We start from the raw sequence: 121,896 nt of genomic DNA, 5'->3' as shown, positions 1-121,896 counted from the left end.
TCTGACACACACAGCCCACTCCATTTATGAGATGTCTCCTGCAGCTGGTGACAGGGGTAACAAATGTGGCAGGCAGTGCCATCCCATGAATCCGCCCCTCACGCCTCTCTGTGGCTGGGTAATGATTGTGTGTGACACTGGAACCATGCTGACGATGAAGGACATTGAACACACGCTCTGACAGGCTGGGAGGGAAAAAAAAAACTTGTCCCTCCGTGTGACTTGGAGATTTCCAGAACTTTGACTTAAAATCACAAAATCAGTGTTCACTCATGTCTGCTATGGTGTTCAGAGTACATCTTATATTCCGAAATAACACTGAGTGCATAGAGTCAACATAAAGTACACCAAAGCCTTTTTTTTCTGTATCTGGTAGATTGTTGACTCACTTGCACTCAGTCACTTGTTTCACATCTATTCATCAGCAGATACCAAACAAGACTCAGTCTGCGACCATGGTAGCGACTCAGGCACAGTGGTAATTTGAGCTGAATGCTAATGTCAACATGCCAACATGCTTGCAGTAACAGTGCTGACATTCTGATGTTTAGCAGGTAATGATTACCATGGTTGCCACCATTTGCTAACTAGCACTAAACACAAAGTACATTTGATGATTGGAAATGTCATTAGATTTGAAGGTCATAAGTGATTAACTAAATTTGACTGGATGATGCCCCAGATGAAAGCAAGACATTTCACTCAAAACCACAAATGTCAAACTTGTGGTGGCTATAGAAAAACTCAAGGAATCACTAAAGTCAGTGAAATTCATCATCTGGGCACCATATATGTCTATACAAAATTTCATGGCAGTCTGTCCATGTGTTATGTGAGATACTTCAGCCTGAACCAAAGTGATGGCTGTCCAACTCTACCATCACTCGAGCGACACCACTAATGTGGTTAAAAAAGTACAAGGCTTCAAATGTGGTAGATGCAGCAGCAATTGGTGTTGGATAAAATGCATCAGCAGATAGTTTGTAGCCTATGTGAGGTTATTAGTTGCCATTTAAACCTGTATTATTGTGATTAGATGGATTAGGTGTGACTAATGTGACTGATGAACTGATGGTGAAGCAGGAATGAAAAAGCTGATGCCAACTAGCTGATTCAAACGCCGCTTCAGTACTCTGCCTGAACTGATGAAAATGCCCCATTAAACCACACTTGTGGATATTTAAAGTTTCCTTTGCTCAATTTCTTTCAATTTTCTGTTTCATTATTTTCAGACATAATTTTTATGTGTTTTTTAATCATCTCATTACACTGCAAAAAACTCCACTTTGTCCAGTCCCAAAATCTTTGTTTCTTCAAAAAAGTAAAGAAAATGTTTATCCTGAAATCCTTTCACGTCCTTGCAAAACAAATTAGCTTGTTTAAACAATGTCCTTGATACTAGTGCAGAGATCCGCCTTATTTTATCATGTCACAAGATGTGACATGATAAACGCTCATCACCACAAACTTCCTGGTACAATTGCATTGGCAGCAAGTGGAATTATCCCTGGCAACCAAGAAAAATAAGTCACAAAAACCTCAATGTGAGATTTCTTTCTTATCACTCTTTTTGCTGTGAGGAAAGTGGGCCAGCATGTATGTAACACAAAGCAGTGCATGTTGTCAGCAGTCCGAGGTTCATCTACAGGGCCAGCTGCTGCTGAGGCTTCTCCCTGATCCTGGCAGGGCTCCTCTTTGTGTCAAGGGAAGTCCGATTTCACATGCCGTTCCATTTTCATCTCTGACTCCTGGGACTGTTGCCAGTTGAAGTCGTGTTGGTACAGCTGCGCAGCAAGTAAGTGCCGTGTTTCCCTGTACTTCAGAAGCTGGAACTGTTGTGTTTCCCGGTGGACATTTTCCTCTCCTGCCTGGTTCCGTCCAAATCAAATCAAAACATGCTTGAATCTAATTAAAATTCCTCTCTTCTTCTCTGCAAATCAAATCACACACATGTTAATGCACGTGTACAAAATGTACACCCATGCACCATCAGGCATCATTATGACAGCCTTGAGAAGTTCCACTGCTGCAGTTATTTCTGTGGTGGACGGAGGAATTATTGCAAAGATTCAGTTTTTCAATCTGAGGAAGACGTGATGGTGACAAAAAAGAAAAGTCACTGGGAATTTCTTCCCTCTGTTCCTCACCCCTCTGTTCAATATTGCACAACAGCAGCAGAGCACTTGTCAACATGATGGGGCCAATAAAGAGAGAGAAAGGCCTGTTCTCTGATGCGATGTGATACCACAAAGAAAGCTCGTCAGGAGATTCTGAATTATTTACTTTCTTCAACACCCTCAACTCTTCAACTCCAGATGAAACAGTCTGCAACACTAAGATTACTGTGAACTGGACTACACTTCAGTCCCCTTCAAACAAACATGTTTCTCTTGCCAAATAAACCTACAAAACAGCTACTCAGAAATCTGCATCTTTGTCACTTTGCAACACAGCTGTGTTTATGCATTATATCACCTTACAAAGTTGATCTGGCAAAAGTCTTAGCAAACTTTTTACACATACAGCTGATATGAAGCATTGTTAGCATTCATTTGGAGCCAGAGCTGGGGGAGAGGGGTAATAATCCAAGAAGAACTCAGCGAACAAGAACCCCCCCTACAGATTTACAAGTAAAAAACTAATTTATTACTCATTTATTTATGAGAGAAACACTCATAAATACTGTTTTTTTGTTGTTGTTGTCAAGGAACCCCATCATTTTAAAAAGCTGCAATGTCACACCACAGATGGTGTGTATTGTGCCTGCAGTGGGTAATCAAATTGTACTTTGCAATCAGATGTAGCAATAAACAAATACTTGCAATTTTATCCCACAGTCAGTTTATGCATCGGGACTTTAGAGACTATCCAGAAGAAAACATTATAGTGATTTGGATTTTTTTCATGTAAATTTTGTGACATTAACCTCAAAGAATTTCCAAGTTTGTTTCTTTGTTTTTTTCCTTTAATTTACCACTTTAATCCCAGAAGAGTTTTTTCTTGGATTATCTGAGTAGGTACCGCTCTGGTTGTTAGTGATTGTTAAGTAGTTTTTGTTTATGTGTAGATATATTAAACATTGAATGACAACATGATACATTAAATGATGCCTAAATAAGATGACTGTTATTCTTCATTTATAGTGCATACATTTCAATAGTGGCAGACAGCATACATGACATACAGATCTGAGTGGCAAAAATTACTCACCACAGTGGTAGGCAGTGGAAAAAAATTCATTTCAGACCCTGGTTCTCCTACAGTTCCTACATGTTGCTGCTACTTTTCTCACTATCATTTTCACTTTTAGAGTATACTGCATTATTAGCTTAAGTTTATGTATGTTGCTTTTTTGTGTCTTAAAGTCAGATTCAGTCATAATTTGTGTGCATGCTTCAAGTGCTTCATTAAAAAACCCCAACAACAAATAAAGTTTACCCCCCCACACACACAGAAATTGACAAAATGATCAAACATTCTGTTGTGACCCACCAATGTTTTCCTAAGAAAGACACTAAGCCCCTAGTTGTTCCAGAGATGTGTGACCTCTGACATAAATATCAATTGTAAGTCGCTTTGGATAAAAGCGTCAGCTAAATGAATAAATGTAAAATGGTTACCAAGTATGGCAAAAAGAAAGTAGGCTAACATACACACTACAATTTGACTTTGTTTTATTTCATCAATTAACATTTTGTTATGAATACAAAAAGTAGTTTCAGCAGGCTGCCGGTAGGCTACATAAGCAACATACATCAAAGGCTAGAATTATTAAAACTATTTATTTATATTTATTTGCACGTTGCCGTTTATTGTGCAGCCACTTAAAAATGTCCAGCATCAGAAGATTGACTTTGGTAATTTGAACTAGGCTCATTTTTTTTTTTGAAAGGCGGAGATGTTGGTGTTACAGTGAGGATAGAACTCCACTTTCCCCAAGTTTCAATAGCTCTGGAGGGAGGCTTCGCATAACAGCCATAATCTCTCTCTAGTTTCAAGACCTGCATCCGAGGCGGTGGTTTGTGTATCTTTGCCATGTCCCTGCTTGCTTGCATATTCTTGGTAACATTGTTGCTTGCCTAGTCTATTGTTGTTAATCTCAATAATAAATTGTCCAACTTTCATCGAGTATGTGTTTGCGCCTGATTCCACCCAACTGTAACATAACAATCTGGCCAAGAAAATGGAGATGCAGACTTGCTACACCTCACTTAGGTCCAGGGTAGCTTTGTTAATTGGGTTAATGTCTGGGCCACAGCCTTGTGGGAGAGAGAGTCACCCATTTGTTGCAATTACAACAGTTTCACCGGCGAGTTAAGGAAGATTTTTGGTCACCCTGTGAAGGGCAGGGAGCCAGGCAGTAGACTTTTTTCTTTACGTCAAGGCGCCAGCTCTGTGGCAGAATTTGCTGTTGAGGCAAGCATTTTAGCTGCGGAGAGCGGGTGGGATGAAGTGGCGTTACAGGCGTTTTTGTTCGGGGGCTTTCTGATGATGATAAGGATGAGCCAGCTGCCAGAGATGAGACCTCTAGTTTAGATTCTCTGGTTTCCCTCGCTATCAGACTAGACAATCGCCTAGTGGTCGGGACTCGACCTCTTCTTGGTCTCACCGTGCCGCCCTTGAACAATATCACAGTTAAAAATAAATACTCCCCGCTGCTTATTGTCCCGGCCTTTGAACCCTATTGCCATGCCACTGTTCTTGAAACTGGACCTCCTCTGTAAGAGGGATGAATGGAAGACAGCCTTCAACACCCCTCGGGGGCATTTCGAGTACATAGTGATGCCTTTCGGACTCACAAACGCCCCAGCCCTTTTTCAGTCACAAGTAAATAAAATTCTTAGGGACATGCTCCACCAGTTTTGTTTATCTTGATTTTTTCCCGTAGCATGGAGGACCATGTGCAGCACGTCGGACTGGTGCACAGGCGACTATTGGAGAACAAGTTATTCGTTAAGGCGGAGAAATGTTCCACGTCCCTTCTGTGAGTTATCTGGGTTTCATCATCGAGAGGGGACAACTGAGGGCTGATCCTAAGAAGATCTGTGCGGTCAGAGAGTGGCCTCCCCCGTTTCACGAAAACAGCTCCAGAGTTTTTTGTGAGTTGTTGGCTGTGGTTTTGGCTCTAGAGCAGTGGAGGCACTGACTGAAGGGAGCAGAGCAGCCTTTTTTGATTTGGACTGATCACAAGAATCTGGCTCATCTGCGTTCTGCTAAGAGGTTAAACTCACGTCAGGCTCGCTGGTTGTTATTTTTGACTTGGTTCTGTTTTACTTTGTCGTACCATCCAGGCTCACACAACACCAAGCCAAGAGGTCCCCCCCACCAGCCCGGAGACCATCTTACCTCCTTCCTGTGTGGTAGCGGCTGCTTCCTAGAACATTGAGGCATTGGTTAAGGAAGCGCAGCTTGCCCATCCCAACCCAGCTATGGGCCCGCCCAATCAGCTGTTTGTTCCAGACACTCCCCTAAGTTCTCCCGCTACCCTGGTTTTGACCGGACCCTTCGCTTCATTCGACAATAGTTCTGGTGGCCCTCCATGTGTCACACTCGTGCCTTCGTCTCTGCCTGCTCCTTGTGCGCCCAAAGTAAGGCCGTTCATTAGCCTTCAGCCTCCTGCGGCCTCTCCCCATCCCCAGCCACCCTTGGTCTCACATCGCTGTGGACTTTGTTACTGGTCTGCCTCCCTCTGCAGGTCACACTGTTATCCTTACTATAGTTGATAGATTTGCCTTAATTGTCTTCTGCCTCTGAGACAGCCGAGCTCTTAGTCCAGAATGTGTTCCCGGTTGCACACCATCCCCTTGGACATTGTGTCAGTTCGGGGTCCACAGTTCTCATCGCGGGTGTGGGGAGCGTTCTGTACCATGGGTGCAGTACGCCCACAATTCCCTCCTCCGCTGCCACAGGTATGACTCCATTATATGCTCGGCTATAATACACCTCTTTTCCCTGATCACGAGAAGGAGGTGGCTGTCCCCTATGTTGCATATGCTTGAAAAAGAGCATATTAATCAGCCACCCCTGCTATAAAGCAGGTTTCAGCACCGTTCTCTCTGTACTGCCTTATAATTGCAAGGTCTGGCCTTGAGTGACACTTCCTGAACCCACTTCCTGTTCAAAATCGAATGACATTTAAGAAAAAGTCTATAAAGCGGAGGAAAGTGCTCACATTGACGTGCATCTATGTAATTTATTCAACTCTAAAGTGCTATTTTTCAAAATTGATTTGACCAATATAATTTGACCATCATCATTACTGGATGTTGGGGAGCTGGACCTTTTTTTAGCTTCTGCAAAGGGAGGAACACATCTTTTCACTCATTAAAGGAAAATGCAATGACAAAGGTAAATGGCTGCAAGGCTGGTGTGGGAATAAATGCCCTTCAGAGGTGACTTTTTGTTTTTTCCCACTCCGTATAAGCATTTATTTTACAGCATTATTTCTGCTCAGATCCCCATTAGCTGTTGCCCCAGTGACTACTGGTCTCACCATGGTCTTCAGAATGAAAATGTAAGGGACCTGCTCTTCTCCACTATGTTTGACAAACTATATCTGCATGTCTATATTTTTAAGATCTCTGTGTCTGTTTTTATTGTTGTGTGAGCCAGTGAAAATAAGTACAACATGGCACTGCAAACTGTACAGTAACAGTAATAATGTAAAGCCAAATAATATCTATTACCTGTGCCACATTGCATTAGCAGATACTGTAGTTTGAAGGTAGGTTGCACCAACAAGGATTAACTGAAACAAAGACGAAAGCATTCATTCATTATTTAGGGAATTATGTTTACTTGCAGTTTTAGAGAGAGTTAGATTAAAAGATACCACTCTCATGCTCCACTGAATATAAAGCTCCCACCAGTAGCTGGTAAGCTTTTTGCTGACCTTCAGTGGTTTAACTTACCATCTTGTTGCAGGGATGTTGAGCGTACTCCAAGTGATTCTGCAGATTTGCTAAAACTGAACTGAAATCTGATTTTATTGCTTCAAGCAGTGATTCCTCAGTTCTGCAAAGTAAAAATATACAGCAGTAGCCAGCTAGCTCAACTTAACATTAACACTATGGCTATTTCTTGGCAACTTTCTGTTGCCACTGAGCCATCATTGTTGCATCCTGTCTCTGTTTTGAAACAGAGAATCAATTAAAACTAAATAAATGGTAGATATTTCATGTTTGAAGCTAACTCTGTTTTCTAAAGAACCAATCTTTTTGTTGAACACACTGAACTGAATCACTTCCTAAACGATCCATTCATGTCTGAGTTGAGTTCAGCTCTCAGAAAGGATACACTCGTCTCCGGTCAGGCGCAGAGTGATTCTGTACACTCAGAAAAGAACTGATTTGCCCATCACTACTACACTAGATAGACCTCATGATTGTTAAGAAAAATGTGAGGAAATTACTATTAGCATCACTCCTAGTCTGCTTTCAGACATAATGCAATTAGATGTCTTTATACAGTATATTAACATAAATGTGTTTTGGGGTCACTTCTTCTGTTAGTTTCTCTTGCAAACGACAAAACCGTTCTCCTGGAAGAAGACTGAAGTTCCTACTTTAGACATCTCCTTGTGGGTCTTTGTTTTTGTTCAGTTTAATTTGACACAAACGCACCAAACTAAGGGAGTAAATTACCCTAGTTTTAGTAAAGCAAATACGCCTGGTGGGCAAACTAAAACCAGATCTACTTAGTTTGTGAACTTAGACAACATCAGCAACTTTACTGACAATATACAAAGGTGTGTCTGTCTTCATCTTTTCAGCTCATTCTTTTTTGTCTCTGCTCTGTCTGATATCAACAAGCTGTGATCCTTACGGACTGACGGGCAGATACACATCATCAGCTTGTGTCATTAATATTTAAGCCCTCTCTGCTGGCCTCGGATCAGGATGAGATCTCATTACGACAGCAGGTCATAAAGCATAATGCTAAACCCGGTATTAGCTGATTCATAATTTACATTGTGCAAGGAGGCTGCATGTGTTCCTTCAGGTAGAGCGACTGTGCACTTGAAATTGTGTGGAGCAAATGGATCAATATCCTCAGCAGTACTGAATGAAAACCTTTACAAACAATTATATATTTAATCAATCCTGTGTGGAAAACATTATTATTAAAAAACAATAAGGTCAACTCAGATGGCATCAACACAAAGTTCAAGAGTTTTGATAAGTTGCATATTGGGTCACATATGTCAGTGATTCCCTACCAGTGATACTTCTGCCGTTGCCAGAGTATACATGTTGGGTTTCTGTAAATATCATCACAGAGTACGGTCTAGACCTGCTCTTTTATGAAAAGCGCTCTGAGATAACTGTTGTTGTGATTTGGCGCTATATAAATAAAATTGAATTGAAAATTGAATTGAAAAAGATTGTAGTGTAGCTCAACTGATTTAAAAAACATTACAGTTTAAATTGAATATGTCTACAAAGTCAATTGTAACATATGAACAATGATTGAGTGCTTGTAAACTAGTTAGAAAGTAAGAAAATTATGGTTAAGCTACAATTAATAAAAAATTCAAATAATTAGCAAGGATTAGTTTAAAGTAAATGGTTGAAATAGTTAGGTCAGCTTACATTAACAGATAAGTGGTTTAAATAGACTGCTAAAAATAACGGACAAATGATGAAGTAGTTAAAAGGGATAGATGGTTGAAACGTTGTGCTTCTGCCAGTCCAAGCGCTAGTAATACAAATGCAAAACTGACCAAACCAACCAATGACAGTTCTGCTGTATAAAAACAATATTGTACTAACATCTGCTTTTATATAATTAAACTGAAATTCAAATGAACACATTCGGAACATGACAGTTGGTCCAGAGTTCATCTGACAGGACTGCAGGGATACATCTGACAAAAATGGCCGTTTAATAAATGCAAACAGGCCACCCCTCTGTGGCCTTGTAATAAAAACATGGCTAATGGTCCTTAAAGACCAAGGAAAGACTGTTTTTGTGCACATTAGCGGGAACAAGCATCATTAACCAGCTGCGAACACTTCTTAGTCCTACTTTGTCTGGACAAGACAAGGCCCTTTTGGCTCTTTTCATTTCTTCCTCCAGTACAGTTTCAGGCCTGAGAGGACACACAGCTGGAAACATGTTTAGCAGCTTGTTACTCATGGCGCAGTCACATCATCCCCCCTGCACGGGGATGGAGGGAGGGAGCCGAGATGATGAAGTCAGAGTTTATTATATATACTCAAATGGCTGATGCAGCATATTTGGAGAATGGTAATACATCAATGTCAGGCGCTTGTGGAAAGCGGCTAATAGTCGTATCAGTGTAACTCAGAGTTGCTTATCTCTCAGACTGTAAACTCATTGTGCCAATGTTTGTTGTTGTTTTTTTTGTCCGCCATGAGTGTGTCAGCTTTTCCTGTAATGGATGAAAACCTGAAATAGCTGCCTGACTCAGAATGGTTAAATTAAATATGATTTTACACAACAACATTCTTCCACTTTCATTCTGTCAAGTGACGTGAACTGAAAACACCTTGAATAACAAGTTCATACACTGGGACAGGAGAAGTCTGGGGTCTGGCTTGAAAGAGAGAGATGAAACAAGGGAACTGGTGGCAGATTAATAATGTCTGTCAGCAGACAAAAGGGGCCCGGGAGGATCTCTCACCTTGATGTGAGCTGGAATTAACTTTAGAAACACACCAAATAAAGTCAGAGGCACAAACAAAGAGAGGAATGGACTTGAATAGTTCATAAATCCTAGATGTGATATCGAAAGGGCTCCTTTTTTTGGTTTTATGAGTTTTCTAACTCCATAAAAAAGTCCATTTAACTTTTCCCAAATTTAAAGGATCTCTTATGATGAAATCTTTAAGTCAGCTTTGGCACTCAGGTTTGCCCCGCAGATAGAGCAGGGTTCAACATCTTTGGTCCTGGATGCCTTCAAGGTCCGGATTTTTTGCAGCTCCTCTCCGAAGTCAGGACAGGAGTGACATGTCAACGAAAAGTAAATGAAAAGAGCCACCATTTCAAAACAGTACATTATTTTGATGTGGTGTGGTGTGTGACCACTGTCTGAGATCATCTGAGCACCGAGTACTTTTTAAAGCTAGACTATGTGACTTTTGACTTAGACTTTTTCTTACATACAAAAAGTTGAATTCATAGATAATAAAACACACCCTTGCTTATTTCAGTGAACTCAGGGGATTTGCTGTGACAACCCTACTTGGTGTGGTATGAAGGGATGGAAGTCTAAAGGGGAACTCCACTGACTCACTAATCACCTGCCCTTTTTAAATCCTGCAGTACTGCCATAAAGAAGATCCATTATGGCTGCTTTGCTTCTTTACAAGGAATCAAACAACGGTGGCATAATGCCGCCCCTATGTGTGATTTTAGATTTTAGCATGCCAACGTTCTGGGAGCAAAAGAGGCGTGACGTGTAACACAACAGCGTCTAGTGTGTGTCCCAACCTGCTGACTCCCCCATTTACAAAGGCATGGCTGTGATGGCGCAATGGATAAGATACCTGCCTTTGGTGTGAGAGACCCGGCTTCAATTCCCCCACTGTGACCCATCCACCATTGTGTCCCCTGAACAAGACACTTAAGCTCCAGAGGCGTGCGACCTCTGACATGTATAACAATTGTAAGTCGCTTTGGATAAAAGCGTCAGCTAAATGAATAAATGTACATGAATCTGACTCTTACTACCTTCAGTGCCGGCTTAATGGTCCATATCACCACAGCAAATTCCTTGTATGTGTAAAACACTACTTGGCAATAAAGCTCCTTCTGATTCTGATTCTTCTGAGGGGGCTATTAAGAGTCATACTTGCTCCTGAAGGAGACAAACAATGTTAACAGAAGGCCTGCACTACAAAGTACAGGCACTGAGTTATAAAGACAGGTGCATTATTTAGCAGGGAAAGATCATATTGCTTTATGTTGCATTGTATAATGGGGAAAGTAGATAGCCTATTTGTGGTGCTTGATTCGCATTTCAGATGAATGTCTCTTGCTTCAATTTTGACCTACATACCTACATTTATGGAAGGGCAATGCTAAAATGCTGGAGCCATCACTTTAACAGAATTACATTTGTGGCATAAATGCATATCTCCTTGTGAGTTTTAGAAGATGTACTACTTTATTGTAAAAAAAAAAAAAGTTCAATAAATGTTAATTAAATTAAAGTTGAATAATAAATTAAAGTTTTTTTCTCCTTAGTGGAAATCCTATTTTCTCCTTAGGGAAATCCTATTTTCTCCTTAGGGAAATCCTATTTTCTCCTTAGGGAAATCCTATTTTCTCCTTAGGGAAATTCTATTTTTCTACCGCTTTTTTTCACACGGGAAGGTCAGAAGTCAAACTCACAGCCACAGAGCAGCACCTCTGGAACTGGTGGGTGTTAAGCGTTTGGCTCAAGGACACTTCACAATGATGAATGGGAGTTTAACATCATATCACATGGTTGATGGGAAGTGTCTGCAAGCAACATGCCCTCCCTAAAAACAATCACCTGTCCTTGATTTTATTTTTAGGCTGTGAAAATTGCTCCTATTTAAAAATCTGTCCAGAGTCATTTGTTATATCAGCACATTTGCAGGTTTCACCCTAAGCTGTTAGCAGGCATTTAGCAAACCAAATCTCCTGCAAATGGATGCTTCTAATACATCAATCAGACTCTTGTGATTATTGTCTCTCTGCTGTCTCTCATTTTCAGTACACTCAGTTGGGCTGATGTGGTGTTGACAGACTGGGCTGAAATGAAAGTGCAACTCCAGCCAGTAAGACAGGCTGGTAGCCTATGCTGCCCTGCAAAGCCACACCTACTGAATCAGCTGGGTGTGTCTGCCTCTGACTTTATGTCCAGTGTGTGGTTGCCTCAGCCACAATACCAACACTCATAATAACTCACTGTGCATGTCCTAATCGATTATTTCAGTTCTCCTTGCGAACCGAAAGAAGCTGTGGATTTCTGCAATATCCACCTTGATGACGAGCAGTGTCCCAGAAATGTGTCTATATTTACATAAAATTAAATGATTTGAACATTTAGCGGAGCTAGTTAAATGACAGGCATCAGTCCTATGTCACTGATGAAGTTTACAGGCCAGAAATCTATTTATAAGCAGATTTTGGTGCCGGATGAGGAATGTGATGATGACAACTATCCACATGCCAAGAAAAATAATTGGAGGGTTAGAGAGCCCGTGCTTGTCTCGCAACAGTAAGAAGACATGCATAACAAACACTCCCCCTGACGCTGTGAAACTGTACTGAAGCAGAGACGCCGTTTGGCAGAGCGCAGCGCGGCGCACCGCGGAGCGCGCAGCTGCGGACGCACCTGAACAGCCGGAGCGGTGCGACCATCAGCGAGCTTTCACCTGCTCCGCAACATCTGCCACGTCGTGTCTGATGGAGAGGGTGGAGGGGGGAGCGGTCTGAGGGTGTCTTTCTGTTGATGTGGAGTAACGCGTTTACCTCTCCGGCGTCTCGCGTGGAGCGAGTGTTTCTCGTGGGGCTCGCTGGACGCCGCGTTTCTATTTTGAACGTTTTTTTTTTTTTTTTTGAAGGCGCGACTTTAAAAAGAAGACTTGAAAAGTGCGCGCGGCACGTGAGCGCTGCAGACTGAGCCCGGCGTTAATTGTACTACAATGTCCCAGAGCATCTGCGTGCAAAACTTGAGGAGGCATGCTGCATATTGAGGGGCGCGAACAGATGGACACAAGCCCAACAACACACTGGGTAAGTCTGGCAACTGGGGCTTTTTTTCTATAACATTTTGCGTTTAATAAAAAAGAAAAGACAGGCAGAGGTCGACATTGTAAAATTGCGTTTGGAGCCGTTATGAGGAAAAAATTAAAATAATCTCACCTTAAACGCAATTCACTTATAATAGAAGCAGTCTATTTCCCCTTTTACTGTTTCATATATGTGAGAAACTTCTTCAATTTCTTTGTAATCTCTCTTTTGTTTCTCTGCAGGGGGTAGTATAGGGGCTAATGGTTCTCAATTAAGGCTTTCATAATGTCCTCCTGGTGTTTTCCCCATTACTATAACAGTCCTATAATGTTCCTGCAGGGACTCAGTGCTTCCAGAAGTGTCCTTGGGGTACTTAATGTTATCTCCTCCTGTTATTGTATTACACTGTTCCTATGGGAAGCATGCAGGCTACTAAAGGCTGTTCCCTTTCATTTAGGGATGTCTCCTTGCATATTAGATGAGCTTCTGTCATCAGCTTTGCCTTTTGACTCTACATTACTTTAAATGTCATCAAATGTCTGAGAATTGTCTATGGATAATTAGATTTGCCCGTCAATATCTGAGTAAAAGAAGTACACCCCACGTAGACAAGAATGTTATAAAACAGCTATCATGCTTTTCGTAGATACCCCCTTCTTACTTTCTTGTATGTATTGTCCTTAATGTACATGCCACTGCCTCCCCGTGGATCATTAACTTGTTGATGTGTGGAGACGGATGCCTGTGTCTCTCCTGTGCAGTAAATTCACGTATCAGAGCACACACTGTGGGCCCTTGAAACCAGAAAAACTAATGAGAACAGATTGCGCCAAATATGGCAGCCTTTTCTGTGTCACAGTGGTTTTTCAACATTTTGTGCATCAGGTTTGCCTGCAACCAAATCCTGCGGCAGCGCAAGTCCCTCATTAGTCCTCCTCCTGTGTAGCTGAAGGGGAGCTAATGGGAGTAAAGTGTTTTTTTTTATGGGGGCAGAGAACCTGCAGACTCTCGGGCCACCATGACACAAAATAGAAAGCCACTGCTCTGCTACTTGGAAAGGACAGGACATAATGAGAACATTAAATAGAGAAAAGTGCAGAGAGAGGGGAGATGTGCCACATTCTTCCTGTGTTTGTAGGCGGCTGTTTTTTTTGTATTCTGCTCTGATCTCTAAACTCTCTGTCCCAATAACTGCGCTTCCACACAAACATCACATTCTCCACTTTCAGGCTTACCATCAAATAGATCCGTTCCCATCCAACAATTTATTCAGCCCATTATCTCCTCCTCCCTGTCTCACACTTTGTTAAATTCAGCCCTTTGAAGCAACTGATTGACGCTGACTGTCAGGCTCGAAGCGCAGGTTTCATTTTCAATCATAGATTGTCACGGCACTTCTGAAAAGCAGTACTGATGTAAAGGAAGATAGACTGAGTAGTGAGCTCTGATGTCTTCAGCAATGGCGCAGGCAGATACTGTATGTTGGGTGATTGCTGATCTTGTAGCCTTCAAACCTGTACTAAATGCTTTCACTCCACAAACATCTTCCTCACAGAGGCGGTTCTAGGAATGTGTAACTGAGATGACGCAGGGGTGGCAAAGGGATTTCTAGAGGTGGCTACAATGTCTGACCATTCTGACCATATTTAAGGCCCTTAAAATCATAGACTTTGTTCTGCAGAACAAACTGCAAGGTGTCACTGGCAGTCTCTGCCGTGGTACAGCAACATAACACCAATTTACGGGCTTGTTTCAATCTGAGGAGACTGGCATAAAGTGACTGAATAAGTAACATGCTTCATTACAGAGTTAGTGTGAACGTGATTTTTGGACAAAGCAACGCTGTGTATCACCATCTTCAGGTTCCTGAGCTTTATTATAATAAATAATGCGCTGAATACTAACTAAGCGTGTGCAAGTATTTGTGGTCATGGATCTATAACAAGCCATTTAAAGAGCTGATGAGGCCTTTTACCAAAAGGTAGGCTACTTTGAAATAATAATAATAATCAGTTGACTTCATGAAAGCTATTGTATACTGCTGCTATAATGAAATAAGCTTTCAAGAGCGTTCAAGACAAGTGTGCTACACGTCACTGTTCAAATTAAATAAGAAGAGCAAATAAATCTGATTATTATGATAAGCCAGTGAATCTTATGACTTGATGATCAAGGCCTTTGTGCAATTAGAGTTTACAGAAACATAGATGACAGAATAGGCACGATGTCAACAATAGCACAAGCAGCACTTCTATGTGGAAATCTTAATAAAAAGTGCAGAGATTGTACAGTATTTGTATGTATCTGTTATAGGTCTGCACCTAATGATCGAACAACTAATTTATTGATTATTCTAAAGATTATTTTTATTACTGTATTAATACATCAATTAATTTATCCAAAATACATATCAAAAGCTTGTCTCACTAATATTTCAATATTTTATTCAATCATCAAAAAAGGACATTAGAATAATGAGAATAATGGCATATTTGGAATTTAGTCTAATTTTCTAGTCACTGCTGTATTATGATAATAATCACCATAGACCCTGTTTGTACGATGCTGGATCACAAAAATACTTCAAAAGGATTGTTGTGAATCAGATTAATTTAAATACTGTATGTCAACCCTTTAAGTATTCAGTATTTTTACTTACAGACTTGACTGAATACTTTGCATCAGAAAAGAACTGAAATGATTATAGATTGTAACAACCTTCTGTAACATCAATTTAAGCCACAGAAAATATAAAACAGCCAGACATTAGATAACGCATGGTGTAATCAAGCAGCAGCCTCCGGGGCCAAAAACTGCGGTTCATCGAAAGGCCACTTGAAGCTGGCTCCAATTGCAACCCCATGACATTGTTTTTTAATGCCCTGGGTTGCCCTTTATCGTAGTTTTTGTATGTATAGGTCAAGTGAGTAATAATAAAAATGAAACATCCGGTCAAGTTAGCAGTATTAAATATGCAGTGTCATGTTAGTCTTTCAAAATAAGTATGGTTAACATTCTGAAACGGCAGGTGAATTTGTTTATAACTCAACCTTTTAAACTATATTAAGGCTTAAAGTTATGCATAAACATGCTTTGAGTGACAGGTGGGTGCCTTCTTAGGCTTCATTGTGCCCACCTCAACTCCAACTCTTTTCCATTTTTGGATTAGCTAGAGCCCAAATTTTAAGTGACTCGTCTGGATAATCCTAATATATTATGCTTGTGTGGGGATAAAAAGTAAACAGGATCTGCTGTGCTGTCTTGTTGTCATCTTTACAAAGCGTTCCCGGGATGATTTCACTTCAAGATTTTGTTTTCGGCAGTTGTACCGCTGTGAAAAGCCATTTCCAATTTGCTGAGCTTACAGAGCACCACATTGTTGGGTCTCTGTCTTAAATACTATAGGCGAGGTCTTTTAGCTACAACTTGTTCTCCGGAGGGAATCCCTGCTTTGACCAGGCGCAGAACTTCATTGCGATGTGCCATACTTGATGCCGTTGATTATACTGAGTGACAGGTTCATGTCACCAGCACCTGTAATAATCATAATCCAGAATTTACAGACTGTGAGAAGAGGGATGCTTGGGCAACAAGTAAGAAAATAAATATAAGAGAGAGGGAGAGAGAGAGAGAGCATGTACAGCTCTGGTAATACAAAATATAGACTGGGATATCACAGCTAATATTTCATGGCTTTAGAGTAGAACAGAACTTTCAGTGTACAGAAATACTAGCTGATGCATTATGTGGCTGTTTCAGGACAGAATTAGTGGACTGGACAAACTGAAAAGTCACTATTAATCTATCTCATTAACGGCCCAATTTCAGGGAGGGAGAGAGAATTACCTGAATCTGCTGCACAGGTAACATGGAAGGGGTTACTTTGTTTCCAGGAGAGCAGGCTTTGAGGCTTACAAATGCACATGCCACTTGTAAACTGCATTGTAACGTTCCACTGAAAAGTCCTGCTGGGGTCCTGGTGCTTGCACATGTTTGTGTTGTTGCAGAGAGTGGAGTTTCTTTTGATTTATGTTACGCCCATAGCAGCTCTCTCCTTAAAGGCAAAGCATGACAGACCAAACGTACTGGGTTGAAACAAACATGCTGGCCAAATCCATGGCAGGAATGTTGAGGTGGCATCTGGATTGGTCATTCAGATTGTAGCAGTGGCATAGGCTACGCTGGCCACCACTTTAGACTGCGCATGTTTCCTCTATTTATTAGTTCCACTGGGAAAATGTCAGCACATTTTACAAAAAAACATGCCTTAGTTATGCTCTATTCCAACAAAGAAAACCTATCCATACCACTTTGATGAGAAGCATCTCATTATTACATTCTTGAATGTGAACCGAAACACCTTCAAATTTGGCAAGGAGGGAGATTCCTCAATTGACCCTTCCCTAAGCCACGGCCACCTTAGTTACCTTAAGTCCGACAAACTGTCGGCGCTGCCACTGCCTATTACTGCAGGCTGTCAAACTGACTCAAACAGATGTGAAAAAAATGAAAGATAGAAGCTAAAGCCTAACGATCACACAGTCCCCCGATGATTGAGACAAAAGACAATGATATTAAGTATCAACACTGTTCCTGTAAAGATGGATTCATTCATTATTACAATCTAAAAAGCAGAACAGCAGGGATTTATAACGTTACATTCAGTAGGAAGTTAGCTAGCGTTAGCTAACTAACATCACATTAGGAACAACCCACAGCCGAAATGTTTCTGGATTTATTTTAGGTTTTGGAAAGAGAATAAATCGTACTTCTCTTTTCAACCTCTTTGGGTAGCTGCTGTGACTATTACAAGTGCCCCAGGGACAGCATTTGACCATATCTTGGAAAAATACGGCAGAAGAAAGCTAGAAAACGACTCCTTTTGCATTAGAGTAAATGGGGTGCATCCATGAAAGTGTCGGACATCAGTTAGAATGAGTCCTATACTGCGCTGTGATTGGCCAGCTGTGTATTCGGGGCGTGGCTTAGTGAAGGGTTAATTACAAATTAATTGACAATGAAAAGGGGTTTCTGTTGGGATTAGTCGTAGCTGTCAGCCACGCTAACCTCATTGTGGGCTAATAAAACTGCAGAACTCGGCTGGGCTGTGCTGAGCTGGGCATACTAACGCATTTGTATAACCAGTGTTAGCATTAATGTTACATTGCCTGAAAAGCTAGCTAGCTAGTTGGCTGAAGGCCGCTCAGAGAGGTGGACTCTTGTGTCGGAGCAATAGGAACCAATTACATTCCAGGAACTTCCCACAACTTTTTCATATTTAATCAAAAGACTAATTCAATGCACACAAGTCTGCGATAAATCATATTTTTTCCCTTTTAGGTATTGTGGATGTGGATGAAGTGTGGATGGCCAGTGGTCAGTGTGGCCCAGGGTCCCCTTATTTTGGATAAACAAATCTCCCAATAACTATTAAACAGCTCCAAACCGAACAAGTCCATTTTTTAAGCTTTTAATACTTTTTCATGAGGAAATGAATGGGCTTCAGGATATATATATATATATATATAGTCTACTTGCATCAACCTATTTAGCCCATTTATAATTCATATTATGAACACCAGCCCATGATGTCTGCCATCTTCTATTATGGATATTGTGAACTGAATCATTAATAAAGCATCTCTTTAGTGAGACAAATCAGAGCTGGTCAACAAAATCATCAGTTCCTTTGACTCAGGATCTAGAGGGTGCTCTGCATCTCTTCCCCTCACACTCTTAAAACGTGTGACGATGTTGTGAGAGGTACTCTTTCCATGATTATTGCAGTTCAAGAGAGAAGTTTTGCGTCATTCTAGATTATGAAATTGTTTACTCTCCGCTGATTGCTGCGCTGCCTCTGCAGGCAAGAATCTTAATTGTCCTCATATTTTGGAGTACAGACTGTCACTGAGAAAAAGTCGCACTCAGGGCTTTCGGGCAGAAAGACTTTGTGTTTTTCTTTTTTACTAACCCTACCCAAGTAGTTTTGGTGCCTAAACCTAACTAATTATTAAGACTTTCTGCCAGAAACCCCTGAGGGCAAACTAGAAGGACCAATCAATCTGATTTTGACCCAGGTGAGGTGATCATTTAAGATCTCTGTGTCCCAAAATAGACTTCTGCTTCAGGCCTTTTATGAAGATAAAGATTGAGTGGATGTGGGAAGGCAGTATCAGTGATGCATGGGCTGCAGATTTATGCAAAGAGGCATAATTATGAGCAAATGGTGGTAAACAACGCCAAGTTCACAAGTGCTCCTTCTTCAGGTACTATATTTGAAGAAGGAAAGAGGGTAAGGTATCTCCAGTCCACCGTGGAAGTATTTCTTTAAAGAAGCATCTGTAACCTCCAGCTTTGTGGAAGATAACAGAGACTGAGGGATGTTTTTAATTGACTCTTTTGTCACAGATCCAGATTCAGCATCTGAAACACAAGCACACAGACTTTGAGGGTCACAGGTCAATGGCAAAAGCCTCTCGTGTTCAGGATGAAAGGAAAGAATGTGACCTCATATATTGTACTCACTCCACCTAATAAGGATGAGAGAGATGTACAGAAATTAAAATGAAAGCAATTTTTCACTCACAATCACATGTAATTGGTCAATTGTTGTATGAATGGCCTGGTTTGATACATTAGGAAATGTGTTTTTCTGTGTCAAAGCTTGTGCTTGTGTTTTTCACTGACTTACTAACATAATATTAAAATCTGTTATCCAAAATAAATTTTTCTGATTAATACTAGTTATTTCCACCTCTTGAAGTCCTTCAAATTAAATCCTAAATTTCAACAAGATTACAACAAATGACAACTTTTCCATCGCTGAATGGTAGAAAAACAATTGATGTTACTTTTTTCTTCTTTTTGTCACTCCGTGTTCCTTCAGAAACAGTCCAAGAATACATAACTGTGGGTACACAGGTATTTCACAAAGGATCATTTTAAATAGGACATTCAGTCCATTTTTTCCCTCAAACATTTCTCTAATTAACTGCTATCGGTGGAAGAAGACAGGAAGAAGTAATAAATGTATGCATAATATGCATGTTTTATACTTGTTTCCTGAACTTATGTAATTCTCATCATTGCTCCATCCAATTTTAACCACTGAAGAAGTCTAATCCACCAAAATAGTTGGAAACACCTGTGTGAGTGGGCCAGTGAGTGAGTCAGATTCACTGGTCCATAACATTGCCCTGATGGACAGTTTATTAAAATCAATGCAGCAGAACCAGAGATTGTATTTTTATTAGACATGTTCTTTTTCCGTGTCAAAATCTGGTGCCTACATTATTACCCGCAACTCAGCTACTAAGTTTGTTCAGAGATTCAGGTGTGTTATGCTAGTGTAGCCTTGAGCTGCTAACTTCAAGCAGACACCCCCATTCTACACCCCCAGATTTTTATCTTCTTCAAACTTGTAGTCTTCAGACCCAACTGACGCTGACTCAAATGACATCAATTGAGACAAAATATCAGACACTGCATAGCTACTGGAAGTGCCCCTGTAAGTACAAACCTTTAAATGATGGATTTTCAAAAAACTACAAGATATAATAATTTGTGATCAACTTTGCACTGTAAAAATGGAGCCACAGCCAGGAGACACAAACACTAGAAGTAGGGGAAACAGCTAGCCTGGCTATTTCCAAAGGTTGAAAAATATGCCTACCAGCACCCCTAAAGTTCACCAAAAGTTTTCTATTAGGCCAAGAAATAGTCCACCCAACAAAGAGGTGCTACACCCAGGCATGCCCACAGAAATGACTGGGCCACTGGAAAGGTCCAGTAATGGAATGCTTTCCCCTCCACCCCCCCTCAAGAACGGCCCCGGCTACGCCTGGTGTAAAACTGCAACTTATTGTTTTGAAACTTAGGTTTTTGAATGATGGATTAAACAAACTAGATATAAGGCATAAGTGATAATAAGCTTTAGCAGTGCTATAGGTAGATTTTGTTACCTCGGGCAGAGCCAGGCTAGCTGTTTCCCCCTGCTTCCAGTCTTTATGTTGAGCTAAGCTAAACATCTGCTGGCTGTAGTTTAGATTCTCATCTAAAACACAGCAAGAAAGTGAACAAGCAACTTTCTCAAAAACAGTTCCTTTAATGAGGACATACCAAACTAAACATACATTTTTTGGCCACAATCCTGCTTCAAATGCCTTAGTCTTGCATTTATTTAATTATAAATTCAAGATTGCCATGACTTGATAAGCCTTATTTGATATGTTGCCCTTGTGTGGAGCTCCTCCTATATAACTTGAATTCCTTCTCTCTGTGCTTTTGAAGGCACCCCTGGGTGCAGTGTCATGCTCAATAAACTGCTCCTGTCAGAAGCACTTTGCTGAGTCGCTGTAGAGGGGCTGCTCTCTGACCCCCTCCCTCGGAGAAAGCGGCCTGTTTTAAAATGAATGGCCTCACAAAAGAAGAGCAAGGATAGCTAGAGGGGTCCCACTCTTAATTTGTTGTGATGATGTGCTCAGCCCCCCTACATCCGCGCCAATGCCTCAGGTCTGGTACAGTCATCTTAGTGAGTAAAGGATCACTGGCATGTTGCTATACTTACAGTCTGTGTTCTCTGGTTTGTGTATCCAGATGTCCATGTTAAATAAAACATTGTCTCAGCTTGTTAGGACAGCATGGCTTCAGATGGGTAATTGAATCTAAATAGCATTTTTCAGAAGATGTGAAAAGAGCAAGCGGCAACCTCCAGGTCTGAAAATTGAAGCCAGTGTGGAAGTGCCTTAAACCTACATTCTTTCTAATGCCCAGAAGGGGGTGACTCCACTGGTTACAAAAAGAAGACTGATTGTATTGGAGTCAATGACAAAATTCTCACTTAATTTATTACCTCAGTGAACATTTTCCTAATGAGTTTATGGTCCCAATTGCTAGTTTCAACTCTTCTTCAATACAGCATGGTGTTCATTTAGTAACTTTAGTAACATTTAGTAGTTACTGTATGCCTACAGTATTTGTGCATTTGTGCAGAATACTGACTATTTTTCAAGTTGATGGGATAGCCTGGTTTGAATAATCCATTCTTATATATGAATAAACGGTCAACTCATAGATTTAGCTTTGAACATATGTATACTCAACATGTGTTGTAAAGAGCAGTTGATACTTCATTTCATACCAGGCTAATTGTGCTGTAATTAGGTCTACACTGTGGTGTTGATTTCCTACAGTTTGTTACACAGTGCTGTGAATGGTCTTATTGTAGAGCAGGAGTATTTAATTAAAATTCAAAGAGGTCCAGTTAGAGAAAATTTCCCAAAGCAAAGGTCCGGAACATCATAACGACTAACTTGCGTTATCATTCAGTGCCATAACGTATAGTTGTATCAACATATGTTTTTAGTCAACTGACTGTCAAATCAAATAATATTTCAATAATATTTACTGTCAGTTTTCACATCAAACTGGAGGGATAATAAATAATAAGTACTCTAATAATAAATTCTAAATTTAAGTAAACTCAAATAAAGTGCTTAATTACAGAAAAAAATTTAATGAAAAGTGTAGCTTGAACCAATTTTACTAATAAACACTCAACACATCTTATTAAATGAACAGCTTTACATGAACAGCTGCCTCCTCTTCTCTTTCATTCCCTCTTAATTACCACTTTCCTACTTTCTCTTGTTAAGTGAGAAATGTGAGATGTGGCTAGGATTGGAGATATATGCGAGATTCTGGTTTTGAACTGCCCGTGGGAAGAATGTACATGTAAGAATCTACACATTTTTGATTAAAAGCCATATTGAATTCTCTTTTCTCTTTCATCTACTGTCTGTTTCCAAAATGTCTGTGGTGTATCTCACTTGCAATGCTTATCGGAATGCACAGATTTGATTGGCTGAGCAGCATCACATGAGACGATTGGTCTGTTAGTTTCCTGGGCCACTAAACCTGTACAGTAAATGCTAGAAAAGCTGTGCGGGTTAAAATAGAAATGCTCTGTAATTCTCAATAATAAATTGGCTGTAGGTCGGGGGTCCATAGAGGAGGCTGGTCAATAGAGGAGGCTGCTGGGTCAGGATCTCTGTTGTAGAGCTTGGTGATGCAGTAAATAGAAAAACAACATAAATTTTGTTGCATTGGGCTCAGGCCGCAACTTGACATCGAGTTGCTTTTCTCTGAGCTTCCATTGCAATTGGACTCGAGGGAAGTTGTATTTGACATTCCTCTCTAAAAATACAGACTGTTTTGACTTGTGTTTTTTTGTGTGTTCTGTTTTCAGTCCAACAAGAAAGGTAGTTAAAAGCCATGATCACTTTAATACAGTTTACTTTGTGAGGACCACATGTTCTTAATGTGTTTGACTGGGTTTCCTCTCACAGCCTGGAAGCAAAAGTGTTTATAGTTGTTTTGAACTCTTGGCCAACAGTGTGGACTAAGCGCATGTAGATGTAGTTATCGAGGTGATTCAAATGGAATGATTACATATTTTTTGGCCCGTTTCGATGCTGACCAGCATTGTGTCACTTTTCAATAAATCAAATTTTCACTGCCTTTTTGTCAATGGGCTGTAGCCTCACTTAGAAATGAGGCACACACCTGTTTTGTTCCTCTGTTAGTTGCAAAAGCCACTATTCTGCTTCTTATGTGAGGACACTGGGTCGGGATGTAGCTCTGTGCGCACCCTGAGCCTCTCTCCAACTACAGCGACAACACAGCAGCTAACGAAATGCAGTCCACTAACACCACAAAACTACCGGCTCCCAGCACTACACAGACTCCAACATAAACTCCACGTAAGGATAAAAACAACAATAAAGTTTTATGTGCTGAAGCCCATCAGACCAAACGAGAATCAGATGATGGCGAGTGAACATCAGAAAGGCTAGAGTCACGGAGAGAACGCAGAGCAGTTGCTAACGTTATCTGTTGCAAAGTTGTATGACTTTCCACATTACTTAACAAGCTAACACAACCCATATTGCTATCCTGTGTACCACTTGTATTATGTCAAGTGCTGATTTAGCCTGCAAGGATGTAACGCTACAAAGCAAATGTGGAGCGATTTGTTTAAACTAGGCTGTAGTGATGCAAGGCAGGGCAGCCAGCTAACGTTACATTTGCTCAGACCTGCTGCTGTTTGCTTCATAACGTCCAATTTAGATTTATTGTCGTTTTACCAATACTCAGGGACACAGCTTCTCCACCTTCACAGTCGCTGTAACTAATGTGACCCACACATATACAAAACTGCAACAAAACCGCGACAGCAACACAGAGGAGGACCCACCCACTAATGTTACAGTAAAGTTAATTGCTGCGGTCTAACTGTTATAAAGTGTGGCAACAATGTCATTAATAATACACAACATTCATACAAAATGAGGATGGAGCAAAGTTTTGGCAGGATCTCCTTAAATGTATTCATGGCGTTAAACGTGTTTGTGCAGATGAAAAGTGACAAAAGTAGACCATCCAACAAGTACTTCTCTTGAGGCATACTGACTCCTTTAGACCTTTAAAAGACTGGCTAGTCTGAAATGTTTGATAAAACAGAGATAGATACATGCTTGATAGAATAAAGGCATGCAATGCTAAAAAGTGTGCAAAGAGACATAAATGTAATTGTTGACTTGTCTTTTTTGTCCTTCAGAGACGTGCTATGTTGCTGAATGGGTGACAAGCTCCCAGTCACCCTTCATACACTGTAAAGACCCCCTCCCATCGTGTTGTGCAGGACAGGGTCCCCCAGCAGAGTGGCAGTAATGTACCAGGAGGTGGCCTTCCTGGCAGGCAGCACTGAGCACCAGTTCACCACCTTCCACTTCAACCGTGTGGAGAACCCGCGGGAGGTCACCTCCAAGAAGGGTTTGTTCTACAAGCGAGCCCAGCTCCTGCTCCAGCCTCAGCCCCGCCAACAGGATGGAGATGAGATCGGCCTGGCTGATGGGGTGGCCATTATCAACGTGGGGGGGATCAAGTACCGCATCCCCTGGTCCACACTGGAGGAGTTCCCCTTGACACGGCTGGGCAAGCTGCGCGGCTGCAGCAATGAGGCTGAGATCATGGATGTGTGCGACGACTATGACGGCAGCCGCAACGAGTATTTCTTCGACCGAAGCCCGTCGGCTTTCCGCACAATTGTCTCTTTCTTGGCGGCAGGGAAGCTGCGGCTGCTGAGGGAAATGTGTGCCCTGTCCTTCCAGGAGGAGCTGCTGTACTGGGGGGTGGAGGAGAACAACCTGGACTGGTGCTGCCTCAGGAAGCTGCGGCTCAGGCAGGAGGAGTACAAGGAGCAGCAGAGGCTGGAGGAGGAGGAGGCCGAGCTCACCTCACCGCAGTCCTGTGAGGAGAGCCAGCAGCCTCCCGGGGAGGGGGCACAGGAAGAGACCAGTATGGAGGGCTGCATGCGAAGACTTAGGGACATGGTGGAGAACCCCCACTCCGGCCTTCCCGGGAAGATCTTCGCCTGTCTGTCAGTGTTATTTGTAGCCATCACCGCTGTGACGCTGTGTGTCAGCACCATGCCAGACCTCAGAGAGGAGGAGGAGAGGGTGAGTTTACTCTGTCTCATTGCTAATCAGTTCCAGTAATAACTTTCTTCTTTGCCTAACCATAAGCTTTTTAGCCTTCATTTGAATAGGACGTAGATGCAGGAAATAAGCTGCAACAAAGACTCAGCCTTGTACATGAGGTGCACTCTCTACCAATTGAGCTAACGGCACCCCATCTTAACTGTCTTATTTGAAGATTCAATTTAAATTATGCGAAAAGTCCACACTCATATCTGGTTCCCCATATTTAATTTCTGGAATGAAGTCCTGAAAATTATTGGATTGGAATCATTTTATTCAGCAAAAGCTGCAGTACTCATCATTTAGTGATCACAGTAATTTACACAAAGTTATAGGACAGGATCAAATTCCCAATTTTAGAAAAGTTTAAACAACCAGACAGTAATGTAATATCAAATTTGTGTATTTATCTGATTATATGTAAAAGGTATAAAATAGCATGCCTTCTGTGGCATCTACACTACTCCATTTTTGTTTAAAAATGAGTTGATCTCCGTCTTGTTTCTTATCTGAAAATGCACATCTAGTGGCCGTTCCCGTACTCTGGGCATGCGCGTGCCAATGTACAAACATGCAGCAGATGGTCTATTCCGTAGTTACAGAAGATTTGGCGAAAGAAAAGTACTACAGGCGAAGAACAACACCAGATTTATTTTGGATGGACCAAGAACGAGCCGGGACTGTTACAGAAATGCTAAAACCATCACATGCTGAACAGATTTCAATGATGACCACCGTAGTTGTGGCTTTACACAACACTAACATAACTAGAATTTGAAGGAACCTGGTCTCAGGTTTCCTTTTATTCCCTGCAACAGCCTAGATATGAATGCTTTACAGCTGCTACAGTAGAATTCAGATTATGTTGATGCAGCAGCCCACATACAGTCTTTCTGGGCTTTATTGTAAATCATTCTGACAGAGACTGAGGCGAAGAAGGGACAACGAGGCTTCTCCTCCATTCACTTGAGTACCAGATTATTGTGTAGCTCCCCACAATGTTTCTGCAGCATACATCCCTTCATAGCAACACAAGATGTTGTCCCAACATGTATGCAGTAATTGACAGTGCATACACAACACGAACATGAGAAAATCTCATATCTTCAAATGAATAATCTTTTCTGTTTTTTTCTTCAGTTTTGTATTTGCTAAATCACATATTTTCCCCATGCAGTTGATTTTGCTTGACCTGCTGCCAAAAATGAATATGAAATAAGCTCATTATTGTTATGTAACATGATAATTATGCAAATTGTAGCCATGAAGCTTTAATCTGTACAGTTAAATGCTTGTGTACCCAAACCTTAACTAGACTAGCTGACCAGTAAACAAACTGGGAGCTGTAAATGGAAAATACATTGATTTATGTTCACTTTGATGACTGATGTAAACAGATTAATCTTAACTGCTATGTACACCATGTGGCATTTTAGAATGCATCTTTGACTTTACAATCCAAAGATTCTGTGCATACACAAACATTTCCTGATGAAAAACAAGAAAACATGTATTACTCCTGAAGGGGAAATTGGGAATAGTTTAATGTTTTGGGAAATATGCATATTCGCTTTCTTTCTAAGGGTTAGATGAGAAGCTTGAGCTGAGTTCTGATTAGCTTAGCTGAGTATAAAGACTAATTTCAGAGTAGTTTACATACACATCATTATGCAGCCATTTGCATGTCTATAAATATTTAGATTTGAAAAGATTAAAATAATTTATACAGTTAAGTGAAATAGTTTAACTAACTCTAACTAGTTTTGGCATTAGCTGTTGTTGGTATTCATCCCAGATATATTCAACCACATCTTCCTGTAATCTCACAAATTTTATATGCAGACTACACTGGAATAAATTACCTTGTGTAAATTCTTGTAAATAAAATATTTTTTTCATCTAGAACAAAAACAAATGAGGAAGCGTTCCACAGGCAAACAATGGGGATTAATGATTGTTTGTTTGGAAACCTGACATGCATATTCACGTTTCTGATTGGGTTCTTCAACAGTAGCTGATGTCTGACAAAAAATTTGCTAGATTTGTAGCTCGGCTCTTTTTTGTAGAAAAGCCAAACTGAGTCAAGTAGAGTTGAGGCGAGTCGAGGCAATTTGAACTGGTACTGGTAATGGAAAAAAGTGAGGTTTGGTTAGAAGTTTCCAGGTTGCACACAAGTACTGGATGAATGGATAAACAACTCCTTCTCACTCCCTGACTTGTCACATACGGACGCATGGTCAAAACCCATTGGCGTCAGTTTGTAAAACACACAGGGATCAGTATAGCGTCATAGTTCAAAGCAGTTGGGGAAGCCCTGTAGTGTCAGTTTTTGACTGTAAAGGGAGATTATGATATTTAACAGAAAAGACATAGTAAGGAGGTGGTTGGGGTGGAATGGGGTGGATAGAAGGCCAGAATTCGGACTTTGAACCAGGAGACTGGGGTTTGTGTCCTGTGTGAAACAAAAAGTCAACATTAAATTGTTTTTTTTTAAGTTACGCGAGTTATGTAAATTGCGTAAGTTATGCAAGTGACGTAAATTAACTTACGTGTCAACTGACCTACGTAGTTATTTTAACCCAAACCATGATTTTAACCTAACCATAACCAAGTAGTTTTGTTGCCTAAACCTAACCAAGTACTTTTTGTGCCTAAACCTAACCAAATTGCAACGTTGCATGACTTTAATAACTAATAATGTTTCGAAACGCTAGGGTTTTATTTTGAAAGTGTAACCGGAAATTGCATATGAATTGTTCCTAACTTTACCGTACGCTGCATATTTGTTGTTGCTAAGCGTAACTAACTTGTCCGCGGAGCCTTAAACGTCTAAAAATTATGCTAAAGGCGTACCCAGGGCGGAGTGAGAATGTTTTGGGATTAACTATTGTTGATCAATATTTAAGCCACGTAATTCCCAATGAAACCCTAAATTGTTACATTTCTGTTTGTGTATGTATTTAATTAAACAAGATTCATCATGTCAGTTAGTGAGCTTTATAAATAGCATATGGTTTCACTTTGGAGAGAAACAGGCTAGCTGTTTTAGTCTTTATGCTAATAGTCTAACCATGTCCTGACTCCAGCTCTGTACTCAACATACAGACATTAGATTTGTCTTTTCATTTCACTCTTGGAAAGAAAGTGAATGTATTTTCCAAGATATTAAGTTATTCATTTAATTACAGTATACTCCAAATAATCTGAATATGATTATAGCAGATACTGTATTGGTAATTAAAAATACAGCAGATAATATGCCAAAGCTGGAACCTGACAGAAATGTCTAAATAAAATTATGATACTCATTAATTACAGTCTCTTGTCTCTAATTAGGACTGAAAGAGGGAGCAGAGCACATCCACTTGTTGCTGCATTTAGCTTTCATCTTGCAGAAGAAAAATATTGCTACCTCAGGCTTTTGTTCCCACTAACTACACATGTTGCCACAGTCCATGACAACTGGAGTAAAAAAGCATATTAAAGCTGACGATGTCTTCCTCCCGAGTCTTTTCATGTCCGCCTTTGCCTCGGAGACTTCAAAAATCCTTGGTGATCTGGCTCCAGAGGATCTTTGTGTAGCACTAATTCACCTCTTGAATGACATCAGCAGACCAGAGTATGATTAAAGAAGAGCCCCACTGCTTCTCCCTCTGTCAAAGATATGTCTTCATCAGCAAGCTCGAAGGGGGGCCTTAGCATGAAGTGTGTAAGCTTCAAAGGGAAAATTAATCAGAAAACAAAGCGGGTGAAAGCCAAACTAAGACCAGCTTAAACATAGTCTCATTTTATCTCCTAGCCTGTAAGAATCTGCAGCTTTAATTATGTGAATCAGAAGACAAGTTTTTGCGATAACTGGCGCTCTATGTTTTAAATTCTGGACAGCTGAAAACAGTGTCATTGTGGCACCAATTAACCACCCAGAAATGCCTGAAAAAGTGAGCACTGCTCCATCTTATTGAGAACTGTGGTGCGGTTCATTATGAGCAAGAACCTTACCCAAACCAGCCATGGGAGGCAACTCCTAAAACGCAAGGGGTTATGGGTATAATGAGGTGGCTATGTCATTCTTGGAAAACCCAAACACAATGAAGGGAGGCAGACTGCAATTTGACACTTCTTCATGTACTTACGCTATAAACACTAGAGAAGGTAAAATATAACAAAGTTCCATCCCTAAATGCCCAAGTCTATTGAAATGACATAACTAAAAACCATCACTTTGTCCCGCAAGTGCTGTTAGTGTACTTGTGTTTACGACCTCTGGCTAGCAGGTAATTGGTCCGTGTGCACATAAAGGAATTGAACACAAAAAAGGCAAAGTAAACTTTCCCACAATGGTTTAAGAAAAAACAAAGGTGTGATCGCGCCCTATGATTCTCTACTGTTATGTTCCCTGCGGTCAGGCAGAGTTGTCAGACAGAATTGGCTGTGAAGCATCTCCTCTCCTCATTACCATGTTAGGAGAAAAGTTTGGCCTTGCTCTGACAATTTATGTATGCGCTCTGTGAGTGAGATTTGTATTGTCCTCGTTCACACTATTGTTAAGCAAAGCATTTAAGTAGCTGAACACTTTCCTGAATCCAGCTCAACTTGGTGATTTGCTTTTGTGAATTTATTTAATTTTTGTGAAGTCTTTCAGTCACGTCCGCCCACCCATTCTTCTCCATTACATAGCTTCCCAATATCCATTAGCTTTGATGGCCAACCATTTACATCAGCACTTATCCTCCCTATGCTAATGAAACTAATGAAATGAGCACTCCTCAGATACCCATTTCTTTTGTAATAAACTGTTTATTTGTTATGTATAATGTTTTGAGACTGCAGTTATGACTCCAGTGTCGGCAGTATGAAGGCAGCAGACTTAATGCTTAACCTGCCTAATGTTACTTTAATGCAATTCACTTCAATTCAATTGATTGTACTTATTATTCATTTAAACCTGCAATAACTGATTTATTTTAGTTTGGGACAGCTGAAAAAAAGATTTGAAAACAACAAAACATTATCACCTTTTATATTTATCTGGCTAAGTTAGCAAGCAATTGCTTATTTACACATCCAGCAGATACAACTCAACATTTACATTATTGATTTTTGGCCACTTGGTAAATGTCCAATGAAAGTCTAATGAAACAGTTGAAATTTTTAGCTTTATTTTGGTTGGGTGACCATAATGTCCTCTTTTTCCCAGACATGTCATCTTTATGGGACCTAAAAAATGAGTCAGGATTTTCTAAATCGCCAAAAATGTCCGTGATTCGGTTTCTGCTTTCTACAGTCGGCATTAGTTGTGTGTGTTTTTGCATTACTTTGACCAGTACCGGCACTATTACATTTTACTCTTTGGTGTACCGTGACTTTTTCTTCCGTGCTGGCACTTCTCACAAGCTGCTGGTAATGTTACTCTTGTCTTGTCATATTATCAATGACACTTTTTGTGAACTGACCAATCACAGCCTTGATGAGGCGGGACATTAAAAAAAGGTTGCTGCGCTACAGCAAACTTTGGGAATGTTGAACTATGTTATTGCTTGAATTATTATGATTATTGACCATGTAGAGCATTTTTCTTGCACAAGGATATAATGAATGACTGTATGTGGAATCAATATTATACTAGAGGTAAGCTATAGATAGGCCTAATATTATCAGAAATAAAGTGTAAGCTATAAATATATTAGTATACGGAAGCCCTAAGCGGCCATCGATTCAAATATTTCTTTTACTCCGTTTTCCCGTGATAACTGGATAATTATGTTATGCTCTTGAGATAACGTTGTTGTTTTCTTGTGATAACGGGATAACCATAGCTGAATACAGGGGTCGGCAGGTGCGTTTCTTTAGGATAATTTCCAAGAAATTTGCAGTGTCACTGGTTAGCTCAGTTGGAAAATGTCAGGAAATGTGTAAAATTCCCCTGAATGAACGCACAGTCCAGCACATTTTTTATTCTGAGCATGTGAAACAGTCTCTTCATAAGAACTTTGTTGAAGAGGATTATGAAAAAGGTCTTCAGGGCGGATCAAACACATAACCCGACAATCATGAGTTCTCTACCAACTGAGTTTACCAGTGACACTGAAAACTGCCGACCTGTGTTATACTACTGTTTTGTTGTCATGGTAAGACAATATTCCTTATCTCGAGATTTTTTTTTTTGAATCTATGGCCACTTAGGGCTTCCATATTAGTATTATACTAACATTTAACTTTTTATTTATTGTTATAATATTGTATTGTATTTACAAATGTATACTAGTTACAGCTGCAGGTGAATAGAGCCTGTGCAGTGTAGATTTAACCAGTGTGAAGCAGAATGCATGACCTGCAAAGCTTGTATGTAAGTGTCAGTGTCAAATGAAGGTGCTAGCAATCTAGAAGCCCACATGCAGGCCCTATTAAAGTTCAGTAACATAGTTGCCCCCCACCCCACAACCCACCCCATACACATTTCGCAGTGCCACCAATTACTTGAATCCTCCCCCCAGCCTCAACCTTCCACCCACTGTGGGTGCCTATCAGCCAACTGCCCTCTTTTTTCAAAACCAAAATATGGTCACCCAAATTTTGGTGTCCAACAAGCCCTGAACCTTTAGCAGCTAAATGCTCCACTATGTTCACCAGCTAGTTGCTAACTGTGTCTTTTTGCAGTTTGGTGCTGGGCAGGAAGAGTACAGTTGATTTTAAGAACTATTTTTGCTGAAGCTGCCTCCTCTGAGAGTAAACCAAAACAGAAAACATGAGGGCTAGAAAGCCAAAGCAGTGAGCTGAAAGATGCTAGAACGATTCGTAGCACTGAGGGGAACAGCAGGTTCATCTAATAGTTCTTTGTGGGTCCATCACTACAAGCTACCCCTTTCACATCCAGCCTCGTAAGACACTCAAGCATCTCAACATTTTCAGTTGCCAGCACATGAAGCTGTTAGACATGTGGATTCAGGCCTAAATTAAATTTCCCTGTAATGCTGCAGGGCAATGCAACCTTAACCCAGGAAGGAACCATCTTTATGCATTTGTCACTTGAGCCAGAGGAGAGAGTTCGGGCAGAAACCAGAAGTTTTTAAGGAGCTGCTTGCAACGGAGAGCACTTAGCCTGGCTGTCTAATCTAATGTGGCTTACAGAAACATTCAAAGGCTGGGAGACCTTTCTCTACCCCTTTCTCTCTTGCAAACACACACACACAAATAACACAAGCAAAAAAAGAAAGAAGCTATATTGCATTTCACATTTCATGGTCCCTCCTTCACACTCTCTGGATGAATAGGGGATTAAACATCTCAAGTGTTTTGTCGATTTCTTCCCTCAGAATCGCTTACTCTGTTCACATAAGCATCTTTGAAAACTGTGTTCTTGTCACATTTATCTCCTGCAAGAGCCACGGCTGTGGATCTAACCTTTCAGTGACTCTGCTCATGCCTCAGAGCCCTATATACTCTATTCTGATTTAAATCCCAGCCACTTTAAAGTACACCCCTGCTACAGCCATATATCATCACAGGAGAATGGGGAGCCAGGGCTCATTTGGTGTGGATGGGTGTAATAGAAATGTGTGCAAATGCTGTAGGAAAATAGAGAGAATTTTGTCGTATGAAAATGATGAAAATAGGAGCTGCACATCACTCATTCCTCATGACTGTGAGTTAGATATACTGCTGTTAATGCCCATGGAACTATGCAGTCCATCATGGCGGGGATGATTTGTGTCTCCAGTGTTTGGTCAATAATTTCTGGTGAGTCGAGGAGTGATTTCTCTCGAAGTGCAAACCGTACATCTCTATGGGAATGTTGTCATGTCAGTAACAATATAAAATGGTTATTCAAGCTGTTGCTGTAAATATTAGAATTCTACTTTAAAAAGCAAATGAGTAGGCAATGACAATTAAAATATGCTCAGTGAAAGTTGCCCAGCTGCACAGTATCAATCTATCATTTATTTTTCTTTATTTACAATTTAGGCTTTTATTATGTTGACTCTAAAATTGGTGTCATTTGTTCTGTAAAAAAAACAAAACCATGCAATCCACCAAACACTATGTTAGGCTACCGTACCCAGCTTACCAAAGATTAATAAATTAGCTTGACAACGACCACGCTTACTTATTCGAAGGGGATTCATTTCTTATGTGTAATTAAAACCGCCATTTAATGATATCAATATTTTGTGATCATGACATTGAATGAAGTGACTGTGAGTGTAATGTGAAGGATTCACACCTAGTGATCCCACTAAGACCCAATAGGCTACCCACTTCAGCAGCTTTTTGTTCGTTGTTGTTGTTTTTCTGGTCCACAAACTTACTGTGTAATTGAGTTCTTACAGCTCTCCCCAATGCCTATATAACACCGCAGCCATTTCTAACAAGCAAGCTTAGACAAGCAAAGTGTGCATTCACTATTTGGACAGTAGGAAACACCAGAGAATAAGATAGCTACTCAAGTAGTAGTCTATCTTGCAACCTAATTAAATACTGTATATTTTCCACAAGCCGCTTGTAACCCGAGGTCCTCCTTTCAGATTGTGTCTGACTAATCAAGGTAATTTCTGGCCTCACTGATGCCTTCTCTGTTCTGTACCCTGAGAAGTGTGCTCTCCCTGGATCATGGCTTTCCATGTAGGAACCTCCAAACTTAACTTACTGCAGAGCACACAAAGTTTCTTTGATGAAAGGTTTCTGTCATAATCATCAGTTTTACTTTTGAAAAATTTAGGAACAACAAATGTTCTTGGATTGTGACAGTTTTGTTTGGGTATTTCTTTAGTGTGGATACACTTAACCTGTAAAAATAAGGTTAAAACATAGAAGACTAATGTTGCTTTGATTATATTACCCCACTAATGCCTTTATACCTAAATCCCACTCTGAATTTATCCCTATAGCAGTTATTAAAGCCATGTCAAACTTTTACCACCACAGGTATCAAACTTTCCTTCATATGCTTAAGCAAGCTGGTGGATTACCATTTGGATTTAAGATTAATTGAGAACCAACAAAAACTGAGAGTAAAAGAGGTTAAATAATGTATTCATGCAACCCTTTGGTTACTCACAGCTAACAGAAAAATGCCAGTAAGTCTGTAATTGCTCCTCCCTGCGGAGCTGCAAGCACACCCTTCTGAACAGCCTCTCAACACATGAAGAGGAAACGCCATTGACTGAAGTATTAGAAAACCCTTCTGTTACAATAGAACCATTTGCATCAGTAAGCATTTGCAGCTGAAGTAGTCTGTCTGCCATTAACTGAAACAATCTACAGTAAGTAAAAAGTAAAATATATCTAAAAAAAAGTTTCTTCCAGCGTCACTGCAAATGAAGCACTTTGCTGTGAGGATAAGATGAAGGATATTGACTGATTGTCCAAAATGAAATCAAAACATGTAGAGGATTTTAAGTCCCAGGAGATTGAGCTTTCAAGTTATGTTCAAATGTTCTGCTCAAGTGGAATATCACATTTAAAATATAGGGCTGTGCGCTCTCCCCGACTGCTCTTCTCCCTCTACACTGACTGCACCTCAGGAGACCCAAACCCCACTAAGTTTGCCGATGACACAGATGTCATCAGCCTACAGACAGGATGTTGATCAACCTGCCTAAGGAGCTGCTGATCCACTTTTACACAGCCATCATCCAGTCTGTTCTCTGCATGTCCATCACTGTCTGGTTTGGATCTGCCACCAAAAAGGACAGGAGCAGACTACAACAGACAGTCAAGACTGCAGAAAAGATCAGCGGTGCCAACCTGCCCTCCATTCAGGACTTACATTTCCTGAGTCAGGAAACGGGCAGCAAACATCACTGCAGATCCATCTCACCCTGGACACAATCTGTTCCAGCTCCTCTCCTCTGGTAGGCTCTACAGAGCACTGTACGCCAACAGATTTAGTAACAGTTTCTTCCCACAAGCCATCACTCTGATGAACAGCTGATTTTTTCCTCACAGTGTCAGAATAATTTGTATTATTGTGTAAGCAAGCACATCATGAGCAATGTACAATCCTGAGTCAAATTTTTTGTATGTGTACACATACCTGGCAAATAAAGCTGACTCTGATTCTGATAAAGTGTGACGGCTTTGTGTGGAAACAGTGGTGAGCTGTTTGGATCAAATGACTAAATCACAATAAACCAAAAACAGTCTGTACCAACTTCAACCGTAAATAACCAGCACTACTAGATGTTAAAACTGGAACACTTTTACCAATGTATACCCTCTCTGTCGATTTCTGTCCATCAGTTATATTGGTGTATTGCTGAACATGGTGGGACAGAGAGAGAGAGCATACACTTGTTAGGCAACAGCCATCAGTATTGATGGAGCTTTAGATTTGGTCAGATCAGATGAAACTGTAATGACCCCCATGGGGAATTTGACTTGTCACAGCAGTAGAGAACAGGATATAAATAACAGTATATGGGCATGCAGTTTAAATACAGTGTTCCTGTTGTTGCAGGCTGAAGTGGATGGAGCTATTCAGCTCTACCATTATCAGGCGTACAGAGAGAACAATGCATTAATGTGTCCAGAAATGCAGATACAAAGTGCAAGCTATCAGAAGAACAGTAGTTACATGTATGCATTGATGTGTAAATGTGTGTTTGTGGCTTTTGCAAAGGGAACAACATGTTGTATTCATTCTGAAAGCTGTTAAAGATTGTGGATTGCAGGTTGAAATGAATCAAACACTTTTGTCCAGCAAAGAACAGAAACCATCGGCCATAAATTTCTGCTGCCCTACCCAAAGAACCGACTGCAATAAATACATATTGACAAGCAACAGAACTGCTTGGTTCGAGGCCAGTGCCCTGTGTGTGTGAGTTACAGAAGTGTTTTCAGGCTATTGAAAAATAAATTAATTTTCTAAATGATTAAAATATGTGATCAGTCTCCATGGCGGAGGTGGATTAGACCTCTTCTTCTTGCCAACGTTTATTAAAATCTTTCAAAAGTTCCAGACAAAGTAATCATGATTATGTAATTATTGAATCTGGGTTTGAGCAGAATACTTTGACTGCTAATCAAGGTTCTGCATCCTAATCACACACAAATGCACAAGCACTGAAGAAATTCACCAGACCGTAAGACAAGACAGCCTGGTTTGTAGGGACTGGAAGAATGACAGATAAGATATTATTATTTGGTCATTTTGAGAGACCCACAGCAGGACACTAAGCTATTAACTTAGTGGGAACATTGGTCTTATGTGTTATAATTTGTGTAAAATGACTAGAGCTCAAATTTCTCTGTGAGGCAGGTTTCTCTGAACCATCCTGCCCTTCAGATTGGCGGTCTCCGCTTTCCCAGACATCCTGGTTACTTGCAATAATCTCAAAGCCAGCAGTCAATGTCACAGCTTTTACATGGAATGAAAGTCATTTTAAGGTTGTGGGAGAAGAATTAAAATGAGGTTTGAAAAATATACTTGACTGAGATATGCAGGAGACAGCCCCTGTGCTGATGGAGCAAGTTGCACACAGTACTGATGGTTATTGAATACATTTTTAACTGTCGGGGGCAGGAGCCTATCCCAACGTGCACTGGGTGAGTGGCACAGTACACGGAAAGGTCGTCAGTCTTTTACAGGACTGTAAATAGACAGACAAATATATTTCTTCTCTGAGCTGTGTAGAGTATCCATTTGACTTAAACTGCGAACATTCCATGAATACCTTGAATCTGCCTGTGGAGATGAAACATTGTTAAAGTATTTGAGTTAAGCAACCTTGTGTTCATTAACGATGCAGTTTCTTTTCATCTGTGCATAATTACTGCCTTGCATAGCCTACCGCAATTATGTTATATGGAAATGAAGTAAGACACGCCCACAGTAACCTTCCAACAGCAAATGTAGTCCCTGGTTTTCAGCTGGTCCACCACTTTGGCTGAAAATAAAATATCTCAACAAATATCGGATGGATTGCCATGAAATTACGTACAGACATTTGTGATAATTGGTAATCTCCAAATCTAGCATCATCATCAGGTTAAAATTTCAGTTTTGCAAATGCCAACATGCTAAATTAAAAATGGTGACAATGGTAAGCATTACCTGGGGAACATTAGTATTTTAACACTGTCATTGTTAGCAGCATGTTGCCATCAGTATTTAGGCCAAAGCATTGCTGTGCCTACTACAGCCAATGTCTCTCTCATCTACTGTGTGGGAGACAGTCCTGAATGCTTTCCATTGAAAGGCTTAGAGAAGCGGATGTGTGCTGTTTTTTATTGGAGTGGGGAAAGTTTCAGATGTGCATTTGCCAAACCAAACAGTCCTTGTCCATGACCCTTTTTCTCTAGTAAAACTGAAACATACTGTTTGAATACACTTTAAATTAAAGGGTAAATACACCCTCAAATTTTGCTAGAACCCATTCTTAAAAAAATGCAACAGGGTGGAGGAGCAACGAATGTCGGGTTCCTCTACAAGCAAACAATCTCACCTTTGCGCAGCAAGTTTGTTTTTGAGTGTGGTTTGTGCTCATTGTTGTCTCTTGTGGCTGATGGTGAAATGCTCTCAGTAAGACTGCACTTATCCCTTCACTGTAGTTCCAGTGGGTGTTTTCGGTCCTCTGGCCTCAAGGGGCAGAAATAAGCCTATTACATTTGGCGCACCACAATGAACTGAAGAAGACACCAGAAAACTTGAAACACTGATAAAAGAGGTGTTTTGCAACAAAGAAGGCTTCAACAGCATCCGGAAACCTTCTCCCATGCAGCAGATAACATATTACTAAAAGGGGCTAGTGTTGCTGTAGGCTCTTACTCTACATACATTTTGTAAGATATCTCAAAAAAGTTGTGTATAACACAACATAACCTCACCGTTTTAGCTTAGAATTTGTTTTTGAACTGTGATAAGTTCTCATTGTCTGCTGCAGGGTTCCAATTTTCCTGTGAAATTGGGCTACTTTTGAAGTGTTGCTGTAGGGTTTGTAGTCCTCTGGTTGGAAAGACCTATTTTGCATACAAGTAACATAACATCTATAAATCCATATTTTGAATGAAATCATTTATTTATACCGAAATGCTACAAAACTGACTCCAGATCCATATGTACACACATGGACACGCTACACGTCCACATTCACAAAGACATACATAGACACACATGTTTGTTCTACTATCCCCATGGGGACATCTCATTGACATAATGTATTCCCTAGGCCATTGCTTGCCTAATGCTTTTTTCCTGCAGCTGCCCGCCACTCCCAGCTCTGCAAGTTAGCGAAGCAGATAAATGCTAGTTAGCTAGAAACATAACTCCATTGAGTTAGGAAAAAATGCTTTTAATGCTGGCACACTCAACATTAACAGTGTTACTTTGTAGATATTACAATACATTTGGCAATGATAGAATTGCTGTTGGACTTAACAGTGTACATTGTTTTGCAGGAGCATATTCTGATTTCTGGTATTGGGCTAGTTTTGATGGGCCATTGGGCTGGTTTTGTCACACAGATCTGGCAACCTTGGCCTGCTGTATGCTGACGTTTTAGTATTGAGCGTCAGAGCTACTGATCCATGCCAGGAGGAGTTAGGTGTCATTGTGTAAAGCATATAAGAAGCAAGTCAAATTGAGCATTGTTGTTTATATATGCATTTACCTAATGCCCTTTTCATCTTGTATGTAACTGTTTTCAATTTAAACATGTATGACTGAACACAACTTGCCCGGCAGCTATGTGACAATAGCCAAATATGTCAACGGCAAAATAAGACAAATGCAGTCTTTTCTTAGCTTTTGCATTGACATTTTATTTAAACATCAACAACACATGCCTAAAAGTGAAGCCTAGACATATGTCTGTGAAGATTCTCAGTCATAGTTATCCAACGAAGGTTAAAGTCAAGGGCAACTGGACTTGGTTGAAAATACTGGAAGCCTAGACATATGTTTATAGTGCATCATAAATCTGCCATCTCTTCTCATGGATGGAAATAATGCTTGACCTTAAAATCCTGAGGGCTCACACGCAAACATGTTGTTGTTCTGCAATAAGAGTCTTGCTTTGTGAAGAAGCATATTAAAATGGTTTCTGGAGGAGAGGCTAAAGTGTTGAAACTCAATCTGCCCCACAGAACAAACACACTCAGTACACACATAGGAGCCCAGTGAGGTGTACAAAAGAGATTGGTAAATAAATCCATTAAAAGCATGGATGTGCCAAAGACAGAACCAGCTCCGTACTTGAAGTCTGGGTGTTTGTGAATCACACCCACTCCAGCTCATCCCCAGGGATCAGAGGTGAGCCGTCACTTCCTGTATTGTTTGGTTTACTGCTTGTCTTCAGCTGTGATGGGGTCAGAGTCCCCTGATCGCTGAGACGGATAATTGTGTGCTTTTAATTTTATCCATTGCTCTTCTGCATACATCAGAGGCTTTTCAGTGTGGAGAACGGGCAGGAGGGAGTGGAAAATGCACTCAGCCAGAAAGCCTCTGACAGAGAACAATACAAACACGCTGGTCAAATTCAAGGAAAGGGATGCAATCGGCTGCAAGTGTGTCACAAGCAGACACTCCCCTGGAAGTGTGAAACATACTGGTTAGCATGTGAAAATGAGTGAGCTCCTTAAGGATTTCGACAGTAGCGCATTTATTTGTTTTGGCCTCAGACTCTTACTTTGGATGTGAAATGACAGCATGTGGTTAGAGGGTGGATTTCAGCTCAAATTTTAATCACTCAACAGCAGAGCTTCAAGATTGCCATGTGCTGCGGCTCTTAATCTCCCTTCATTTAAGAAAAAACTGGTTTGAAGAAAAATACTTTTGTAGTTCCCTAAAAGGTCTGCCCCTGGAGCACGAGGATGTAAAGGTGGATTGATAAGTCAGACACCGAGCGGATAATTGGTTAGCGAGATAAACAGTAAATATGGCAATTGACAATATGAGATCTTGACTTCACAAAAGAGCAGTTATATATTTTGCCTCAGACTGAATAGAAAGGCTTTTTTACTGAATATAATAATATTCAGCAAATTACTGTTTCCTCTATAATCTATCCAAATGTTTTTGGCATTCTGAAAAGGAAGAATATGAACAAAATGTGTTTTTGTTTTTAAACTTCTGGTCCAATTTGGCTTAAAATCCCCTCAAACTGAAGCTGACAATCTGTGCTCTTAACCTTAAGTTATTTTATCTTTTCACATTTCAAATAAGAGTATGAAGGCTTGTTAGCAGCTGGCCAGCAACATATGGGGCAGATTATGTCCTTTTCCCTCCTCAGTCAGCAGGTTGTGAAATTCAACTAGTCTCTATAAAGTCTCTATACTGTAGATATATGTTATATACTGTAGATATATGTTATATACTGTAGATATATCTTATATACTGTAGATATATCTTATATACTGTAGATATATGTTTACATAGCCCCCAATACACCAGTGGTAACCTTACTTGTAAAGCAGCGCAATAATGTTGAGCTTCTATAAATAATTTTACTTTTTAACTGCTTTTGGCCATCTTCTGCTAATATGTCCAGGAAATCCTGTAGAGAGTAGCATTTTAATTGTAAGGTTGATAGCATACTGTTGTATAACACTGTATAATGCTTACATTCAGTGTGTTGGCTTAGCACTTTAGCATGCATTAGCATGAAACACAAAGGACAGCTGAGGCTGATGGGAATGTCATGAGGTTTGTACTTGGTCTGAAAGTTCTGGACAAAACAATTATTTTAATTAATAATTCAGTATGCTCAAAACCTGCGATGGACTGACGATCTGTCCAGGGTGTACCCCGCCTTGCGCCCGATGTCAGCTGGGATTGGCTCCAGCCCCCCCGCGACCCTGTATGTGGGATAAGCGGTTGACGACGGATGGATGGATGGAGTATGCTCAAAACAGCCACCTTCATCTGTCAGAAGGGTGATTTGTGACTGTCATCAACAAAAATAAATGATTTTACTGTCAGTGGAAATGGCGTTACTAAAGAACACAAAACGTCAATAGACTGGCAGATCTATACCACTTTTTATCATCATCAAGTCCACATACTCAATATTATTAGTTTTCTCTTATTGTTTCTCATTTTATTCATCAGCCTTCACTCTAAGAGTTTATTGCTGCAACTGCTGTGTGAAAACTGCATCCCCAGCTTTGCCGTCAGTGATCTACATGGTCTTTAATGGGTTTAGCAAGCTTAATGTCTCAAGGGCAAAAACCATGTTATATGCAAAATTAAGTCTATACTCTGAAAAATGCATGAGGCTCAATGTGAGAGGAGGACGTTTTTTCTGTGAGGGCAGTCAGCTGGAATGACATCTCCATGGGGCAGAGCTGTTGACTGAGCAAATACTAAGGGGAATGGTTTGCTTATTCACACTTGTGCACATTCACACCTGGAGAAAGCCTGGAGAAAGGCCACAGTGTACGTAGTAATGGCTCGCTAATGTCATTATATGTGTCTCCACAACCATGAATGTCTTGTCAGGAATATCTGAGCCATGGAACACAACAGGTTACGGAGTCTGAAAAGATTTAAGATATTTCAGAAATACCTATTTCACAGTGTTACACAACATGAAACGCGACATGACGAAAGTGAGTTTTAAAAAGTGAATGAAGAAAGTTTTCTTTATTGCTTGATTGTTTCCACATTCTAATTATCCAAACATAATTAACTGACACAAATAAAGTAAAATATTTTTTGTTCATTAATAACACTTAAGTAAATGCAGAAAAAATGAAAAGCTTTCTTTTTCAGTCTCCTCCAGGGGTTACTTTGACTTAATAACCAAGTAATCTCTTATAATTATATTTTCAAATATTTATGAATGCTATTTCAGCAGTCTTGAAAAAAAAAGATTATCATTAAAGGAGAGAATATTTCATCTGTGGTAGCTTTAGAAATCCACAGTAATGCAGTGAATTTCTTATGTAACATTGTTACATCTTGCAGCTCTCATCTCTTAATCACTCAGGTTTGATGTATCAGTCAGTGAGGTTTACTACGTGAGATAATCAAAGCCTTTGATTGTGTCTCTTTGTTGTGTTTTGTTCTGGGAAAAAAAATACAGAATCACCTTTCTGTTGTGAGATCAAACGCATGGACCTCTTCTGTCAACGAGAAACCCATGAATCAAATTGCAGGCTTTGAAATAGATTCTTAATTACTGACTTCACGTCACCCCTTTCTGAAGCACCTGTGGAGTTCATATATATTGCACACTGAAGAGTGTTATTGCCATTGACAATGTAATACAACCCTAAATGTCTTTCTTTGTGTGCTTTTTTCTCTCTCTGCAGGGTGAGTGCTCCCAGAGGTGCTATAACATTTTTGTGCTGGAGACGGTGTGCGTTGCCTGGTTCTCCCTGGAGTTCATGCTGCGCTTCATTCAGACGCAGAGCAAATGTATGTTCCTGCGTACCCCTTTAAACGTCATCGACGTGGTGGCCATCCTTCCGTACTACATCACCCTCATTGTGGACTCTCTGTCAGTGGGAGGAAAACCTGCAGGTTCAGGGAACAACTACCTTGAGAAGGTGGGGTTAGTTCTTAGAGTCCTGAGAGCTCTACGGATCTTTTATGTGATGAGGTTGGCCCGCCATTCCTTAGGCTTGCAGACACTTGGTCTGACAGTGAGGAGGTGTACACGTGAGTTTGGCCTGTTGCTGCTGTTCCTTTGCGTGGCCATGGCTCTTTTCTCCCCACTTGTGTTCCTAGCTGAGAGCGAGATGGGCGCTAAGCAGGAGTTCACTAGCATCCCTGGTAGCTACTGGTGGGCCGTCATCTCCATGACCACAGTCGGCTATGGAGACATGGTGCCCAGAAGCATTCCCGGCCAGGTGGTGGCGCTCAGCAGCATCCTGAGCGGCATCCTCCTCATGGCCTTTCCCGTCACGTCCATCTTTCACACCTTCTCTCGCTCCTACGTGGAGCTGAAGGACGAGCAGAGCCGGGCGCTGAGGCAGAAGCCGGACTCGCAGGACAGCACCAAGTCCCAGAACAGCGAAGACTCTCAGGAGACGGACAGCTACCACGGCATCACGGAGGCCGCGGCCTCATCTGTGCAGAGGAGGAAGTCCATGGCTGTTCAGAGGGCTGCTGAGATTAGAGCATCCGTGCAAACTTAGCTGCTCTGTCTGTGTGTGTTCAAGTTGCAGCCGTGACACCCAGCGCCGGGACTTCAAAGTTGATGAGCTGCAGGACTGTTAGCAGGGAGGAGATTTTCTTCACTGGAGTTCGAGGTCCCTGCTTTGATCATGGGAAGCGCTTGTGCACCAGAGTCTATCTGAGTTTCTGAAATCAGAGTTGCAGACGTCTTTTTTTTCACAAGTTTTACTTTAGGGGTAACAGTACAATATTCATCATTAAACAACTCAAGTGATGAGATTAAAAAAATGACTGAAAGTACTCTCAATGACTGAATGATTTAGACTTGAGATAAGTCTGTGCAAAAGGAAATCTAATGACAAAACATCACGTTATTCAGACCTCAGACTAATAATTAATGTTCCTCATTTAGCTGCATTTGAGAGGAGTGACTGAAGTAATGCTGAGATGTCAGTCATGTAGTTTATTACCTATGTGCAATATCATCTCCATTCAGTCTGTACTGTTTTTGGCCAAACCGAATAACTTATCGTACCCGGGACTCTGTTATATAAGGTTCACACATCTACACGTCAGCACATTTACTTGCAATGAAGGAGAGCTAATTCATCTCCAACATAGTAACACAAAATAAATGTGAGGTACAGCCAGGACACAGTTACCATAGCTTAGCTTAGCAGAGCTACTGGAAACTAGGGTAAACAGTTTGGCTCTGTCCAAAAGATAAAAAAGCTCCCTAAATAACACATTGGTTTTTACACAATGTTAATTAGTGAGTATTAGAAGGGCTGTTACGAATATTTTTCAGCTTTGGAGTGAGCCGAGCTAGCTGTTCAACCATGTTTCGAGTCTTTATGCTAAACTAAGCTAACTGCCTGATGGTTGTATCTTTATATTTCACAAACAGAAATGAGTTTGGTATCAATCTTATCAAGTCATCAACTCTTGCCATGAAAGCCAACATGTGTATTTCCCAAAATGTTGAACTATTTATATAGCATGTTAAGCAATCATAGGCTACTACCATTATTCACAGCGTAAAGATAACCCTTTTAGTAATCCAAAGGTGGATTTGAGTGTGTAGTTTCATTCTTGCTCATTTTTATCATCACTTTCATCCTAACTCAAGGACCACTTACTTGCTTTTTTCAGAGCTTTCAACTGCATCTTAGGGCCCTATTTTAACAATCTAAGCACACAGCGTGAAGTGTATGACGCAGGTGCATTTAGGTTGTGTCCAGATCCACGTTTGCTAGGTAGAAAAAAAAAACGGTCGCCGCGTCTGACGCATGGTTCAAAAAGGACTTACTCTTAATTAATCATGGGTGTGTTTTGGGCGTAACATAATAATACCAATAAGTGTTTTTTCTCCCATTATTTTTAAAATCCAAGTACAGATTAAAGGTGCATTATAAAAACACAATAAATAATAATAAAATATAAATAAATGAAAAAGTGTTTTGCAGACTCACAGCAGACAGAGAGAGAGAGCTTATGTGGACAAGCGGAGAGAGAGTGCGTGTGCGAGAATGACTTAAGTGTCGAAATGATATAAAAAACTTTGATCATGAAGCCAAATGTTACTCCACAATTTTGTAGTTTATATGTGAAATGTATGAACTACACTGCAGACTGGAGTCTTTGTTAATAGTGACAGACAGACAGATAGATCCACTATGAAACGTCTGTATCCTCACTGCGCTGCATTTTAATAAACTACGATGAACTGGTCGTGATACACATCTCTATCTTGCAGGTGATTTCTTTGTGTATTGTATTGATGTATGAGTGTTTTCTTTAACAATTTACATCACTGATTTGAGAGGCTGCTGTCAGTGCATCTTGACCAATCCTGTCAGAGTGTAGGGAGATTTAAATAATCGATGAAGAGCTGTACCTCGTCCATAAATGTCTTTTTTAATTGGGAGCATCTTACTATCTGAATAATGCGCCCTTTTAATACCAAGTCTTTAGACTGGACTCTTTAGGTTTTTGTTGGTCAGTGGCGTAATCGCTGTCTTAAGATAGCAATGCGCCAACAATGCGGGTGACCACACCTCATTTTAAGACCAACACTCCCATGGGTGCACAGGTGGGCACAAGTACATTGCACAACATAACTCTGTTGATTGAAAACTAGCAATGACACCTGGATTGTGCTCGGCACTGCTCTGCTCTGCGCCGTTTGCTAGAAGGAGATCCTAAGTTAAGAGTTATATATATATATATGTAGGTAGATATATATCAGATTGACCAACACTTTGATTAAGAGCAACTTCCATGCCATGAAGATTTCTACGAAATATGGTATGGATACTCATACGATACTTCATATTGATTGATTATTGAGCTCATGAACTTTTGTGTAGCACCATCATAAGGTCAGATTTTTTACTTGCCATGTATTGTAAAAACTTATGGCCAACTAATGGTGTTTTTGCCCAGTCCTATACACAATTCTGGCAGGTTTGTATATGTGTCATTATAGGAGGCTACATAATCCAAAGTTACAAGTACTGCACTCATTCTTTTCATTTTTTTGGATGTTTTTTGTGGTAACTTTGATACTAAAAGTGAATTGTGCTATGGTTGGTGCCAATCCTCTTGTTACATACTTGAGTAAAGTGACTTGAATGCAAATGAAAAAAGAGAAGCAAACATTTACTGAGAGGTGTTATTACAGTTTGATTGTCTTCAAAGAGGCTGACTGGCTGTGGCAAATGCTAAACATCTACCCTCAGGCAGTGAAAACAACAAACCCCAAATGAAGTGTAAAACCATTTCAGATATTGCAAACCATTTTCATAGTCTTACATGATTTCCTCATATATTTGCCAATACAACACTTCATTTTCTTTGAGTTGAGTGCCTTGTACAAATAACAAAATTTCCCCAAATTGTTGTCAAGTTGGAACCCATCAAAGCAGCGTTAAGTGCTTGAGAATACAAAGTAGGTTTAGATATTTTTTTTAAATACCATAAATTAATATTTAGTCTGCCAACTCTGAATCGCAGTCACTGGATTAACTGAATCATTAAAAATCATGGAAATATTACATAGAACACTTAACTATCTACAATATTTAGGTTTTAAGAAATTAAAATACTGTTTTGATGAGTGGATGGTGCAAGGTGACATCATTTGAATAGAAACCCAACTTAAATGGATTTGTGCTTTGCGTCATAAATCCATAGCCTCTTTTGAAAAATTTAATAAAGATTATAATGAACATACAGTAGTTGTTCCAATGTGGAGAGGTTTGGATTCAACAATGTACAAGGACGCTCTGAAATTTGCAAGAGTATGTGTGCTGTATACTTCTGCACTTTGGTTTGTCTGTGGCTTGGTTCATGTTTTTTTCCACATCCGTTATTAATAATAAATTAATTCTGTTCCAGGAGTGATGTTGGCTCAGTGTACTGTAAATTTGATAAATACTGACAGTGCTCCAATGAAATGTTCAACTTAAAAGTAGCCTGTTCAAGGGTTCTTCTGTTCACACTGTTAGGGCTCCAACATCAAGCTTAAGATCATGCTACTAAAGAGAGAAATAGACTGAATTCACCTTATGGGCATGACCATGACCTTCAGCTCATAATATACAATGGCACTTCAGAGTGTGTTTCTAAAGTCACTTGTAAATAACAAATCAGTGAGAGAATATATCTGAAGGCTGTGTAGAAGGGATACATTATAGTCTTGTTCCAAGGTGTCCAAAGATACAGGTGTTAGCATTAACGTATTAGTAAAGGTTGCATATGTACACATCCAGTAGACACGGAGCAACGTTAGCATTAATTTGAAGTTTCTATCCACCCTATGAAACTGAGTCCAATAGTCACTCTACTTTTAGCTCAGGTTTAGTCGCCAACTCCTGAAAAAAGTAGTCTTTTTAGCTGCTAAATGCAGCGCTGCATTCACCATCTAGTCGCTAAAAAACTTTCAGTATGACTTCCTCATACTAAAGTGGTATTCAAGACAAGTAAGACAATACTCTGTACAGTAGGCTACATAAAGAGGTAGGAGTTTTTTGTTTTGCCTTTCTAAACCCAAAAACACAAGGGCAAAAGTATAAGCAATGGATTGAAAAGTTTATCTACTCAAACATAAGCTTAAAATGTTAACATCTGGCTAACTAGCTTACTACCTACAATTACCCATAACCCAGCTTTACTTCCAAGGCTAGGGAGACACGCTACTTGTTACTGTATGTTAGAAAAAGCCCAGTTCAGAACTAGCATATCTACTGTATAGTATTTCCTCACCATGTAGTGTAGGAGCCAGTCCTGGATGCTACCACAGTAGAATTTAGAGTTATGTTATTGGCTCCAGTCTGCTCTATATTGGATTTGGGAAGGTTTACACTCCAGCAACCACAGCAAAACTCATTATCCGAGACAGCATTACGTTTGCCAAATAGATGGGTTAGTCCTCATCATAACATTAAAAGTAAAACAAGCCTTGAAGATACAAACAATAAAGCAAGCATAAATCCAAACCTTTTCTCATTTAATCCATAATATAAAAACATTAATTAGTGCAGCTTCAAGTACAGTATACAGACTCAAACAAATATGCTAATCAAGGTGCTCCAAACGGTCTCCAGGTAGCACTGCAGTCTTTGAGCTTAACATATAAACTTCTTGCAAGTAATTGTGATCCTAGAGAAGTGCATCAGTAAGAATCCTGACTAGTTTGTTGCAGCAATGCACATGTGAAGAGGTTTGACATGACACCGCTAATACTACACAGCACAAGGCACTGAGGGAAGTTTAAATACATTTCTATCAGTGAGGGCCGATGTGGTGACACACACACACACAGTATTGTAGAGAACCTAATAATCTGGTTCTGCATAAGAAAATGCCTTTTCAAATCCATATTTTACCCCTTTTTTGGCTGGTACATCTATGATCTGTTTACTGTCTCCTCTCTATGCCAGTGGATAACTTGAAAACCCCAGGACATTACAATTTATGTGCTTATTATTTAGACATGCTCAAACCCCAAAAAGGACCACAGCCGGTGGGCTTATTCTTCTTTGACAATTGATGTCTGCCAGAGCTGTGCCGCTGATGGGAGCATCGGTGGATGTCTGCACTGACACAAACATCTCCATCAAACAAAACATGACGCACAAGTCTCTCCATGTCCTCTTTATTGGGAGACAATGCCATGATAGTAGATTCTCAACGATACTCCGTGTTTAAACAGCCGCATGTGTTGATGGATTTCATTAGTTACTGAGGTGGACATTTGGCAGTTTAATAGAAAAACTAAATACACACCAACAGATGTAACATAGTAAAAAGGAAAAGAAACATACTGGAAATAATATTTTTGGTACATTAATAAACTAGGTGTGTGTTTTACAGATAAGAAAATGTAGTTGGCAGTTTCTATAGGAAAATAACTAAACATGATAAAATGAATGAACCAAATGATACAAAACAAAGTAAAAAAAAAAGTAGAGATACATGGAATTGAACAGTAACTAAAGTGAAGGTTATTTTTGATCCTGTCGAGCACAACAAGAACCTGTCTCAACGGTCTCTCACATTATCCACACAACACACTCTCACCACTGTTTGAATAAAACAATCTATCTTACAAGATTGTAAAAAAAGGATAACAAAATAAATATGGTGAACACAAAAAATGCACATCCACTACTAAGAAACAAAGGATCATTCCACATCTTTTTTTTGTTATATTATTTAAGAGCCACGAAAGAAATATTTATAGAAAAGTCTTGCCACGTCCCACTGGAATAAAAGGGAAGTTTCTATTTCTTGAGGCTTAAAAGAGGAGGACAGAATCAGGTCTGCTCTGGTACACAGTTCACTGAAGAGCTGACAGTCGTACACCTCCTGGTTTGGCATTTCTCCCCTCACCAGAGGAAAATTACAAAACAACAATAACAAAGACAATCTTCACTGTGCTATGTGGCAGCTTCTCCTTCTGAACAGGAAATTAATTTTTTATGATAAAATGGTGATGAGTACAAGCTGCCCAACACAGCACCACGCAGCGAGGTGGAGTCATGAGTATGGATATCAGGGGATGTTATTGGATTTGCAATATAAATGATAAACTGGCCAGTCAGTGTTACCCACAGCCAATATGATGTGATTTTGCAGAGCATATTCAGAAGTATCAGTCTGTAAAACGTTAAGTGAACCTCTCTAAAAGGATAATTGTGGTTCATTAAAACTTCTAACTTCGGCTTTAATTTCCATGGGTAATAATAATCAGTGTTCACCAAAATAATTTATGAGATTGTATGATCCTTGCAGCAATGTTGCTGCATTCCCAGATCTCAGCAATTAACTTGATCTGTATAATGTTAATATTACAGATAAGAATGATGGGCAAAATTGCTAAATAATGCAGCATCCACCTTGTATTGTTCTCACAGTAATTCCGAGCAGTGTGGGAAAAAAAACATTCACCTCAGCTCCCTAGTTGTAATTCTGAGTGAAAAGTATTGGAAAATCTTGACAACCATGATATTGTCTCCCACCAGGTGAAAAAAAACTACACAAGTTTCAACAAACTGGTGGTAAAATGGCTGCAAAGCCATCAATATTTACTAATCCAGTCCACAACAAAAGTATCTACTTTAGACTATTTAAATGTGACCACAAGGCTAGCAGTAACCAACCAAGAATAATGCATGAACCTAGTCCTAGTCGCATAATAGTGGGTTTTTCTGTTCTTCGTGTTCTGCTGACATTGCCTGAATGCAGAAAAAAAGCTGTAACGTAACAGTTAATGTAACCAAAATGACCTTTCAAGGGGGTGCTAAGATGTGCTTTGTGTTCAGTTTAAATGCTCCTAAGGAATATGGCAATGTGGTGGATAAACTGACTCCTTTGGAGTTGATGGAATTAAATTGATCAAAATTCTATACAAAATGTCATCAACAGCTTCAGTACAAAAATCACTGGCCTTTCAACAATCCTGACAGCCTGAACACTGGTGATGTGATGTTTCCTACAGCTTCCAGCATACAAATCTCGATTTACAGTTCACTTCATAAGCCTCAAGGCCACTTATGTTTATGACCATTTGTTTTTTAGAAGCCAATGCATTGCATCTCCAAGCCTTTGGGATTTTTCTTCTTTTGGTAAAGTCTGATTGCCTCTAGTTTCTTACAGTTCCTCTATTATCCTACAAGACTGTGTGTCACAGCACATGGCGACCATCTGTCCAACAAGTGGTAGACTGACCAGCATTTCTCCACTGTGTCAGGAAAAACTACAAAATAACAAATGCCACTTTGTACATTCAGTGGTGATTTTTTGTGATTGATTCATACATTTATATTGCTGGTAATGCAGCAAGCCATGTTCAAATGTGTGTGTGTTAAGGCAGAGGGTCCATGCGACAATCATCAGCTAACGTGGATGACAAAAGCTAGTCCACGTTTCATTGGGCACAGATTTCAGTGCATACATCTGCAGTTTTTATACTGTATATTTTCATGTGTGCATACTATTCTCCACATGCGCAGGCTGATTCAAGGATATATTCTTTGAGAAGTCGGCATTCAAAGTCACAAGCATACTGTTGCATTGAGAAGAAGTCAGCTGGATAAATAAAACAAGAGGTTGAGTTTGTTTGTAACAAGTGTCCTTCAGGTTCCCTGTAGACACTGACACCACAACGTATCTGGTTATGTTCATGCCTTATTTATGGGCGTTTATGTGTCTTTATGTATACTTGGAGGTGAGGGTGAGCAGCCTGCATCATCTCAAGGTGCTTTGGTACTCGTGTATGTTTATACATGTCCACAGCGCAGTTCTTCCTCACTGGTGTTTTGGAGTGTTGATGTGTCCTCGGAGTGCTTGCAGAGGCTTTCAGAGGGCTTTGGCACTGGTGGTGTGGGAGACGGTGTGGGACACCGGTTTCTGTGGGTAGCGGCTATAGTAGTAAACCTGGAACAGGATGGCGAAGTCCACAAAGACCTGCAGCAGGCCACATATCCAGAACTGCATAGGAGCCTGGGTGAGCAGGAAGTAGCCCGTTTTAAAAGTGTCACCACTGGTCCACATCAGCACCATCTTGATACTGGGAGGAAAGAGTAAGAGAAGGGATGATTAATAAAGGAGACTGATGCAACATTATAAAATCAAACAATGTTATAGCTCAACTTATTATCATTATGTTATTTCATCTTTCTTATTTTTATAACATCAGTTCCTTTTTATGTCATTATTACACTTTTTTCCCCAAAATGCCCCTTTTCAAGCGTCTGTTTTGACTTTATTAAGACATTTTTGCCAATGACACAATAATTCAGGTCACATTTTAGTCCATATCGTCACTTCCCCCTCACCATTCAGTCAATTACATGCTACTTGCTTCTCTTATGCAAACAAGCTCAACAACTGCTCCCCAATTTAGCCAGCTAACTCCTGTTAGAGAGCAACAACAATATCAAATCTGTTCTGCATCTATGTATTATTTAGAACAACATACACCTGGGCAGCTGACTAGCTAGTCGTAGTTGTGAGCTTGGATTATTACTCAGTATTTAGGTGATGAGATTGCGTTAGTAGTGTTAGCTAGCTCCTGGTACCATGAGAAACTAAAGAGAAAGACCAAGAGTCTTGTGTGCCTTTCCCTGAGGAACATTTTTGGAATTGAAAACTTGCAGCGAAAATGTTAGCTTCAGTTAACACTTGACATGCAAACAACCCAGCCTTGCTAGTTTGGCTAGATAGATAGCATGTAGTGATGTTAAAATACATAAAACAATTAGTATGTTAATGTGTTTAATTTGCCTATAGTTGGTCGATTCAGTCTCTCTCTCTCTCTCTCTCTCTCTCTCTCATCAAACTTTTTCCTACATTTCTACTTGGCAATATTATTTTTCTTTCAGTTTGACCAGACCTTTAATGCATCTTAAATACATTTCAACCTGGTTTTGATTTATTTTTGCTCTGTCGGAATTCAATTTGTTCACCAAGTGCACATGTTAATGACAGTACGAAAAGGGGTCAGAGAAATACAATATCAGTTCAGTCAAGAAGGGTATAGCAAATTTGCCACAATAACAACCATGAGAAATTGAAATAATGAATCTTCTCAGGGAGCAGGCTCATCAACTCCACATCCTGTGGCACATTTCTAAACTATAAAACTCGAGAGTGTTTCCGGTACACGCTGATCTGGCTGTTCATAGGGTGCTCATGAGACAATCCAGGGGATGAGTTACAGTAAATAAAAGAGTTACAGTTTTAGAAGCGACTGGAGAAAAGCACCCATGTGATTTGAGAAGGCAGAGTTCCTTTAAGCATAGGCTTTGTCCTCTCGCTGGCACTGTGAACTCAACTAATGAGATGGAAAAAGGAAGTCTAACGAGTAGAAGAAACACAGGAAAAGAACCAAGCCCCGAGGTCCAAACACACAACTTTATATATACATATCACACTCTGCAAAAATAGACAGGCACCACTGCTCTGAGGAAATGCAGGGACATCGCCTCTAAAAGTCCTTTCAGGCCCCATTAAAAGTGCTACTGGCTTTGGGTGTTTTCCACACCAGTTTGCAACAGCATCCACACACCCATCAACTCCTGTAGAGCTCACTTGAGTTTTTTTTATACACCTTTTTTTTTGCTTGAGGCAGGGATTCGTGTAGGCAATGCTGATAATGAAAATAAAGACTGAGCCAGCACTGTGTCTACAATGCACCTGTGTGCACACATACACACACACACAGGACTCTTCAGATGTGCTTCCTAAAGCAGCCTGCCTACAACAATACCAACACATGCTGAGACATTTGAAATCCTTTCACTCAAGTGTGTCCGTTTGGTTGGTCAGCACTATTTGAATAAGCTTTGCAGGAGATTTTTTTTGTCACTTAGCCAAGTGCTACTGAATTTCAAGGGTTGGTTTGTCTCCAGTGGTATCTAGCAATGCAAGATAGTTTTCGTTTTATTTGTCCAAGTTTTGAGATATCTGTATCAGAGATTTTTTTGCCTCTATCTGTATCCAATGCATATTGGTTAGCATAGGTAGTGAGCGCTGTTAAACTCGAGATAAAATAAAAGCTAAACTATATGGCCAAAAGAATGCTGACAGCCAGTTCACATTTGCGTATTTTAAATTACATTGCCCTCAAAGTTTGTCGCAGTGTCGAAGAACTTGACTGGCCTGCACAGACTCCTGACCTCAACCCTATCCAATGCCTTTGGGATGAACTGGAACACTGACTGTGAGCCAGGACAATATCAGTGCCCAACCTCGCTACTACTCTTGTAGCCGAATCAACCAATTGATTCAGCTACAAATGTTTACAACCAATGTCAGCTTTTTCAAAATTCTCGCACATGGCAACTAATTTATTGTTAAGGTTAGGGGAATATTATGCTTATGGCAAATATTAATTGTCTGTCTGTGATGGAGCAAGCTCCAGTTTTCCTGAAAGTCAGACACAGTAATCCCCCATGCCGACTTCCACACCCTTAATTCTCGCCCCGTTAAATATAGGCCACAATGCTTCCTGCACTTGCACTGGACGTTGATATTAGACGTATCGTGAGGAGCAGAATCGTCCAATACGGATGATCGGGCTTGGCTGAACGGGAGCAGCCAGGTTCCAAAATATAGCAGTCGATGAATGATCATGGTTTTGGTATGAGATGGCTTTGGTTGTTTGTTTGTTTTGTAATTTGAGTCAACTAACCCTTCAAGCGCAAGAATTTACAGACAAATGAACAAGTAAAGGAAAGACCCATCTCATTTGTTTCATGTCCTTTTTTCTCTCAACAGCGGTTTACACAACATTTGACCGGAGGCTAATGTTCATGACATAAATCACCACATCTGATGTATTCAATTTAATCTTCCACTGATGTCAGAAAGATCAATCACAGCTGTAATCTCATAATAGGGTCCTAACCATTAATCCATTTTGGGGTCTGTGACGGCACCAGGTTTGGGCCCTCTCTTGTTCTTTGTATCTTGCTGTGTTCTGTTCCTTTAATCCAGGTATTTGGTGGGTGGAGCTGATACCTGGTGTGAGATGCAACACACCTGAGCAGGTGGGGCTCATAAAGGATACTGCTTGATTTGTCTCTTCTCCTGGGGCCTGTTCCACAAAGCACGTTAAAACATACCCCCTATGTCTTTCAGTTATCTGGCATAACTAACCCAAACCCCAATCGCGGTGGGGATGAGCGGTACCACGAAGTTGGTTATCAACTCGGTAACTCAACCCACGGTTTCCCAATCCAGCCGTGAAAACTCACCTCAATACCTGCGCTCACATCGCAAAAGGTTGGGAGGTGGACTACATGACTACAGTCTCTGTAGTAGGCCTATAAGAAAGCTACTAACCTAAAATAAATAGCCTACGTTCATATAAAAATTTTGAATTTAAATATCCCTACCAAACTGCTCATAATATTCAGCCTAACATAAGAAAAATGAAACCCATTTTTTTTAACGGCTGCGACAGGCTGTGTGAAATGGACTGGGAGCAAATAAAAAAATATTAAACACATTTCAAAGCACTAAGTAGGCTTATCCTGCTGTACTGTAAAAACCTGTAGGCAACAATAGCCTAAGGCCTTTAATCAGTGTCTGTAGGATTATATCACTATAAAGAGTTTCTCCACATCACTGCTGCAAACAGCCTATAAAACAGTCTGTGGGATTTCCAACAGATGGTGACGTCATTTTCCAAGAGAGTTGATTGGTCAGTAGGCGGCGTTTTCATAGAGTTGATCTCTTTTCTGAAACATAATCTGCTCCGGAGCAAGTTAGGCATTCAGCATAAGTTACCATGGAGATCTACCCCGGTAAGAAGTGAACCACCTTCGTGGTACTGAAAACCCAGGATTAATCCTGAAGTTACCTGGATAAGCTCAAATCCTGCTCCGTGGTACAGGCCTCTGGCCTGCCAACTGATTTGTTTCTTTGTGTTTTACACTCCACTCAACTCACGCATACACTGCATACATAGTGATCTGACAGACACCTACAATTGTATATTTTACACTTTAAATATTTTATTTTGTCACTTGTTGAGCCAGATTGTGACAGGTCCATTACTATTACGCAAATTCATAACAGCATTTTGTCACGTGTCCTGACTCCTGTGGATCCTCTGATGGCACATGAAGAAACAAACACTTCCCCAAATGTAGCTTTGATTCCTGCAGCAGGTAAAACATGGCGGTGACAGAGACAACAGGATAAGTCATTGTATTAGCAGATTCCATACTCTCTATAAGCCTCTTAACAGATGTTACGAATGAATGGGAGGTAATCTAGTGTCTTTCTAGTGTAACCCCAGCAGCTGTCTGTCTTTTAGCCGTGCCGGGGCAAAGCTTTGCAGCTAAATCTCCTCTTGCATTATTCATGCTTCCAGCTTCACCTTAGACCTTTCCATTTGTAAGGCCAATTTGTGCAAACTTTGCTATTTTCATCAAACTCCCCCCTCTTAATTTTTACTGGCTCTTTCCCTGCACCATCTCCAAAATGTCCCTTCTGGCTTCCATTTTCACATTTTCTTTTTTCATAAACCCACTCTCTACATCACTTCTCTCTTCCTCCCCGTCCATTCATCTTCCCACCACCTCCTTCCACCATCACCTTCGTCTCTCGATACCTGTTTTCATTTGCCTCCCCCTCTGCTTACCGCCCTCACACTCTTCTTTCTCAGTAAGGAGCTTGTTAGCTCTGTGGAAAGAGACCCCCTTCCCCCCCTACCACCTTACTCAGCTGAGAGAGGGAGGATCTGTGTTTGATCAGTTCCTTTGCTGGTTCATAATAAGAGGTAGTACGGGGATGGCAGGGGAACAGGGTGTGAACATGTCTGGCTACTTATTTGTCACCTTCTCTCAAGCACATATAGAGGGTGGAAGAGGAAAGCACGCTGAGCTCTGGGCAGAAATAATGGCAGCAAAGAAGTAGAGCTACACTGGACCAGACAATTTCTACAGCCGGCTGCAGGTGTTCTGTAAAGCAACACTGGATTTGTATTGCTTTGAATACAAAAAAAAGACACATTGGAAGTTAAAGCAAATGCTGGTTTATATATAGGTCATTTTAAGCCAAGATGAATGATGAGGGAAGTGGAGCTGTAGTTTGTGACAATTTTTTACAAGTTCTGTACAGGATTAGGCTGTACACTCTATTCATAAATCCATTGCTAAGTGTAGGTGTAGTAAGTGTTAGGAAGTTTTCTAGTTTCCAAGACTTATCTGTAGAACTGTCCAATGACAATCGATCAATTATGTAAACAATGTAGCATCACAAGCTGTCCCATACAAAATGTTTAAGTTATTTTTTTAAAAACTTTAAGTGAACTTTAATACCCTAGAGTTGAAATGTCTCTTTCATGTCATCACTTGTCATTGTTGTTTGGTAATGTGTTGATGTTAATAAAGCTTTATGCTTTAGGGCACAGTTTATTAAACTTATCTTCCAGTCTAAATGTTGGCATTTTTTTATTTTGCAAATAAGTGTACACAGGAGAAATGTGTGATGTTTTGTAGTACAGTAAGTACTTAAACAGTTAAAAATGAGTGGGGAATAGCTGATTATGCTTACTAGCTAACGTTATTGCCATAATATTTTATAATTCAAAGTATTGTAAAAACAGCATCTTATAATGTGAATGTTGTGCAATTTTTTTTAAACTCCTCACTCTAAATGGGGTAGTGTTGCGTTCAAAATTTTGTTCAGTATGCACATCACTTTCATGTAAGAGGTGCAGCCATAGAAATTTTGAGTTTGACACTAGTTTCAACAAAGAGCTGTAACAAGCTCATACATCATGTACTATATATATATATATATATATATATAAATGACATTGTCAGACGGTGGGGAATAAGGTGATTTCTTCTAACATTTTTTTCTAGTATATCTTAATACAGTATTTAACATTGAAAGTGTCATTGGTTGATGCAATTGTTCCTCCTGTCCACGAATACATCCCCTCCTAAAGCAATCAATGTACGTGATGGGGGGAGAAAAAAAAAACTGTAAAATGCACTATAAGAGCCAGATGAAGCGAAAATGAAGTTTCATCATTCTGCATTAGACAAATCAAATGGATTAGTACAAAATTGGCTCTCAACAGACGCCACAGCAAAACGACAGCAACACAAAGAGGGAATTTTGTACTAAAAAGACAATAATAAGAAAATAAAATACCCACTTGACTTGTCAAACTCGGACTGCGAAGGCCTCATATTAACTTCAACTGAACTTTATTAAGACTTTTTGCACGATCTCTTACAGTGGAACTGCTTTTAGAGGTCATCTCTTTGTGGTAGATATCTGTCCAATATGTAGCGTACATTTCTCCACGAAATATCCAGACTTTTCAAATGTTCATTATTTCCACAAATGTAAAATGCGTATGAAAACAAGTGGATGGAAACACACAAAAAAAAGAGAAACTCACAATGCAAGTATTTTTTAAGACACAAACCTATCCTTAAAGGAGAAAACTGGACTGTGAAGGGTTACCCTGATAATCTCACATACAGTACTTGGGATATTGAAAGTATCAGTGCACAATATTGGCAGAGATCTGAACTTTGCAGGCTGTGCCTTCGCTCAAACTCATCATATTATATACTCTTCAAATATAGAGGATGTGGGCTGTAAGAGCATTTTCATTTTGTGGACAAGGCACTTATATTGCACCTGGACCTGAGTTTACTATCACAAGCACATTGATCTTAGTTTTAGAAAATGCAGAGACCTTTAACCTCACAAAATAAGATTCACTTGCATCGCTAAATCCCAACAGGATTTTCCCCGTCAAGAAATACAGACATATTGATTCATTTTCATCTGCCTTAACAGAAAGAAAGAAGCCCCCTGAGTGATGTGAGCAGACAGAGTGAGGATGGGCTGGACAGATGATCTTAAGGTTCTCCAGCTGCAGTGACCCCCTACAGGGAGCCAGAGCTGCTCTGTTCTTCAGCTACGCTACACACAGCAGCACAATGCACCCGGCCCCAGGGGTGATGGCCCGGCAGCATCAGTAGTCAATACAGACCTATCCCAGCACGTGGCTGTGTGTGTGTGTGTGTGTGTGTGTGTGTGTGTGTGTGTGCGTGTGTGTGTGTGCGTGTATGGACAGGAGCCTGCAGGCTAAATAAGGCTCTGGCACTCTTATCTAGCACACTGGGATGATGCTCAAGACCACAAGCCATATAAGGCTACAGTTGGCTGACTGGATGTCCCATCTCCCTGTTTTGTGTTTGTCTGTGTGTGTGTTGATTTGATATGTTTTATGGCAGGCTGGTCAGTATCAGCATGTACCTCTGGCTCACCAGGCTCAAGACCATCTCATAAAAAGCAGCAGCAGCCAGAAAACTTTTAACACAAAACCATCTCATCCCCCGCATACTGCACGCACACACACCTTTCATCTGGCCTAATGTCCCCCATAAGATTTCAGTCTAAGTATTTACAGTAGCACTGGCAGGGAAAGTTTCACTTGGTTCAAAATCCAGCTTCAACCCGAACAAAAGATTCAAGAACATTTCTAAATGGTGTTGATTTTACTTTTTTAAATTAAAAGCAAAGAAACTTATCAAAAAGTGAAATTAATGTCTGAGATAAATTACTGCAACTAAATACAGTAAGCAAGCAAGCCTATTCCCAACAACACAAGCAGCATATCTGGACCTCTACACTGCATTTTATCATCATTTCATAATTTATGCTTGTTGGAAATCTTTGTTTTCAGTTCAATCTATCATGAACTTTGTCCTTTTTAAGGTTCCACTGTGCCTCTTTCTCCATTTCTCATGGGGTTTGGATGATCTGTATAATAAGAGGTCTGGGCTGCCAGTGTGTGAGCTGTTTGGGCTTGATAACTGCATCAGAGTGCAGTGTGATAACCACAGCTGGCAAAAAAAAGAGCTATATTCACAAAACACAAGAGCTGGATTGCTTTTTGGCACAAAGGAAGGGAGCGCTGTTTTTTCAGTCCAAACAGGGGTGAAATTTTGGACACAAGTTTGTGCTAATAGCAACTGGTGGAAGGACTGAAAGACAATAAACAAAAACACGTGCTTATCACACATGCTGACACGGAGGAGGAGGACTTGTACATTAACAACATCTTCTTTAAATATTAGCAGTGGAAAAAAAGGCTACCGGTATTGACAATGGTGTAATGTGTTTTAGCACTTTTACAAAAGTTATTATATTTAATTTTACCATAATATGTTGGACAGCGCATATAGCTGACACTTTAAAAGTGAAGCATAAAGTTGTTAGTTTCTAACCCCGGTTTGAATCCTTGTGAGTGACTGCTCTCTTCCTTTGCTACAAGTGCGTTTTCTGCTTCAGCATTGGTTGCAAATGTTGTCTGGGCCGGCTAACTAGCTAACTACAGTGGTAACCGAGCATTACTTCCAAGAGTTAGTTAACACTAGCTAACCGCGTTACATTGTGGGGTTACAGGTTTTGTTAGAAAAAGCGCCATCAGGACTAACACATCTGCTGTGAAGTACTTTCAGTAGGTCTTGGATGAGATTTCAGGCTAACTTTAGCACATTAGCTCTGTCCTGCTCTTTAATGGACTGTAAGATTACACTCCAGCAACGTTACATGAGATGGCATGTCTTTATTTACATGTTTTCTTCATAAATCATTGTCTGGTGGGGATGCTGACCTTTTGCCTTTGATTTATAACTGGCATCCATCTTTTAGCATGATATCCTGTATGTAGCCAGAAATAGCCGGAAATTTATATTCAAAGAGCTAACAATAATTAGCTAGTTAGCTAGCTTGCTACGGCTGATAAAATCTGCCAGCCATAGTTGTCATTTCAGCCACAGTTGTTTGCTAGAAAGGTTAAATCTGCTTTTGTCTACCTCTGTGTGAAATTAAGAACCAATTGTTTCAAAAGTTGCCGGGAATTTCAAGTGGTAAATCTGCCATCACTGGCATTGTAAATTGCATAAAGTTAAATTGGAGAAGAGGAGAAGAAGAGTAGCAAAAGGACACTGGGTCAAAAAATAAAGATAAGGATGGGACAGAAAATAGCACTATCGTATACACAATGTATGGTTGGCATTAATGCAAACCTCTAAGGACTCATTATGGTAACAGAGCAGTTACTGTCAAATAGCACCAGTGAGGTTAACAGAGACCCTGAGGGGTGAATTAACATCAAACAAAAGCTAAATTCTTTTAGCTGTGTCCTCATGGGACAAACGACTCTAACGCACAACATCTTCACCTCCCCCCTGAACTATATGTCATTGTTTAAAAAACAAACAAACTGACTTTTACTGTCTGACAGTGTGTCATGGTTCCCTGCTGGTGTATACACACACTGATGACATCCAATATTCATTCTTAACTGCTCCATCCCCTGCCTATTTGGGAGGTCGTATAAGTTGGTGAAGCTTCCTTTAATGCGTGCACGAGAACGCAAATACTGGAAGTAGCCTGACACTTGTTACAAATGTTAGTCTGAGTGCTGGCATACTGGCTGGGCCATTAACTGGGAGGAAGTCAACTTGATGTCCACGCACTTACAGGAAAGGGGCAATCTGCTTTACTTTTCCTGTCTCTCTGTTTTTGTCTGCATAGTGCATGTGTGCGCTTCATTCACACAAACACACAATCATTTATTCCCTACCCCTTAATTCTGCATGCCTAAACATACCCTCAATAAGAAAACAAACCTGATCTTAACACCCCTGTGCCCAAGGAGGTGGTTACCATGTTTAAAAGCAAAATGTTTTCCATTTAAATACACTTTGAAAGAACAATATTGTCACTATATAGGATTTTGCATCCTGTCCGCATGCACAAACCCACACACACACACACACACACACACACACACACACACACACCCTTGAACAAATGCTGAGGTAAAGTAACCTAGCAACAGTCTGCCAGACTCAACAGGTTTTGCATAGAGGGAGGAGAGGACACAAACAATAAACAGAACTGGAAATGACAATGTCCTCTCTGCCGTCTATGGCAGCTTTATCTACACCGGCTGATGGCTGGCAGAATATGTTGCAGGGTAAGACAAAAGAACTGACATGAAACTTCATGTTTCATGCTGCCTGGATATTACAGTATATCTGAAATAATTTGGCTCTATTTCACAACAAAGTTTCAATTTGAAAAACTCTTAACAGCTAAGTGATATATTCCTTATTATCACAACATTGTATGTAGGTGTGTTTATCACAGACTTTTAATCATTGCTGCATTTCAACATAATATGGCTATAACCAAATAATGCTGTCAAACAGTAACTGTCACCAAAACAGGGTATGGAAAAATAACTTTGTCAAGATTATACAAATAGCAATTCAAATAGCAATTTAAGCAGCAAAACTTAAAACTGTTGTTAGAAACTTGACAGGACAGATAGAGGAAACTCTCCATAAAGAAATAGAATTAAACTTTTAGCTTCTGAAATATTTTTGGACAACTCTGATAGCTGCTTTACTCAGTTTCACTGTTTAAATCTGGACTGTGTGTGAGACCTTTTGGTTGTGTAGAATAACACAGAACATTAATTAACATTAGATCCTGACCGATCCTGTTGTGATTTAAATAATCTATGATGTTACGCTGGTGTACGTCGTGCCTAAATGCGCAGTGTCTCTTAATGCGGAGACGCTTCACCCCATTTTCACTGACTCGCAATCCACCTGTTATTGATCAGAATGTAAATTTTTGTGAATTATGTGAATGTGAATGTTCATATTCAGTGATAGTTTTGTCATCAACATTTAAATTTTGTTGTAATATGAGGTGCTTTCCATTTATGCAGATGGATGGGCGGGGGTTGGACAACCATTGTCTGGGGGTTTGGTTAAATGCATTTTGGTATTACATAGGAGAGCACCCACAAGTCAGATGTACTAGCTACACTCAAAATAATTGATGAAATTCAGACTTAAGTGGAATAAGTGGAAACGAGGGTGGGATCCTCCTGTAAGCACATACTGTAGACAGCCTGGTGGACAATGAGGGTAGATGACAGTGACAGAAGTACAAAAAAAAAAAAAAAAAAACAAGGCATGGTACAGAGCGGGTATGGAAAAGCCCAGCATGGGAGCTGTCATGGCCGGTTAAGTGAACAGGCAGCCCTGCAGGAGCTTGGTTATCTGTCTACTGCAGAAAGCCAACCAGTAGGGGGGGGCACACTGCTCTGAGGCAGGACCATAGACTGAGGACACACACTGAGGGAAAGCTTTTTATCATGCCGGTGTGTTCCATGGACAATCTCAAACTAGCAAGTCTTTTAATCCATACATTATCAGTTTCATCTTTTCAATTACTTATTTACAACTTCCAATCTTTCCCTTTATCATATTTCTTTCACCCCGTATCGGCTTTTAATCATGTGGCGCTGCTGGGTTCTTCGTTAATCCATTTATGACGCCTTGATTTTCATTTACTGTTTAAAAGTGCTATACAATTAAAGTTGTGTATACCGTTTTCAAAAGCAGTTCAGAAAAGTTAGTAGAATAGATTTTGTATATTCTTTCAGAAATAAATTTTACACCAAAGCCTCTAATTACAGAGAACGAGATTTGATGCAAATCAACATTAATGAGCCAAAATGATACATTAGGAATAGATACAGCGGGAACGCCTCATTACCGTATTGATTTTCAGAGAATCTTCAGAGGGCCATTTGTCATGTTAGTCTAATAAATGGTTGTCAGGTGACCTGCCCTTCCTTCCTGCTCGACAGGTGCCAGAAATACTTAATAAGCACGTGTCATTGTTAATGATCATATGTGAGACAATGTAATCTGGGGCCATTACTCACAAGGGTGTGCTACAGTAGAGCTCAGAGCTGCCTGTGATGGAAGCGGCATTCATAAAAAAACAGTACTCATCAGGATAAAGACATTATCATTAATCAAGACTGTTCTGATTGCCCTGACTCCCCTCTTGGTAAATTATAGTATATAGTATAATAGTTGAGAAAAAAGAAACAATGACAGTGAATAACCATTTAGCAGTCAAAGTGTGTTTATGTATGCAGCATACTTGAATAAAGTTTAGGAAAAAAAACACTTACACACAGGCACAGGGTTGTCTTTGGTCATGTGCTGGTGGTTCATGCTTTTTCTTAATTAATAATGTTTTTCATTTCTACACTCAATATTTTTACTGATGTTTTGTCATCAATACCCTTCACCTACAAATATAATATACTCTTGCCGAGTTAGAGTCAGTTCTGCATAATCGCAGAGCAGCCGACCCCCACACTAAACTCCTATAACAGCCTGCATGTTTAACCTGTAAGACCCACGTTTCGTCTTTGTTCAGCACCTGTGATGTGAAACCATCTAATTTCCACACAGTCAGAGAAAATAAAAGCGAGCGACCTGGTCACGGTTTGGTTTTGGTTATATTCTCAGTCACACTGGACGGAGGAGGCTGTGCCGGCGTCTGGTTCAGAAGTAGTTTAGCTGCCTTCACCAGAGCTGAGAGCATCAGAGCACAGAACAGAAACGAGCCGCGCTGCCTTCTGTCCAGTGTTTAGCGCCTAACTGACCGGTGACTCGAATCATCAACCTTTAGGGGGAAGTCCTACTATGCGATATACGTCCGGATCGGCCTGATTCAGCTCAGCAGATGACACATATTGATCAATCACAAGCATTAATTAATTATGGAATTAATCAGAGCAGCATGTCACATAGTGGAATTTAGAGAGCCGGACGGCTTAGTCAGTCACAGTCAGGTGGGAATGTGAGCAGTAAAAGCCACCACTGCACTGCTGGTCAGACACCAAGTAACACCTGCTGACCTGACTGATATCATGTGACTGAGTCTAATGAGCCTTAGGAACTATTATATCTTATTAGACTCATTGTTTGACTGGTTTTTGAAATGAAAATCTTCACACAGTGCTGTCAGGAGTCAGTAATTTAGATTTAGGAATTATTTCACGTTTACTTAATTAACCTAGAAGGAGGAAAGGGCAATGATGTTCAAGGCTTGTTCAAAAGAGGGAAAGAGAAGATCCTTATTTACTGTATTGTTAATGTGTACTGTTATTCTCTCAATAAAAACATGTAAAAAAAATATATATATAAAACACAGAGCATCCTGCAAGTTCAGTTGTACTATGACAGCAAAATTGATGTCCCTCTCCATGGCCAAAGGTCTTCTATCTGTCTCTATTTTGGCCCCTAAAGGGAAAAAGGCAGAAAAAAATTTATTCTCTGTGTATATGAATGAAACAAGCTAGTATGCTCAGTATTGAATCCGTACCTCATGCCCTCTGTGGACTTGTTCTGGTAATTGCAGTGGAGCTGCGGCGTGCCCAGCATTGCTTCAGTGAAGACGGCCAGGAAGCCCAGGGTCTCCACGAACAGCGCAGAGTCCAGAAAGAGGTAGGTGATGTACGCCGCCACCAGCGTGAAGGCCAGCACGCACTGCAAGTAGTCCACGAACTGACTCCACAACCAGAAGTAGTTCCAGTCAAAGTCTAAGAAGTGCACAACATAGGGAAATCACAAATGGAAAACAAATGAATATTTTTTAACAACTAGCCACTCAAGGGAGTCGGATATCTACCAGCTGGCCAATACTGGCACAGTAACAGATAATGCCCTTGATGTGCACTGTTCCTGTAAAAATAAACACAGTAAAGCAAAGCAGTTCTAAAAAAGAGACACGCAACAGTAATGCTGTTCCTGGTTGAGACAAAAAGTACTTTTCCAGACACATCACAGTGTTAAAGTTCCTTCCGAATTAAAAAGTAAAATGTCTATAGTGTCCCCCAGAGGATGCAATATTTGATATAAACTTTATATTAGAAAACAATACGGCAAAATTTTTAATTTCGAGATCGAGATGAGACTAGATTTTAGCACTATTTTAATAAATCTTTAGTGCAGAATTATATGAAAAATTTGAGCATTGAACACTTTATTTACTGCATTCTGATGAAGTATTTATTTTGTTTATTTATGTAAAGAAAAGCACAAAATTCAAGTGGCAGATGACAATTCACAATCTATAGCCTAACAGAATCTAAGTCGGTGCTGCTCTCAGATCTGTTTCTTCAGTAGCTCAGCTTATTTAATATCATCCCTGCTGAGTCATGATTTAGTCTTCCCTCCTGTTTATGTCTTTGTTTGGGAAAATAACCTCTTGAAATGTGCATGTGGCACCTTTTCACCTCAATGAGAAATTAATTCATTTTAATTCAGTTAGAAACTTCTGGACTTTAATAGCTTCTGTGTTTCAGCAGGTTTTCTGCTCATGTTCAAAACTTTCTGCCCATTCAGAATATCTCCCACATAAGCTATCTGTGTTCTCTGACATGTCCAGAGAAAAGATATATTGTTAAGTGAAACACTTGTGATTAGGCAGAAATCTCACAACAAATGCACACGTTAACTTCAGCAGCTCCGATAAAGTGCAGCTCACAGTTCCAAACAGAGCAAGGCTGCGCCTCAGTCTTTAGATGTTTATGTTGCAAAACTCAGCTACGTTACCGCTCGACAAAGTTTTCTGGACTCAGAGCGAGTCTAATCTTGCGAGATCTCATGGCACAAGATCTCGTCACACCCCTAGCAGAAGAGGTTATTAATACTACTTCAGTGCCATTCCCTAATGACTTTACATGTTGGTGGCAGTGTATGAAACTCTTACTTTCACAACACATTAAACTGTGGTTCCAATTTCAGGTTAATTAGTCAGCTGTGAGACACTTCGACACTCTTTGGTACTTGCACGCAATCAGATTCCACCACTCTCCTCACTTCTCGTTTTCAAGCATCGGAGGACATAATTATCTACTGATCTCGTTTGTTCTTATTTGAGCTGTGTGTAGTTAGTAAAAGGAAGCAAAAACTCTACTATTTTTACCAACTTCACACTTGAGCTGTGAAGTTTCACACGACTCCCACAATCCCCTTCTCAGAAAAACTATATGTCACTGCCACAAAAAAAGGCCATCTGAACTACGCACGATCTCATTCTCATTCAGACTCTTGCAAAACATACGCTTTTAACTTCAGGGTCTTGTGGGAGGAGGCTTTACGAGTAAGAATGAAGGTGGCGAAAAGCTCTGTGGAGGGTGATAGCCGAGGTTAGGTAGTACGGTAGTAATGGGCTGAGTGGGAATCTGGACACTGACGAATTAACGATTTAAACCCTGTTTTCTGCCCTAACACCTCTCGTGTGTTCTTTCTCTAAGGAAATGATTAGATAGCGATTCTGAGCACACCAACGCGGGCTTTCTGCAATAAGCAACAGAGCCAATACTTATCATCCTGTGATAATATTCTCAAGGTTGCACAGCATTGATGGCCTCAGGTATCTGATGAAGGAGCAAGTACAATAAGCAAAACATTTTATCCTTGAATTTCTCTGATGCTAAAACACATTCAACATATCTTTATGGTGTGAGGGCACTGAGAAAAGTACACATGTAGCTGCCGATTTAATGTGTGAGCAGAAAACACTGAAAGAGTTTATCATGAATATCTGAATCATGGCTGAGAGCGAAAGATGTTTCTGCACTGCTTTATCTTAAATGGGATTTCTGCATGCCTCTAATGCAATAGAGCTGATTTGTTTAATCACATTTAAATGAGGCTCTCTCCATCAAAGAAGCACATCTAAACACTTTAAGGAGGCCGTCTGTATAGGCCTGCAAAGGCCTCCAGAGAAGGTCCTGTACAGCAGATAAAAGCAAAACAGGGTATTGTCTGGAATAACTTTACCACAAAATATCAAACTGAATAAAACAAAACTGCTATATTTCAAGACGATAAAATCAGAAGTGAAACAACACAAGCGTTTATGACATTTGAGTTTGTGATTTTATGATATATTGTTTCATTAGAGAATTAACGGTGACATTTAGATGGCATTTCTACAAGAATACGCATGGCAGACACGTATGAGTGCAAGGCAGCCCGGCTTTGCAATATTGAGCCAATCCTATTGTTCCTTTCTGACAGACAAGTTAAACAAATCCCATAAATGTAACCAAATAAAGCAACTCAAACCAGGTCGCAGCCTTCTGTCAGTCTACCACACACTCCTACCACACACTCCATACACCAAGAGTCACCATGGCAAAGGCATACCCCTATGTAGGATGGCAACACAATGCAGTGTTGAACAAAGACAAGCTAACAATTCCTAAAAAGGTATAACTGTTTATACTGGTATTTCTGTTCTGAGTTTAATCACCACTAAGAATATCCTTTGAGAGCTGTTATGTGTACTGTAAGGCAGTGTTTATTCTGTAGGTGTTGTGGCTGCAGATGCCTGGTGTGGCTGTGGAGCCCTGCTGGCAGCAGAGGACTGTGAATCTGGGCCAACTAGCACCAGGCTGGTGTAGCCTGATAACAGCCAAACACTGAGGAAAGCTAGCAGGGGCCACAGAGCAGCGTTCAACACCAACCTGGCTGCTACAGGCATGCACAGCTTCACACTAAACTGAACATATGATATGGCTCCAAGTGATGATATGACTGGGCCCCAGGTTGGGTGGTAACAGACACACACACAACAGTAGTAGTTGGTGGAAGCCGTGGAAACATTTGCAGTGTTTTGTTACTGAGCTAACAGTATTTTCCACCATAGCAGACTTTTGGAGTAGAGACTAAGGCTAAACACAGTGTCACACGTGTGTTAACACATTTACTCGGTGTAACAGGCTCTTAAAGAAAGAGCTAAAAGCTAAAAGAAGTGTACTGGATTTATATTTATCAGGTGATAAATATAAGCACCTCTTTGCCAACATGTTAGCTGTAAAACTGTCTGTTAGCTTGTTTCTTCAGCACGTAGGCGGCTGTGTCATAGCTTTGAGCTTATAGGTTCTGAAATAAATAAAGTTGACAATTAAATATGATAATCCCTTTGGGATGCACTAGTTGCAATTAGGTCTTAAACATCCTGATCCTCAAAATTATACAAATAAATACATGCATGATGCTGATGATTGGGGTGTGTAGGTTATTTGCAAAGACTGTAAATGAGCGCTTTAAATACTAAATTTCCTTTTCAGTTCTTAAAATAAATAGATAGCGAACTTTCCTTCTAGGCTCTGAGGAGAGAGATAAGGCATGAAATTTCTCTGTGGTGAGATAAAATAAATTTTTTTCTTCAACTTGCAACTTCATTTGGTGGGCAGGGAGTCTTTCTTATGAACACCTTTGGCTCTAAACAAAAAAATGTTGTGATTATGACATGCTTTTCAATTATTTGCGCAGTCCTTGTCTCAGCCTCATGTTTTAGTAATTACACTCCTTCATGGCAGTGCTGTACTGTCACGATCTCTTAATCCTGTATGCGCAGACTTTAAAAAAAAATAAGGTTCACACAAACCTGCCTCCACTTCTCAGCAGCAGCAGCAGATGTAAAAACAACATCTTGTAGGCAGATCAGTGTGACACGCCACTTTACACTGACCACTATGGGGTGTTTATCACAGAACTGTACCTCAGCCATACCCTGCCATAAACCCTCTCTTGCTGTGCCACTTCTGTATCCCGGGGCATTCTCCTCTTCCTCCTCCTCCTCCTTCTCTATAATCCCTGCACTGTGTGGGAACAAACTGGAGCTGCATACAATAGACTCCCTGTGGTGGCAAAACGTCTTGTGCACAGCTCAGTTTGAAGTCCCACAGAGTTGTGGTGCATGTGTAGGTAGAGCTGGGTCAGAGTTGGAGATTTCTATCGCTTGTTTACCAACTGTTCCCTGCCAGCTTCAGTTAGGCCCTGGAAAAGTCTACGGAGGTAGCTGAAATAATGGCTTGCTGTCACTCAAAAGCAACCGTGGGAGAAGCAGGCACATTATTATGAAAGACAGCCCGGGAAATGGAACCTCAGATTTCACCAAGCTTCATTTTCTGAGATTTGAACAGGGAGCTATTTCTCAATGACTAATGGGCTTTCACTGGCAAGCCAAAGCACAGCAACGTGGCTGCACTGCCACCTAGACTACATGCCATGCTTCTTCCATCAAAAGATCCGTGGCTAAAAGTTAGGTCTCTACCTGCCCCTAGGGAGCGGCTAACTGCACCTACAGGATAAGGTGATTTATTCAAAGCTGACAAACCCAGTGCAGCTAGAGGTACAGGCCTTCCCATGGGACGAGGATGAGCAATGACCCACAACTAAACAATAAAAGGAAATGGAAATCTATTTTATTGCCATGTACCGCTGTAACATCATTAAGGCCAACATCTCTGTGGTACTGGATCACTCGATCATTGTGACAAATCTTCCTGATTCCTTTCTTAGCGAACAGCAAGCACAGGGATAGTGAACTTTTTCATGGTAAGAGTATCAACAAATTGCATCCCCTTTTAATTTATTTGTGGACGCTATTACAATAAAGTAGTTGGTGTCCAAATGTTTAAATTGTGAGTCTTTTAGATGTGCTTCAGAGCTCAGGAAGGGACATGGAGGAAAGGGTTTTAATGGGATGGAGGGCAAAAAACCCTCCCATTAGCGCTCCATCACAAACGCTTTGGATTCTGTTTGAGCTTGGCATCTATCACGAGGTACGTTTTAATGACAGCAGAACAGAAAGCTAATGTTTAGCAACATACATGTATTAAGACTCTTCATGGAAGAGGGCCTGCAATAGTTATTTATCCCTAACTTCATATTAATTATTTGGTGTGAATGGTTGTCTGTCCATGTGTCAGCCCTTTGACTGACCGCCGGCCTTTCCAGGGTGTACCCTGCCTCTTGCCCAGTGTCAGCTGGCATCAGCTTAAGCCCCCCCACGGTCCTACATGAGATAAGTGGGTTTAGCGTCTTTTTGTCTTTTTGCTTTAAAATCTTCATTTAACAATGTATTAATATGAAACAGCATAGCAATACAGAACCTTGGTTGGTGCATAGCTTGTTCACAACTGCACTCGGGTAACATTACTGCTTATCACTGTCCCCACTTGTATCCCAGTAAAACAACCAGACTTAGAGATCATATATAGGTCACATTTGATGACACACTTGTTGGATGTGTACGGAGCCCCTAAGGGATCATGGGGAAAAACAAACAAACAAAAAAAAGCTTTCCCCCTCCACTCAAAAATATTGTCCTCCAAGTCCACGTAGATGTGCTGACTGGAATATTTGCAAAGCTTTCAGAGATTTCCATACACAGACAGACATTATTACAGCTGAAATATCAAAACCTAATTTTAAGATTAAACTGAGCTGAGCGTGAGCGTGGTTTTGGTTGGTACAGGACTTTCAATTGTGGAACAGAACCCTGTTTGCTTGCGGACACAAATTCATTTATATGCTGCTGGAGATTTAGAAAAATCCAATCAGGCTTTCCTCTTTCAGGTCTTCACAATAATGAAAAGTAAAGTTTGACTCGGGTACACATCAGACAAAGAGAAACTTTCCCCACTGTCACCGTCAGAACTTTTTCTCCAAATATTTCATCTTATTTTTTCCTTCCAAAACCTTTTACCTCCACCTGAGTGATCACCAGCACATCTGATTCTGACACAGTCAAATGATCTGAACTTTTAATCTCCTTAAATGATTGCAGCAGGCAGTCATCTATATAAATCACACTGAGCATCTATTACACACCGGGACTTCTCCCCGTCTGAAAGATCAAACTACACGGCCTACAACAAAAGACATACTGTACAGCACAGAAGTGGCCAGTTGTGTGATTGTGAATGAGGCGCCACAGACAATCTTTGAACCTCTGTATGCCCTCAGTCACATAGTATTATCTCAGCTACCAAATAACACATTATTAAGTATGATGTCTCTACATAAAATGCTCACAGCCAATGAGATCTCTTATATCACAGCCTCATTTGGGCGTCCTAGAAAGTTCTATTCAAAGTCTGCAACACTGTGGGTTTCTTCTCGAGCACAAAAGTCCAGCTGTTTGATGGAAGTTCCTGGTGTGATAATGACACTGTGCAGCTATGAGAACATAAAGGGAACAAACGGAACAATCAGAGAAATGTGCAGGTTGAGAATTTGTCCTGCTGACTAAACAACACTATGGTGAGTCATTGCAGGAAGCCACAATGTGTAGCTGCTCCACCCGATGGCTGCACACTGACGCCAGTTTGGTGCTACATATTAAACTCTTAGCTCTCTATAATTTGCTTTTCCATTGCTGCATCTCTGATCCTATATCCATCTCACAGCCCCGACACTGACCTCAGATGCTCCAGGCCTCTAAGTGAAGATCTGTGTCTAACCAATCCCCAGCTCTGCTTCACTTTTTCCACTTCTCCCTCCCTCTACCTGGGTGTTTTCATGCTTCTACCAACAGCAGACTACAACATGCATTGCTTACCCTTGATATTTCCACTAACAGCTCAATGAGCAGGTGCAAACCCGCAAAGCTGCAATCAAAGAACATGGCTTTCTGTCACTTCTAATGATGCTTGGCAGAGCTCGCTGATCAATGACTTTTCATAAAGGCTTGGGCCACTGGCGCCGCAAAGCCAGCTTCATAATATGGAAAACACGTGGCACTGAAGACGACATCAGAAAGATCCCGCTCCTCCTCTGATGCCTGAAACAGACCAACAGGCTGAACCACAGAACGCCACAACTGCGGAGAAAGCTGTTTCTGCTCTCCTCAAAATTATTGAAAACATCCAACAAAAAGGCCACAATCTGGCACTTTAATACCAAGCATCCAGGGCGCTCCCAAGAAGAGAATGTGGAATATATTATAACAATCTGAGCCAGGAGTGTCCTGTGCCTTTTCACATCACACAAATATTGTTTCCTACTGCCATCTAGTGTCCAGACCAGGAACAACCGCCCATGTTGTCATAATTGCTTAGTGCATACTTATTGTATACAGTGTGCAGTATGAATGTGGTAAGGAACTGGGGTACATGTGACGTCTAGCATGTGTAAAACAGGAGCAGTTAAGCTTGGTGTGCAGCCTTGCAGAGGTTTCCTTTCAGTACAACTGACAAAGCAGATATTTAGACAAGTCACAGTAGGAAAAGCACAGGCGTAAATAAAATAGAATCATGACGGTTGAATTCACATTTAGCTGCTTCAGTTTCAGGGTCTTGGTGTTGTGCATTGTGTGCTCACTGGGATGTTTGAATCAAGTGCAGCCATCCTTAATGTTACACCTGTGTTTCCTCCAATGACAAGTCAAGATGTCTGCTGGGAAAAAGGGCCTGTGAGCAGCTGATGGAGAACACATCTGACTTCAGTGATTGGGTGTGTCCCACCATTTTGAAAGATTGAACTCATAGTGAGCAGTACAGTAGCAGATTTCTGCCCTATGTGCGGTTTGTTTTTGTTTTGTTTTTACCTGCGCTACTAAATGTGAATTTGCCGAAGCATTAAATCTGGTGTTACCCTAGACTTTCCTTACTCTGAACAAATCCCTTAAAACCAACAACAAATTAGTCTGTCTCAAGGTACTTCCTTCCTTCTCTACCCTGTCTGCTGTGCCACTTAGCTCCAAGCCCATTTGTTCCTACTGAAGATTTAAATCACAAAAAATGCTGCGTTTTCAAAAGTTACTCAAACAGGAGGAATAAAATCATTTGTTGGGGACTATTTTCAGTTGTGGATTAAAACACATTTTTCTGCACCAGCGTGTATTGGGGCAGCATGTCGGTATGTGTGGGGTTGAGTCCAAAAACTACAGTGTGTGTGTTACCCAGCGCAACAGTGTGGCTCACTGCCGTGTTTAAATATTTTTTGGACAACAGTGGCACAGAGGAACAAACCTTATCGGACCATTCTTGTTTGTAGGATCAATTCCTTGGTGGTTTTGTTGACAAAATAGAGACCATCACCAGCCTTATCTTTAAATCAGTCGTCAGCAATTGTTATGTTTAAACCTCCCCTCTGACAACATGTGTGCTAAGCTGACACTAGCTGTGTGCAACTGTGTCAGCTTAGCACGTCCCACCCCACAGATTTCTTGACATATCATAATACAGTGAAAAGGCCACTGTGCTGAAACCAAGTGTAGTTCAGAGAACAATTGTAAAAAGCCAGTCAGAAAACAACATTGATTAAGAGTCATTAGCACTTTGCATTAATCAGCCATTAAAAAGACATGCTTTACATTCACGTTTCAGGGCAGGGTCAGTCAACATGCACCAGTTTAGGGGCCTTAAAAACACACAAAAACACATTTGGTTTGAGAGCTAATATCAAACAATCATATCAAACCGCAAAAACAAAAGCATAAAGTTAAAAATATTAGAACTAAAAGATGTCAGTAGGTGGCTTAAAATGTTACTATCAACTTCCTGTAAATCGCTGATAACTACTAATAACTAGTCTATGTGAGTTCAGCTTTTGAGTTCTCATCAGTTCATGTAAGTGAAACCACAAATGACACATGCAAAATCACATTCACACAGGTTTTTCAATGAACGCTGAGCCTTCATCGGCACTGAGGTTGTGGAGTGCAGCATGCATTGAAAGCATCAAGGAAGTGGCTACAACAAGGCACACAGTAAACCAGTTCCATGAATCAAACGTAGAGGCAACACTGGGACTACATGCGAGTGAAATGGGCTGAAGCTCCACCCAAGTGTGTGGTGAATGGTGTTAGCCATCGGTTAGTGTCGGCCCGGGCTGGGGGGGGGAGCCACACGGGGTGATCATGCACGACACACAGAGGTGGAGAGGCAGATGAACTACAACTGATGTTTCATGGCAGACACAGTGAGTTCTGTACATACCCAGAAAGAGCCTCTTAGGGATTCTGATCTCCTCGTCCTTACTGTCTGTCGCTACAGACACAAAGGAACAAACAAAAACAACAAAAAAAAAGAGCTTGGTTTTGTTCATTTCTTTTTTAAGTTACTCAACTTGGGCGTGACTTTGTAACACTGTGTGACAGTTGGTCAGACATTTCAGGTCATCGTGAGCAATTGGTGACGCTGCAAAACTATGGCTTGTCAGATTCTCTGGTTAGTTAGATAACAGATTACAGAGTTCTATAAACACATTTTCTCAATAAGCTTCTTACTACGTGTGATGTGGTCCTACATGAAGACACCGAGTTAGAACAGTTTAGGTTATTTCAGATGAGAGATTTCTGTATTTGTGGTTTTGACTTGATGAAGCGGATTAGCTTAAGTTGTCAAGGGTGACAGTCTTAAAAGTTAACCTTTGATTGTTGCTTATGAAGGCCTTCTGAAAACCAAGTTTTCAGGGCAAATATAGTTCTACATTTTGGAAAGACATGCAATGACGCCTGGCAACTTGACTTCAAGAAGTTACTGCTCCCGGTCAAATCATAGTCCTAAACATAAGCCCTGTAATCTACAACTTTTTACACTCGATTAAACAAACAAGATATAACGTGATAATTAGCCTCGTGAGCTTTAGAGGTGATGGTGGGCAGAATTTGTTACCTTCGGACAGCTCTTTGGCCCTGCTTTCATGGTGGTTCTCATCATGTGCCTTTACACCAGCTAAATTGGATTTAATTTTTACAAATCATTAACAAAACAGGCGATTGAAGTAAACAAGAATCAGGTTAGCAAAATAGCCTCACTAGCATCAGAACACTTTACGTTTGTTTACGTCGCCAAATGAATCACATTCTTTCAATGTTAGGTCCGCTTAAGATCCACGACCCCCCTGAAGAGGCTCTACGCCTCCCCAGGGGGGCTCGCTGCCCAGTTTGAGAAACGCTAAGCTAACATGCAGCTAGCTGAAGCCGTATATTTCCATACAGATGCAAGAGTGGTAACAATCTTGTCATCTAAAGCTCAGTAAGAAAGCGATTAAGCATATTTGTACTATACTGCCTTTAAGTTGAGCTTTCCCAGCTCAACTTTCTGCAACTTTTGAAATGTCTGACCAAGGTTGTGTCATTATTCCACTGACAAAAAGGTATGCCGTCATAACTGGTTTGTACAAAATGCATACAACAGGACATGTAAAGACCGACCCTGTATAATATACAATATATCTAGAAAATGACTCTCTTTTTAATGCTGGACTTTAACACATGGACTGGCTCCAGGTTTTCCTCTTTAAATGGACGCTACTGTGTTTCAGTGCTTTCCATACTGCATTCCAGAGATTTTGTTCGGCTAATCTGTATTTTGTCATCTGACACTGAGGCAACAGACATTATGACTGGTTATTCAAGTGTCTATCTTCAGACTGCCACAGGGATAGGAGGCATAGCAGGAGCATACAGTACGCCTAAATGGGAAACTCCAGCACTGCATTCAACACGTGATACAGGCTTTAAAACGGACATGACTTATAAAACAAAAGGCCTGTTCCATGTCCATTTGTGTACTAAAGGATGAACATAAAAAAAACAACAACAAAAAAACAGGATCCAGTGTGTCAGCATGTAGCGTACAGAGTAACTTTACAGGGCTTGTTAGGAAGCTACTGTGGGTTTCACTTTATTTCAAAGTGCGGTAAGCTTTGAACTGTGTGGACATTTTGGATTTTTTCCCTTCTCTCTCATTTACATCTTAGGAGCACATAACAATCAGATAAGATTTGGATCAATCATTAATATTTGTATGTTTGTATTGTAAGTATTAGCATTAACAGAATAGTAAAAAAGTGTTTACTAAATTTACTACCTCTACTGTTAGAAGACTTTTAATAATCAATATTGGTCGGAGGCCAGCGACTTTCCTTCAGAAGGCTGATTTTTGAGAGTTAGTTTTGAATCATCTATTATCTAACACATCCTGCACATCATGTCACAGGCAACAATCATCAGTGTAGTTATGTGGCAAATGGACAGTGTTGGCTGTACAACATGGGGATGGATGCACTGACTGTTCTTTGTTCTTTTAATGTGATGTTTTTATCTGGACAATAAAGTTTACCCTATCCTATTCCATTCTGATTGCAGTTTGTAATACTTATGCAAGTGTTGAAGCAGGTTTACTTGGATTATTCAGACACTACCAACTTAAGGAGTGGCCCTCGGGTTAGCCACGTAGGCAGGTAAGGAGACCTGTTAACGCCATTCTCAAACACTCTCATGTACATTCATTCACGCTCTCTTAAATTCCATGTGCACCTGCCCACATACATCTCTACACATTCTCTCACCCTCGCTCACAAGCACTCCCACACACACTTGCACGCTCGCTCTTGGATCCAAACAGTGTTGGAAGCGAACCGTAAAAGCGCATACACTTTCTCACACACAGCGTTGACGTAACTGAGCTTCATCAGCGCTGTAAAAGTGGCCCTGCAGAGGGTTTCTGACCTATGAAGGAGCGCCTTTTGGTGTTGAGTTCAGTGGCCATGCGGACGTTGGTGCACAGGTTCAGCATGATGAGCATGGTGGCGATCATGATGATGCTCTGCCACAGCAGCAGCGTCTCGAAGTAGCGGCCAAATCTGATGGAGAAAAACAAAAGAATGTGTGTGAAGATGCTGTGTAACTTGTAGCAGGTATGAAATCCAGTCAAAGCTTTGGCACGACCACGCTTTTCTAGTTCTCTTATAGTATCTCTGCTACGGCAAAGACACTCTCAGCAAAATGACGATACTGGTGCAGCAGCTTGCAAACCTCCAGGAAAATATCAAAGAGGAAAGCAATTTGTTTACACCAAAGTCTGCCAGGTACTTTGACAAAGTAAACTCTCTCAAAGTACTTGCCACATTAGATAAGTTGGCTAAACAATAGTTAAGTGAAAACAGCTAAGTGTAGGGTGGTAAAAGTAGCTGTAGTAGAATGCAGTTTGGTGTAAGAAAATGTACACTTTAGCAACAGATCTTCAAACCCCTTGTTTGTCAGGGCCTGTGCCTTTGCACACATGGTTAAGTACTGCAGTGGAGCCAATCCCAGCAGACATCAGGCGAAAGGCAGGGTACACCCTGGACAGGTTGCCAAGTTCACACATATACAAACGACCACTCACACCTAAGGGCAATTTAGAGTCACCAATTAACCTAGCCTGCATGCCTTTGGATGGTTAATCTGTTGGTCATAACTTCTGTCCACCACTTCAGCAGATGGCAGCAACAAATGAGAACCAACTTTGAAGTTACAATGTACTGGAAGCTCTTAAGATGATCTCTTAGCAGCCGAAATTCAGAGAATATCTCATCGAGTCTTGAAACACCCTAAGTCTTGTTCCATATGGCATATACTTTGGTTTATAAGCGAAAGAGTGTTAAATTGACCTAATTCTGAATGGGGGTTTGTGCCCATACAACAGAAACTGGTGTGGTGTGAGAGCAGACAGGGGATGATTTGTTACCTGAAGAGTATTCGTAGGATGTTTGCCACCAGGAGGACCAGGCACACATAGGTGGAGAACCCCTCTGCATTCTGGGTCCGGCGGATGTCTCTGTACTGGGGGATGTAGGGCACCACCCCACCGAACACCATGGCACCAGCGGCGACCCACGACACCAGCGAGTTGAACACGGCCACAATCTGGTCAAACATATCATCTTCCATGTTGGGCTGTGTGGGCAAGAAGTTGTGAAGCGACGTCAGCTGGTCGCCACTGGCTCTACGGAGACTGTTATAAGGTGCTTATCATCCACGGGGTCCTTGTAACGACTTTGAGCGTGTAAAAGGAGAAACACCCGTGTTTTCCGAGCATAGTCCCTACACGGATTACACAGACAAAGAAGCAGCTACTGCCACGCCAACACAAGCCGAGAAGTAAAACAGAAACGACGACAATTTCCGCTAACAGTTACTGTACTGACACAACAACACCGCTCACTGAAGGCAGCGGGGGTATTTGCAGTGGAGGAGGCGGATGTAACTGATAATCTGCTCAATATCAATACGTCCCATTTCTCTGCTTCAACACTAACGTTACAGTTGATGCTAGCTGGCGCTGCTTCAACCGCTGCACTTAACTCAGAAAAAGAAACTCCAAAAGGTTCCGGGAAATTGTAACGTTATAAAAGCCCTTGAAATGTGAAGGAAACTTGAAACGAATTAGTATATGTTTTCTTATATATAAGCTCCTTATAGGAAAATTTGTTTCATTGCTGACTGGCCCATATTCGGTGTAGTACTATGAAAGTACAGCCCATACTTCCTGAAACGTCACGGTTTAAGACAAAGATGTTCAACTCAATCAAGATAGTTCACACACTACCTTATACTGCCATGTTAGTGGTCAGCAGCTCTGCCCAGGGATTTGTATTTCTAAACGGGTATTGAATTATTGAATATGCTTAATTATTATTGTCTTTTTAGCAAGCTAATCTGTCAGCATCTCCTGAGTGCACTCCAGACATTTTGACTTGTCATGAGACAGCACAATAATATAGAGTCACAAATAAATTAACATTATAGCCATTTTATTGTTATTAGAGACATAGTAATGTGCTTTTCCTACTATAACATGTCAAAATGTCTGCACTGAAATAGGCCTCTCTCTGTATGAACTAAAACACTATCTAAGTGATGCAAAGTTAAAGCACATTTATAGATTTCCCAGTGACAGCGTTTTACTAAACTTAAAGGTGATACTTTCAAACAGCCTTCCTACAGACCATGGCTGGATTACCAAACAGGTAAAGTGGGTTTTTCTGGTCCATTTGCAGGTGATGTATAGTATTGAAGAGTAAAACCCATTAAAGAAGGGACCAAACCAAAAGTGAAGAATTTCACTCTGCCTGTTTTATGCCCTGACAGTACAGCTACAGCTACATCCTCTTAAATATTTCAGGTAACCTAGTTTATTTTAGTAGGCCTACTGTTTAGCATATCACACACGCTGCAGTCCAGATTAACAGGCCTTTCTAATTATGTTACACAGTATACATTTAATATATTCAGCTGCAGTGAATGTAGATAGTCATTGACACAAAATCCAGATTATAAAGATTTATAAGGGCTTACTGAAGTTATGTAAACCTCATGGCAGACAGCCTCTCTCATCTGTCACTATGATCCAGGATAATCTCTTATATAAAAATCAAAGCTTCAGTTTGGGGTGAGGGAATTGTTCATTCTCCTCTTCATCACACTAAACACTCAGTGGACAGAGTCGTACAGAGTAATTCCATTTACAAATGGTTAATAAAAATAATACATTTCCCATATCCAACCTTTTTATATACAGTCTATGTATCCAACCATGCATACAAATCACTCCGGACGTCAAAGTCAAGATGGGCAGCATAAAACCGGAAATGAAGTATAATTTAATTTCATAATAAAAGCCTAAAACGTGTCAGTTGTCAAAATGTGCCATGTGTTGTTGCAGAGGACGAATCATATAAGGTAACACGTTCCCCAGCCTTAACATAAGATTAAATTCAATATCACCAATCACAGATACACATTGAAATATAAAATGTTTATATCCAAACTGCATTTTATGGATCGAGATCCCTTTTCTGACATGCCATTGCTTTTGTCTGTGCTTGTGTGTGTGTGTGTGTATATCGTGATATATATATATATTTGTAGGTGTAAATGTATGAAAATGTAATAAATTAATATCAATTTTAATAACTCTTTTTGGAGGGGGAAGAGGTCAAATATCTTCATATCGTCAGCACACAATACTCTTCAAATAAATGTCTTCATTGTCTCTGAGATTTTACCGGATTTTACTGAGATTATTTTAGCAACGCCTCATGAAGTGATCTTTATTTTGAAAGGACAAACCACTGCAAGCGGAAGTCGTATTGTTTTCACTCTGTCGGTTCAATTTACCGCAAAGTTGTTGGAGTCACAGCAAACGTTTTTGTGGAAAACTGAGTTGGGATTGTTTTTTTTATCGTCGTTGTCACAGCCCAGTTTAACCAAACAAACATCTGTAGTCCGATTTTATGGGCAACGTTTAGATTCCAGGGAAATATCTGCGTGTTGTTGAAGAAACCATGTCAAACACAGACCGCAAAGCAGATAAAGATATGACAGAGGCGGTAAGTTTGTTTCATGTGAGCTATACGTGTCTTGTAAAATAGTTTCCTGACGGTTTTCTCTCCATTTTAGATGGAGAAAACGATGCAGAGACTTCAAGGAAGATTCCAGACAGTGTCTGAACAGCTGGAGTCTAAAAATATCCTTCTTACTGCTGTTCTTACTGCAACTATTTACAGCTGTTAACTTCACTTCTTGGCGTTTTAGGTGGAGCTCAGAAATGACGCAGCATTATTTTTGGGTACAGTAAGGTATGTGTAGACTCTGTGGTCTCGACTGGAAGCGACACACCTAAGGGTGCTAATGAAAGACGTGACGTGTCCTCCCTGTCAAAGGCAGTCGTGTGGTAACATGCACGGCCACTGGGGGGCGCTCAAATTTAGTTTAACGGGGATCGGATCAACCAGGGCCGTTAAATAAGGCCCTGGGATCAACTAGCAAAAGCCACAATATCTCAACCAGATTTTTGGAAACACTTGTTATTTATAGCCTGAGTATATTTTGTATATTAGATATACATTTGTCAAATGCAGCTTATATGAAAGTATATCAAATAAAAAATATTAATTAAAAAAAAAAAAAAAACTTTTATGAGGACAAGACTCCAAGGACAGTGACAGAACCTGAGAAAATAAAAAAAATAGGCCTTTTCCACAGCAGCCATTTTAAGTTGTAATCTTTATATACCGTCTATGGTTGTAATAGTAGGGGAAAGCATAGGTGTTTTTAAGCAACAGTAACATTTATTCATTTTTCAGACACTGTTCCATCATCATTTTATGATTTGCACCCGTGCTACAGCTACTGTCAAAATGTCTTTTGTGAAACAGGCCTAAAGTAGATTTAGTGTTGTGCTGTAATGTGGGCAACATGTACAGTTCCTGGCAGACTTTCCCTTCACTTTTCCCACTGGATGAGATGGGAGCCCGCATTGACGACCTTGAGAAGAACGTGGCCGAGCTCATGACGCAGGCTGGCATGGAGGAGCAGGCCGCTTCAAAGTGAGCTCTTGACATGTAACCTCCAAAAACGGAGGGGTTCCTATTGCTTTGCCAAAAGTGATTTCCCTTCACTGGTGACTACACGGTGTTCCACACATTCATCAAAAGTCTTGAAATAGGACTTCTAAGTCGATGTCAGTTGATATCACTTTAAGGTTTAGCCAAATGTACGTGTTATTCAAGGTGCTAACAAATCAATGTGTATCTCTCAGTAATAACACTAATTACAGGTTAAGGAGCCGTCAAACAATATGCTAACACATTATTTATTTTGGTAATAACAATTTTAATTGTTAGATTCCAATTGTTAGAATCAGATTACAACTGACCAATGAGCTTAAGGGTACCCTGCAGAGATTTATTGTATTTGTATATCTATAGTTTCAGTGTTTTCTAACATAAGCATATCTTGTTTTTACCCTAAAGGTGTAACAAACACAATGGATGCATTTACTACCTCATAAAATATTTGCAAAGACTTTTTTTTACATCTTGAAACCTGCATTGTATACATGTTATACATGGTCTTCTCCTCGTTACTGGCACATTTACCCCCACCAGTTATCCATATGTAAAGGCACATTATGTGGACGTGTGCCGTCATGGAAACTATGCGGTGACCTGCTTGTCAGAAGTGTAGGCTATAAAGGTCATAACAATGTTGCTCTACGGTGCCTCTAGTGGTCAAACACTTAATAGGCGACCCTTAAACATGGAGGAAGGCCGAGAGGGTTGGGAAGGCCAGATTTCAATCTTGCCACCAAAGAAAAGTTCTGCATGCTATGTGAGGCAGTCCATAGCAAAACTAAGACAGTTGAGCTACAGTGTTGCTTGAAGTATTATTCTGATGCACTCTAAAGCAAAAACACAACATTTAACACGGGTATCTTTAAAAAAAACAAACTATCAAAATAGGTGTGTATAGAATAAATTTTTAGTCCTTGTAGACACAGCGGAAAATTTATATCATGACTTCTGTATCCGACCCAGCAGTTGGTTTTGCTCAGATCAACATCTTGAGGTTGTCTATATATTAAACAGCACTATATGTCACTTACAATACACACTGTGGCATCTAATGATTCATGACTGTATTGGAAGAAAATCTATTTTTGGGAAATGTCTTGACTTACAGTGAGTTCACAGAATAGCCCACACTGTGAACGACAAACTGCCCTTTGATTGGTTTAAACTGCTGCCTGAAGGTTGTAAATGATTTGTTCAAAGAGATGCAGCTCACCATATCTGGTTTTGTATCAATTGCACTGCAGCAATCTAAATAGTACTGCTTTCCATAGTGAGTTATCCAGTGGCCTTAAAACTGTGTGTGGTGGAAGTGGGGACTGTCACCGGTAGGTAGGCATACTGCTAACAGAGACAAATGTATATGCAAATTGATGGATGGACTATTGTTTTATTGATGACTTTAAATTAGCTATATTTCTGGGAGAACAGACTGTTTATCACATCTATGCAATTTATTTCTGAGCATAATATTATATCATGTAATGTTTGTAACTGTATCACGTGTCTTTTCACCCTAAAGTTTAATGCACATCAACTTAGCGGTTAGTAGATACTGCATCACTGTGCACCAAAGTTAACATGATACGGCCAAATAAAGTTTTTTAAAAACAATTTCACGAGTCAATTCTTAAAATGAAATAAAAAGATCAGAGTAGCTGTGTTTTGTTTTTTTAAATCACTTATTTATTGCGGTTGTTTCGGTTTGTTGTTTTATTTGAAAAAACGCTGTCTTAGTCAGTCTCAGTTGAACTCAGTCATTGAACAAAACATTACAGCCTGTTTTACCCACAATGCTTAGGACCTTGTAAAGTCTGTCTGCCATAAGGTAGAGATGAGGGGAACCTGTCAAGTAAATGAACATTTTAATGCGCTCAGTATGTGCTGGTTGAATCTTCAAACTGAAGATCTGCTTTCCATCAGTGAGATATTCTTCCTCTAACAAACAGAACATGTTATTCATGAAAAATGAGACCATAACCTTAGGTTATTGGTTGGACCTTCCACTGATAGAAACAGAATATTGAATTGATCATTTTATTAGCCTTTTCAAGTTTTGGGGGTTTTCTAAGTATTTCAGATGTTTTAATGGACTTTAAAAAAAAAAATGTTTTCATCTTGAGAAAACCCGCAGAAAATCATTTACTTCAGTGTGCACTGTGATCGCTAATATGAATTTCAGGTGGTTTATGAGCCATTCAAATCCGTTGTCGTGTTTGCATCTGTTTTCCACCAAATGTTTTTTTAATTGTTATTTTTAATTTACATTTTACCTTGGTATGTCAAACCACCCTACTGTATGTCTTGAGGCCTAGTCTGTTTGTAAGGCTGTTGCTGAGCTAATTTCAAAAGTCATCATTCAATTATCATACACTGCTCAAAAAAATAAAGGGAACACTAAAATAACACATGCTAGATCTGAATGAATGAAATAATCTCATTAAATACTCCTTTCTTTACATAGTTGAATATGCTGACAACAAAATCACACACAAATTATCAATGGAAATCAAATCTATCAACCCATGGAGGTCTGGATTTGGAGTCACACTCAAAATCAAAGTGGAAAACCACACTACAGGCTGATCCAACTTTGATGTAATGTTCTTAAAACAAGTCAAAATGAGGCTCAGTAGTGTGTGTGGCCTCCACGTGTCTGTATGACCTCCCTACAACGCCTGGGCGTGCTCCTGATGAGGTGACGGATGGTCTCCTGAGGGATCTCCTCCCAGACCTGGACTAAAGCATCCTGGACAGTCTGTGGTGCAACGTGGTGTTGGTGGATGGAGCGAGACATGATGTCCCAGATGTGCTCAATTGGATTCAGGTCTGGGGGACGGGCACATGGAGGTCTGTGCCGCCCCCCAAAGAAATGCCACCCCACACCATTACTGACCCTCCGCCAAACCGGTCATGCTGGAGGATGTTGCAGGCAGCAGAACGTTCTCCACGGCGTCTCCAGACTCTGTCACGTCTGTCACATATGCTCAGTGTGAACCTGCTTTCATCTGTGAAGAGCACAGGGCGCCAGTGGCGAATTTGCCAATCATGGTGTTCTCTGGTAAATGCCAAACGTCCTGCACGGTGTTGGGCTGTAAGCACAACCCCCACCTGTGGATGTCGGGCCCTCGTACCACCCTCATGGAGTCTGTTTCTGACCGTTTGAGCAGACACATGCACATTTGTGGCCTGCTGGAGGTCATTTTGCAGGGCTCTGGCAGTGCTCCTCCTGCTACTCCTTGCACAAAGGTGGAGGTAGCGGTAGGTTACTGCCCTCCTACGGCCTTCTCCACGTCTCCTGATGTACTGGCCTGTCTCCTGGTAGCGCCTCCGTGCTCTGGACACTACGCTGACAGACGCAGCAAACCTTCTTGCCACAGCTCGCACTGATGTGCCATCCTGGATGAGCTGCACTACCTGAGCCACTTGTGTGGGTTGTGGACTCCACTAGAGTGAAAGCACCGCCAGCATTCAAAAGTGACCAAAACATCAGCCAGGAAGCACAGGAACTGAGAAGTGGTCTGTGGTCACCACCTGCAGAACCACTCCTTTATTGGGGGTGTCTTGCGAATTGCCTATAATTTCCACCTGTTGTCTATTCCATTTGTACAACAGCATGTGAAATTGATTGTCAATCAGTGTTGCTTCCTAAGCGGACAGTTTGATTTCACAGGAGTGTGATTGAATTGGAGTTACATTGTGTTGTTTAAGTGTTCCCTTTATTTTTTCGAGCAGTGTATGTTTCAGGCATCTGTTGCCCTGCATGGCAAAGTGACTTAGAGATCAAGCTATGGCCGTTCCCAAACTGGTCAGCAGTAACACAGAAAACTGACTTGGTGTTTCCGAAGCTTTCAAATAGAGCTGAAACAGTTAGATAAACTGATTTGTTGATCGAAAATAATTTGTCTTGGCCAAGGACACCTCAGCAGGGTGGAAATTTTGGCTGCAACAGGAGAAAAGGCACAGAAGACACAGTCACAGATGACCTCTTGGTTGTCATGGAGGCTGCTGATGTGAAGCTGTATCTCCCTCTCGTGGTCACATGTGCTCATTACGGTGAGTTTGAGTGTCGCTGACCATGGTCCTGAATCTTATTTACTCAGCTTATGTCTGTATATGTGAATAAGGATTAATTTAGCAGCAGTTTCATTTAATTGAATGTGGTATCCATAACAAAAAGACATCAAAATCACTATATAGCTAAGGTTAGCCACCTTAAGTCCAACTGAAAGCAGATCTTAAAGTTAGAGCATACAGTTATTATATTTTAGAAAGTAGAGTTTGTGGCAACAATTTGGCGGAGGTAATTCCCTGTTTCAACATGACAGTGCTCCCTTGTCCAGGTCCATAATAAATAGTTTTCCCAGTTTGGGATAGAAGACCTTCTGGCCTGGCCTGCATCTGACCTCAACCCCATACAACATGAACTGGAGCACTGACTGTGAGCCAGGACTTATCACCAATACCTGCAGACATGTTCCAAAATATAGTGGAAAGACTGAACTCAGAAGAGTGGAGGCTGTTAAAGCAGCACATTCATGCCCATTGTTTTGAAATGAGATTTTCAAAATTCACAAATTGATGATATTGATGCATTTGCGGTGTTTGTGCTGTAGGTGGCAGTGCTTGTTTATGTTGCTGCTCTCTTCTCATGTCAGGACAATTTACAGCCACCATATCACCTCTAAGACCAGCATAAATATTGAGAAATGAATAAAACATTATCAGACATGTCTTGTGTGCAAGAGAATACCGTTTTTGCATACAGGATTTGTGTGACTTGAACATGCACGCTGTGAGTATGAATGTATGTGTGTGTGAAGTGGTGGGTTCATCTATGCACGTGTGAGTGTAGGCCATACTTCAAATACTGACTAGCCTCACTCTGCGAAGCCAAAGAGCAAGAATGCCGCTGTGTTGCTATGGCAACCTGTGCTGAAGCAGACACTTGTCAGCTTGTGTAAGTATGTGTGTGTGTGTGTATAAATATGTGTGTATTTACCCATGTGTGTACTTAGACTAGACTAAAAAAATGTGTGTTAAGCTGGTGTGTTCTCTTCCTTCCACAGCGGGAGTGTGAAACCCTTCTACCGTTGCACGATACTACTTTAGCAGTTGGGGCAGTAAATGGAGTTCACACACTCTTCTCCCGCGGTGGAGTGGTGAGTGGGTGTGTGGAGAGCCGTGGTCGGCAGAGAGGGGAGACTGAGAGGTTCAGCCCACGCCCGGTGCTCTCCACTGGGAGGGTGGAACGGGCTCTAATGGATGTCAGCACGGTAAGCACTCTGGATAGGGTCAAGCACTTCAGAGAGTGTGTGTGTGTGTGTGTGTGTGTGTGTGTGTGCGTGTGTGATCGCAAGTGGGTGTAAACACTTGTCTATCCTACTTCTCCTCTGCCTAAAGTTACTTTTGCACACTTCACTTATGAGGTGAAACACAAAGTAAATGTCAATAGTCGAAAGTGGCTTCCTCTCATTATCCACTGATCCTTGATCTATCTATCTATCTATCTATCTATCTATCTATCTATCTATCTATCTATCTATCTATCTCTTCTTGCCTCCATTTTCCTCTTGGCATTAAATAATCTGCAGGCCATTACCGCAGGGCATAGAGGGGTTTCAATGTGCATGAGCCTGGTGGTGGGCACACTGAAAACAAATTATTGTTGATTTGCATCATTTTGGATGAGACTAGCCCCTTTTATTCACTGAAGGGCTTATTTTTGTCAAAGGACATTAATTGAAGAGCGTGAAGAAATGTAAATTGATTTCAAAATGAAAATTTGAATGAATTTACTTGTCATCTTACTTTCGACTTCCCTTTATGTTACAAGATTAAATACCGTACAATACAAATTGACAAATTGATGAATCACATATCAAGATGCCCATAATTAAAAATCTTGAATTTTCATTTAGTTTAAAAAATCAGTCTCTGTATGTTGCAATTGCAAAAGATTTCTTCCAGACGGGCCTACATTCCTGTGTAAACAAGAGATTCAACAGCCAGGTTAATAAATAATTACACAACTCTGTGCAGACACATATTGTATATTTCAATTAAATAACTATATATTCTAATATGAAAGAAAAATATTAATGCTCTGTGATGTCTGTAATGTTGAGTAGGCTTGTTCCCAATAAATGTTTTATTCTTTGTTGTCAGTGCGCTCCTATAAAAGCTGTAGTTGTTTTTTATGAGGAAAGGTCAAGTCACTGTGTTGAAAGTTCTCAATCGCACAGACAAACCAAAGGGAGCAAGAACCAAGAAAAGTGTTGGGAGGGATAAGAGGTAAAAATAAACAGGCTCTCTCTAAAACACACACATACACGCACACAAACAGGGGGACACCTGTGTGTTGCCTACCGCCTGAGGCTCTTTGATTCCTGGTGTGCTTTAATCTGTGCTGTGCTCTTGCCTGCTTTTGAAGTGAAAATCCCTGTCACCTTCGCCCCTCGCTCTCATTCACTCTCTCCACACACACACACACACACACACACACACACACACACACACACACACACACACACACACACACACAAACAAACCACAAATGACTACCACCTGTTACCTTTGTCATAGTAAATGCAGACTCGCAGCTCCTCCAACGACCCAGTTCTCATTCATATATTCTATTCTATTCTACTGTGCCAGAGGCGAGCTTTGCCTAAATTTACCCCAGCAGTTATTTTTGGACCTTTGTAACATACATCACCTTCTGTCTGCTGTAATACATTTATATCTACAGGAATAGAAACTGATTTCCAACTTTCTTCTGCCACAGAAGTCTCTTCATGGCTGAAGGAAAGTGCAGTAGAGAAAAGGTCTACAGAGAGGAGGGGAGAAATTAGAAGGGATTGTTATATGGTTAACAACAACATATACAGCAATGATAAGATTTCATTTTTTAACCCTCACTACCTCTCATATCATCATCACATACAGGATGGAAATATTATTTATTTAGGCGTAATTTGTCACAAAACAAAGCCAAAGAAACCTACAAGAAAAGTTACTCTTAGAAATATGCTTATTTGCTTTTTTGCTGAGAGTTAGATGGGAAGAAAGAAATAACTTAGACTCACACCTTCATTCCCTCATTCACTCACCACAACCTACACGCGCGCGCACACACGCACGCACGCACACACACACAAAAATGCAAACAGCAGTTTGTACCTATATCCAATCCCCCACCGCTTATGACTCCTCTTCTTCTGGCAAGAGATTCAACAGCTAGAAAAGCTTCTGACCAAGACCTTATGGTCTTTCACTTGGCACCATGAGACTGTGCCACAGAAAGCTCCAAAGTGAGAATAGCTAACAGCAAATTCCATCAATACCGTAGTGATAGAGTTTGTGGTGGTTTCTACTGCACTACCAGGATTTTCTTTGCAGCAGTTTGGCCGGAAAGCCAAATTCTGTTTTCATGCAAAGACACAGAGTTATCATTTAACAGACATAACAACAAATTGTGATTTTTACACTTTTGTACAAATTAAACAGCTGAAATATAACAAACTAATTTGTGTGCTTCAGACGCACTGGTTTGTTACTTTTGCAGATAGTCAGGCTTGCTGTCTCTCCTGTTGCCAGTTCTGATGCTAGTTTGACACTTGACATTTCCTGCCCATGCTGTTAGCAGGTTTGATAAATAAGGACCACTATGGGCAAACTAAAAAACTTAAAAACTCCCAGTGTCGCAAATATTTGCATGCAAACTCTGAATGTATCCATACATAGACATGTACAGTATATGCATAAAAAAAAACATTTGGTGACAGTGATTTTAAGAATATTTTAAGTGACATGGAGCATTTGTATGCAAATGTAAACATTTGCAACATTTCATTTTCACAGTAAACATGTCCGTTTGGATGAATACTCCATAGAGACACAAAATTACCATTCAAACATCAGGTCACATATAGCTTTCATGCAGTTATATTAAAACGTCAGGAGCTCACTTGTAGTGGAGTTTTATTACATGATTTTACTTTTATTTAAGTAAGAGATTTGAGTACTTTTCTACCACTGTGGGTGGCCTGTTACACACGATAAATACAATCCTTTCTAGTGCACTACTCCATCATATCTGAAATAATTCATCTTCTCATCTGTTTTTTATACTTTTATTTCAAACCCTTCTGTCAAACCTTCTACTTTCCTCACACCTAACGTCCTCTCTCCCATTCCCCCTCCTCTTATCCCTCTCCCTTTTCTCTCTGTTCATCCTTCAACGCACATCATCTCTCCATTTGCATCTCTTTAACTCCTTCATCACTTCATTCCTCTATATCTTTCTGTCTCACTTCCCATGCCTCCACCCATCTCTCGCTCTCTCTCTCTCACATTGTGCATTAGTGAAAAATGGGTGTGCCCTGGGGATCGGCAGCCAGCAACCGACCCCTTCTGTCGTCATGGAAACTGGGTAGCCATGGCAGTGAGATGCGTGCGTTATCCTGTGACAGGTATGTGTGTGTCTGTGCATGTGTCTGCGTACGCTGAAGTGTGTTTGAATCAGAGATAGGTGTGTGTGTGAGTCAGTGACATGTGTGTGCAGGTTGGGGGTATCCTTGAAATAGACAGGCCAGGTAGATGAAAGGCAAGTAAAGAGGTGTGTGTGTGTGTGTGTGTGTGTGTGTGTGTGTGTGTGTGTGTGTGTGTGTTTGTGTGTGCGCTTGTTTGTGTTAATCTGTGTGAGAGGCTCATATTTCCTTACACGCGTTTATCCAAAGCGACTTACAATTGCTATATAAGTCAGAGGTTGCACGCCTCTGGAGCAACTACACACCGCTATAATCCTGCATTGTATTGCAAATGTTGATATTATGATAAAATTCCATTTCTGGCCTGAATAAGTAAAGCATATGTAACTGACCATTTGCCAAACAGCTCCTCTGAACAATGAATGCCCAATCATAGCTTAGCAATTGTAGCTAGGCACGGCAGGCCTGGAGAGCTGTGGATTTCTCCACATGCTAAAGCAGTGTGTATGACTCTGTAGTAATAGAGATGCTTGGCATTTAAAGAGTTTGAAGGGTGTATTTAATTTTTTGCCTTTCTAAAACCAAAAACACAAGAGCAAAAGTGTAAGGAATGGATTCAATAGTGTGCCCGGCTAACTAGCTTACTACCTGTGGTCGTAAGCAAGGCGCACATTGTTGATTATCTAAGTTACTTTAGTTTGTGGGGATACAGGTTATGTTCACAGCTAGCCCCAAGCTTCAGTCACGAAGTTGCGTTTTTAGGCTAATTTTAGTTAGGGTGACCACACGTCCCCAGACGTGTTCCCTTTTTGGGACCACAAAAAAGCGTCCGGCTGGGATTTCTTAATCGCCCAAGATGTACGTGAATCAGCTTCATGCTTTCTCGCATGTCGAGAGCAGGAGCTTGCTTGTCAATAGTGACACATGGCGCCTGAATAGCGTAATAAATGCCCCAATGCAAATGTAAATTCATAGATGAATTACAGAGTCTGAGATCCGTGCAGGCCTGTCGTTAGGAATTTTGGACAGGGGGACAACATTTTCTAAACTGGGCCCCTCATCGACACCCAATCCAGCACCACCTCAACCTACCCACCCTTAGTTCTAATACAAAGGGCAAATTCAAAGAAGTTCTTGGCCATTAGCCTTAGTGACACAGATGGAGTCCCTAACAATCATTTCCAAATTCAGACTCATCCAGGCCATGCTCACTATATATTCAATTACTCAGTATGATCATAAAGCACAAAAGGTCATTACAGTTTTTTTTTTATCTTTCAAAATAGACTGTGACAGTTATGTTCCTCATTTTAACTTAAAACAAGGAGAGAAAAAAATGAAATAAAGATCATAGTAATAGGGAGGTTTAGCACATGTATAGCTTATGTAACCATATTTGCAGCTGTATCCTATGACTTGTGATGTACTGCTGACTAGTGTTGACTGTAGGTCAGTTTTCTCGAGGCTGTTACAGGGGAACTTGTGGGTGTTACTAATCTTTATTAATATAAATGGAAACACAAAATTCAGGTGGCAGGTGATGATTCCAAATATAATAATATAATACAGTAAAGCTCTCAGTCACTCTGTGTTGCTTTTAGATATAGATATCTTTTCTCCTGTAGTTTTACAAGGTTGTTTATTTGTCATTATACAACACAAGGTTGCTGTATAATGAAACAAAAGTTTGTAGTCCCTTCATGCTGAACTCACACAACTTAACAAATTAAAATATTAATATTTGAATACACATTAAATGTGTATTCAAATATTTTCTCATGTCTTTGTCTTTGTTTGGGGAAGTAACCTCCTCCTCCTTTAAATATGACTGTGGCACTGTTACTCATCTCAGTGACATTAAATAATTTTAATTCAGTTAGAAACTCCTGCACTTTAGCTTGTGTGTTTCAGAAGGTTTCTGCTCATGTTCAAAACTTTCTGCACTTTCAGAATCTCTCCCACATAGGCTATCTGTGTTCTCTGACAGGTTAAAAAAAAGTCGTAATATTATGAGAATAACGTCATCATTTATGAGAATTAATTATATTTTTAAACAGTCTACCTGCTCAATAGGCAACTCTGCTGTGCATAAGCCTGCGATGTTGCTCTGCTGATTTGGCCTCTTGGGTTTGGGACTGTACTACTGGCTGAGAGGTGGATAAACGAAACTTACTGAAAACACTTTTGATCTGACAGAAATATCACCACGAATCCACAAAATAAATATTCACTTCAGCACCTCAGATAATGTGCAGCTCACAGTCCCAAACAGAGGAGGTCTGCGCCTCAGATTATTATTATTATTTTGCAAAACTCTTTCAGTTATTTACCGCGACTCACAGCGCGAGATCGCATCTGCTGTGTGGACTTCACATGCCCCGACTTGTTGAGAAAATCGATGTGTAGCGTGAGGACGTGTGAACATTGCCAACTGCGTGAGTGCCACGCTCAACGCCTGAGAGTTGGCAGCTCTGGTGTTACATTATTTAAATGTTACGCAAGCTAAAGTTTTGCAGGTTTGCCTGTTAGCTCATAACCTTCGCCTGTCAGACATACAAGGTGCTTCTGAATACATTGTTTGGCCAGAGATTTGGCCATTTCCTCCCAATGATTTTACTTTTCTCTGTCTGTTTTTAGCTGCTCTCCATCTGAATGGCCAAATGTTTCGACCGTACCATTTTCACAATAACAGCGGGGGCAGGTTGTCTGGTGACAAGTTTGAAATATGTTTTAATGAAAATACTACATTTATAAATCATGTAAATACATCTAAAACGTTAGTTAGTTATTTATAAAAGACAGTAAGTAAAGTGTCTACCTCGATCCAATTTAAGGGTAAACCATAGACCTTCGCATGGGCCCCCCTAGGCCTTGGGCCAGGGTCATCTGTACCCTTTGACCCCCCCTGACAGCGGGCCTGGATCCCTTTAAAGCACAATGCATGACCTGCAAAGCCTTATGTAGCCTACCTGTCAGTGTCAAATAAAGCTGGTAGCGGTCTAGGAGCCCACTTATGTCCCGCAAAACACAAAATTGCAGCTGAAGGAGAGAGACCAACCTAACCATCACCTTTCCCTTAAAGGTACAGTCCCTTGGTGAATGTCTCTTTTAGTCTTACTTGTGGGTCACCACAATCTTCCATTTTTCAGTATCACACTAGGACTAACTTGCTGTACACTATACATTGCTGTTTCTGTTTTTCTGTCTTCTAAATAGATCATTGACCGGTGAGAACACTGGCTTTTTTCTTGGAACATACATCTTTAGTCTGTCTCTTATCACAATATCATGCAAAGCCCTGGAGCTGTCATGTGCATATCTATATGCACTATCTATCTATCTATCCTTTTACAGGATCCTTATTTTAAAAACAAGTCAGCTGGAAACATGTAAAAGCATGCAGTCACAGCATGAGGCAGCTTTTTCCCCCCTACTCATGGAGGTAACGTAAGTTTAGTTAGCTCACTAGCCAGGTGTCTTTTCAGTCGACAGAACTGACGGTTATTTAGTTTAGAAACGAAAAGCCTGCTTTTCAAATATTTAGTCAAATTTTATAAATAGATAGTTATAGATATTAACAGTAACATATAGGAGCGTATACCCTGCTTGGATTGTGTATAATGAAGCCTTGCAGATGCATTAAAGTGATGAGGTTCCTACTGTTTCCTCTCCCTCACCTCCTCCATCCCCCTCTCCTCTCTTACTCATTACCACAGCTAATTAAGGATCTGTCAGACTGCCTCGCTCTCTTTTTTCAGATTCAAGGGGATCATGATGCCCAAGACCCCCCACCCCCACACTTCATCTCTGCCTGTCATATCCCTTTTTTTGTCCCCTTATGATAAAGCGGTTCAGTGCCCAAGGCGGTAAATCCATTGGTCTGATAAAAGACAGCGTCATTAACACCAGCGAACTCCATGTACAGAAAGGTAAGAGTCGTTGTCTGGGCAAAAAAAAGGCAGGTGAAAAAGTTCATTCTGTAACATCAATTATCACTGAAGAAAGCCTAAAGGTAATGTTGAATGTTAAAGCCAGTGCTAATGCTTATAGCCAGCATTTTGTACTGCAATATCTAAATTTCATCTTCATGTAGGGGAGAACTTGCCTGTGACACACAAGAACCCTTCTAAAACCCATCTAAAAATACATTACATAAATGATCTGATGCTGGCTTGTAAAGTTATGGTTATTGATGATTTGACTCGTTCAGTTCTTATGGCGTCCACACTCAGAGTGAAAAGTCATTATGTCTCATCTTCTTTACCCTCCCGCATGATTTGTATGTACGACAGTGGCGTAAAAGTGAATTGCACAATTACCAATTCTCGACTTTAAGAGTCTTCAGTGAAAGATGCATTGAAGAGCAACTTAATGTTAACGTTTCAAACCAGTTCTGGGTGTGGCAGGAGGAAATGTGTTCTGTTGATGTCCTGGAGTACACCTGCAGCACATTAGGACAGAAAAGAAGATAAGACGCTGGAGGTCAGCAAAATCAAAGTTTTCAGGGGATTTGCTCGTCCACTTAGCACACAGTACATGACTTCCTAAAATAAATCCCGAAAAGATCATGGTCGTCTGCATGCATTGTACATTAGAGTGTACATTCAACTGCAGTAAAAGTTGAGATGATAACTGCTTTGCTAATTTAGCACAAAACAACTCTGATTATGTATTTGTCTTAGAAAACCACTTTCACACTGGAACACGATCTCTCATCAGCAGATTTGAGAATTCAGCTAATTTAAATTGACTCTTCAGCTCCTTTGGCCTTTCTAGAACGAGGAGGTTGACCTAAATAAAGGGATGATCCTGAATAAACACCCGTACACGTGATGCTTCAAAGCTCTTCTGCTGGTCTGATGCTACAGTGCTCACATTGCCTAAGGCAGCCTTTTGATTTTAGCTTGAGTTTCTGTCTACACCATCGAACAAAATGGCAGATGTTGACCTGGGACGGAGAGGTCACCACGGGACATTTTCCCTAATGTCATTACATCGCTGCAGACAGGAAAGAGGAGGAGAAGTAAAGAGGAGAGAGGGTGACAGACATTTCATTGGTCTTCTTTGAAAGGTCACTATTTTTTAACCAATTATTTTTAACCAGGTAAGTCCCTCTTTAGCAAAGGACAGCCAGCCAAGATGGCAGCAGGAAAAGTTGCAGAGTGTAAAGTGAGATAAGAACAGAGACAATTAACAGAGTCATTTACCATAAAATTTACAGCAGTGTTAAATTTTGTCAGTGACATCAGACTCCTTTATTTAATTGTCTCCTACAGACTATTCCAAGTGCATGGACAAGAAAACACGAGGGCTTTGTTTCTCATCTCCTACGTTAAATACAAACAACAAATGTACAATATGTCTTGTGATTTGAAAGAATGATTGCGAGATGAGTTGAAATCTGTGGAATAAGTTTAAAGAGATATTACAAAAGTTTACCAAAAATGACTTCACACTGTCTCCTTTGAATGATGTTTCCCTGTTGGAGCCGATTTATTGCTTTCCAGAGCTTTTCTGATCAGTTGACAGTATGAGATTGTTTGTCAGTGCTTTTTGGGATGTATTTTGTACCTTCACTGACAGTATGTACACGTATGTATAGAGACAGAGAAAAAATTAGAAGCAAGAGGAAACAAGAATGTCATTATTCGACCAGTCTGCAAAACCCTGGATTACAGTCAAAATAGCTTTTTTAAGGTTAGGGAAAGAGTGTGGTCAAGGTTTGCAAGCAGCATTCTCTGCACTTTTTCAGCCTCCTTGTGCACACTCACTCCCGACTCGTCACATATGCTTGGTCAAGGCCCTATGGCTTCGCCATTTTAACTCCCTGGGTACACCTTTAGCGTCATTTTTAGACATCTAGCACTCCACCGTCAAGATAGCAACGCTTAGCAACAACAAATATGAAACGTCCAGTAAAGTTAGTGACAATAAACATGCAATATCCGGTTAGACTTTTAAAATAAAACCATAGTGTTTCGAAACATCGCCCTTTTGAAATGGCACATTATTACAGTTGTGAAATGTTGAGGTTCAGGCACAAAAACACTTGTTTAAGGGTTAGGAAAAGATCATGGTTACGTAAGTTAACTTTCCTGTTTTCTGTTCTTTACTGTTAAATATCACCTATATCTCCTTTACCGTGAAAAACTGACACTACAGGGCCTCCCCCACTGTGTTGAACTATGACGCTATAGTGATCCCTGTGCGTTATAAACTGATGCCGATGGGTCTTGACCATGCATCCATATGTGACGAGTCGGGAGTGAGAACGGGTTGCCTTGTAAAGAGTCATACTACTTCTGCCTTCACTACACAAAAGGCTCTTGTAAGGAAAACACAAGTTGTTTCAAATGTGTTCCGGACAGTGTGTGCCGTTCAGTAACAAATATGTTATCTTTTTTTGGTATGCTGTTGTAGCCTCCAGTTAGACAAAATGTGTAATTTTTAAGGATACAAGCTACTATGTGGAAATTTTTAAAAATTCTGACTTTGGCCCCCGTCAGAAGCAGAATAAGACAAAAGACAAGAAAGATTACAGGAGAGGAAGGAAATAGTGGGAGAATTTTCTCAACCCAGAATTTAAAAAACATCTTCATCGTGATGGTGTTTGACGGACTGAAAGGGTATGAAAAGTTGGAGGTCCAAATGCAGAGGAGAAACTAGAGGACAGGAGGACAGATGTTAAAGGAGAATGGAAAAGGGGAATGGGAGAAAAAGGAGAAAGGAGGGAATAGCAGCGGAGGCGGAGGAGGCGTCCTTCGTGGAGGGTGGAAAGGTCAATTAGACAGTTTACAGGCCGCCATAGCACAGAATTACACACCACACTCACGCAGCCTCAGATGTACACTGAGACGCGGATGGAGGTTTGAATTTCATTATTGAGCTGCCAACCTGCCCATCAATTAGCATGAATAAGATTGTATCACAACTGGCTGCGGGAATAGGCCTGACGTGCTGTGATCCACACATTCTGCTCTTATTATTATAACTGTAGCACATTTACAAATCATTTTTCTTCACTTGTGAGACAAAGATCAGCCTGTGAAGTGATCATGCCAATTGTTTCCAGTGGAAGATGAATTTAAATCAGATGAACAGCTTAAAAATGGCAAAAACATACAGCGTCAATAGAATAAGTATTTATAAGAGGAAAGTACAACACCGAGCAGCAAACAACGTGTGGAGATGAATGGCAGGATGGTGACAGAGGACAGTGGAGATGAAAGAGGAAAGAGATGAGGATCAGGACAGGCTCGATGGGTTGTCTCCCATGGCAACCCTCTGTTGCCGATGGACACACACACACACACACACACACACACATCCATGAATATTCATAGAAGTAAAAGGGAGAGAGGTTCATACTATATTCATGCCATTTTCAATAAAGCATAATTCAATTAGTCGCCAGGAGATTAATTTTATATCAATTAATGTGGTTTCAATAATATATATCTGAATTAGAGGGAGGAGAAGGGAAGAAGAGGCAGAAAGACAAATTGGACGTTTTTCTATAATACTTCAAGGAATAGTTCAATATTGCGAGAAATGCACATATTTGCTTTCTTGCCAAGAGTTAGACGAGAAGATTGATACCATTCTTGTGTCCGTACAGAAAATATGAAGCTACAGCTAGCCACTGGTTAGCTTAGCTTAGCATAAAGACTGGAAACAGGGGAAACAGCTAGTGGCTCTGTCCAAAAGTAACAAACGATGTTCACATAACCCCCGGTGAAACCACATCCTGTCATTTTTAAACTTTTTGTATGCATTAAACAAACAATTAAACTGTCTTAACTAGCGAGCTTTGGAGGGGTCAGTTGCTAGCTGCTTCCTCAATTTCCAGTCTTTGAGCTAAGCCAGCTAGCCTTATATTGATCCTACAGACATGAGAGTGGTATCAATCTATTTGTCTCGGAAAAAAAGAAGCAAATAAGTGCACTTTCCAAAACTATTCCTTTGAAATGATATACTAAGTGTGGCTCATTGTATGCTCCATGATTTCAGCCATTTGCCTCCCATATGCCTGCATATTTCTCTACACTTTATACACTGGTTGTTTTATGTGGTTATCTGAGTTTCTTTCAGAGTGAATGATGCTTACCTTGGATTCAAGGACACACACACACACACACACACACCAAAGCATCCAAAGAATGTGTTGCAGTGGTCCTGCAGAGTGATGGACGTTGACCTTGTGCTAAAGGTTACTCAAAATGAGTGAGAAGCCACGGCTGACCTTGGCTAATTAGACTGTAACACATTTTTTCTCCTTTCTGTTACAACTCAGTCTCTGTTTAATGTCTGAGACAGGTACTATCATAAGTCAGGATTTCTTGTCTTTATGTCTGATTAAAAAAGTGTGAAGCACATTCTCTCAGTGTTGTTGTATGAGCACAATGGTTGATTCCTAGCACAGACATGGAGAGAAATAACCACAATAATGCAATAGTTAATAAAATCATCAATATAACCCCCACCTACACACACACACACACACACACACACACACACACACACACACACACACACACACACACACACACACACACACACACACACACACACACATCTCAACTGTCATGTACACATGCTGTAGCTTACACACATCATAGTGAAATAATAGGGCTGGGTGAATTGTTAAGTCTGAGTTCTGTTCAATTTAATCATCATGAAATAAATGATTTAGCAAATCAAATCTGCTTCATTGTTATATTAGGTATCTTACATAAACTAAGATGAATAATATTGGATGCTATAGTCAATGCAGTTTGCAGTGTGAGTGAGTGTAAAACTATGTCAGAACAAAAGAAATCAATACATGCACTACTATTGAAATCATTATATAATCATGTAGGACAATAATGGAGGCTCTGCTCTGATAAGACAAAGGGTACAAAATTATTCTCTGCAGTCACAATGTCTGCCTTAAAATGACATTTAAACCATTTCAAGACAACGTAGTGGGGGTGTTTCCCAATAACCCCTGGAGCGTTTCTATTCTCAGCTAGTAGATGAAACATGGAAATCTTACCCATATGCAAGATAGTATAAAGTAAGTCTATTTTCCAAAAGCCACAATGTTCCCCATCCTTAACCATACTGTAGTAACAGCAGATATTGTAGAAATCAAGAATTTTATAAACGTTGTTATAATGCAGTGTTTTGCATCATCCATTATCAACATTCTTGTTAGGCGAGACATAATTAGGACCTTAAGGATCCCATCCAGACATGTTTTAAGCCCATAGGAGAATACTTGTGCAAGTTGCATAATGGACCACGATTGGCTTTGTGATGTCACAAAATCCTGCTCATACATGTCTTAGACTCAGATTTAAGGTGAGATACAAATACATTTTAAAACATTTTTTAATAGAACAGGACTTTAATAAATAAATGATCTTCTTTATTATCTAATCTTGGGGGCCTGTCTGGTATGGGTCCCTCAGTCATATTCAGTTTATAGACCTACATTAATGTGCAATAAGCTAAAAGGAAAGGGCCCTACTTTTTCCCCAGGGGCACCAAGCTCATGTTAATTCACATGGCTGTTGCAATTTAGAGCTCTTGAACAAAACCGTTTTTCATTGATTGCATTGTATTACAGATGTTCAATTTCCTGTGGGCTTGTAAAGTTAATTCTCCCGTTTCCTCATGTAGCCCAAAAGGCTACCACCTAGAAGCACGCATGCCAAAGAGGGAACCCATATCTCCAGAAAACTATCAATTGTCTAAATAAATTAGGTGGATTTGAAGGAGAGGTAAGTGGCAACGAGAGAATTTTATCCTATACTGAGCAATAATAAACTGTATCTCTCCCGTTTTGACTACTGTTCATTTTTCCCCTTTTAGTTTTTCACAATATTGCCATCCTCCTGCGCTCTCTTGCTCGCTCTCTCGCGCGCGGTCGGCAGAGCTACAGAGAGGACGCGAGGGCACAGGCGCGCGCGGCCACAGCACGGCTTTGAATTGACAAGCCGCTCCGTCGAATCAGATGGAGAGGACCCACCTTCAAACCGCATCCTAGCTAATCGCCTCGAGGGGGAGGCGGGCTTTATGCAAATGTGTTGGCAAGGGAGACGCAGCGGTTCATTCATCTTCTTCCAGAGACAGAGGTGAGTTAACACGAAGGTTATTTTACATGAAGGAGGAACTGTTTTGGACCAAAACACTGCCGTGAGAATAGCTGAAAAGCAAAGAAGAGGCTTTTGTTTCACAGCTGTAAGGAGCTTTTTCTTCTTCCAAACGTTACAGGGTAAGTGGAGGACATTTTTATGTGTTACTGGTCTCTTTATAACCATAATGTTAATGTGTACAAGTGTTGATCAAAATGTGTGTGTTCATGTGTAAAAATATTCCTTTACTTACCTTTATTTCCTAACTAAAGGAAGCAGTAGCCTACTGTGATGAGAAAGAAAGTCATGGACATTTCTGTTTATTGGTCTATTATCAAAGGTGTTTCACCTGGAAAAGAGAACTCTTAAGTGTTGGTGTGTCACATTTATTGAGCACTACAAAAGTCAAGGTTTCAATTATACTGAACTGTCTTATTGAGCGTGGAACTTAAGTCACTTGCTCAAGGACACTTATGGCTGTAGAGTCAATTGAACCCCGGATCATGGTCTCATGTTTTAAAGAAAAGGGGCACTTTGTTGACTGTATCTGCCATGATGGCAGCAGATATTATTATGCTTGTGTTGTGCTGGTATGTGTTACATTTTTAGAGAGTGCTCTATGTTTTGAATGAATGCACAAACTGTTTGCTAAACCACACGGATCTGAAAATGCAGCCAGGGAAATCGGTGCTAGAATGTCCTTCATGCTCTGGAAGCAATCAATGGATGGCACAAAATAAAGCTACCTGTGTGTTGCGCCACTGAAACTGAACTCTGGCTCTGCACATTTGGAGCTTAAATAAGCATGATACAAGCATGTCAAATGAATCACGTGACTTAATTTGTGCACATGTCTGGTGAGCATTTTTGGGAAAGCCTATAGCTGCAGGTTTCACTGTTTTGCCTTCAAAGTAATTTTGAGTTGAGCTGTGTGAGTAAAGAGAGGGGGAGAGACAGATGGAGAAATACAGCAAGTGGTTAAGTTTTATCTGCATAATCCAGTCCTCTGTGAATGACGCCAGGTCTCACACAATCAATAGGAAAAGATTCCAGTGTGGGCTGTGTGTGAGCTTGTTCACATTACTGGTGGCCTTCATGCGACTGTGCATCAAAGGGTCATATGAGATGCATCACAGTTACTGGCCGCGCGTGTCTACATATTTGTAGGTCTCTGCATAAAGTGGTGTTCATTGATTGTGTTCACGTACAATGCACAGCAAATATTCCATGAACATGGAAAGACAACAAATGCACAAGCACATGCACACACACACACACACACACCCGTGATGGGCACATCCATGACAGATAGCTGGTGGCAGTGACAGCTCAGTTGGGCTCTGCAGCCCTTTTGCTGTCAGCCTTTGACTGAACAGGAGCAGATCTTTGGTGCATGATGGTTCTCAGTGCTGAAGGGTGCACATTTGCTACTCTGCCACCTTTTAAGTGTGTTTTTTTCTTTCTAATAAAGTCTCTGTTAACTTTAAGTGATGCAGTCTATCAATACAGATAAGGTGTTGTAGCTGTATGATTGTTTGTAGTCTTAATTTATACAAAATATACAGTCTGTTCTGCTGCTTTATTTCTACTGCAGCCCACTTTTACACTCTCAGCAGACTGTGTATAGTTCTCAAGAGTCAGGTCGTCTCAAGTGGTGCTTAGCTTCCCATGGGGGAGCAACAATTATGATCTTATTCAGTAACATCAAAATATCCCTAAGACTATCGCATTGTAATCTGTTCTGCTATTTTAATATCCTCTTTTTAATACCTTTAAATGCCCAATCAATAACTGTTTATAATTAAATTATAAATAAAGAAGACGGCGCTTTCATTAATATGTTTAAGTGTTTAGTCTTATTGAGCTTTTAGACTTTATTATATAAAGACAGTGTCTGCTATTTTTGTGTTTACCTCTATTGCATTTCATAACAGTTCGTTGGTATTTTATATTTTCAATAAATTTTACCAGGATTTGCTAAATGACTGCTCAGTCACCACAGACACATGGATTATTTTGTTTCCTTTTGAGTCTATGTTTGTATCACACGAGACGAGCAACAGGCTATTTGAAGATGCTGTGAGTTGGTTGCTTGGTCTTTGCAGTGATGTTAGACATAGTGATAGCTCCCTGTTATTTACAGCAGCAGGTAGAACAAGGCTACAGTTACACATAATAGCTGGCTGACAGGTCACTGGATGGGAAAACACATGATTACAGCTACTTCCTCTTCTCTGGAAAGACCAATTGATCCATATTCAGTATATTTAGTAGTAGTACAATAATATCAGCAATTTCCTGTCTGTGCATGCGTGTGCTGTTTGTTTTTCCAGTCTCCTCTTTCCTTGTTTTCTGTTAAAAGCAGTAGATGAATGATGCTACGGCACCCACAGCCAACTCCCGCTTTGTGTATCTCTTTCATTCCCCCCTTTGTATCTCTCCCATTTTGCCATAAGCCTGTGGCCAGGTGTACTATGCATCTGTCTCACGCATCAGCGGCTCATTGTGTGCGTGTGCTTGCATGTGTGTGTATTTGTGTTTGCATGGGGTGGCTCGCTTGAGTTGCCACCTGTGTGTCTCTTGACTGATTCATCCTTTCCTGTCATATGCTTTGTTACCCAGCCAGACAGATGTTGGAATTTTATGATGGGTGTTTGTGTTTGTGTGTGTGTGTGTGTGTGTGTGTGTGTGTGTGTGTGTGTGTGTGTGTGTGTGTGTGTGTGTGCTCCTGTGAGCCCGTGGACCAGCTGATAGTGGTTGAGCAGCAACAAAAGAATGTTTAGTGAAGGAGTTTGGCATCACCAGTGGATAACTAATGAACACCCATAGATATCAGTCAACGCCATTGACAGAGTGTCCTCCAGTGGCTTGACAGATACAATGGAGAGGTAACGTACACCAGAAACTGTGGTGTGGAGGAACTGATCTCCTAACTGAAACAAAAGATATTAATTTGGTATCCATTAAGTCACATTTCAGCTGGCTTTGAAAAGAAAGACTGGGTAGAGGAACATATCAAGCTGAATTGTGTAGCAACTTTTTTCCCTTTTACCTTAAAGCTGCGGTAAAGCAGCATTTTTTGTTATATTTGTTAAAATTACATCCTGACAGCAATCAATAAATCAAATGCTCTGACACACATAGAAAAAAAATCCTGTATAAGCATGGCCAATTGGCTGAATGTGTTTTGAGGGAGTGGCTTAGGAGGAAGGCCTTAAGGGAGGGGGTGGGATTTTTTTGTTTGGATACTTTCAAAATCTAGCTGTCTCTTGCAAAGTTGCCTACTCCGCTTTAATACAGTAAAATACCACTCAGTGATTAAGCTACAAGGCCATGGGTTCAAATCTGTGTGGGTTTCCTCCGAGTGCTGTGAGAAAGACAACTGTTAGCCTCTGACTTTGGTTTTATCATTTATTTAAAACCATAAAAACGCCATGTGCTCTTCACTGTTTGAGTATGGTCTCTGAGAATATCGGTCTCTGCCTTGTGCTCTTATCCATCTGCGTTCCTGAAATATTAGGCTCCACAAAGAACCTGAAAATGTCATGAAACTGTACTTACCTGTGAACTGTGTTACCAGTATGTCAGCGTAAAATGTAGTATGTTCAGCAGAATGCTATACTGGTACTATGAAAGGATGAGTTGGCGGATGTCCAATCAGAACGAAAATTCTTTGTCTTGAGTGCTACAAAAAGTGTTGGTACTGTGTTGAGCATCGGAGAGACTCACCCTGACTGACTCCTATGGCAAGGCTGAGGTCTCCATATTGTACAATATATATTTTAATCTTCAACCCAACAGTGTTTTGTGTATTATTTTATTGTGTGCTTCAGTGTTTACAGACAATTTCTGCAACAGCTGCAGTTTCCTCCCACAGTCCAAAGGCACGCAGGTTAGGTCAACTGATGACACTAAAATTATCCATAGGTGTGACTAGAGTGTGAACACAGTGGTCTGTCGATGCTATGGCTGTCACTATACTGTGTGACAGCCTTGTGATAGATTGACAGTTTGTCAGGGTTCACAGGGTAAAAGCCTTCTGGCAAAGATGACTCAGCTGGCTTTTACTGTCAAACAGCTACAAGAAGTGCTGGGTTATATTGGACCTAGCTTAACATGGGTTTGGAATTATAATAAATCTGTATTTTGATGTAATTTTTGGCCAATTTATTGTCAGCAGATATATTACACAAGTGCAGATCATCTGATTAATTTTTCTAAATAAAAAAAACATTTTAAATATTAAAGCTGCAAGCAGCGTTGGGCGGGCCCTCGCACTTGTAAGCGCGTCCGCGCGTGAGCCGGCCGAGTTGCACATTCTGGAGTTCTGCCGGTGCGGCTGTGAATTTCCTACGCGTTTCCGACGCCGCATGAATGTGCTATGTGTCACTTCCTGTGTCCCCTATGTGGAGCTACATAGCACTTGCCGCTATGAATATAAATCGGTATTGACGTGTAGATGTCTGCGGGGTGGGAGAGTTATCAAGCACGTAAAGTTTGTTTCAGATGTGAACATGTACACTGAACAATAATGTACCCAAACAATAAAATAAATTCCTTTTATATTTCCCTGCCTTGTTGTTTATGTGTACATACAGAGGAAGAATGTGAGAACAGCACACATTTCATCGTTACTGTGTGTTAGAGCATGGGAGAACAGTGGATACTTTTAATACAGCCCACACCCCTAATACTGTGTAACTATAACAAGTAGAGAACAGAAGAAAAAGATGTTCTTTCTTTACAACTGTCTGCATAGCTTATTCATATTGTGTAATGAATGAAAATAAATAGGCCTACTAGGCTCCTCTCTACTTTGACATTTAAGATTAGCTCTTTTGATCCACCTTCATACACATGTGACATTACTGTACAACTTGAGAAAGGTGAGTTGTTTTCTGCTCCAGCCTGCCTAAAAGAAAAGCGTTTTGGGGATTAAATGGACTTTATTAGCTGCTGCAGTGCAGGATGAACTCAGAATAGACCCATTTCTCACCTTATTATTCTAAATCATGCAACGAAGAAGAAGAAATGCATAAGAAATCCTGGGACAAAATCTGTCCACAAATACTGTACAGCATGTAGTCTGATGATCAAGACTTGTGTTATAGCTGACTTGGGCAGTGAAATGTTTTTTTAATTCATGTGGTCATAGTTGTCCACAACTCAAATCAGAATATAAGAAGAAATGTTTTATACCACCTCAAGAAGGCTTCCTATCAGAAAGGTAGGAAGGTATTTCAAATGTACAACTGCAGTACTTAAATCTAAGTAAAGTAATTTCCCTGACATTTTTGTGTTACTTTACTTTTAATAGACCCATGTAAGAGGTTTTATACTTCCTGTGAGTATAATCCAATCAATCTTATTTTCATACTGTATATCCGTTGTGTAATTTGATAAATTGTGTTGTATGTCGTGCTCGCATCTCAGAGAAGACTCTGACTGCAACATGCGTCTTTGTAAAGAGAGAAACGGACAGAAAAAGTCTCTAACTCTGCCTGTCAGCTCGCTCTGCTCCGTTAAAACTGAATTTACCATACAGAATTGAATACGAGTGCACTCCAGATTTAGCTGCAGCCAGCTGACCGTGTGCTTCTCCCTATACCGCAGTTCTGTGTCCATGCATGCAGCAAACTGAAAGCACTGTCTGTCGGTGCTTCTACGTGAAAAGAGAAGGAAGACATTGCTGGTAGTATTGTCTTCAGAGTTGTTAAACACCTCAGCGCACTGAAGGAAGCCATCTGACTGTGTGAGGGGCAAGATCGTTGATGTCTGCAGGCAGAGTAGGAGCTCTCCTGTCTGACTGGTCCACCAATAGCAGAGAAGATGACCCCTTGAGACACAGCCCCTCCTCATTTGCATAATGAGGCAGAAATGCATACAAAAATTTAAGACAGGCAGAAATAAATACCATGGGTGAAAATAAATAAGGTAAATAAATACAAAGGAAGAATAAAACAGACAAAAATATTAAAACACACACATAAATAAATACATTAAAAAAATTAGTAATAAATAAAGTTGAATAAACAAATAAGGTAATTATAACAAAGGTGAATAAGTAAAGGCACTAATTAAAATATATACATTTATGTCTCCTTGTATAATTTAATTACTACCTACATTTATTTATTTACTTAATTTTTTTGTGTATTTAATTGGATGCTTATTTATTTATTGAGCATTTATTTATTTCTGTATTTATTTCTGACTGTGTCAGGATCGGTCCTCCATAGCGGGTGGGAGAGTTATCAAGCACGTAAAGTTTGGTTCAGATGTGAGCATGTACACTGAAGTTACGACAACTTCCTGTGTCATGGCGAAGACTTGATCTCTGACGCCACGCCACGGACACACCCATTGACGAAAACTCGCAAATAGCACAACTTTTCATCTTCAATGCCTTTAGAAGGCACAGCACAAATTTGAAGTCGGTCGGACTAAATCCCTAGGAGGAGTTCGTTAAAGTACGAAGTGTGTAAATCATCCAAAATTTGACGTAAAATTCAAAATGGCCGACTTCCTGTTGATTTTAGGGCATCGCTCCAAGAGGCTTTTTTGTGCGTCTGGACAAGATACACGTACCACAGAAAATTCGTGCACGTAGGTGAAACGTGCGGCGGGGGCTGCTTCGTTAAAAGTCACTTCCTGTTGCCAGCAGGTGGCGCTATGACTGTCTGTGAATGTCAGCATGTACATGTGTTCAGGGCGGGACTCTCATCCTACATGTACAGTTTGGTCCAGATGTGAGCATGTACACTGAAGTTACGACAACTTCCGTGTCATGGCGAAGAGCTGATCTTTGACGCCACGCCACGGACACGCCCATTGACGAAAACTTGCAAATAGCACAACTTTTCATCTTCAATGCCTTTAGAAGGCACAGCACAAATTTGAGGTCGGTCGGACTAAATCCCTAGGAGGAGTTCGTTAAAGTACGAAGTGTGTAAATCATCCAAAATTTGACGTAAAATTCAAAATGGCCGACTTCCTGTTGATTTTAGGGCATCGCTCCAAGAGGCTTTTTTGTGCGTCTGGACAAGATACACGTACCACAGAAAATTCGTGCACGTAGGTAAAACGTGCGGCGGGGGCTGCTTCGTTAAAAGTCACTTCCTGTTGCCAGCAGGTGGCGCTATGACTGTCTGGGAATGTCAGCATGTACATGTGTTCAGGGCGGGACTCTCATCCTACATGTACAGTTTGGTCCAGATGTGAGCATGTACACTGAAGTTACGACAACTTCCGTGTCATGGCGAAGAGTTGATCTTTGACGCCACGCCACGGACACGCCCATTGACGAAAACTTGCAAATAGCACAACTTTTCATCTTCAATGCCTTTAGAAGGCACAGCACAAATTTGAGGTCGGTCGGACTAAATCCCTAGGAGGAGTTCGTTAAAGTACGAAGTGTGTAAATCATCCAAAATTTGACGTAAAATTCAAAATGGCCGACTTCCTGTTGATTTTAGGCTATGGCTCCAAGAGGCTTTTTTGTGCGTCTGGACAAGATACACGTACCACAGAAAATTCGTGCACGTAGGTGAAACGTGCGGCGGGGGCTGCTTCGTTAAAGGTCACTTTCTGTTGCCAGCAGGTGGCGCTATGACTGTGGGTGAATGTCGGCATGTACATGTGTTCAGGGCGGGACTCTCATCCTACATGTACAGTTTGGTCCAGATGTGAGCATGTACACTGAAGTTACAACAACTTCCTGTTTCATAGCGAATCATCGACGCCACGGACACGCCCATTGACGAAAACGCGCAAATAGCACAACTTTTCATCGTCAATGCCTTTAGAAGGCACAGCAGAAATTTGACGTCGATCCGACTAAATCCCTAGGAGGAGTTCGTTAAAGTACGAAGTATGTAAATCATCCAAAAATGGCCATAAAATTCAAAATGGCCGACTTCCTGTTGACTTTAGGCTATGGGTTCTTGAGGCTTTTTTGTGCGTCTTGACATGATACATGTCCCCAGAAAATTTCGTAGATGTAGGTTGAACGTGAACGAGGGGCTAATTTTTCCAATTTTCTAGGTGGCGCTAGCGAGTCATTTTGCAACGCCCATGTGCGAAACTTGTAGAATACGAAATTTTTCACCGGTTCTGACATGTTTGCAAATTTTGGTGAGTTTTCGAGTATGTTTAGGCCATGTCATTTGGGCCTACTTTGCAGAAAAAAAAAAAAAAAAAAAAAAAAAAAAAAAATTAAAGCTGCAAGCAGCGTTGGGCGGGCCCTCGCACTTATAAGCGCGTCCGCGTGTGAGCCGGCCGAGTTGCATATTCTGGAGCTCTGCCGGTGCGGCTGTGAATTTGCTACGCGGTTATGACGCCGCATGAAGGTGTTATATGTCACTTCCTGTGTCCCCTATGTGGAGCTACATAGCACTTGCCGCTATGAATATAAATCGGTGTTGGCGTGTAGATGTCTGCGGGGTGGGAGAGTTATCAAGCACGTAAAGTTTGTTTCAGATGTGAGCATGTACACTGAACAATAATGTACCCAAACAATAAAATAAATTCCTTTTATATTTCCCTGCCTTGTTGTTTATGTGTACATACAGAGGAAGAATGTGAGAACAGCACACATTTCATCGTTACTGTGTGTTAGAGCATGGGAGAACAGTGGATACTTTTAATACAGCCCACACCCCTAATACTGTGTAACTATAACAAGTAGAGAACAGAAGAAAAAGATGTTCTTTCTTTACAACTGTCTGCATAGCTTATTCATATTGTGTAATGAATGAAAATAAATAGGCCTACTAGGCTCCTCTCTACTTTGACATTTAAGATTAGCTGTTTGATCCACCTTCATACACATGTGACATTACTGTACAACTTGAGAAAGGTGAGTTGTTTTCTGCTCCAGCCTGCCTAAAAGAAAAGCGTTTTTGGGATTAAATGGACTTTATTAGCTGCTGCAGTGCAGGATGAACTCAGAATAGACCCATTTCTCACCTTATTATTCTAAATCATGCAACGAAGAAGAAGAAATGCATAATAAATCCTGGGACAAAATCTGTCCACAGCATGTAGTCTGATGAACAAGACTTGTGTTATAGCTGACTTGGGCAGTGAAATGTTTAATTTTTTAATTCATGTGGTCATAGTTGTCCACAACTCAAATCAGAATATAAGAAGAAATGTTTTATACCACCTCAAGAAGGCTTCCTATCAGAAAGTAGGAAGGTATTTCAAATGTACAACTGCAGTACTTAATCTAAGTAAAGTAATTTCCCTGACATTACTGTGTTACGCATGTAACAGGTTTTATACTTCCTGTGAGTATAATCCAATCAATCTTATTTTCATACTGTATATCCGTTGTGTAATTTGATAAATTGTGTTGTATGCTCTCATCGGGTACTACTGAGACTTCATTTCCCTCTTCAGAGAAGACTCTGACTGCAACATGCTTTTGTAAAGAGAGAAACGGACAGAAAAAGTCTCTAACTCTGCCTGTCAGCTCGCTCTGCTCCGTTAAAACTGAATTTACCATACAGAATTGAATACGAGTGCACTCCAGATTTAGCTGCAGCCAGCTGACCGTGTGCTTCTCCCTATACCGCAGTTCTGTGTCCATGCATGCAGCAAACTGAAAGCACTGTCTGTCGAGCGTCTACGTGAAAAGAGAAGGAAGACATTGCTGGTAGTATTGTCTTCAGAGTTGTTAAACACCTCAGCGCACTGAAGGAAGCCATCTGACTGTGTGAGGGGCAAGATCGTTGATGTCTGCAGGCAGAGTAGAGCTCTCCTGTCTGACTGGTCCACCAATAGCAGAGAAGATGACCCCTTGAGACACAGCCCCTCCTCATTTGCATAATGAGGCAGAAATGCATACAAAAATTTAAAAAAGACAGGCAGAAATAAATACCATGGGTGAAAATAAATAAGGTAAATAAATACAAAGGAAGAATAAAACAGACAAAAATATTAAAACACACACATAAATAAATACATAAAAAAATTAGTAATAAATAAAGTTGAATAAAAAATAAGGTAATTATAACAAAGGTGAATAAGTAAAGGCACTAATTAAAATATAACATTTATGTCTCCTTGTATAATTTAATTACTACCTACATTTATTTATTTACTTTATTTTTTTGTGTATTTAATTGGATGCTTATTTATTTATTGAGCATTTATTTATTTCTGTATTTATTTCTGCTGTGTCAGGATCGGTCCTCCATAACGGGGTGGGAGAGTTATCAAGCACGTAAAGTTTGGTTCAGATGTGAGCATGTACACTGAAGTTACAACAACTTCCTGTGTCATGGCGAAGACTTGATCTCTGACGCCACGCCACGGACACACCCATTGACGAAAACTCGCAAATAGCACAACTTTTCATCTTCAATGCCTTTAGAAGGCACAGCACAAATTTGAAGTCGGTCGGACTAAATCCCTAGGAGGAGTTCGTTAAAGTACGAAGTGTGTAAATCATCCAAAATTTGACGTAAAATTCAAAATGGCCGACTTCCTGTTGGGTTTAGGCTATGGCTCCAAGAGACTTTTTTGTGCGTCTGGACAAGATACACGTACCACAGAAAATTCGTGCACGTAGGTGAAACGTGCGGCGGGGGCTGCTTCGTTAAAGGTCACTTTCTGTTGCCAGCAGGTGGCGCTATGACTGTGGGTGAATGTCGGCATGTACATGTGTTCAGGGCGGGACTCTCATCCTACATGTACAGTTTGGTCCGGATGTGAGCATGTACACTGAAGTTACAACAACTTCCTGTTTCATTGCGAATCATCGACGCCACGGACACGCCCATTGACGAAAACGCGCAAATAGCACAACTTTTCATCGTCAATGCCTTTAGAAGGCACAGCAGAAATTTGAGGTCGATCCGACTAAATCCCTAGGAGGAGTTCGTTAAAGTACGAAGTATGTAAATCATCCAAAAATGGCCATAAAATTCAAAATGGCCGACTTCCTGTTGACTTTAGGCTATGGGTTCTTGAGGCTTTTTTGTGCGTCTTGATACGATACATGTCCCCAGAAAATTTCGTACATGTAGGTTGAACGTGAACGAGGGGCTAATCATTTCCAATTTTCTAGGTGGCGCTAGCGAGTCATTTTGCCACGCCCATGTGCGAAACTTGTAGAATACGAAATTTTTCACCGGTTCTGACATGTTTGCAAATTTTGGTGAGTTTTCGAGTATGTTTAGGCCATGTCATTTGGGCCTACTTTGCAGAAAAAAAAAAAAAAAAAAAAAAAAAAAAAAAAAAAAAAAAAAAATCCGAGCAATTTCAATAGGGACCTCGCACGGTCGTGCTCGGGCCCTAAAAATAATCCGAGCAAATTCAATAGGGACCTCGCACGGTCGTGCTCGGGCCCTAACTAGTCGTAGTGATGTAACTGCAGAATATGTATACTGCAGAAATGGTGGCAAATCACCAAGGTGTAGCACTTTGTTTCATGTTTGGTAGCCATATAAGTCCTACTGATACCACTTTGAAATGTAGGTTCCTAGTAGAGAACGAGGAGTTCCCTCTGTAAGGAAGTTTCAATCATCACTTTTGCGATACTAATAAAGACTCGCCCATTGATTCAGGCTGTTAGAATTAAAACTAATATTAATGTTTGCACCTAAATTAAAACATACATTCACTGGGGGGTAAATAGTTTGACGAAATAAGTCATTTTTCTTTTAGTAAAACAGTCGCAAGGAGCTATTGTAATAATTACAATAAACCCATGTTATTTTTGCCACCCTTAGAATACAAGTTGATCAGGTCTTGTAGAGAGATTTCCTGGGAATTATTAAACTTTTACCAGAAGATAAGTGGATGTCAAAATTAGTAAGGGCCAATGTTCATGTCAACATTGTAGAAATGCTACACTTCTTTCAACAGTCAACTAGTTAAGGCGAATGTATTTGGCATACACAGTATACTTTAGGCTTCTAATGGCAACTGCAATACTATACATTTATAACAAACTATATTTCCACTAGACTATGAAACCACATCCTTTAGTGCTTTGTACACAAATGCCTGTACATTTTGGATGCATGCTACAAAGATATGGCTGTGTTTGGCAGCGTCTGAAATGCAAGTGATTAACTTAAAATGACACATATAGCAGCTTTGCACACAACTTTGCTGTGACATTATTCTGCAGGTTGTAAGATGCTGATTTGCCGCCTACCACCAGTCTGTGATTCAGAACACACTGAAGGTCCATGTCAACAGAGGACATTGATGAGAGCGTGGCTTTCAGTGCGGGAGCAGGGACAAGGGCTTTTGTCCCATGTTTTGTTTCCCGTGTTCCTTTACACTACTGTCAACACACTGCACAATAAACACACGACTACTGTATGTGCATGTGTGTATGTGTGTGCGCTTAAAGGACATGGGTATATTTGTTTTAGAGACTGTTTGTGTCTGGCGCCGAAACACCTGAGCCTTACAGCCAAACAACTCTCGACCTGGAGCAGTGTAGGAAAATGTGTGTTTGTGTGTTTGAGCGCGTGTGTGTGCTGGCATCCTTCCGCTTCTGCCTGAGTTTAAAGATGTTGCTGGAATATCAATAGCCACATTTTACAAGGCTGTGCAGGTTAGATAGGGCACAGACAGAAAAAAAAACAGGCGACAATTAGAGCAGCACTCAGACATGAGTCACCCCGGCTTCAGTAAATCTGTAAAAGTAATTGTGCCGATAAATACTGAGGTGAATAAATGACGATTTGGAGATATGGGAGATAAAGGTTAGCTATGAGACTGACTCATAAGGGCACGCACCCGTTTTGTCCCCTGTGTTTCTCCCCAGGCTCGACATGTTGCCTGGTCTTAAATTAGAGTTTGAACTGCACAGAGGTGAGCTGTGTTTCTATAGCAATGCATCCTTCCTTCTCCAGTCACACTCCGTCTTATATACACTGTATATGTACATTAGAACAATACAGAGATCTTACTGATGGGAAGGAACACCTCAGCACTGGCATTTCGTTTAATAACTGCAATTACTTACACAACCCCCATTTTCACTCAATGTTAATAATGCTTCCACTAACAGGCTTTCACTCTGTATGAAGACTGCTGCATTTGTTGATATATATAATAATATTATTAAGAATATTTTGTCTGCCAGTTTATCTCACAATATACTCAAGACAGTGTTATTGGAGTTTTTATCTGTGTGAGACCAAGTGCTAGACTCAAGCTGTGTGGCTGTGCAAAACCTGTGTGACTTTTGTCTTGTTTATTTTTATTGTTTCGAGGGTTTCACTTGGTCAAAAGCCTTGAATGTTTTACTTCTCAAGTCTCAAGTCAAGTAGTTTGGCTGTCAACACTCAAGTAAATGAGGTGCCACAGCATTCAAGTCCCAAACACCCTTATGTTATCAAAGTTAAGATAGAGGTTGCTGTGGAAAAGCTTGTCCACACAGGAGGCATTTCAGCTGCCGTTTTCAGTCGCCCATCTTATGCGTCTGATGAAAAAAAGATACGTTTCTGTTTTAATCAATCCGGCTGTCACAGATTGCGTATTGGCGTTTTTTAACTACAGTGATTGTGTGCTGGACCAACACATGTAGTGACCTACACTCAATACTGCGCCCGAATGCATCCTTCAATGACGCCGAGGGACTGAAGCTGCTGCCACTGCTCTGCTAACATGCTGCTTTTGCTATGCAGCCTCTGTACACAACTGATTTTCCAGAGTGAGTTAGCTGACTTTGTGACTCTACTGTCCTACTGTTACACCATGTTTGAGCAGGTCACAAATAAAGACTTAAATGGTTTTATCACAAAAGTAAAACAATAAGTAAACACCTCAACAGGAGATCTTTCTTGTTTCCTCCTTGTGGCGTCATTCCACTTGCTCTCGCATAATGATTGATATTAAATTCAATGTTTTGTCATTGAAATTTGACAAATTTTTTCCCGTGTCTTACTTTTAATTGGAATCTTTCATTTGGACAAAATATGATTATATAATACAAAACATTTAAAACTAAATTATTACTCCGTCCTGCAATTATAAAAAGTTACAACATTTATGCATGTATATGTTACAGAAACTGCATTAGAATGAAACCAGGTTGCTTCTAATAAGCAACCAGTGTAATAGTCTGCTGTTCAATTCAACAATAAATATCTAATCAAACACAGGGCATCATGTGGGATGTGGAAGAAGCTGGCCAGTTTATAGAGTTTCAATAAAAAAACCCACATCAACCCCGTCTATCAGTCAGCCAATTGGTCAGGTCCAGTTGGCAGAGGGACTGCTTCGACAGGCTGAAAGCATCATCCGCTGCCGGGTGGCTGTTTGGCAGCGAGCCAGGCAACTGTTGTCAGGACAACCTATTTTTCTATTTTTTCTATTTGACTTTTGATGTTTTGTTGAGCTGCCATGAAGACCATTCAGGGTGTGGTCTACCACTCACATATATCAATACGCCAGCCGTCCATGTCTCATCTCAGATTTCTATATTGCATTATCACTCTCTCTCTCTCTCTCTCTCTCTCTCTCTCTCTCTCAATCTCAATCTTACACACACACACACACACACACACACACACACCAACACACACACACACACACACACACACACACACACATCACAGTGTAGTTCATGGCAAGGGCTGGTATTGGACGGGTATCCTACTGATTGCTATGTATCGCTGCAACAGTCCATTGTACTTTTTCCACTCTCTCAAATGCCCGCGCACACACACACACACACACACACACACACACAGGAAATGACTAAAGTATGGGGGGGGCCTAGCTTCCCATTTTGCTCTGTTTCCAACTCAATTACAGCTTTTGCCAGCTAATCATTTTCCGTCACCGGGACACCAGCACATTTGCCCTCTGGGGAAAGCCAGAGCGCCTGAGCCTCACAACAATGTAAGCGCAGTGCTTTTCAGCCATGTTTTGTTCCACGTGTAGCCTAGTGTGTGTATACAGAAAGTAAAAACTAGATTTACAGTACTGTTTTTATCACATTGGTCAAGTCCATTTTCTTTGTAAGTTCTGTTGAACCCTGTCATCAGAAGCAAGGCAAGGCAAATTTATTTGTATAAACAAAATATAAAAAAGTTTTAAAAGAGTTAAATAGAAATTAAGTGAGAGTTAATGCTAGCTGTAAAGTAGGAGTATACCTTTGTCTGTCTAACGTCTTATGCCTGTGTTGTCTATAGAATGCGAGGTACACACATCCAAAAAACTTAAACAGGGGCTTGAAAAACAAACTGAAGACAAAAGTCAGACAAAAGACCTGCACACTGGACTGATAATCAGCTCCCAGTGAATTTACTTTAACAGTTCGATCCAACAGAGATCTTCATTAAGCATCGTCAAATGATCATCACAAAGACACAAACAGATTCATCACTCAGGAGGTTGTGATCTGCATGACTGATTGATACTCCCATACACAGCATGCCTCTATGGAAAGGACAAAAATACAACAAAATAAAAATATTATACAATCCCCCTTTTTTGTGTTGATTTGTCAGTATAAATACACATTCTGGCCCATTGCTAATATCTATTTGCTTTTGTTGTTTAAACACTTTTGGACAAGTAATATCCAAACTAGACTACTGTCTTCTACTTTTTTTTGCGTATTTTCAGAAGCATCAGTTCATGATGAACATGAAAACTAATTGACCTTCACGGCAGAATAATTTGTTAATTTGTTATTTTGCTACAATGACAAAATCTCTCAAAATGTCTGCTGTTAAAAGCCCTATGCAGGTCATCAATCATGTCTATCTTTTTATCAAGTTTCTGATATCTTAATGCTTTAGCTCCGATGAACCATTTTAACGCATTGGAACGCATTTAATTGTTTAGTCGGTAAAGATTCACAAAATGTCCATCAGAATTTCCTGGTGATGTCTTCAGATTGTTCGTTTTATCCAACCAACGCTGCAAAATGAGTCAACGAGATAATCAGTGAACGGGCAAATAGAGCAAATCTTCATTTGAGCTCTCATCTCATGCATCAATAATATGGGCAGCACTCATTTTTATATTAATTTCATCTTCAATATATAATGCATGACGACCGATCACTGGAACATTGGAACCAAGATACGGTTTTCTCTGGTCTCTCATGCAAAAGAGACTTCGATCACAGTGAGACCCGAATAAATAAAGTTTAACTTACATATTTAACTGGAATAACTGCTCTGTCATCTTATACACATGATTTCAAAGGTGCAAAACAAGAGTGAAGAGCTGTGATTTGTTAGTCCTCGGATGCCACTTTAAGAAAACCTCTGCCTTTCATGTAAAACCCTCATGTCGTACATCAGCCAATAACAAATAGTTTGGGAAAACTGCCATCAAAATGGAAGCTTTATTACCACTGACTCTGACACGCAAACATGTTTAACTAGCTCATTCAATCAGCAGGACTGCCCTCAAGCTGGGCTGGCAAACACACAAACATACACACAGCGACAAGCACGCACCCTCCCACGCATTCACAACTCAGGCTAGACTTTGCGTTCACTATCATTCTGACAGCTGGGATGAACACATGCGTTAGGGGCCCCTTCAGACTCAATAAGATACATGTCTTTCTCTTTTGAACGCCTGTTGCGACAATTTCCTACAAGCTCCGCTTATCTGCCTGCAGCCTAACGTCTTTCTCTGTCGTTCCATCTTCATCACCTTTTCACTCTCTGTCTCGCTCCCTGTCTATTTGTCTTCTCCCTCAGAAGTGTGAATCCAGATTGAGTCATCCTCCCTCCTCCACACCTCTTCCTCTTCTCTTGCTGTGTCCTCCTTTATCGTTATATTTTTCACGTCAGTCTGTGAGTGTCTGTAGAAGAATTCCAGAGAGTGATGGAACTAATATGTCCTGGTTGTCCCTGGTTGAAGCTGACAATTGTGTGTGTGTGCTTGGGCCTCGGCTGCATGTTGACGTGAATGGACTGACAAAGACGACATCGTGCACAGCACCAGCATGTTGCCAGGCCCCTTGATCCCCATTCAGGGCTGTATATGTGAGGGGTATTGTGGCCTTTAGGGAATAAAGCTATTCATGTTATCGCCTGAAGGAGTGGCTTTTAATGCATTGGCATTGGGGAGCATGTGGGTTTCCCCTGGTATTTGATCCTCTGTTCGGCAAAAACGGAAATTCATAATGTTGTACTAAAGGAAACTGATGATACTTGAAATATACAAGGAATCAGTGTTTTCTACTGTCTCAGTAGACTACTAACTAGACTGAACTGCCATTTCGTAAACTTGATTTATTCAATCTCACATCATGTTCATGTTAGCCAATTTCTGTTTGTTAGGGGGTTATATTGTTTTGTTTTACCAAAACTATCAGTAGCAAGTTATGTTACAAGGTGGCTGCGAGGAGCAGGGAACATTTTTAGTGTCGGTTAAAGAAATGTGCCAATTTGAAGCTACCTTTTCTTGTTTTGGCCACCTGGAGGCAGTAGAACAATCTATAAACACATTATCATCATATAGTTATTGTGCTGAACATGTTAATAATATCTATATAATATCTATCTATATATATCTACGAACACACAGCAGACACGGAGAAACATGATCATTCATTTGGAGTGGTGTCTGTGTCTACCCTAAATCCATATGTTCACCAGCTAGTCGCTCACTTTGCTTTTTTTTGTTTGCTGGGCAGGTATTATACAGTGAGTTCATCAGATCTATTTTGTTGTAAAGATTGATTGGAGTGCAGAGAATCTAAAAAAAATGTAAATAAAAAATAATAATATTGATTACTGTAGCTTTAAGATTTAATATGTCTGTTGCAAGTCAACTTACAATAACCTGTCCAGATGTGATGTCATCCATGATAATTTATCCATTTTTGTAGCAATTTTTCAGTTGCTTTATATCTACTTGAGGCAAAGCAAGTGGATATTATTCTAAATCCTGCCAAAGAAGCTCTGATTGGCGGTTGTTTTGCTGCTGGTATCAATTGACGAACCCAACACCAGACCTTTTTAAATCATTAAAGAAATAGAAGAACTAGGTTCCATAAACAGGGACATCAAAAGACCATATTGTATGCACTCATGTGTCTGCCTTTCCATGCTTTGTTTCTCCTTAAACAGCAAGCACATCTCTGTTGCAACACACGCACACCTGAGCGTGAAATACATCTGCGCACATATACGCATGCGTTCCTGCACTCAGATAAGTGTTACCTTCTCCAAAATGAGGCAAAATGAGAAAACGGCATTGACGACCAGGTAATCTGTATTCTGAATGCATCTCAATGATTCCCCAGGGATTTGATGGATTTGTTCTGAAAGGTGGCCTAATCCAAGAAATAGAAACATCCGGGGTTATCTCCAGATAACCTCCAACACCTGAATAGTCTCCCACAATAGATCTCTGCCTCAGTTAAATGAGCTGGCAGAAACCTGAGCACCTTACTGAATGACAGCATCCGACCTGGGAATGATTAGAATGAACCTACGGGTTGCCTATTTTGCAGACGTCTGCTGTGTTTATTTTGATTCTTTCAGATGGGATACGTCTCCATGTGTTTGCTCGCCTGGTTAGACGCGTCTCTCGCTGTCCTCCGCAGGAAACTCTATTATGTGCTACATTTGCTTCCTTCACAGAGGGATAAAATCTCATCTGCCTCAGTCAACGTTGCAACTCTGTGGAGTGTGTTTGTGTTTGTGTTTGTGTACCGAGGAGGGAAGAGCCAAAATGAACTTGCGTCTTTGCGAGTTTGTTGATGCAGTGTTTTAGAGAGCGACAGAGCTGAATGTCTGCCGTGCGGGGCACAGAGTCATCATTTAAGAGAGAGGGTGGAAATGTATTAATTGACCACTTCTAATTTAATGACGGCCTCTCAGGGGAAAATGGCGCTACAGGTGTTGCTGCCACAACATGAACCTCTTATGCGATCCTTCTCCTCAACATCTGTCTGCATCCATCCTGCAGCAGTTAACCTTGTGAAACTGTGTGTGTATGTGCGTGTGTGTGTATTTGTGTGTGTAAGGAATGCATTACACAGATGGTTTACAGAAGAAACATTGCCAGACGTTACACAAAACAATCGCCTTCCTAACCTAAAAAATCCTGAGTCACCTCTGAAGGGATCCATTTGTGTCGCTGCACAATTTAAACACAGACTCCTTTGTGGAAATGAAACACATACAGTGTCTCTTATGGCCGACACATGCTGGGTTCTATTACAAACAAGTGGAAGTGGAAGCTATTTTCTGCCAATAACTGATAAAAAGATGTTGAAGTCAAAGATGTTTGATCTCTACAGGACTTCGATGACCATGTGTACACCCAGCTGAGCCATTGGGTGTTAAGACTGTGACTCTTTGCGCCTCCTTGCATATTTATAGGCTCCTTTTCTTGTTGTTTCCTTCCTGCACAGCAATTTTTCAACTCTAAGAGGATTCTCTGAGGGGAGAGAAACATTCATTTTTGTGCTTCAACTTAGTAAGATCACAGGCGACCTTTTTTGTTAAGTTAATGCTGGAGTGTCTCCTGTTAATAGCCTTTATTGCTCTTCCTCTAAGCCTCTGGCTTTGCTGCAGTGCTGCCTCCCACTTGTCATGGGAATATAAAGCCCAACATATCTGAGCAGTTTGCAGGAAATTTTGTAGCCTCTTTCTACGTGACTCACTCGCCATAAAGCACGGCAGGATGATATTCCAGCCTCTAAATGGTCCCCATGCTCTCTCTAAATCTGCAATTTAGAGGAGGATTTGTGGTCTCGGCTGTGTCGGCTGGGACCTTGTGTCAAAGTGCGAAAGCTGTCAGACAGGGAATGAGTCAGGGATGGCGTCATGAAGGCACTGCAGTGGTCCTCGGCCTTGTGAACATATGTGTGGTGAGGAGCCAGGGTAATGGGCCATTTTAAAGCCAAAATGGCAGCAATGCTACCAGGTGAATGATACAAAATGATACAAGTCATTATGGAAATGGAAAGACCTTTTTTAACATTTTGTCTGTAATGTATGTGCACTGCTAAAGCTAAAGGCATATTATTCATATAGGCACTGAACAGTGAAGGGCATTACATGGAACCTTGGGATACACCATACCGCACAGATTCCAAAACCCTACTAGTCATTTTCAACCCCAAAATATGGCAAAATAGGGCCCTGGTTTAAAAATACCAAAATTACCCTTTAAATAAATGAAAGACTAAATGGCTTGTGTATATATGTGTGTTCATGTTTTATACTGTAGCCTATATTTTGACACACAAAGCCACATAAAAACAATGCAGCTCTCCTCTGCGTGTGTCTCTGTTTGCATCCGTCCTCAGAGACCTGTGCTGTTGCAACAACACAGGGGCATTACTGCTGCCGCGGTTGTTTGTCTAGCACCTCCTCACCTGTGTGTTCATCCTGTCCCTCTCTCTGCATCTTTCTCCCCCTAGAGCGGTGAAGCATCATGGGGAAACACAACAGCAAGCTGGCTCCGGAGGTCCTGGATGACCTGACCAAGAGCACCGAATTCAACGAGGCAGAGCTCAAGCAGTGGTACAAAGGCTTCCTCAAAGACTGTCCCTCTGGCATCCTCAACCTGGAGGAGTTTCAGCAGCTCTATGTTAAGGTGAGGGCGAGGTGGAGGGCAGGAGAGAGGCATTAAAAGGGACATGAATCAGAGGGAGTGAAATCATGGCAGTAGATTACTCTGTAACGAGTAGTGCTGGTGTCTTTACAAACGGGTAACACAATGTTTACATAGATTTTCTGCAGTGCATACAGTGAAAATTGTGCTCATAATTCATTTTACATTGCTGCTACTGTAGTTATATAAAATGATAAAAGTTACCTCTTAAATGACTCAGAACATTGTTGGGTTGTTACATATAAAGCTTACGTTACCAGGGCTGACTAATCGTCCTGTGTTTGGGGCACAGAGAGGAGGCGGAGCCTCTAATACTGCCAACGACTCTGTTGCTGCCTAAAACTCCCTCAGAACATTCTGGAGCCTTGGAGGTGGCGCAGTGCCAGAAAGAGGCTGATGGTGGATGCACAGGGGTTAACGATATTTTAGATCAGTTTAGCATATCCTTTCATTCACTTTCATTCACTCCCATTATTCTACATTAACCATAGATTACTGTAACTGCTTAATGACACTTACCAAACACAGTTAGCACACAGCGAGCCGCTATTTGCCTGGATTCGTTGTCCTCTGAGCTTACACTGTAATACCCCTGCTCCCATTCTGTGTTATAATCATCAAAGCCCTCCCATGTCACAGAAGTTACATACAGTAATGTTCTCTGCACTAAACTATAGTATTAGTGACACAAAATGTGGCCAAACAAGACAACATCTGGTCTTTAAAGACAAAATGTTAGAAAAACTAAACAAAAAATGTTTAAACAATTTTAAGATTTTGGGAGTTTTTTGAGGAGTAGAACAGAGTTGAAAATAAACAAGTTAGAGTGTAAAGTGGTCACAAAGAATGAGACTATTTCACACAATAAATTCTTAAAATTAGAGATTTGGTTACAAAAATGTAAAGTTAAGCAGATGCAAAAATGTCTTCACAACAATACAGCAAATATATTCAGGAAATTAACAATAAACCCATTTTGTACTGAGGTCTGAAGAGTATAAACAGTTATATGAACAGGCAAGGGCGAAGGCATTTCAACACTGTAGAAACCTCAGAGATTTGAAATTTGGGGGTTGGAGCTTCTGAGGGAGCACTGAAGGGAGGTGTAGTTGTTTGTCAGTTGAGATCAAATATCAACAATCCTGCAGAATACACAAATATTTTTCTCATTTGTCACTCTCCAGTTTTTCCCATATGGTGATGCCTCCAAGTTCGCCCAGCATGCGTTTCGGACATTTGACAAGAACGGTGACGGGACCATCGACTTCAGGGAGTTCATCTGCGCCCTGTCCATCACCTCCAGGGGCAGCTTTGAGCAGAAACTCAACTGGGCCTTCAACATGTATGATCTGGACGGGGACGGGAAGATCACACGCATGGAGATGCTGGAGATCATCGAGGCATGTGTTTGCGAGGGGGGAGTGGGCATGAGTTAATGAATGCCTGAGAGGGTGTTATTTAGGAATCAGATTGCGGGGATTTACTGGCTCTCGCTTCTGTAAAGATATCCTC

At 40.6% G+C, this 121,896-nt stretch overlaps 3 protein-coding genes across 5 annotated transcripts in view; 2 read left to right on the top strand and 1 right to left on the bottom strand.

Annotated features, from left to right (window-relative positions):
* The first annotated feature begins 12,288 nt into the window (after nucleotides 1-12,288).
* Nucleotides 12,289-43,626, top strand: kcng2 (potassium voltage-gated channel, subfamily G, member 2). The gene is made up of 3 exons (XM_038725878.1): nucleotides 12,289-12,732; nucleotides 24,347-25,247; nucleotides 42,519-43,626. Exons 2-3 carry the CDS (start codon nucleotides 24,459-24,461, stop codon nucleotides 43,344-43,346), a joined length of 1,617 nt encoding a protein of 538 aa, XP_038581806.1. The 5' UTR covers nucleotides 12,289-12,732; nucleotides 24,347-24,458; the 3' UTR covers nucleotides 43,347-43,626.
* A 4,842-nt stretch (nucleotides 43,627-48,468) lies between these two features.
* Nucleotides 48,469-78,329, bottom strand: LOC119907196 (solute carrier family 66 member 2). 2 transcript variants are annotated; one of them, XM_038724884.1, is made up of 5 exons: nucleotides 77,531-78,329; nucleotides 76,531-76,664; nucleotides 74,012-74,062; nucleotides 64,591-64,807; nucleotides 48,469-51,400 (listed from the first exon to the last, which is right to left on the bottom strand). In XM_038724884.1, exons 1-5 carry the CDS (start codon nucleotides 77,731-77,733, stop codon nucleotides 51,190-51,192), a joined length of 816 nt encoding a protein of 271 aa, XP_038580812.1. In that variant the 5' UTR covers nucleotides 77,734-78,329; the 3' UTR covers nucleotides 48,469-51,189. The 2 variants fall into 2 exon arrangements, with proteins under 2 accessions (XP_038580812.1, XP_038580813.1); XM_038724885.1 differs by lacking the exon at nucleotides 74,012-74,062 and having other exon boundaries at nucleotides 77,531-78,325.
* A 21,437-nt stretch (nucleotides 78,330-99,766) lies between these two features.
* Nucleotides 99,767-121,896, top strand: part of LOC119907895 (visinin-like protein 1) — a 23,498-nt gene continuing 1,368 nt past the window's right edge. For both annotated transcript variants that reach the window (XR_005445149.1, XM_038725587.1), the window contains exons 1-3: nucleotides 99,767-99,950; nucleotides 120,191-120,366; nucleotides 121,569-121,784. Coding sequence is in view for 1 of the 2 variants with exons in the window: in XM_038725587.1 (XP_038581515.1) it covers nucleotides 120,205-120,366; nucleotides 121,569-121,784 (378 nt within the window). In the remaining variant the exon portion in view is untranslated. The remainder of the gene's footprint in view (nucleotides 99,951-120,190; nucleotides 120,367-121,568; nucleotides 121,785-121,896) is intronic.

The sequence above is a fragment of the Micropterus salmoides genome, unplaced genomic scaffold (assembly GCF_014851395.1).
Source record: "Micropterus salmoides isolate LMB-PRFRI ecotype aquatic unplaced genomic scaffold, ASM1485139v1 Ms_hic_scaffold_17, whole genome shotgun sequence".
Taxonomy (NCBI): domain Eukaryota; kingdom Metazoa; phylum Chordata; class Actinopteri; order Centrarchiformes; family Centrarchidae; genus Micropterus; species Micropterus salmoides.
The sequence above is the reverse complement of the archived record's forward strand: the minus strand, read 5'-3'. Positions and strand labels throughout refer to the sequence as shown.

Excerpts from the sequence above, each read along its gene's own strand:
- kcng2 (XM_038725878.1), top strand. The coding sequence starts at position 24,459 with ATGTACCAGGAGGTGGCCTTCCTGGCAGGCAGCACTGAGCACCAGTTC. Across the intron at positions 25,248-42,518 it reads TCAGAGAGGAGGAGGAGAGG|GGTGAGTGCTCCCAGAGGTG; the intron begins GTGAGTTTACTC and ends CTCTCTCTGCAG.
- LOC119907196 (XM_038724884.1), bottom strand. The coding sequence starts at position 77,733 with ATGGAAGATGATATGTTTGACCAGATTGTGGCCGTGTTCAACTCGCTG. Across the intron at positions 76,665-77,530 it reads ATCCTACGAATACTCTTCAG|ATTTGGCCGCTACTTCGAGA; the intron begins GTAACAAATCAT and ends TTTCTCCATCAG. Across the intron at positions 64,808-74,011 it reads CCCTAAGAGGCTCTTTCTGG|ACTTTGACTGGAACTACTTC; the intron begins GTATGTACAGAA and ends TGCACTTCTTAG.